At 46.6% G+C, this 115,754-nt stretch overlaps 2 protein-coding genes and 1 long non-coding RNA gene across 49 annotated transcripts; 1 reads left to right on the top strand and 2 right to left on the bottom strand.

The window, feature by feature from the left end:
• The first annotated feature begins 7,406 nt into the window (after positions 1 to 7,406).
• TNN (tenascin N) lies at positions 7,407 to 70,046 on the top strand. 44 transcript variants are annotated; one of them, XM_049112229.1, is made up of 22 exons: positions 7,407 to 7,503; positions 16,475 to 16,906; positions 17,559 to 17,840; positions 18,408 to 18,671; positions 22,278 to 22,463; positions 23,530 to 23,619; positions 32,717 to 32,980; positions 36,551 to 36,736; positions 37,670 to 37,747; positions 40,303 to 40,566; positions 42,178 to 42,441; positions 43,111 to 43,374; positions 44,044 to 44,307; positions 45,674 to 45,937; positions 48,923 to 49,186; positions 51,659 to 51,789; positions 52,829 to 52,961; positions 53,385 to 53,536; positions 59,053 to 59,149; positions 60,223 to 60,390; positions 66,647 to 66,810; positions 69,139 to 70,046. In XM_049112229.1, the coding sequence occupies exons 2-22, from the start codon at positions 16,501 to 16,503 to the stop codon at positions 69,277 to 69,279; spliced, it is 4,326 nt and encodes a 1,441-aa protein (XP_048968186.1). In that variant the 5' UTR covers positions 7,407 to 7,503; positions 16,475 to 16,500; the 3' UTR covers positions 69,280 to 70,046. The 44 variants fall into 44 exon arrangements, with proteins under 44 accessions (XP_048968186.1, XP_048968181.1, XP_048968195.1 ...); XM_049112224.1 differs by having other exon boundaries at positions 36,551 to 36,814; positions 37,484 to 37,747; positions 40,303 to 40,508; positions 42,384 to 42,441; XM_049112238.1 differs by having other exon boundaries at positions 36,551 to 36,814; positions 37,484 to 37,747; positions 42,178 to 42,311; positions 43,245 to 43,296; positions 44,230 to 44,307.
• Positions 21,462 to 27,667, bottom strand: LOC112648579 (uncharacterized). The gene is made up of 5 exons (XR_003129145.3): positions 27,547 to 27,667; positions 26,094 to 26,314; positions 23,979 to 24,112; positions 23,511 to 23,603; positions 21,462 to 23,107 (listed from the first exon to the last, which is right to left on the bottom strand). It is a non-coding gene; the product is annotated as an uncharacterized LOC112648579 (long non-coding RNA).
• A 7,984-nt stretch (positions 70,047 to 78,030) lies between the features above and the next one.
• Positions 78,031 to 115,401, bottom strand: KIAA0040 (KIAA0040 ortholog). 4 transcript variants are annotated; one of them, XM_049112217.1, is made up of 2 exons: positions 115,378 to 115,401; positions 78,031 to 81,625 (listed from the first exon to the last, which is right to left on the bottom strand). In XM_049112217.1, exon 2 carries the CDS (start codon positions 81,497 to 81,499, stop codon positions 81,197 to 81,199), a length of 303 nt encoding a protein of 100 aa, XP_048968174.1. In that variant the 5' UTR covers positions 81,500 to 81,625; positions 115,378 to 115,401; the 3' UTR covers positions 78,031 to 81,196. The 4 variants fall into 4 exon arrangements, with proteins under 4 accessions (XP_048968174.1, XP_025286015.1, XP_025286013.1 ...); XM_025430230.3 differs by lacking the exon at positions 115,378 to 115,401 and adding an exon at positions 114,690 to 114,891; XM_025430228.3 differs by lacking the exon at positions 115,378 to 115,401 and adding an exon at positions 114,376 to 114,629.
• Positions 115,402 to 115,754: the final 353 nt, after the last annotated feature.

The raw sequence follows: 115,754 nt of genomic DNA, 5'->3' as shown, positions 1-115,754 counted from the left end.
CTATGTAAAGTTAAAAGCAAAGAGCAGAAGAAAAATCCCTAGGTAATTTGATCCTAATTGTTTAATTTTTTAATACATATGCACAGATATACACATCTCTCTCTATATATATATGTGTGTGTGTGTGTGTGTGTGTATGTATGTATATGTATATATATATATATATACATTTATAGGAAAATCAGTGGTTATCTCTGGTTGTGGGAATTATAGGAAATGTTTATTTTCTTCTTTATATTTTTCTGCATGTTGCAGTTAGTCTATAATAATAAGTGGCTTTTAAAATGGAAATATTAATGATTACCTATAAAACAGTGATCTATGGGCAAGTGATGCATGAAGAGCCTCCTTAAAACTAAACTGCTGCCTTCTATAAGGTTCCAGGTCCCTGGCAGCAAATCCAGCCTTCTGATCCAACACACACTTCAGGTCACTGGCTCCTAGCAACTGTTATCGCCCAAAGAGATTAATAAGAAGATATTGAATTTTACTGAGATGGATATCAAAAAATATTGACCCAAGAGAAGAAAATATTGATAGAAGAAGAATCAAGGTCTTTAAATGCCTCGAAGGAAGTAATAATTTTTGCTTTGCTGAAAGCCTTTTGCTGAATGTCATATTCTGTGGTCTATTTTTGTAGGCACTTGCACATTTAAAGTCTAATATGGTACATCCTTGTAAACACTAACAGAGAACCTACCACAGAATCTACCATAGGGGGAAGATGACCCTATGGGTACAGAATATACAGAATTTATAACAGAGTGAGTGAGTAAACTGAAACAAGATGGTGGCAGTGGCAATCTGCTCAGGTTTGGTTTCAGTTCCTTCAGATTCAGCAGAACTGTAATTAAAAATACTAACGCATATCTTCCAACCAGCTCAAACAGACCCAAACCAGCCAAGGTCAGTTCCAGATCTCCTGACTAGACATAACTGATTGAGGCTCCCTCAGGGCTAATGCATTGGGTTTGGGGTGATTTCTTAGGACAAATAAAATTGGAGATGACGGGAGTTGGAATGCTTTTTCCTACATTTTTCTCAAATAAAAGAAGATGATATAATAACATGTTGGTTGAACCATCATTTGAAACAGCAACTTTGTTTTTTTCCAGGTTGTTCTGGAATGGGTTATAGTATTTGGACAAAATAATGAGTTAAACTTTGTTTCAAGTTAAATTATGCCCCTAGTTTGGGAATAGGTTCTGCATCATTTTTCCATTGTTGCATAGCAAACCTCTCCAAAATACGGTGACTTAAAACAATTAGTTATTTGCTCCTAATTTTGTGGGTTGGTAGTTTGGACTAGACTGTGCTCGGATGTCTCACATAGTATTGGCTTCACTCATTCATATGTCTGGGGCCTCAGCTAGGATGGCCAGTTTTCTTTCTCCTTCTGCTTTTTTATCCTCCAGAAGCCACTTATATTCCAAGAAGGTGATAGCAGAAACTCTAAGGCCACTTGAGGCCCAATAATAATAGAATAATAATGTCACTTCGCCACATTGTATGGGGCGAAGGAAGTCACAAAGGAAGGCCAGTTTCAAGTAGTGGGGAAGTAGACTCAGCCTCTCATGGGGAAGAGCTGCAAAGAATTTATGGCTATTTTAAGCTTACCATAGACACCTAACCTAAGGACAACATGGTGGAACTAATAGAACTGAAAACTTTGGAAACTGATTTCCGAGTCTCCAAGTCATGGCCTGTGCTAGCTGTGACTATTTCCCCATAGGTGTTCCCTACATATCTCATTCTATGATCTCAATAGAATGTCAATAAATTACTTTGCTATTAAAACATTAACTGAGCAATATTGAATTCCTTAGATGCTTTTAGCTCTAAGAAATAAAATGCAGACTCAAGAAAGTTCTGAAGTAGTAAAACTCTACTTGGCTAGTATCCCTTATGTTTGGGAGACATTTTCATATGTTTGCCAGGTGTCTGACACAGTCCTTATATAAAGATGTGACAATGTCTGTCTCTTCTTTGGGTCATTTATTTATCTTTTGAGTGAAAGAAACCTTCGAAGCCCTGCCAGTAGCCTCTTCCTACATCTTACTGACCTCAAACGTATTGCAAAATAATGTCTGGATTAGTCAGTGGCAGTGGAATTAGATCTGTCGGAACCCACCTCATGGGGCAGGGAATGGGTCCAGACTCCCCTGAAGCCCATGATCAGGAAGAAGTGGTTGGATATCTAAATAAAATTGGAGTTGTTATGGGAAAGAGGAAGGATAAGGCTTTTGGGAGGTAGACAGAACAGTACCTGCCAGAATGGTTTAGCCCTTCTATGTTTGGGGAATTTGCTTTGCTCTTGGGCATTTTGAGGAATAAATCTGTCATGATGGAATTTCAGGTAATGTATTATGTACTTTGCAATACCATAGGTGATGTGAGGGGAAAAAAGAAAAGAAATTCCTTGTTCTCCAGGAGTTCCTACTGAACTTAAGGAGGCTCTGTGTGGGGATGCCTGGATGGTGCAGTGGGTTGAGCGACTGACTTGGTTTTAGCTTGGGTCATGATCTCAGGGTTATGAGATCGAGCCTAGCTTTAGGCTTTGCACCCAGTGGGGAGTCTGCTTGAGATTCTCTCTCCTTTCCCTCTGCCCCTCTCGCTTGCACTCTGTCTCATAAACAAACAAATCTTTTTTTTAAATTTTTATTTATTTATGATAGCCACACAGAGAGAGAGAGAGAGAGAGAGAGAGGTGGAGACATAGGCAGAGGGAGAAGCAGGCTCCATGCACCAGGAGCCCAATGTGGGATTCGATCCCGGGTCTCCAGGATCACACCCTGGGCCAAAGGCAGGCGCTAAACCGCCGCGCCACCCAGGGATCCCCAAACAAATCTTTTTTAATAAAAAAAAAGGAGACTCTCTGCATGGACACATGGCAAAGCCAACCAGCACTATTGGTCTTGAAATGAGGGATACAGGGAAGATATTCTGTAACTGAGGTGCCAAGTGAGGTCACCTTTCTTAGAGAGTTAAATTTAGTCAGGTCTAACCTCCAACCTCCAACTTGTAGAAAATCCGAAGCACCCCCTGTTTCCATCACCAATTTCTGTGAATTCTATCCTGGACAAGGTATAGGGGTTTATGGCCTACAGACATGTCTGGCTCTGGATTTTTGCTTCCTGTGAACTCTGTTGCATGGTGTCTTAATCCTCTGGCTGTTTCCTTTTGTGCCACACTGACCCAGATGTGTGATCCAGTCCTTCCCTTTGGTTTTTCTTCTCCCTTTTAAACTAGAAAAAAAAAAAAAAAAAGCCTCTGTGTGTGTGTAAGACTCAGCCTTAGGTTGAGATTCTCTGTGTGTGTGCGAGACTCAACCTTAGGTTGAGTTTTACGGGATCATGAAGGAGGGTTTATATAAGGCAAAGCAAATACTTTAATATTGAATAGACATTCTTGTTCTTAAAATTAATTTATCTGTTAAGGATTGTCTCACTGGCCTAGGAGTCCTCTGTCTTCATGCCTCACCACCTCCATAATCTTTTATGTTTCCCCTTGTGAGTTCCTGTTCATCCCATGCAGAGCAGTGGCCTTTATTGGTTTGTTTCTTAGTTTCATTGCAAGCCTGCCCTTAGTATCCCAAGTATTTTCCTCCATGAATAGTGTTACCTCCCTAAGAGAAACTTTGGAGCCAGCTGTTAGAAAAGCAAAGATTTCACTTTGGTTTAGGCCATAATAGTAGGGAAATCAGAGATGATCATGGAGTGGAGATGGGCTTGGCCTCAAGAAGAGGGGGCACAGGTAAGATGAGCATTGTGTGTACCAGGACCCTCGAAAGCTAGCTGAGTGGATGAAGCCTGACCACTTGCATTTGCAAACAGTGGAAGATGAGTTTGGACATGAGGATGTGATGCGGCCATTACAGAGAGCTTCAGAAACTTGAGTCTGTAGATAATGAGAGCTTCTGAAAGATTTGGACAGATGAGTGACATGAGAGCTTACAGTTTAGAGAGACCATTTTGCCAATGGTACTTGGGTGGGCTCTGTGGCAGAAGTCAAGCTGTCCATCAATGTTCATTCTCCTTTTTTGAACTAATACTGCTTCTGAGCTTTCATTGGACACAGGGCCACTTAGCTGATGATATGCCAGGGTCTCTGGCAGCTGTGTGTGATCATGTGACTAAATTATGCCCAAAGAGAAGCTACAGAAATGTGTGCCCCTTCTAGGCTGTGCCCTTATCCAAAAATGTCTATCATTCTCCAGTAGAAGGAAACAAGGCTCCTTGGAAAAACAACGGATTTTAGGATTAGGGCAGGAGAAGTGCAAGATGAGCCTGACTATTTTGCTTTTCAGAAAGGAACTGCTCAAAAAGTGGCAGGGGCATGTTACAAGGACACAGGAACCAGCTGAAAGGGCTCTCCCTGGTCAAATCTGGGATTATTTGAGCAATGAAATAAATAATGAGAATAAAGGAAATATGACATATAGAATAAAAAGTAAGGATACATGAGTCAGTTTTTGAATATAGATAAATAAGATAATAAAGTGGGGGGAGAGGAAGGAAAATCCCTACTGCATAATAGAATTTCATCTATGAACATGGAAGGAGTGATGGAATTAGAAAAATTAGAAAAATTACCATCAGCAGAGTAAATATTTCAGGTAAGATTTAACAATGGGTGCTCAACTAGCAGGTAGAAGTAGAAAACCAAGCCAGACATTTACATGGTCTCAAAACTTCTTCCCACAAGACACCTACCAATTACCAAGGAAACACCTATTTCAGTGGAGAAACCTAGCAGACCCCATCTTAATCAAGTGATCCACATCACCGACACTGGGACAATTTGATATTAAATGCCTCCTGGTAAGATGCACCAAGGATACACCACTTCTGTTGTATTCCTGCCCCAAATGTATAACCTAAATCTAGTTGTGTAGAAGTGTCAGACAAATCCAAACTGAGTCTGTTCTACAAAATGATTGACCTTCACTCTTCAAAAATGCCACAGTCATGAAAGACAAAGGCTGAAGAAGTGTCCTAGGTTTAAAGAAACTCAAAAGATAGGACAATTAGATACAATGAGTTATACTGGATTGCATCCTGGATCAAGAAAACAATTTTTATTTTGCTATAAATGACATTAGAGAGACAAAAGATGAACTTTGAATACAATCCAATAATTAGACAATAGTATTATGTCAATGTTAATTCCCTTATTTTGATCATTGTATTGAGGTTATATAAGAATATGTCCCAGTTTGGGGGAAATATTATACATGGAAGTTAGGGGAGGCAAAGGAGTAAAGGAATAAAGAGATATATCATGTCTTTGACTCTCAAATGTTTTAGGAAAAAAATATATAGGAAGAATGAATGATAAAGCCAATTTGGAAAATGTGGGTGGAACTTTATTGCAAATGCTTTGTAATATTTTTGTAATTTTTCAGCAAGTCTGAAACAATTGTAGAATAAAAAGATTTTGTTTTTGTTTTTAAGGAATGCACATGTACTTTCTCTGCCCTCATTTCTTTAGTCTTACCTCTGGCTGGGAGATAGTCCTGGAGAGAGGTGGCTGTGCACTCTGGACAGTGGTGCTGCCCTACCAGCTCCAGGTGGCCTTTGTTATGTGAGAGGGAAATAATCTTCCATCTTGTTGGGCTATTTGCATTGGGTGGGAGAGCTCTTTGTTAGAGCTACATGTCCTGCATCTAACTCAAACAGGCTAAAGGAGGAAAGGCCTGGAGGAAAGTAGCCTCTTAGGAGCTTGTTGCATTGCTTTAGTTATTCCTATTTAAGGCATGGAAGATGAGGTAACGGAGAGAGTTGGTGAAGATCACTCATTGGAGGACAATTAACAAAAGTAAATTAAGACTAGGAGAGCAATGTGAGGAGACAGCAGGATCCTAGGAGCCTCCAGGAGACATTTTGCTATTTAAGAAGCAGAGAAAAAATATCCAGGAGAGAAAAGAAATGTTTTAACTCACACCACAATGAAAATACCACCACTGTGTATTGCTGGTCTGTATTCAAGGGCAGAGAGTAGGGCTACATGGTTTTGAGTAAAGAGGGGCAGATAACTCTGAATCCTTCTAGGCTGAGGCAGGAATTATCGAAGACTACTTAGTGAGGTATGCAAGAAGAATCTTTATTTATTTTTTTAAAAGATTTTATTTATTTATTCATGAGAGACACAGAGAGAGGCAGAGACATAGGCAGAGGGAGAAGCAGGCTCCACGCAGGGAGCCCGATGTGGGACTTGGTTCCCAAACTGGGATCATGGCTTGAGCCAAAGGCAGACGCTCAACTGCTGAGCCGCCCAAGCATCCCAAGAAGAATTTTTAAAATAATAATAATGACAACAATGACAGCTAACATTTATTGAATCCTCGTGTGCCCCTGGGACTCAGTCAAAATTCTTTAGATGTATATGCTCCTTTAATCCTCACCATGACTGTATTATTCTTCTTTGAGAGATGAGTAAACCAAGATAGGAAGAAGTTAAGTCACAGGTCACTTGCAAGTAGCAGATGCAAACTTCAGATATAGGGAACTTGACTCTGGATGTACCCTCACACTTCTGGGGCAACTGCTCCACCCCCCGTCTCTCCTGTCCTTCTTTCCTTCCAACAACATTCAGTGCCTACACAGGTAGGCTGAAACATATTGGCTCCTTCCACTGTGTCACAGATCTGCATTCTAGAACCTACTTCAGGCAGGGTAGAGGTGGGGTGGAGGGTAGAAAGGACAGTGAGTGTCAGCCATGGCTCATTGGAATAGATCTGGTTCATAGAAAGAATTAAGGTCTGTCCATCTGATGGCAGAAGAGGAAGGGGCAACACTCTGTTTTCCTGGTGATGGAGCCCTTCTGTGGCTGGTGTGCGGGAGGCCTCCTGGAAGGGGTAGGCCAGGGTGGGCAGTGGAATCGAATGCCTAGGACCTACTGTTCTTGCTCCTAGAGTCCTCAGAGCCTCATTCACTCAGAGCTGTGAATTGATGGAAGGAGGAGATGGGAGGTTGCAGGAAGCTCTGTCCCTGAGGGTCTCTGCTCATTTCTTTCTGTGCCAAAAGTCATTTCATATTTAAAAAATCGTAGGCAATTAAGTCCCATGGTGCCTAAGACAGAAAAAAAAAAAAGAAAGAGACTGTATAAAATCTCTTTCAAACTCAAAGACCCAGCTCCTGGCCAGGAGACATGCAAACTCTTTTAATAACCTTATTCTGGATCCACTTAAATGGAAACAGTCTCCAGTATTTTTAGCTGCTGCGTAATGGATGTAAAAAAGAAGGGGGAAATGTGTACGGTTTTTCTTCCCTAGTTAGAATACGAAGGAATTGCTCATTATCTCTTAACTGAGTCTCTTATGAGAAGAGGGAAACACCCCAGAGTCCTCATTGGCTCCTCCTCTGGCCCCAACGGGATTTAAACCCAAGGAGGGAAGCTCAGAGGGGAGAGAAGGCTGGAAGGAGCAGCACCGAGTTCTGCAGCACAAGGGGCCCAGGTCCTGAGTGACAGAAGTGTTGGAGGTGGTGCCCAGCAGCCTTTGAGGTAAGAGCACCAGTGTCTGAAGGCTTTACCTATGACAAGGAGGAAGGTGGCTAGGTGGGAATGAGCTCCTGAGCCTGAAAATCCAGACAGCGTAACCAGTGTCCTATTACTTCTGGTGGGAAGGAAAACCCAATTAGGAAATATTTTCCAGGACCCAAGCTACATGTCCTTAACCAGCAATATACTCGATACTCCAACAGGACTGAGTGCAGTCATCATCTTACCTGATCATGCTAGTCTGTGTGTTGTAGGAAATTTCTGCCTGGGGTAATAATAGATTTTTACATACAATGTTTTCTTTAAGTTTGGTGTGTCCTTCTCAGCACTATTTCTTTGTTGGCTTTTTAAAACTATTGCTACAATGTCAAAGTAATTTTTTGGTAATTTTTCTTACACCTCACTGTTTAAAAGAATTCTAAAATGAAACTTTGATTTTAGATGTGATCAGAAAACTATTCTAACTTTCCCCTTTTCTGGATTTTGCATATGCCAAGTAAGATGATATTTGCAAATGCACTTGAAGAGCTTTGAAGTTTTTTCAAACAGTTAATTTTTTTAGGTTTTCTTTCTTATTTGTAAGAGGACAATTTCCTCCTCCAAAATTCCCATGCCATGACCCTTGCAATGCCTCAAGAACACCCATTGGAAACATTTCAAGAAACTATGTGGTGAACCAGTTCTTGGGGGTCTCTTTACTCACTTATCTATTTATTTTTGTGGTTGGGAGAGAGTTGAGGGACTGGAGAGAGAGAGAATAAATGAGAATAGTCACCTAAAAGCACAAAACTGGAGTTGCTGATATAAGCATTAAAGAAAGAACAAATCCTAATGTGAAAATAACAAACTAGGTTAGCTGCAGTGCCTAATGTCCATGGGCTCTTTGAGGAGCCAGCCAGGAGCCAGGTGACCCCTGCTTAGCCTGGACTATAGACTGGTGGCCGGCTAAGCACAGAATCTGCATGAGAAGAATTTGGTGTTTGTTGGAGACTCAAAGTCCAGGTGATGAGGCTGGGAGACAGACTCTTAACATCAGTTATCATTTTTTCCAAGGGGAGGAGGGAATTCTCCCCACAGCCCCAAACCAGACATTCTTTCATTCAGCTTTGAGTCTTGCTATGTCCCCAAGTTTATGGCTATAGCTGAGTCCTGAAGAAGGCAAAATGGGGCAGGATGACTTCAGATCATCTTGTGGCTTCTGGTTTCTATTCCAGCATCGTTCTGTGGTTTGAAATGTAGGGTAGGCTGAGGTCTGCTCTGGAGAAGACGCCTTTAGGAATCATGTCAGTGGAAACTCTTATCCATCCACTGCTCATTCCAGAGCCTTGGCTCCTATAGGGTCTGGGTAGAGACGTGAGATCATGGTTTAGGTTCTGGAGCAGTATCTGGAGCCACCAGTCTGTGAACTGACAATGCTAAGATCTCAAGCCTGGTCCCTGAATGGCCAGGAGCTTTGCAGGGTCTCACCACAGTAGACTCACTGCTAATGTCAACCAGCCACTGTCTGAATATGTGCTGTTGGTCTCAAGGGAAGACCAGAGAGTATGGATGGAACCTAGCGTCTTTGGGAGAAGGCTGGCACTTTAAAAGTATTACAATAAGTGGAAAAGCATACGTTAAACTAAGGAAAGGAAATGCAACATTTTCGTAATATGCCTCGCTTCATTATCACTCAGCTGAAACAGTTTGTCATCAGAAGCTCCCTATACCTGTGTGTCTAGCAAAGTGATGCTTTAAAACCATTCTGGAGATTGGCTGTGTGGCTGGATGTAGGGGAGGCAGGTCTTGAATTTATGCTCCTGTGCCCATTTCATCTTCTCACTGTGCATGAGCCTGTGTATGCCAATGAAAGTGAATGGAAGGGCTTTCTGTGAGAAGGGGATTCATTCCCATGGTGTAAATGGACATTTTTGCTTGATGCTCAGGAAAAGCATTAAGAAAGCTTAGCACAGAGCCTGGCACATCAAAAGAACTGAGAAAATGGAAACTACTATTGTCACCCATTTGAGCCCCCATAAGGTAGATTAATATTTGGTTGATGGAACAAAACAACCACACCAGCTCGTGACCACCCCTGAAAAGGTGATTGAGTGCTGAGGCTGGAGCAGAGACACCATGTGTTAGCTTTTCTAGCTTACGGTATGTGAGCAGATTGGTGGAAAGAGCTCTTCAGGAAAAGGGGTCTTGCATGGCAGTGTGAGTCATCTACAAGGACTTTTTGGACACTCATGGGTGTGGTCTACTAGATCCAGAAGAGCGGGGGACCGGATAAGCCTTATCCCATGAAGCCAATTGTTCGTTCTCACCCATACTTGGTGTTTCATATCCTATATGGTATACCTGTGCAGAGAGTTCAGTGTCACAGGGACCAGAAATAAAAGTGATCGTAAATATTTGGTTTGTCTGGAGTGTGACCTAGCTGAAAGAGCACTGTCTTGTGCATCTCACATGCTTGCATTACCGCAAGAGAAAGAGATCAGAAGTGAAATCTCTTATCTCTGAGATCAGGCTGAGGTGTCAGGCTGAGGGTGAGCCAGGCACCCAAGAACTTGCTCTTCTGGACCAAGTACTTGGGCCAGAAGACGTGGGGGTCACCTAGGGCCCAGGCTGTAGATTAGGGGCAGAAAATGTCCGAGAGAGTTTGGGGAAGGAGTGACAAGTTTGCCAGGTGGCATTTGTGACATCAGTGCATCCCTACCACCATGTGCCCCACTTTCCTTCATGGTTCGATGATATCCACCCTGTGATTTGGGGGCAGAATATTAAAAAGTATCTTTTTAACTCTACTGGAAATGGATGATACAATTTTTCTAAAACCCAAAGCAGTGCTCTCATTTGCTTGTGGTTAATTGTAAAGGCAGGATGAGGTAATACGGGAACCAAAGAAAGCCCTGAATTTAAGTAGAAAGATTTGTAATGGTGGCTAGAAATTGGCTGCCACTCTTTTTGTTGTAAGTAATGTATTTTATTTCTGACCAGGATGTGTGTCCTTCTTGGGGAAAACGAGGTGATGTGTAGACCATCTGCCCTAGGATAGGAGAGGACCATCTAGGACACAGGCTCTATCCTCTTCTTCTGGCCAAGCCTCAGTTGACATCTGTCCCTATAGACAGAAGTCTTGGTCTGCTTTGTGTTTCTTGGGAAGGCACTTCTCCACATCTCATGAGAAGCAAGCAGGATTTAACCTCATTGGGGGAAAAACAGTTCTCTTTCTAGGAGATCATCCTTGGCACTGCTCAGAGAGGAAGTGCAGGCATAGGATTTAGCTACTGAGCAATTCATATTGACTTGAGCACCCAGTAAGCTGTGAGTTTCTCTTATTTTCAGAAGAATCTCTCTTAAATATGATAGACAAGAGGACAATGATTTCTTTCTCACATGTAGTAATCTTCTCACTGGCTTTTTTTTTTCTTTTTTTTAATTTGGGAGCAGTACAGATAGCAGAGAGATGAAGAACACAGATAAGGAGAGTGGACAGACCTGGTGTTTGATCTCAGCTCTGTTGCTTATTAGCTGTGTGCCCTTGGGCAAGCTACTAAACCTCTCTGAACACCTGTAACAAAGAATGAGATCAATGGATTCTCAGGATTCTGAGGACTAAGTGAGAATAACATTTATAAATTGCCCAGCCCAGTCCCCATCGTCTAATAAACACATATGCGATAAACCTAGGTGCTATTGTTACTTAGTACACAAACCATTACCTTGGCCAAGATTGTGCTATGAGACTAGAGATACAGAAGGGATCAACATATTCATAGCCACTGCCATGAGTGAGATTATAGGGATGTGTAGGTGAAGAACACACATAGATTTTGGAGCTATCAGTGTTTGGCTGGAGATTGAAGCCACGGGGGTAGGTGTGGCCATCAAGAGAGAATGAACAGAACACAAAGGTAAATCCCTGTGATATCAGTATGGTTCTCAGGGCAGAACCAGGGGAACCATCCATCCAGCTGATGATCAGCATCACACACCTCAAAGGGCCTTTCTCGAAAAAGCAATACCAGGCAGCATTTGTCTTGAGTCTTAATATGCCTCTGCCCACCCCCCATCCCCACCTCCCCAGATCCCCTACCATCCCTCCTGCAGTCAGAATTAAAGACAAGAGGAGAGTCAATGAGACTGATTCTCAGGGACACCTGGTTTCCTGTAGGCACATTCCATACACGTAAACCCCCTTTGTCTCATACATTCCTACAGCATTTGCGAAATGTTTTCTCAGCAGAAAAATCATCCCCATTCGGAAACTTATCCTGCATTTTCCTGGGTGACATTTGCTGCCCTGTCCGCCCCCTCCCCACCCTGCCGGAGCTCTCTGTCTGTGGTCTGCTGGCCGTGCATACTAAAGGCATTGGTGAGGTCATCCCTTCCCTGTGCTCTTACGCAAGGGCAAGGCCGTCTCTCCTGCCACGTGTTGGAAGGAAAGCCAGCAGCTTCTCCTCTCGCTCATTACACTTGACAGAAGTGCTAGATTGAGGATTCCTCCCTCCCATCTTCTTTCGAACGATCACCCTGCCCGGGGAAATCTGAGCTCAACTCGGGGAATCCAAGAGGCTGCAATTAGCGAGGACATCTTGTAACAAGCGACAGGCGGCAGAAGGACAGGCGACACCGAGGGCTCCTATGAGGGCTTCTGGGGTTTCTCATATTCCAGGCTTCCAAAAACAAACAGTGAGACTGGGCTTCGCGCAGCCTTGCTGCGGTTTATGGCAAGAGTCTGTGGCTGTTTTGCATTCGTGCAGAACTTCTTCAAAAACCCATCTGTACTCCATTTGCGTCTCAGAAAAGAGTGAGCCATGGGGTGGGAGCGGGGTTTGGATGGCAGCAGCGGGCAGGGAAGTCTGAGTCCGCTTCCCTGTCTCCACCGTTGCCTGGGAAGGGGATTCATGACACTGAAAACTCCATACAAAGAAGTTGCCTTAGAGATCAGTGTGTGTGGTTATTGGGGGGTGACAGAAATACGGGGGTGGGGGGTGGAGGGCTCAGTTAGTGGACCCTGTGTAGATGGCTTTAAGTTCGCAGCCCTGCACTTTTGCTGCATAGTCAAAGGCACATTGCCTCATGCCCCCAAGTCTCATTTTCCCACCTTGGGGAGGGAACAGATCGATGTGAGTGATGGTGTTTTCATGGGGTTGAACTTTTGAGGACAGCAATCGTGAAATATCATTATTTTTACCCAAAACCTGCCTTCCAACGTGCTCTACTGGCCCTCCTCACCCCCACCCCCCTCCTCTGACAAAAATCCCAAGCAGATTCCAGAGATTTGCTGGTCACTTTTGGGACTGGAAGAAAACTCTTTTGTGAAGGGGAGGTAGATCCCAGTAGGAGAGCCTCAGTCTCCCATCCAGGCCACATGTTTTCTTTCCACCCAGCTCAGGCCTGATGCTGGAATCTGCAGATGGGCAGGAGGGGAGGGGTCCCTCTGGGTCTGGTACCTTCCTTCCTCCACTGCCTCCCCCACCTGGCCTGGCTGCTTCTGGCTTCCCCAGCTTGCTGACTGAGGCAGGGAGGCAAGTCAGAAGGGAACAGGTATTTTTATCTAGTTAGAGCTGCTATGATGGTTTCCTTCTAGTTATCGATGCCTTTGTTGTGGCAGCTGCTCCCAGTGCTGGCTCCACCTGCCCCCACTTGTGGGAATCTGTTGTGAGTTTTCCAGACCCTCCGCATTCTACCCTCTGGGTACGTCCTCTCATGGTTTGCCCACTGGGGAGACACACTCCTGCTGAGCAATAGCCCCTCAGCTCTGGCCCCCAGCTGCCTTTTATATGTGGCATAGACTTGACCTATGGCAGGATTTCTATATTCTTGTCTCCCCAAACTCTTGGGGGCACAGTCTCTCCCACCATTGCCTCCTCTGATCTCTGCTGTGCAGGCTGTGCCAGGCAAACACTCACCTCTGAATTCCTCTGGGCAAGAGGCAGGTACTGGTCTCTCTGCCCTCCACCTTCTATGTAAACCAACCTACCCCCAGAAAATCGCCAGTAAAGCATTTCCCTTTAGAATGTGTGGGCGCTTATTACCCACTGTGCAAATCCCATGACAAGGAATGTCTCACTGACCATTCTATTACCTCAGCAAGGTGTTGAGTCCAGTTCCTGGGACATAGTAAGTGCTCAGAAAAGGTGCATTATTATAATTTTTAAAAAGGTTTATTTATTTATTTATTTCTTGTGCATGAGCGGGGGGAGGGGCAGAGGGAGAGGGAGGAGAGAATCTCAAGCAGACTCCACACTGAGCACGGGGGCTCTGAGACTGGGCTCAATCTCATGACCCTGAAATCATGACCTGAACTGAAATTAAGAGTCAAGTGGTTAACAGACTGAGCCACCCAGGGGCCCCAGTTATTATTATCCATACTGCATGCTTTGAATTATAGGAAGAGCTAAGAAGGAGTGAGTGGGGCAAAGGGATGATATGAAGAAGAACTCTCCTTTGATGCTGCTCTGTTTAGATCAGAGTGGTAGTACAGCCCTTGGGTAAAACCTTAGCACAGGGCATCTGCCCAAAGGAGGGAATCACATAGGGAGGGTATACGCTGAACTCTTGTGTTATTTGTGTCAGAATTTCATATTGATGCAGAGCAAACACAGGCTTACAATCTGATGGACCTAGTTTTGAATCCTGACTGTGCCATTTACTAGTTGGATCACTCCTGGTTTCACACCTCATTGCTCACCCAGGATAAGCAGAGTAGCACTAATCTTGTTTAGCAGCTCTGAAGATTAACTATGAGGATTAATGTACCTGGCCAACGCGTGGCACAAAGCAGCAGCTTGACAAATAACATGTAGTATTATTGTAATATTATTATTGTTATCTCTAATAATAATTCAGCCAGGGATCTTCACCCCCCACTTCTTCATACTAAATAAACGATGACTCTTAGAAATCAAAGATTTTATAAAGTATTAGAATTGGGTTCAATGATGCTTTCTTCCCTTTCTGACCAATGGAGTTATCTGCCCAGGTCAACTCTCTTGATGGTGTTCTGCTGACTGTGACTAATGAGTAGGAAAAGGGGCGGCATCTGATGATGGCCTGAGGAGGGCTTCTAGGATGTAGGCAACATTAGAGTTCTTAGCTGGGTGGTGGTTCCATGGCTGTTGCCTTTATAACAATTCATTAAAATGATGCCGTTTTTGTTGCATGCTCTTTTCAGGATAGATATCACCCTTCATAATAAAAAAGGATGAGAAAGAGAAGGAAATCACATTCAGTCATTGATTAAAACCAAAACCTCAAATATTTATTGAGCACTTACTGTGTTCTTGGTATGGTACAAAGTGCTCTCCACATATAATGCGGTGAAGCAGGTGTTAACATTCCCACTCTATCAGATGAGGCTAATGCTGGGACAAGCAGTCTTCACAAGGCTAGACACCTAGCACCTGACTTGTCTTTCCAGAAAATTGTCACTGCTTCTCACAGTGGGGACAGAGAGCTTGGGCTTCAGTCTTGAAGACTTGGGACTTTGCCACAGGAAAGGACTAGGCTACCTGACTTCAGTCTCTGTACAAATGCTTGAGCATCTTGAGTTGGTCAAGAAGCAGCCCTACAGCTCTAGCTAAGGGGTGCCATGACAGCCCAGCAGAGAGGTGTTCTGGTGAACGCGTGCCCCTAAACAAATGTGAGGCACCACCTGGGTCTCCTGTGGTCTGCCCAGTCTCGGTCTGAGAGTGGTCAAGAACGTGCCATCCTGGGGGCACCTGGGTGGCCCAGTGGTTGATGTCTGCCTTTGGCTCAGGTCATGATCCTGGGGTTCTGGGATTGAGTCTCACATTGGGCTCCCCACAGGGAGCCTGCTTCTCCCTCTGTCTGTGTCTCTGCTTCTCTCTGTATGTCTCTCATGAACAAATAAATAAATCTTAAAAGAAAAAAAGTGCCATCTTGGGATAGGAGCTGGGGAGAAGCATCCTGTTGCACATTGATGGAGCTGGGGGCCAGGCTGGAGGTGAAACCTAACAGCCTGTTCCTGCTCCAGTGGCCTGACTGACAAATCAGGCCTGCTGAGCACTGACAGATTTGAGGGTGACTGACCCCTCAGATTGTGTGACTCTGTGCTCCTGCCTTGGGAGGGCTCCACAAGGAATCGGCCTTGGGTCCTGTGCTTAAGAGGCCGACAGCTTCATGGGGAGACAAACTGTGTATAAGAGTAACTATAACACAAGACAAACCATCAAGAGGCCCACAGAGGAACAAATCCATTTCTCTGAATTCTCAGCAGAAGGAGAGCCAGTAGTGTCCAGCTGGAGTGACACAGGGGACATGAGAGAGGGCTTCACGGAGAAGGTATTTGCGTTAGAAATTCTGGTCCTTTGTTGGCTTACAGGAGTCAACAGGCAGAGGTGGTAAGCAGAATCCTGGCCCGGGATCTGAGTACAGGCTCTGCCCTTCCTGCCCGTGGCACCCGGGACAATGTGTTCAATCCCGTGAGCCTTGGTTTCCTCATGTGTGCAAAGCTGCATAACATAGTGGACATGGATTAGCATGGACTCTGGAGCTGGACTGCCTGGATTCACATTCTGCAACTCTTGGCCACTTGCTGGTGGGCAAGTTATTTTAGGTGGCCAAGCCTCAGTTTCTGCATCTGTAAAATGGGGTAATAATAGGAGATTTCACTAAAGATTGTTGTGAGGATTGCATAAGATAAAACATGTAGAACACTTAGGAAAAGGCCTGCCTGGTACATAGCCTGCTCTCTCTGTAGGTGGTGTTAATGGGGCAGGTAATATTAGGGGTGTGGTATAGATTAGGGATGGGGGGAATCGAAGCCCGGTCACAGTAGGACAGGAGGCAGGAATGGGTAGTGTGTGAGAAGAAACAAAAAATTTAGTTTAGATCCTCAGGAGCCACAGGGTGAAATATTTCTGCTGGTTTCTCAGCCTCCTGTGGGCTCCTAAAATCTACTCAAAAGGCCAATTTCCATCAGCAAATATCCATGGTTTGTCTTTTGCATCTTTTCTGGATACAGGTCTCCTAGAGGGTCTGCTCCTGAGGATGGGTCTCCAGGGGACATTCTGCTTCCCCCTGGGGCTCCTACTTGGCTCTGTGCTTTTGGTGGCATCAGCCCCAGCCACTCTGGAGCCTCAGGGCTGCAGTGACAAGGAGCAACAGGTCACTGTCAGTCACACCTACAAGATCGACGTGCCCAAGTCTGCTCTGGTCCAGGTGGAAACTGACCCTCAGCCCCTTAGTGATGATGGGGCCTCGCTCCTGGTCCCCGGGGAGGCTGAGGAACAGAACATCATCTTTAGGCACAACATCCGCCTGCAGACACCACAGAAGGACTGTGAGCTGGCAGGCAGCGTCCAAGACCTCCTGGCCCGGGTGAAGAAGCTGGAGGAAGAGATGGCGGAGGTGAAGGAGCAGTGTAATGCCCAGCGCTGCTGCCAAGGAGCTGCTGGTGAGCTTGCCACCTGGTATTCATTCAACAATTATTAATATTTTTTAAGATTTTACTTATTTAGTCATGAGAGACACAGAGAGACAGGCAGAGACATAGGCAGAGGGAGAAGAGGCCTCCTGTGGGGAGCCTGATGAAGGAGGGACTCAATCCCGGGACCCCGGGATCACCACCTGAGCCAAAGGCAGAAGCTCAACCGCTGAGCCACCCAGGTGCCCTCAACAGACAATTGATGGGCCCCTTCTATGGGCCAGATGTTTCCCATGAGCCTGGGGTGCTCCCACCTCACTCTGGGTTTTCTCGGGGTGTGAGGGGGTCTTGTCCTTGGCAGTAGCTGCAGGAAGTACCCGCAGGCCTCAGGAGACAGGGGCCGGGGACTCCCAAAGTGAGTCTGGACTCCTGGGTTTCGGCTTGTGGGCGCTGAGAGACCAGGGGATCCAGTCTCTACTGGGAGGGGAAGCAGCAGCGGGGGTGGGGGTGGGGGGGGGGAGCTAGGTCAGAGTCTGGCTCAGGTGGGAAGGGGCAGCGCCCTGTCTTCGTCCTGGGCCCTGCCTCCTTCAGAGAACGCGTCCTGCCAGGACCCAGCGGGGGCTCCGGGGGGCGCCGGGGGGCGGGGAGGCCCGCACCCCAGCCCGCTCTCCCCTGGCGGCAGGTGCGAGCCCCCCCTGCAGCGGCCACGGGAGCCTCTCGCCGGACACCTGCGGCTGCATCTGCGACGAGGGCTGGGAGGGCGCGGCGTGCGAGCGGCCCGCCTGCCCCGGGGCGTGCAGCGGCCACGGCGTGTGCGTGCGCGGCGTGTGCAGGTGCCACGAGGACTTCACGTCCGAGGACTGCAGCGAGCGGCGCTGCCCCGGCGACTGCAGCGGCCACGGCTTCTGCGACACGGGCGAGTGCTACTGCGAGGAGGGCTTCAGCGGCCTGGACTGCGCGCACGGTGCGAGCCCCCCGCCCCCCCAGCTCCTTTCCCGGCCCCCGCGCCCGCACCTTTAGCCGTGGACACGCGGGCTCCTGCGCGAGGACCCGGCCTCCACCCCCCGCGCCCCCCCCCCCCCCGCCCGCGTCGTCGGAAGCCCTGCAGGGCTCGGGAAGCACAGATGGCTGGTCCCCCCCTCCGTGTGGGAGGCAGGGCGTCGGGGTGGGGCCCGAGGAGTTGCCGTAGCAACGAGTCCTAGATGATACTGACGCTGCAGGTTTGAGGACCAGTGGCCGTCTGCGATCTGATGCAGCCTTGCGTGCATCTGTGCGTGTGTCTGGGGATGTCTGAGTCGGTGCTAACACCCAGCCCTGTAACTGCCCGCGGAGGGCGGGGCGGGGGTAGCTGTCCAGAGCCGGGCCCTACACAGGCGCTGTGTGCCCTACACCTGCCACCGCAGGTGGGTGGATGAATGAAGGGGCAGGATTTGGCTGGCACAATACTATATAGTCGGTGACTCCACGTTGGTGATGCATCTTTGTCCCTGTTTCCCCACCCTCTTCACACCTCTTCCTGTTCCGCATCCAGTGGTGGCTCCCCAGGGCTTGCAGCTGCTCAAGAGCACCGAGAATTCCCTGCTGGTGAGCTGGGAGCCCTCCAGCGAGGTGGACCACTACCTCCTCAGCTACTACCCTCTGGGGCAGGAGCTCTCTGGGAAGCAGATCCAGGTGCCCAAGGAGCAGCACAGCTATGAGATCCTTGGTTTGCAGCCTGGAACCAAGTACATAGTTACCCTGCGCAACGTCAAGAAAGAAGTTTCCAGCAGCCCACAGCATCTGCTTGCCACCACAGGTGAGGGAGTGAGGAAGCGGCAGGATGCCTGGGGTTTCCCAGGAAAGGCCCCATTTTAAATATTTTCTTACGTTGTCCCCACAAATACCCTTCTGCTCCTCCGGAGCATTGTCCTAATTTGGAGTTGAAAAACATAGCCACTGCAATCCTAGTTTCTGGAGAAAAAACTCAGTCCTTGCTCCCTTCTCTCAGCTCCTCCAAGTCAGTGATAGAGCCTACTGGATTGGGGCTCAAGGGGTATTTTCTACCCCCGAGATCAGTAAGGCCTGATTGCCCTGCAGCCACACACACCCAGGCCCTCTGAGCCTTTGAGGCCACTCAGCAGGTTTGAGTTGGGGTGGGTGAAGATTTGCCACCTGTATCAGACACATCTCTGCAGGAAAGAGTGAACAGCGTAATTGAAGATGGTTTAGTGAAGAGGCATGAATGGGTAGGATTTGGCTGGTACAATGCTCTAGGACTAGCATCAGTGGGGACCCACCCCATTCTGAAGGGGCAGGGATGGAAATTGGGTCTCAGACCCAAAAACAGCTGTAGGAGAGGGCTGCCTGAGGAGGTACTTTTGGTACAGATGTAGGCATTCCACCATGACCTCACTGGGAGGGAGGGAAGGAGATCAGTTGCCTGACTTTCTATACTGCCCTCTGAGCTTCTGGTAACTCACTGGCTGAATGTAACAAGAAGCCAGAGGGCAAGGGGATCTGACTAACACAATTCATAGAGGTCATAATCTGGGACACACAGCAGGACAGGGGATGGATCTGGAGGGACAGAGTCTCTGGTGTACCACCAAATGTTACCAAAAGGTTTTGGAAAGACAAGCCTCACTGCTTACTGTTTAGAAATTCTTATTTTCTCATGAAAGTTCTTTTTTTTTTTTTAAGATTTTATTTATTTATTCATGAAAGACACAAAGAGAGAGGCAGAGACACAGGCAGAGGGAGAAGCAGGCTCCATGCAGGGACTCTGATATGAACTCGATTCAGGGACTCGAGGATCATGCCCTGAGCCAAGGGCAGGTGCCCAGCTGCTGAGCCACCCAGGCATCCCTCTCGTGAGAAAGTTCTTAAAGCAGCTTAGATCTTCAAGAGCTTGGAGAAACCTAGTTATTTGATTGCTTTGGATCCATGCATTCACTCATTTTACTGCACATCTACTGTGTACCAGGCACTGTTCTAGATGCTAATAAAAATCAGTTGCCTCAACTCTTCACTAAACTCTTGAGGAGAGATCCAGGGAGACCCAGATGGATGGGCTTTTGGGCACATAGCTGTCTCTGCAGAAACATCAGGCTGCCTATCCTGTTTGGTGGTGGGGATGGGGATGACTCCATGTTGGAAAGGACCATGAGGGCCCCCTCATCCTGGCAGTACAATTTGTGATTGCCTCTCTCAATCCCCTCCAGCCATAGACTGCCCAGGATACCCCTCGAGTTAGGTGGGTTAGGTTTATTGACTGTTGGAGTGTAGGACAACACATCATGGGTGTCCCAGTAAGAGCATTACAAAGGACTGGGGTAGAACTGGGGTTCGGGTTAGGTGATTTAGGGGAAGGTAGCCCGTAGGCTTTGCTTTGGCATGCATGTTATCAGGAAGGGGAGTCAACTCTATGACTGTAACTTAGTGAACCTTATCTAGAAAGAGCAGACTAGAGGGAGGCTAAAACCAGCATCAGTAAAGAAGGAGTAGTTACTCCTATTGGTCAAGAGAGAGAATATTTAGTTGTTTTTGTGGTTTGGACAGTGTTCATGTTTTTACCTGTATTCAGACACGATTACAGAATGGCCCTGTTTTGTCTTGAGCTATCGTGGCGACACAGGGGCTTGTCAGATGTTGATATTCTGTGAAATCGTTTATGTTCAATGGGAGCGCACCCAAGCTGACCCAGGCCGGCTCTCCACCATCGGGGTGCTTTTCTCTTTCTCCCCTCTTTGTCTGTGCCTGCCTCTCTCTTCAGACAGGCCAGTGCCCAATGCCTCCCAACGAAGAGGAGAGACATCTGTTCTGAAAGTCTTAGTAACCCCTCTGGGCTTCTGCTCTAGGGACTTGTAAAAGCTTGCAACTGAGCGCTTGTCTTTCTGTCTCATCTGATTCATGTTAAACCCATTCTACTTGTTCCTCAGGGGATCCTCCCTCCGAGAGATCCTTATCCCCATAATAATCTTGAATATTTTCATTAAGTCTCTGCTTTTTCATTTGTGAGCTGTCTAGGACAGGTCACCTCTTGACCTGTTCCCTCAAGGAATTCCCATCTTTGAAGGGAGGACCTGGAGGCTTGCAGATGGAAGCCAGTAGGTGTGGGGGCACGGCGGAGGGGCAGATTCTTCAGAGAAAAGGCTCTGTGAGGTTCTTTTTTCATAACAGAGTGAGTCAGAAACATTCTGAACTGAGGGGCCTTGGAGCACAGAATTCACCCCCTGCCTGAGGCATGGATTCTCTGTCCCATGCCCTTGACAAGTGGTCAGTCAGCCTAGGGAATAATTAGGGAACATCATCAAGGTGGTGAAGGTGGGCAGGTGACCAAGGAAGGGGCAAGGCTGGGAACCTAGGGGCTGATCTTCCCTGTTCCAAAATTCAGATCAGATGACATCCACCTGGTGATACGGCCATTGAACACACCGTGCTCTCAAAGACTCAGTGCCCCTTCCTCAGCCGCCACCGAAAACTGCTTCTTTTGGAGCCACATCATTTAGCCATTAATAATATTTGACTATGAATAAATGGGTACAGTAACTCTCCTCTGCAGGCTGAGATCACCAGGTCTAAACTGTGGTTGGAGGTGCAGGAAAGATACTCAGAAGGACCAAGTTAAAATTCACCTATTTAAAAAAAAAAAAAATTCACCTATTTTATAGTTTTGCCTATGGTTAGTCCTCACAGGAGAGTTTGAGCAGTGAGGAAGGAGCTGTAATTTGGGAGACAAAGGAAGAGACTGGTTGTATTATTGTATTATCTATTTGTTCATGAGAGACACACGGAGAGGCAGAGACCTAGGTAGAGGGAGAAGCAGGCTCCCTGCTAGGAACTCGATGCGGGACTCGATCCTGGAACCCTGGGATCACACCCTAAACCAAAGGCAGATGCTCAACCACTGAGCCAGCCAGGCGTCCCTGTTATCAGTATCATACTCCAGAAAATTTCAGATGCGTTTCCCATACTTTACGTGGGAGAAGCTGTGCTTCTCATACTGGGGTTGAGTCTTTGAGGGCAGCATTCTGCAGCTAAAGGGTGTATTTCATTCGGAGCAGCCTGACCCCTGAGCCTGGCAGTTTGGAGGATTGGCTGGAGAGGTATGGTCCAGGGCGTGGCCCATGGCAGCTTGGACAGGGAGGGCAGCATGGCATCCGATGGGATGGGATGGAATGGGAGAGAGGAGGCTTTCGCAGAAGATAGTCTGTCCTCTGTGGGTAATATGAGAGCCAACAGGTTTTTTTTGCTACTATGGAGTTTTAAGACACCTGTCAAGGATGGTGTCCTGGGCTGAAGCATGTTCTCAGTGTGTCATGTGTCATGAGAGGGCGCTGACCGGTAGCCAGTGGCCTGTTACAGACCTGCTGGACCTCTGCCCTTCACTGCTTTCTTTTGCTTTCTCTGGCCCCTGCCCTAGATCTTGCTGTGCTTGGCACCGCATGGGTGACAGATGAGACTGAGAACTCTCTGGATGTGGAATGGGAGAACCCCCCGACTGAGGTAGACTACTACAAGCTGCAGTATGGCCCCCTAACAGGACAGGAGGTGGCCGAGGTCACCGTGCCCAAGAGCAGTGACCCCAAAAGCCGATATGACATCACTGGTAAGAGCCAACACTGGGGATGTGAGATGTTTGCTGTGGATGCTGAGGTGGGGACAGTGTACACAGAAAGTCCTGGGACCCTAAGGAATCACTTGAACTCTGACCCTGAAAGTCCTGGATAAGAGCCCATTCTGTGGGCCTTCAGACTGTGCTCTAGCATCCCAGAGCTGACTCTGGAATCTCAGAGCGCCCGGGGAACCGATTATAAGCCCAGTGTGCTCTTGGAAAACCCTGTCTGTGTCTCAGGGTGGGTATGCTGGCACAGACATGCCTTTTGGAAGAAGTGTGTGTGTGTGTGTGTGTGTGTGTGTGTGTGTGGTTGGGATCACATTTTGTGACTCCTGAAGCTATAGAATTTAGCTTCCTTTAAGGGAAATAATACACAATCATGAATACCCAAGTGAATACCCTTGGAAGTGGCCCATGCAGGGGAGGGGACCCTGAGGCTTATTGGTTCCATGGTGATGTCCTCCTCTGGGGCCTCATTCTGCGGTCCACTCTGTGAGTTCCATCTTGAAAGGGCATCTTGGATTCCCAGTGTTTGCAGAGTGGGGAGCAGTGTATGTGCCTGCCACATGCTGCTCTTGGCTTGTCCTTTGCCGCAGGCTGGATATCTGCATCACAAAGGACAGTCCTTCAAACCGCTGCCACAGAGAAATAACAAACAAAAACAAAAAAGGCAAAGCAAAGAAGAAAATAATGGAATACAGTTAGGCTAATTATTACAATGAGACAGAAGGAAACTTGTGGTGGGGGGAAAGGAAGGATCATTGGCATAAAACCATTTGGGCTGTAAGTAAAATTGGGAAATCAGTGTTTGGTGGCCCAAGAAAGGAGCTCCATTAACTTGACCTCATCCACTCTGGCCCCCCACTCCCATCCCCATAAGCCCCTCCACGATGCCTGGTGTCCCACTGGTCCTGCCACTCTTTCTCTGCCTTAGATTAATCTTCAGGTGAGAAGCATAGCCCCTCACCTCCCCTCACAAGGGAAATCCTGGGGGAGAGCAGGGTTGGGGGAGAGGGTCTGGAGCCCACGCTCACTGACCTTGGCTGTTTGTTTGCAGGTCTGCAGCCTGGGACAGAGTATAGGATCACCGTGGTGCCCATGAAAGGAGAACTGGAGGGCAAGCCGATTCTCCTGAATGGCAGGACAGGTAGGAGCTATTTTAGAGGCACCATGAACATTTCTTGAGTTTGCTTTCAGTTATTTTTCTTGGCTGACTCCTCTCTGGATAAGATCTCTGGGATTTGTGTGCAGCGAGATTCTCTCTGTGTGTCCTGACATCTATTTTGTGGAGCAGAGGAGGGGAAGTAAACTTTTCCTTTTGGAAGTGTTTCTCACCATTGAAAATCTCCTCCAGGATCTTAGAGTCAAGAGGAAAGGCCATTTCTGATACTTTTCTGCTTATCTTATTAGCCTTTATCACTGGTTTATTTTTTTAAATAATAATTTAATAATCACTGGATTATTTTGATTCATTATCTTGGACCTAGGCACATAACTCCGTATTACCTGCAATGGGTGATTTATAATTTTTTTCTCATCATTCTTGTGTTTTTTCCTGATGATTGCACTCAGGCACTCTGCTGGAAAATGTCAAAAGATTTTTAAAGGCTCTCACATGGGAGCAGTGGTATATTTAACATCTGTGGATTGAAAAAACACATAATGACAAATGTTGTAAATCAGTAACATTTGACGATAGATTTGCAAGTTATGAATCAGAAAAGAATCCAAAATCCCTGTAGTCATATATACAAGAGAGTCCATGTATAACTTTGAGTTTTGAGCCAGTGTTCAAATCTGTATGGAATGGTGTGTCTCCTGCAGTGGCTGGGCTCCTGCCAGCCCCAGTTGGGAACTGGTGAGCTAGATGATAATGCCACTGGGGGAAGGCTAATCCTTGATGCTAGCCAAGAAGGGATCTTTGGATTTGGAGACTTCCTTAAAAAGCATTTTAGTTCTTTTCAATTTGGTCCTGGCAGGAGCTGGCCAGGGTGGTGAGATGGGTGCAAGAATTGAATCTGCTATTTCGGTTGCCTGACAGATCGCATATCTGTAGTGTGAAAGTTAGAGTCAGACAGTTGGGAAGGATAAGATACAACTTCATTTAGGAACGAGACGATACAGACTGTGCAGCCTGCCCAAGTGGTGGACTGGTGAAAACTTTCAGTGGGGTGGAAGATGGTGAGGGCTTTCTTGTTAGCTGTGAATTAATTGAGAGCCTCCTAGGTGTCAGGCATTATACTGAGTACTTCACATAAATTATCTCATTTAGCTCTCACTGTAACTATGTGGTAGGTCCTACTATTATTTCTAAGTCACATTAAAAAAAAAAAAAAAAAACAACCAACAAACAAACCAGTGAGAGGTTAAACTCTGGATTGCCCAGGCAAGAAATGACAGAGTTGGGATTTGCACCTAGGATATCTCCTTCAGTGGACCTAAAACTAAAGTGTCTCCCACTTTGCCTTTTTACCCATTGTTTCTGGTTAATTCTCATACTGTTTACTTCCTACATAAAAATTTTCTGGGACTCCTCATTGCTTTAGGATAATGCAGAACTCCTGTTACCTTGGCCTCAGTGGAGCTGGCCTCCCGGGCTGTGGTTCACTTCACTACTACTTCCCAAAGGGAAGCCTTCCTGCTGCTGTCCTGTTCTTGGGGTTTCTTCTTTTTCCTTTCCTTTTTTTTTTTTTTTAAAGTAGGCTCCATCCCCAGCATGGAGCCAAACATGGTACTTGAACTCATGACCCTGAGATCAAGACCTGAGCTGGGATCAAGAGTCGGATGCTCAACTGACTGGGCCACCCAGGCGCCCCTGTTCTTCGGGTTTCTCAACACTGAAGGCTTATCTCCTTATCTCTCCATTATGGGTTTTTTCATGTTGTGACTCCAGCCTAGGAAAGCCTCCATGGTTATCTCTAGCTATCCATTAATTCAATCAGGAATTCAATTAATTCGAGCTATCAATTAATTCAACAAAAAGTAATTGCAGAGCACTGTCTGAGCACTAGAGACATGGTCCCTTTAGATTCTTCCAAAGATGAAAAGTCCTGGTCCTTGCCCTTTGGGGGCTCATAGCAATAAGATCACTCATCCTTCCAGGCTCAGCTCCAACCTTAGCCTCTCTGCCGAGGCCTTGTGGGACCACATTAAATAGCAACCATTTTTGTCTTGGGATTTTTAGAGCATTTAATCACACGTGGCCTTGAATTGCTAGTTAACCTTTCGAGTATGTTATCCCGACTAGAATGTGAGCACTCAAGAAGCGGTTTTATTGTCAATTATCATCTAAAAGCAGGATGGGATATTTTATTGGAAAGCAAATAAATTTGTGTCATGTGTCCTACAAACATAAAAAAAAGACACAATCACTTCTGAGGTCAGGAAACACTCTTAAACCTGGCTAGACTGTTCATTAATTTAAGGGGTGGGGGCGGGGGAAAGATTCTCTCTTTTCTCCAAATATTTTGCATTGCCTGAGATGGAAAAAGACACTGAAACGTATAAGAATAGCATAACCACGTGCAGGGAGGAAATGACACAGTTCAGGTATTTTCCATTTAACAAGTCACTCAGTGGAACTAATCCATGAAAGGGAAGGGGTCAATTGAAAATCCTCACCCTGTTAAGACACTCTAAGTGCATTGAAGCATCTTCCAGAAAGGCAAAGCTTTAGAAGCAGGTCAACTTCAGAGGAGCCAGCACCAGCCAGACCAGTGTCTTCAGGGGGAATGTCCCTGGACTTGGCCGCTGAGCCCTTACAGCCACCTCACCTCCAATGACAAGAAGGGCAGACCACTAAATAAGAGGTGATGCTACCACTTTGTCCTCAGTTTCTCCATCTGTCAAAGGAAAGGTTGGACTAAATGAGTTAAAAGTCCCCCCCCCCTTTTTTTACATTATTATAAGTCTTTTAATAACTCCTGTGATTCATGCTTTTCTGTGGTGAGTCCAGAACAAAGGACTGCTTGTTTTGTCGTAATTTCACAAGCTCCTCTGAACAGCAGAACACACAGCCTAGCATATTCACGTATTAACAATTTTCTTAGAATTTTTCCTTTTGACAATGCTGTGAAATAGCAATTCGGCCTCTCTTAGGATCTTTTTCACCTTTTACTGCTTTCCACACACACTGCTGCATTTGTAATGGCCCAGCCCCTAAAACTTTCCTTCTTACACTCCTTCATGTTTCAAGATGAACTCCTGCCAACATTCAGTGCTCCTGCCTCACACAAAACCACCCACATACAGCCAGTGGCTGAAAAATAATTATGATCTTCATCATTTGAGTATCCCCTATATTCTAGGTACTGTGGGACTTCATAAATATTATCTTTGGTCCTTATAACAGCATCATAAGCATTATTATTCCCATTTTACAGGTGAGAAAATGGAAGCCCACAGAGTTTAGGAGAGTCAGGGTGAACTAGTGGATGGCTTTTGAATGTGGGTTTGCTTGAGGTCAAATCACAACCTTTCCAGAAGCAAAGCTGGAGGAGAACAGGTAGAGAGAGGTTGATCTCTAAGTGCATTATCTATAAATAATGCCTTTGGAATAGTTTTATTACCACACTGAAAGCAGTAGGGGAGGCCTAAAGCAGTGAGATGATGGGACACATGGCTACCGGAGTCCAAAGAAGGCCTTATCTACCAGGAACTCACTTTCAAACTAGGGGCATAAGGCGCTATCCCCCATCTTTGCCCCCAAGTCCATATCCTGGTAGATTTTAGATCCTGGCTGTGCCATTTTCCACTAAACCAACTGGGTGGTTCAGAAGTAGCCACTATGAATGGAGAAAGCTATTCCCAATGCCTGTTGCCATGGACTGTAGCAGGGACATGTGAGGCTGGTGTTCTAGCTCAGGCTTCGGACCTCAGACAGCCATGCCCTACCCAGCCTAGTGGTGAATCTCATCATAAAGAATAAACTTTCCTGATGTGCCCAGAGCTCTTAATTAGCTTCTTCCGCACACTCATTTTGGCAAATCAGATCTTTGGAGGTAGGGATGCCCTTTGGTCTAACACATGCAACTCAAAAGTCTACCTCCCAAGTCTTGTCTTAAATCTCTCTTACCTTGAATGGCCCTAAGAAAGGTCCTACCAGGGCTTTTGGTGTCCAGCAGGTGGGAAAGAAGTTGGGGCCTCAGAAGGAGAGCCTGTCTCCTCTCTGCGGCTCCCATTGTGACTCATCTATGATTCAGTCAGCATCTGCAGCTCCTGGAAGGCTTTGTTCCATGGAAAAACTGTTTATGATCTCCACATCCCTTCTTGGCAGACAGGGAGGCTTTGGTCTTGCTAAGCTGGCTTCTTCCAGCCATGTGGCCCATCATCGGGGTCCCATCACTGAGGCTGTCCTCCTGCTTCTGTGACTTGGCATCTGGTTCCCATCCTTAGATTTATCACAGAAAGGAGCAGCTCCCTGAAGACCCTCCTTCTGGCTCAGGGTGTTGCTGTTAGGGATTGAGAGCAAGGGCAGAGTCCTGAGTATCAAGCTGGCCAGGCCTCTGACTGGCTTTATGACCTTGGAAAAGTCACATCTCCTCTCTGGGCTAGGTCTCCAGAACCCTGGCATGGGAGGATCCTATTTTTCCTTCCTACCTTCTTATTCTTCATAGCCGAGATGCCTTCCCCAGCTTTTCTCCATTCCTTGAGTGCTCTGAGGCTGTTGAGGGAACAAGATGTGTCAAGGCTGGTTACACTCACGTGGGCATGGTGGATCTTGAGAGGGCTCCACACACAGACATTCCTGACCCCACAAGGCATAGGCCTGTACTGTGAGTCCTGCAGCTATGGTGCCAAGCACTGATCTGGGCCAGGCAGGGGTGGTGGGGGGCACTGCTGGGACCATGGGTTGTATAGATATGGGTCACTTTGGAGATGATGAGGACCAAGGACTTTGAGAGGCAGGACTGTTCCTGACCTCTTTTCCCCCCATTGTCACTTCCCATTCTAAATGTCCCCATTCCCAAGACCACCCTGGTTTCCCAGATTGACATGTTACCTTTGGACCTTCAGAGGCTCTCTTCATTCCCTCCTGTCATATGCAGAACCATGCTTTGTGCAGAAAGGGGAATTGGGTGGGGAGCGAGTTCTCCCTCTTGTGTACACTGTCCCCTGAGCCTGCTGGAGCCTCCAGAGGCCTGGGACATGGTCACTGCCTGCTCTACTATGAGGTTTTCCTTGCCCCATCTCCCAAAAGCAATGATATAAGACTGTTTCCTTGTTCCAGTTGTCACTTTGAGCTCCAATCCCCTGCTGCTGCCAGACTCAGATTGCAGGTACCTTTCAGGTCACTCTTGATTTTTATTTATTTATTGTTCTTATTTCCATAAGAAAAGGTTGGTGATAGTGCTGCTCAGGACATACAAAGTGGAGATGCAGTCTTTGACGGATAGGAATGGTTCACATCTTGGCTCTAGCACTTAGTGTCCAGGTGCAAATTCTTGGCCCTACCTCACCCCCCTTCTACTGCAAACTCTGCCCTCCCTCAGATCTCTCCATCTCTGTAAATGGTCACCCCATTCTGCAGATTGCTCAGGACCTCAACCAACATGGACGGATGGAAGGATGGATTTGTATCCCACATCAATTCTATCAGCAGATTCTGATAAGTTTATTTATTTATTTTTAATTTTTTTTAAAGATTTTATTTATTTATTCATGATAGTCACAGAGAGAGAGAGAGAGAGAGAGGCAGAGACACAGGCAGAGGGAGAAGCAGGCTCCATGCAGGGAGCCCAACGTGGGATTCGATCCCGGGTCTCCAGGATCGCGCCCTGGGCCAAAGACAGGCGCCAAACCGCTGCGCCCCCCAGGGATCCCTCTGATAAGTTTACATTTGAAATTTCCCCAATTTCAGTCTTTCTCATGACTTCCATCTCTGCCACACTGGTCCACATCCCTGTCTTCTCATGCTGTTGAGGTGGCTTCCCAGGGGACTTCTTCTCTCCACTTACTACAGCCTGTATTCTCTCTGGCAGCCAGAGGGATTCTTTGATAAAGCAGATCAGATCATGCCATTCTTCTGTGCCAACCGCCCAGAAGCTTCTTACTTCATTCAGTGTAAAAGCCACAGTTGGAGGCTGTCCAGAGTCCACTGTTCTGTTACCTCCCTGGCCTCACCTCTAGCCGCTCAAGCCCCCTCGCTAACTGTCCAGACACTTTGGCCTTTTGCTGCTCCCTGAATATGTGGAGCAGAGCCTTTGCACTTGCTGTTCCTTCTGCCTAGAATGAGATTTCTGGACTGTATATGGCCCACTGCCTCATTTCATTTCAGTCTCTGTCTGAATGTTGCCTTCCCAGAAAGACAGCTCTTTCATCACCTCCCTGTTTAAGCTCATAGATATCTTTTGTTCAGCATTTTCTAATCCTCTGTCTTGCCTTTTTGGGCTTGCTATCATCTTCTCCTTCAGGAAAATATAAGTTCCATAGTAGTGTCTTTATTCTGTTCATTGCTTCTGCAGTTGACCCTTAAGCAACATGGATTAGAACTGCACTGGTCCACTCATATGCAGATTGTTTTCTTTCCTTTATTTTTTTAAAAAAAATTATTTATTTATTCATGAGAGACACAGAGATGGAGAGACATAACAGAGAAAGAAGCAGGCTCCCTGCAGGGAGCCTGATGTAGAACTCAATCCCAGGACTCTGGGATCATGACCTGAGCCAAATGTAGACATTCAGCCACTGAGCCATCCAGGTGCCCTGTAGATTGTTTCCAATAAATATATTGGAAAAAATTTTTTGAGATTCGTGATAATTGGGAAAAACTCACAAACCACATAGCCTAGAAATCCTGGAAAAAAAACTAAGAAAAAAGAGGCATTATTGTTAGAATACAGTATATGATGCATATAACATACATGATATCTGTCACTCAAATGTGTGAGGCTACTGGTGAGGCTTCTGGTCAACAGTAGTTTATGAGTCCAAGTTTTTAGCAAGTCAGAAGTTACACGTGGCTTTTCAGCTGAGCAGAAGAGTCAAGGAGCCTCATTTCTGCAGTGTTCAGGGGTCAACTATATTAGTATCCTAGGGCTGCTTAGCAAAGAACCAAAAACTGGGTGTTTTAAAAGAGTAAAATGTATTGTCTCCCAGTTGTGGAGGCTGGAGGTCTGAAATCAAGGTGTCTGCAGAGCTGTGCTCTCTTTGACAATTTTAGGGAGAAATCATTCTTCACCTCCTCTAGCTTCTATTGTTTGTTGGCCATCCTTGATGATCTTTGCTCTATCGATGTAGCATTCCAGCCACATGGCTCGCTACTCCCTATGTGTCTTCCTATCATCGTGTGTGTGTGTCTGGCTCTGTGTCCAGATTCCCCCTTCCATCAGGACACCAAGCATATTGAATTAGGCTCACTCTAATCACCTCATTTTAACCTGATCATCTCTAGAAAGACCCTATTTCCAAATAAGGTCACGATCTGAGATACTGAGGGTTAGCATTTTGACGTATCTTTTTTGGGGGGTGGGTGAGCACACTTTAATTGATAACTGAGTTAAACTGAGTTCCTATCTCCAACTAGGCACTCAGGGAATGTTTGTAGGATGTGTAAATGACTATCATTTACTAGCTGAGTGACTGGCTGAGTTATCTAACCTCTCTGAACCAGATATATAATTAGTGCTCTAAAAATGATAACTATTATTAATTTTCTAAAATTGTTCACAGGGAATCTGATAAATGCCTTGAATTATTACTATGAGGTTTGATAAAATAATGTGTAAAAAGCACCTTCCAGTTAGCATATGCTCAGCCAACGACAGTTGATTTATTAAATAAAATATGCACCATCTCTGGTGATGGAACATATTTCATTTCCTTGCATACAAGTAAGACACTGCCATTGTGCTCAAGAAAGGTAATTCTAGTTGATGTGAAAAAATGCAGCTATGTAAAGTTCTAACTTCTCTGCTGGAGAATTGATGGCCAGGAGAACTAGAGCAGGATGGGAAGGAAGCAAAACTCCTTGAATTTCTGAGAGTAAGAAGCTGTTTTGTATGTCTTTACACAAAAAGATAAAGATCTGCATGTAGGGAGGGTTCTCGGGGCATGCGTCAGCTTTGTTCTGTGAGGCACCTTTGTAAGTGTCCTTGATGGCTGCTGCATTCAGATGGCTTACTTATTAGGTTTGTAAATGATAAACTAGAAAGGAAAATCAGCATATTAAGTGAATGACTAAATTATGAATGAAGTCCATAAGATAAAATATAACAAGAATAAACACTGGATTCAGGAAATATATTTTATATGCAGAAGTGGGAAAGATGTGGTTTAGTGTGGGGTTTCTCAACCTTTTGATGTACAGGAGAATCATCTATGGAGTTTTGCGTATTTGTTTTTTCAGCAGAGATACCAGCACATATCTGAGACCTTCTGAATTGGACTCTCTGGGGGTGGTACTTAGTAGGTGCCCAGTGTTGACAAATGTTGAGAACCCCTGGGTTAGTAGGGACATGTGTGAAAAAGCATAGGGATTTTCTGAGGCTGTGGGCTGAGGATATGTTACTGAGGAGCATTGTGTCTAGGACATGGAGGGCATGCTGTTCTGGGTTGGTCCTTCTAGAGCATCAGCCTGGCATAGGCAGAGATTTCTGAATGTTTTGTTCATTGGTGATTCCTGAGTGCCATTATATTCCCTGGCATGCAATAGATGCTCAGTAAATTGTTGAATGAATGGACTGAGATTTTTCTCTGATCAGGCAAAAAAGGAGCAAGTTTAGATGTGCCAGGTCTAGAAACTATAATTTGGAAGTATAATATGATATGATGTGGTGTGGCATAGTATGGTATAACAATATAAAAGCTCCTAACTTAAAAAAAAAGCTCATAGCTTACAAGTGTACACATTGGGAGGTGAAGATGTTTTGATTGGAGGAGAATTGGGAAGGAGAGTGGTAACTATTCTTGAGCACCTGATGGAGGGTCTCCCAGAAGAGCATTAGGTGTATTCCATCTGCCTCTTGAAGGAGTTCCACTTCAAGTGGTTACATTTGAGGGGGTCTTGTCTATTGTGCTCAGTGGTCTCAAAGTGGAAGGGACTGTTTTATCCCTCAGAGAGCCCTTTCTCAGCCAAGGGTTCAAGCAGAGGCCAATTGTCTACCTGTCACAGAGGACAGAGAGACCCTATTGCATTGTGTGGACCTTGGAGCTAGGTCACTCAAGTGAATTAGATCTTGAAGCAGCTGTGATCTTGACCAAACAACTGTCTTTCTCTAATTTTTCTTTCTCACGTTTTTATGAAGAAATTGATAGTCCAACCAATGTGGTCACTGATCGTGTGACAGAAGACACAGCGGTGGTCTCCTGGGCCCCAGTCCAGGCCACCATAGATAAGTACGTGGTGCGCTATACCTCCGCTGATGGGGATACCAGGGACATGGCGGTACCCAAGGAGCAGAGCAGCACCGTCCTGACGGGCCTGAAGCCGGGAGAGGCATACAGGGTCTACGTGTGGGCTGAGAGGGGCAACCAGGAGAGCAAGAAGGCCAACACTGACACCCTCACAGGTAAGAGAGGAATGGGAACCTCATTGGGTTTTCTCATGGCAGGGAGACAGCTGGTTTGTGAGTCAGAGCCTGATGCCCACCTAGCATCAGCTCCTTTGCTTGCAGGCATGGGGAAGGGGGTTGCAAAAGCAATTTAAAATTTCACAGTTACGATTTTTCCCTTTTTAACTTCAAACAAAAGAAACCAGCCTTTTTATTTTACACAGAAGGTCATACTTATTTGGGTTAGAATTCCATTTCATTCCATTCTCCTCTTCTCTCAGAGAAGAGTAACACTTCCTAATTTTCATTTTTTGGACGTTAAAACTCAAAGCATTTGGCTGACAGTGAATTTAAATGCTTATCTCCCTTTGCAGAGGCTGTACAGGCTCTTTGCTTACAATCTGGAGCTCTCTTTCAGACCATGGAAATGGTTTGCATCCTGAGTCAACAGTCACCAAATGTCCCCATTCTGCCTTGAAGCTTTCAGAAACCATAAGGGTCCGTCCCCATACTTCACCAGCTGTTCCACTCAGCATGTGTTTGCCACCGTCCTGAGATGGCAGGGGGCATGTCCCAAGCATCCTTTCTGCTTACACTCTCCTCTGCTCCTGTCCCTGAATTCAGAGCCGTCTAATCTCAGAGCCCACTTGAGGTTCCAGATACTCGACAGGAAATCATAGAAAAGGATTCACTTATTGACTGGGGTCTGTTCTGGACAGTCAGCATGGAGACACTCACAGAAGCCAATAATTAGTTAGGAATGTGGTTTCAGAAGCTTGAACATTCATGTTTGAAGCCCAGTTCTACCATTTACTAGCTGAGTGGCTTTGGGCATGTCACTTCGCCTCTGTTCCTCAGATTTTTTTTTTTTAAGATTTTATCTATTTATTCATGAGAGACAGAGAGAGAGAGAGAGAGAGAGAGAGAGAGAGAGAGAGAGGCAGAGACACAGGCAGAGGGAGAAGCAGGCTCCATGCAGGGAGCCTGATGTGGGACTCCATCCCAGGTCTCCAGGATCATGCTCTGGGCTGAAGGCAGGCACTAAACCGCTGAGCCACCCGGGCTGCCCATGCTCCTCAGATTTTTATCTGTAACTTAGGGCATATGAGTATTTACCTCATAGGGTTATTGTAAGGGTTGCCTGAGTTAATTCATGGAAGTGCCCAACATGTAGCAAAGTGCTATGTGAGTGATAGTAGTGATTATTTCTTATGGTGTGTCTCAGTCTGCTCAGGCTGCTATAATAGAATACCATAGACTGAGGGACTTAAACAAAAGAAACTTATTTCTCACAATTCTAGAGGCTGGAAAGCCCTATGACCTGGGTGCTGGCTGTTTGGGTTCCTGGTGAGAGCCTGCTTCTGGCTTATAGGTGGCCACCTTCTTCCTACACCCTTACATGGTAGAGAGAGGACACTTGGGTCTCTTCTTACTAGGCACTGATGCCATCATGGTGGACCTACCCTCATGCCCTCTTCTCAGTCAACTTATCTCCCAAAGGTATCACCTCCACAGACCATCAAATTGGGAGTTAGGGCTTCAACATAGGAGTTTGAGGAAAATACACTCAGTCCATAGTGAATGTTAATCAGCATTCAGCCCTTGACATATTTCACGGCATGGAACCTCCTGGGTCCAAGTGGGGCTTATCTCCTGCAGAGGAAGGAGAAGCTGCCATTAAGGATAGTGAGATCTAGATATGTTTAAAGGCAGGGTCAGCACTTTCTGTGAGGGGCCAGATAGTGCATATTTTCAGCTTTAGGGACCCTACAGTCTCTGTTCCAGCTATTTAGCTCTGCCATTGAAATGTGAAAACAGCCACAGAAAGTGTGTAGATTAACTGGTATGACTGTATTCACTAAAACTTTATATAAGAAGGCAGTGGGTCAGATTTGGCCCAGGGACTGTAGATTGCCGCCTCCTGGTTTATATTAAACAAGGCTTTCCCTTTACTAGGATTTTGAGTATTGTGAAAAGAAAGCATGTGAGTCAGTCTTTTTAAGATGGTAGAAATTGGAACAGAGAAGAATCTTCCCCACTCTCGGATGGGGGTGGTATGAATTAGCGCCCCAGATTATTGGGAGCCACTGGGATGTGTACCTGATACCGCGTTGCTGACAGTATCAGGTACAGAGCTAGGCTCTTTGGGGTTGCAAAGATGAAAGACATAGTTCATGCTCATGGCATTCACAACCACCTGGGTAGAGAAGACAAGTAAAAAAGATAAAGTACAGTGAATTATGTTGTTTCTAGAGCTAACAAATGTCTGTGGAACTATAGGAATCAGAAAAAAAAGGGTACATACCAGAGACTGGAATGAGAGAGTGGATCATGGCAGGCAGTAGGAAGAGGTGACACCTGAGCAGGGTCTAGACAGATGGGTGGGTGCTCATTAGCAGTGGGAGAAGCATGTGCAAAGTGTTAAGGTATAAGAATAGGACAGGTTGGTTTTCTGTCTTATCTCAATATGCAATTATCTTATAACCTTGTGTGGTGTTGATGGTGGACAGGTTTATGAGAATGGAGTAGTGAAGGATGAGAATGCTAGAGTGCAAGTCCTCCATATATGTCCTCTGTCTCTAGTGTTTTCTGAACTCTGTGCTCTCCAAGGCAAGTTGTCTCCCTTGGCTGTGCGCTCCACCCACCTGGCGTGGTTGTGCATGTCCAGCTATGGAGCACAGGTTGGAAATGCAGTTGCTGTCACAGAAAGCTCAGCCATTTGAGGAGGTGGTTTTCGAAACAGGAATATGAAGGCATGCTAATTGTGCACCACCACTACTTGGATTTCCAACTCGAGGGGTTCACATTTTAAGGAAAAAAGGGTATTTCATGCCTCAAATGACACTCATAATAACAAAGAGCTTATATTTAAGCATTTACCAAGTGAAAATCTCATTTGCGATTTGCCATAACCTGTGAGATGGGTACTGCTCTTTCCTTCTTTGTGGAGGTGAAGGGACAGAGACTTAAGTTATATAGTCTGCCCAAGTTAGCAACTAGGAAATGGTGGAGCCCAGATTCCAACCCAATTTCAACTGCATAGAAACCCAGACAGATTCTGCAAGCAGGATTATTTTTATCCGCCCAGACCTCACATACCATCAATTTAAGTCTTCCGGTTCTCTGGCCACAGACATAATGTTTTATATGGAAAGAACTGACAGCTCCTACTTCCAGGATATTTTTCTTCCCAAAGAAAATATTAGAGCCTATGCAGAGATTTGTTGATGTATAATTGCTTTCAGGTATGAGGAGTCAGGAACTGAAAGAGTGTATTATATAAATCCAGGGCAAAGGAGAAATTTGTATATGAAGACCATTTTTTAAAAAAATCCAAAGCCTACTTGTGGGTAAAGTTTATAGAGCTGAGACTATTTTGGCTTTGTCTAAAAACTCTACATATCATTAAGTGATATAAGCTCATTCTTGGAATTTCAGACCACTTGCTTAATTAAACCCTTATGTTCTCCCAATCACTGGCATAAAAGACTCTGAAATTTGTTGAGATCATCATTTTGTCTGTGTATATGCTGGCCTTTTAGGAACTAGAGAGTTGGTAAATGCTACATTCTTTCATCTCTCTTTAAGAAATTGACAGCCCAACAAACCTGGCCACTGACCGGGTGACAGAGGACACAGCCACCGTCTCCTGGGACCCAGTGCAGGCCATCATCGACAAGTACATGGTGCGCTATACGTCTGCTGATGGGGACACAAGGGAGGTTCCAGTGGGGAAGGAGCAGAGAAGCACTGTCCTGACGGGCCTGAGGCCAGGTGTAGAGTACACGGTCCAGGTGTGGGCCCAGAAGGGGGCCCGGGAGAGCAAGAAGGCTGACACCAAGGCCCCAACAGGTAACCAGAAAAAGATGGTCAATCAGAGTTGAATTTTGAGTGTGTGGATTCTGAGTGTGCCTAGAGCCAAAGATGTGGCCTGACATGAGAGACCTTGCAAAGAAAGTCCTAAAGAGCAAAAAAGACAGTGAGTTCCAGTAGTGATCTCCGTGAGCTGGTAGCTGGTAGCTGTCACTGCCTGATGCTGGTGAGCGGCTCACCATACCACTCAGTCCACTGGAAGGGAGAAGTAAAGTTGTGCAGTGGCCGTGTGTTCAGTGGACTCAGCAAAGATGTTTATAGGCTCTGACCATTCAAGTGCTTGTGATAATCCTCTTAGAATGATTGCTCATGAAGTAGCCCTTGATAAAAGGATAAATTGGGTACCCTGAACGTTGTGGCAGATGTTCAGTGATTGATTTGATGTGCCTAATGTTGCTAAACAAAGATGTCATTCCTCCCACATTTTAGGGAGCTGAAAGCCAAGAAAGTATGTTAAGTTTACAGTGAGTGGTCTTTTGAAATTGGGGACCGGGGGTTACCCTGTCCCTTGGCCACCAGCAGATTCTGGATGGGAATACCATTGCCTTGTGCTAAGAGAGTTCTAGAAGATAAAAGTGACAGTGATGGGGTGGTGGGCATCCCTCCCATGGCTTCAAAGCTTAGGCTTTTCCAAATATTTTTTAAAAGAAATTGACAGCCCCAAAAACCTGGTGACTGACCGGGTGACAGAGGACACAGCCACCATCTCCTGGGACCCGGTGCAAGCGGTCATCGACAAGTACATGGTGCGCTACACGTCTGCTGATGGGGACACCAGGGAGGTTCCAGTGGGGAAGGAGCAGAGAAGCACCGTCCTGACGGGCCTGAGGCCAGGTGTGGAGTACACGGTCCAGGTGTGGGCTCAGAAGGGGGCCCGGGAGAGTAAGAAGGCTGACACCAAGGCCCCAACAGGTAAGAGGGCATGCGTCACCACTGTGTTGCTGCTGAACTCATGGTCCATTTCAGTTGGTTTTCCTTCTGTGACCTTGGCAGAATGAGAGGTTTCAGGGAAATGCAGGTTGGTGTCCTTGCAGAGTCCACTGTGTCCCCCTTACTTCTATTTCATGGCTTCTCTTAGAATGCATAGCTCGTCTTGTCTCCAGCGTAGGTCTTTAAAAACTGATCTTATTCCTCACATTCCTTTGTTCTCTGCATGTGCATCTTCTGTGTTGTTAACATGCTGATTGCTTTACCTGGTGAGGAGTAAATGTGATTGAAAGCAGGAGGGCTTGCCCTGGGGGAGGGAGCCTAACTGTAAATCCAAACCTACTTTGCTTTCCCTCCTCCCCTGTTTAAACCCTTTCTGTGGAGCTTGTTTTTTGTTTCTGCCCTTTTGGATGAATGGTTTAGGCAGAAATAATGAGAGTGTTTTGTTAGCTAAAAATAAGCAATATCTGATCACTTTAATCCCCAATATGTATCATTTTAGTAATTAAAATATCTCTATCAATACTTCATTTAAAGTTCAAGCTTCTCCACTCCACTAGCTCAGGCCCTTGGCAGGCTAAGTGCCCGCCATTTGAAAGGGGTGTGTTCGGCTCCTCTTTGCTTTCCCTTCTGGTGCTTAGACCCCTTCCTTCCAGCATACTAACTGAGATTTTTTGACCCATTTATGTTTGGCACAACTTGGAGAGAGGAGAGGAGGAGAGCTAAGGGGTCTTACTTGACCATAACTGTCACAGCTGCCCTGGGCCTGCTGTTGGGCCTGCTGTGTGTTAAAGCTAACGTGTCCCCTCATGGAGCACTTCTGCATGTTCTTCAGAGACCTTCTTACACTCCAGTCCTTCATTGTAATGATCCTGTTGCAGATGCATCTCTCCTGCTAGTCACTTGCTCCCTTTCGTCCTGTCTGCACATGTGGGGTGCACTCCAGTGCCTTTCTGGTTGGGCCCACCTCATCCCTCTGGGTGAGCCTCTTGGACAGCTTCTAAAACAATCCGAAGTGGGCTCTTCTTTCCCTGGCCCACATCTGGCCCACAGGGAGCATGCATGCACCCTTTGTTCTTTCAACCAGATGTTCAGTTCTTTTGCAGTGCTGCAGCGTCTCACCGATCTGCATCAGAGCAAATGGCCATTTTCTCACCTCTTAGATATTTTAGGCACATGTCAGACACCAGCCCACAGTGGTTCCCAAGCTGTGGGCAGTGTTTCTCAATCTTGGGACTATTGGAATTTTTGGCTGGATAATTCTCTGTTGCCAGAGTCCGTCTTGTGCACTGTAGGCTGTTTAACAGCATTCCTGGCCTCTACCCATTAAGCACCAGGAGCCTCCCTATCCCACACTGAATTGTGACAACAAAGTTGGTCTTGAGACATTGCCAATCATTCCTGGTCAAGAACATTTGCTCCAGGGTATGCATAACCAGGTCTGTGAGGGATGCCATTGCAATTGCTTACTCGAGGTTCGGGTTTCCACCCATGAAGTTCACAGTATAACTCTGCCTAAAGAAATCCACTCTTGAAGTCCCATCTCTTTGGCCTCCCCAACCTATGAAAGGGATGGTTGGTCAGCTAAGGGCCACAAGACTGTTGACCCTGCCTTGGCTGTGGGCTCTCAGGTTGGAATGTAGATACCAGTTTTCTTGGGGGTCATAACTCAAACCAAGATAAGAGAATCCTGCTTGAACATACTGTTGCACATCTGTGACAGGACTTAGAAGCAAGGATTTTAGGGAAATGACTTTTGCAATGAACTATTTGGAACAAAGACATGCTATTATTTTCTTGGTGACTATATTTTTGAACACCTTCTCTGTGCATAGTATGGAGGAGCATAATCATCATTCATAAAATATCAACAAAGTTATATCATTAATAATAACTTATGGTCATTGGGCACCTACTCTGTGCCAAAAATTGTCATAAAGGGCATATTATTATTATTTTTTTAAAGGGCATATTATTAACTCATTTGATGTATAACAAGTCTCCGGGGTATACACTAACATCTTCCTCTGCCTCTTCTTTCTACAGACACTAATATTCAATATTTTCAATGTCTCTTTTTATACTTTTTTGTCTGGGTTTTCAGATGACAGTGAGATATGTACAATAACTATTGGTCCTGTTTTATAAATGTAGAGAAGTGAGGTGACTTACCCAAGGTCATGAGACCAATTAGTAATTTATGAAATTAGATGTATATATGGAACATTAGCACTCAAAGGAACTTTAAAGGCTGTCCAACCTAAACCCCAGATTCATACATGATGAGACTGAGGCCCAACCAGAAGCAGCTGAGATGTGCAGAGCCATAGATTTTCTGACTCTGGACTTAGTTCTCTACCTTCCTGTGCTGGCTCCTTGAGGATCTAAGAGTTCAATCATGGAGGGAGGGTGTATGTCCATGAAACAACTGAAAACTGACATAGGAGATGGGAAAAACAGAAGAACAGGAAATTGCCTCCTTCCAAGCAACATAGTCTAATCTTTGGTGCTTGTTTGGTGCCCTTTAACTTTGCTTTCAGACATTGACAGCCCAACAAACCTGGTGACTGACCGGGTGACAGAGAACACAGCCACCATCTCCTGGGACCCAGTGCAAGCAATCATTGACAAGTACATGGTGCGCTATACATCTGCTGATGGGGACACGAAGGAGGTTCCAGTGGGGAAGGAGGAGAGCAGTACTGTCCTGACGGGCCTAAGGCCAGGTGTGGAGTACACAGTCCAGGTGTGGGCCAAGAAGGGGGCCCAGGAGAGCAAAAAGGCCGACACCAAGGCCCCAACAGGTAATGGAGCATTGTTTTTTGAGAATGTAAAACCAAAACCTATGGCTGGTCAAGTTTTATTTTCTTCATTTGATACTGGCAGATTAGATGATTTATGGAAGGACAAGATGGTGTCCCTTCTTAAGAGACTGCACAGACCACCCTTCACCTCCCTTTTACATGTTATCTGAAACTAAGGAGCCCACCTTCAACTCATGAGAGAGAGTGAGGGGAAGGGCAGAGGGAGAGGAAGAGAATTTCAAGTAGACCAAACGTTCAGCATGGAGCCTGATGTGGGGCTCCATCTCACCACCCTGAGTTCAGGACCTGAGCTGAAATCAAGAGTCAGACACTTAACCAACTGAGCCACCTAGGGGCCCCTTCTCATTTTTTAAAGAACAGATTTATTGAAATAAAATTTACTCTCTATAAAATGTATTCTCTTAAAGCATATACTTCAATGGTTTTTAGTATATTTAAAGTTATGGAACTATTACTAGTATCTAGTATCTATTACTAATTCAGAAGATTTTCATTACTGAAGATTTCTGAAAGGAAATCCCTGGCCCATAGCAGTCCCTCCCCATCCCTACTTCCCCCAGCCCTAGGAAACTACTACTTTTTATCTCTATAAGAGTTCCTGGTTCTGACATTTCATATAAAAGGATCTATACAACATGCGGCCTTTTGAGACTGGCTTTATTAACTACATGGAATATTTTCAAGGTTTATCCATGTTGTAGCATGTGTCAGCACTTTATTTTCTTGCCAAATAATATCCCATTGTATGGATGTAATACATTGTGTTTATCTATTTGTAACTTGAGCATTTGGGTTGTTTCTGTTTTTTGACTATAGTGAATAGGGATACTATGAGCATTTGTGCTCAGATTTTTGTGTGGACATTTTTTAGGATTTATGCCTATGAGTGGAATTGCTAGGTCATATGGTAACTCTGTGTTTAGCTTTTTGAGGAATGACCAAATTGTTTCCAGAGTTGTGGCACCATTTATCATACCCACCAACAATGAATAAGGGTTGTATTCCTCATTTACTTGGTCCTCAGAGGCATTTGGTGACATGGGTTGAGCAGGGATAAATATCCCCATTTTATAGTTGAGAAAACTCAAATGCAGAGAGGTGAATAAATTTTTATAAGATATGAAATTAGTTGATGATTCATGAAGTCAGATTTGTAGAATATTCGTGGAATATTATGGTACCTTAGTATCTATATAGTAAGGCCCACATTTTATAAAGAAGGAACCCAGGCTCAGCTAGAGGCAGTAGAGCCACCTGTCCAGGGCCACAGCTGGCTGAAGACAGAGCTGGGCCTAGACCCCTGGACTGTTGGCTCTGCTCAGGGCTTTTCCTGCACCTCTGTTCTACATATCTGGGCTGGAACTTGAACTTTGCTCTTCTGACTCTGGATACTAGTGCTCATTCTACTGTCTTGTGCTGCTTCCTTGAGGATCCAAGAGTCTAGCCATGGAGAGAGGGTCTACATCCATGAAATTACTGAAAACTGACATAGGAGATAGGAAAAACAGAAGAACAGGAAACTGCCTCCCTCCAAGCAACATGATCTAATTCTAGGTGCTTGTTAATGGTGCACTTTAACCTTGCTTTCAGACATTGACAGCCCAACAAACCTGGCCACTGACCGGGTAACAGAGGACACGGCCACCATCTCCTGGACTCCCGTGCAGGCCGTCATCGACAAGTACATGGTGCGCTATACGTCTGCTGATGGGGACACAAGGGAGGTTCCAGTGGGGAAGGAGCAGAGCAGCACTGTCCTGACGGGCCTGAGGCCAGGTGTGGAGTACACAGTCCAGGTGTGGGCCCAGAAGGGGGCCCGGGAGAGCAAGAAGGCTGACACCAAGGCCCCAACAGGTAACAAGAAAAAGATGGTCAATCAGAGTTGAATTTTGAGTGTGTGGATTCTGAGTGTGCCTAGAGCCAAAGATGTGGCCTGACATGAGAGACCTTGCAAAGAAAGTCCTAAAGAGCAAAAAAGACAGTGAGTTCCAGTAGTGATCTCCGTGAGCTGGTAGCTGGTAGCTGTCACTGCCTGATGCTGGTGAGCGGCTCACCATACCACTCAGTCCACTGGAAGGGAGAAGTAAAGTTGTGCAGTGGCCGTGTGTTCAGTGGACTCAGCAAAGATGTTTATAGGCTCTGACCATTCAAGTGCTTGTGATAATCCTCTTAGAATGATTGCTCATGAAGTAGCCCTTGATAAAAGGATAAATTGGGTACCCTGAACGTTGTGGCAGATGTTCAGTGATTGATTTGATGTGCCTAATGTTGCTAAACAAAGATGTCATTCCTCCCACATTTTAGGGAGCTGAAAGCCAAGAAAGTATGTTAAGTTTACAATGAGTGGTCTTTTGAAATTGGGGACCGGGGGTTACCCTGTCCCTTGGCCACCAGCAGATTCTGGATGGGAATACCATTGCCTTGTGCTAAGAGAGTTCTAGAAGATAAAAGTGACAGTGATGGGGTGGTGGGCATCCCTCCCATGGCTTCAAAGCTTAGGCTTTTCCAAATATTTTTTAAAAGAAATTGACAGCCCCAAAAACCTGGTGACTGACCGGGTGACAGAGGACACAGCCACCGTCTCCTGGGACCCAGTGCAGGCCATCATCGACAAGTACATGGTGCGCTATACGTCTGCTGATGGGGACACCAGGGAGGTTCCAGTGGGGAAGGAGCAGAGAAGCACTGTCCTGACGGGCCTGAGGCCAGGTGTAGAGTACACGGTCCAGGTGTGGGCCCAGAAGGGGGCCCGGGAGAGCAAGAAGGCTGACACCAAGGCCCCAACAGGTAACAAGAAAAAGATGGTCAATCAGAGTTGAATTTTGAGTGTGTGGATTCTGAGTGTGCCTAGAGCCAAAGATGTGGCCTGACATGAGAGACCTTGCAAAGAAAGTCCTAAAGAGCAAAAAAGACAGTGAGTTCCAGTAGTGATCTCCGTGAGCTGGTAGCTGGTAGCTGTCACTGCCTGATGCTGGTGAGCGGCTCACCATACCACTCAGTCCACTGGAAGGGAGAAATAAAGTTGTGCAGTGGCCGTGTGTTCAGTGGACTCAGCAAAGATGTTTATAGGCTCTGACCATTCAAGTGCTTGTGATAATCCTCTTAGAATGATTGCTCATGAAGTAGCCCTTGATAAAAGGATAAATTGGGTACCCTGAACGTTGTGGCAGATGTTCAGTGATTGATTTGATGTGCCTAATGTTGCTAAACAAAGATGTCATTCCTCCCACATTTTAGGGAGCTGAAAGCCAAGAAAGTATGTTAAGTTTACAATGAGTGGTCTTTTGAAATTGGGGACCGGGGGTTACCCTGTCCCTTGGCCACCAGCAGATTCTGGATGGGAATACCATTGCCTTGTGCTAAGAGAGTTCTAGAAGATAAAAGTGACAGTGATGGGGTGGTGGGCATCCCTCCCATGGCTTCAAAGCTTAGGCTTTTCCAAATATTTTTTAAAAGAAATTGACAGCCCCAAAAACCTGGTGACTGACCGGGTGACAGAGGACACAGCCACCATTTCCTGGGACCCGGTGCAAGCGGTCATCGACAAGTACATGGTGCGCTACACGTCTGCTGATGGGGACACCAGGGAGGTTCCAGTGGGGAAGGAGCAGAGAAGCACCGTCCTGACGGGCCTGAGGCCAGGTGTGGAGTACACGGTCCAGGTGTGGGCTCAGAAGGGGGCCCGGGAGAGTAAGAAGGCTGACACCAAGGCCCCAACAGGTAATGGAGCATTGTTCTTTGAGAATGTAAAACCTAAACCTATGGCTGATCAAATTTGATTTCTTGCTTTGACACTAGCAGACTAGATGATTTATGGAGGAGCAAGATAGTGTCCCCTCATAAGTGACTGCACACACTGTCCCTTACCTCCCTTTAACTGGTTTCCTCACAAGTCAGGTCTTGTGGCAGTTTCAAGCTACAATTTTGCCATAATTGGATGGTCATGCCCGGGGACTCCTTATCTGAGTGCATGAATATTTCATTGTGGGCAGTGTTAAGGGTCTCTCACCATGTTTTCAGTAGGAACAGAAAATGAAAGTTAAATGTTAGTATTAATAATAATATGTTGAAAATTCAACTTTGAAAAATAGACTTTATGTCTACCAGAGCAAGTAGACATATGTGTGTGCTTTAGCATGAATGAATCATGATGATTCTGGTTTTAAGGGTAAGGATAACTTCTATGTTTTATTCTAATTTTATTGTGAAAGAGCTGTATGGCTATATTTCTGTAGTGATTTAACCAGCAAAGCAGCACTACAAGCAAATCTACAATATGTAAAGCATATTAAAACTGATTTTTAATTTGGCTGATTCATTTAACAAGGTGTACTGAGCATTTACCATGTGCTCTGTTCTCTATGAGGCTGTGGGAACTCCAGAGGAATGGGAGATGGCCCTCTTCCTCTGTGAGCTGACATTTGCATCTGGCTATTAGAATCATCTTCTATGAAATCAGAAGTCTTCATTGACATGATGTTAGAAACAAAATTATTGCTGCTTGTGAGCATGGATTGTGTCTTCTTTAACCCTACACACTACCTAACACCATGCCTTGTACGTGGAAGGAGTTTGACATATGCTTACTAAATAAATAATGGAATTTGTTTTATTTATTTATTTATTTATTTATTTATTTATTTATTTATTTATTTTTAAAGATTTTATTTATTTATTTATTCATGAAAGACTGAGAGACAGAGAGAGCCAGAAACAAAGGCAGAGGGAGAAGCAGGCTCCATGCACCGGGAGCCCGATGTGGGATTCGATCCCGGGTCTCCAGGATCGCGCCCTGGGCCAAAGGCAGGCGCCAAACCGCTGCGCCACCCAGGGATCCCTGGAATTTGTTTTATTAAACCCTTGGTGGAGGTAATAGTTAGATTTGCAGATTTTGGTTTACTGTGCTTTCTTCCTGAGGAGCCAAAGTCTGTCTGGGGAGAGAAGATGTACCTCATGAAGTAGTTAGAGGATAGGTGATGGAGAAACCATAAAACATGAAAGGGTCCCACCCCAAGCAAAATGACCATGAGGTCCTGTACTCTGGGGCCTATTAATAGTGCATGTTGATCAGTACTTTTCTTTTTAGACATTGATGGCCCCAAAAACCTGGTGACCAACCAGGTGACAGAGAACACGGCCACCATCTCCTGGGACCCGGTGCAGGCCATCATCGACAAGTACATGGTGCGCTACACATCTGCTGATGGGGACACCAGGGAGGTTCCAGTGGGGAAGGAGCAGAGAAGCACCGTCCTGACGGGCCTGAGGCCAGGTGTGGAGTACATGGTCCAGGTGTGGGCTCAGAAGGGGGCCCGGGAGAGTAAGAAGGCCGACACCAAGGCACCAACAGGTAACAGGACGGAGGAGAAAAGAAACTAGGGTCATCACTTTGGGCTGACCTGCCTCTGCTAGTTATGCCCCTGCTGCTTTTGGGGTTGGTGACTCAGGGACTACTTTAGGAAAGTTGCTGTAAAAAAACTTTATTCCTAAAGAAAAATCCAAGTGCAGTTACGGACTCCATACTGAGCCGTCCTGTGAAGGTCTTAAAATTCTTTTCCCAAGCCTGTTTTAATTGCTGTGCCTCTCAGTGATAACAGATTATAGGGAATAGGGTAAAGCCAATATAAAATTCCTAAAAACACTGGATTAGGAGCCGTTTTGTGACAAGCTGTTTTATGTAGGTTGGTCTTAATAGATGCTATGTAGTTTTGAGGAGCAAGTGTTGCCTTGACAGGTTGGAGCTCTGTGTCTATTTCAGTAGACATCTAAGTTTTGATGAGCATCTTCCAAAAGCCAGACCCGGGAAGCAGTGACAAACAAGACAAATATGATTCCTATTCTCTTAAAGTCCAGTGGGAAAGCTAGACAGTCAACAAGCAAACTTATAACTGTAAACTGTAGTAAGTTTTGTGACAGACATGAACATGGTGCAGGTAGAAAGAATAACAGGGTAGGGATGTTTCTTGGAAGCAAAGCAATATACATTGCTAAGAACGTCCAAATAACATTTGCTTAAATAAGAAAGAAATTTATTCTCGTCTGTGGACTGGCCAGAGGGTAAGTAGGCCAAGGCTGACTGAGTAGCTCCATGGCACAGGAAAGCCAGGATCCTTCCTTCTTGCTGTTCAGTTATCCCTAGGGAGTGGCCTCCATCTACATGGTCATCCTCCACCCACATTCTGGTAGAGGAAAGGGAAGGGTGTGACTGGAACATTTCACACGTTCTTCACTTCTTCTCACATTCCACTGGCCAGATCCAAGATGCAATGCCAGACTTTACTACAAGAAAGGCTGGTGAATGAGGTCTTCAGCTGGGTGATCATGTGCCTAGCCTACACTTCTGTTATACTGCCCTGTTCAACACAGTAGCCATTAGCCTCATGTGGCTATTTAGACATTAATTAACTAAAAGTAATTAAATGACTTTCAGAGTTGTACTAGACACATTTCAAGCGGTCAGTAGCCACATTGGTTAATGGCCATTGTGTTGGACAGTGCAGGGTATTTCCATCATTACAGAGAGATCCATTGGATAGTATGCTTATGGAATAAGGGGAGAATGAGTATTAGGGAAGACTCACCATTTCTGGCAGAGAGAAGGGGGTGCTTGATAGCTCTAAGCAGAAACAGCTGAGATGCCTGGAGAGCTGTGAGGGGGCTGGTGTTGCTGGGGCAGAGAGGGTGCGAGAGGAAGTGGCTTGGAGTGAGGTGGGAAGGAAGCCAGTCACTCACACAGGACTGCATGGTGTCTGCAATGGAGAGTGTGTTGTATTTATTAGAAGAAGAGCAACATGATGTGGTATGTTTAAAAAAGATTATTCAGGCCACAGTGAGGAGAATTAGTGGAGGACATAACAGGAGTAGCACTAGGAAGGTTAGTGAAGGAAGAGTCCAGTGTAAAATTCCAGCAAGAGGTGGTGACGGCCGTTGGGAAAGAGGACGGGGGGATACCTGGGTACAGGTTTTGGATATATGAATGCCAGTATTTGCTGATGGATGAGATGTGAGGCAGGAAGAAAGGGAATCAGGTATGACCTGTGTTTCTGGCTCTAGCAACATGGAAAGTTGGGGCAACATTTTCTGAGAGGGGAGACTAAGAGATAAATAGGCTCAGGGAGGAATGTTAAAGCTTTTAGACATTTGAACTGGAGAAACTTGTGAAATTCCTTGGTCATTTGAGTGATTTATTTATTGATTCTATAAATATTGGTCAAGTGTCCAGTACCTATGAGGTGCTGTGGTGGATATTCAGTTGCAGATGCAAGCCAGGGGCTCAGGTCTTGGGGAGAAGAGAGCATCGGTTGGTATTCAAAGCCATGGACATGGATGAGGTCACTTAGGGAGAAGTGTAGAGAGAGGAAGAGGGGGCACCGGAGGCTCATTTCCAGGTTGCTGACCAAGGGGACAGAGGAAGAGTCAGGCAGTTGGGAGAAAACCAGGGGAGGGTGTAGTCATGGAAGCCAAGAGTGTTTTAAAACAAAGGGAGTGGATCAACTCTACCAAATGCTGCTAAAAGTCCAGTGAGGTGAGGATGACGAGCGTGCATTGGATTTGGCGATTTGAAGTTGGGGGTGACATATATGGGAGGCTTTAATGGTGTGCTTTTAGTGAAAAGTGCCAAACTTCATTGAATGGAAGAGTTGAATGGGAGGGGAAGAGTGAAGGGAAGGTATGAGAAGTCTGTCAGTTAAGGGGTGCAGAGGGGCAGGAGGTCCTACAGCTTGCAGTCTGGGAACGACAGTAGAAGAGGAGCCCAGTGGTGCCAGAGAGCACACAGATGAAAAGGAGCAAAGTCCCTCAGAAGATGCAATTCAGAGCAAAGTAGGGCCTGTCTGGGTTTTAACACAAGGGAACAGCAGGATCTCGGGTAAGTCTTTTTCGCTTCTCTGGGCCTCCCTTCTCTTCCCCTTTTATAAAAGGCAAGAGAGTCAGAAGATCTGACTTCTCACCTCTGAGATTCTTTTTTTTTTTTTTCTTTTCACCTCTGAGATTCTGTGAAGCAAAATAACCAGATACCACAGAGATAATAAGAGGAGATTCTTCAACAGCAATTTGGGCAGCTTATCTTGTTGCTCAGGAGACTTTTATTGTTACTTCTGTGGAAACTAGAGAGTCAGAAAATTTCCATCTTGATGAACTTGACAAAGACCTAATTCCTCCCAGTTGTGATACCCAGTGGTTTATTTCCCTGGAAAATGGAAACCAGGAGCCTTCCACTCTTGTTTTCAATGGAATTATACTGTTATTAAAGATAATTTGGATGGAGAGCTCCTGGTGATGCGGTGGTGGGATGGCCTCTCTCAGTTCTAAAATTTGGCCTTTCCTTTTTAAAAAGAAATTGACAGCCCCCAAAACCTGGTGACCAACCGGGTGACAGAGGACACGGCCACCATCTCCTGGGATCCGGTACGAGCAGTCATCGACAAGTACATGGTGCGCTACACGTCTGCTGATGGGGACACCATGGAGGTTCCAGTGGGGAAGGAGCAGAGCAGCACTGTCCTGACGGGCCTGAGGCCAGGTGTGGAGTACACGGTCCAGGTGTGGGCTCAGAAGGGGGCCCGGGAGAGCAAGAAGGCTGACACCAAGGCCCTGACAGGTACTGGGACTAGAAACCCTGTGCATCCATCAGAACAGTCTTCCTCCATCCCTGGGATGCCGAGGGGACCAGGGAGGGCAGCTGTTTCACCCAAGGCCATTCCCCGGAGTGGTTTCCTCTTTACCTTTCTGAGGTAATAGGCGGGTGTGACAGTTTTGATGAAGAAGAGTGTAGAGGAGACCAAAGCCGTGTGGCTCTTCCAGGTGGTTATGCACAAGTAGCCTCTCTCACCATCCCCTCCACCCTGCCTAGCTCGCAGGCTCTCCACCTAGATGTCAGAACCTGGTTGGCCCCAGCTCCAGTTTGGAGAAGAGAGAGGCAAGGAAGCTCTTCTGCCTCCATCTCCCTCACTGGGGCCCAGGAAGCTCACGGTGCCCACCCTGACATCCTCATCCTGTCTCTTGGAACAGTCTGAGCAAGGCCTGGCTGTCTTCTTTGTGGCCGGCTACACCACGTGTGGCCACCAGAGTTAGATGGCCCTTGGATTTCTTTATCAGTTACAATCAGCAGGGGTTTTTTAATTTAAAAAAGTAAAGTATACCTGTAGTAAAAATTTTCAAACTAAACAAAGGTATGTAGAAAGAAAAACTCTTCTATGCCCCAGACTCCCTAATAGCCAGTGCAGTTCTCTAGAGGCAACCAGTACCTCCCTCCCTCCCTCCCTCCTCCCTCCCTCCCTCTCTCCCTCTCTCCTATTCCCCTGTTCTTTCCTTGTCTGCTCTCTCATTATCTTCTCTTTGCTTCATTCTTGCCATTTTTAAAGACAACAGTGTTAGCATCTTTCTGCTGCACAGAAATTGGAAGTAACCAAGACAGAGCTCTCAAGCCCATAACCAGGGACTTGGTGGGCAGAGCTAGTGGAGACCAGCTTAAGATATTTAAATAGTTAAGGGTTTGCTTAATTTTTGAAATCAGGAAATTCAGTTTTGTGGTGTGATGGAAAGAAGATCCATACCAGATGTTATGCTTTAGAAAGTCAGACCAAGCTGATATTACCGAAACTCAGAATTTGTCAAAACATCTTAATTCAAAACAACAGCTGCCTGATTTCTATTAAAATATTGCAATTCTGTTCTCAGCTGAAATGCTACTGGGTAGAAAATAGCTTGGAGACATCTTTTTTGGGAACTTCTAAATTAAAATCATCTTCTGTGATGATTTTTCAAAATGGAAATTTTCATTCAATATCTTATTTGGTTAAAAAAAAATGAGACATCTGACCAATTAATATGGTGTTGACTAGAATTTTTGCTGAGCTTTAGTTTCCTTGGTCTACAGTATGCACGCACACACCCGTGTATTCAGGGTCAGAGGAAAAAGATCTGCTTTTCCTCTTCTCCTCTCTTCTTCTCTCTTCTCCTCTCTTCTCCTCTCTTCTCTCTTCTCTCCTCTTCTCTCCTCTCCTCTCCTCTCCTCCCCTCCCCTCCCCTTCCCTTCCCTCCCCTCTTTTTTCTTTCTTTTCTTTTCTTTTCTTTTCTTTTCTTTTCTTTTTTTTCTTTTCTTTTCTCTTTTCTTTCCTTCCTTCCTTCCTTCCTTCCTTCCTTCCTTCCTTCCTTCCTTCCATCCTTCCTTCCTTCCTTCCTCCCTTCCTCCCTTCCTCCCTTTCTCCCTTTCTCTCTCTTTCTCTCCTTTTCACAAGCATCCCACTGCTTCCCTAGGCTTTCTGTACAGCATAAACATCTAAGGCCATATATTTGGTTATGTAACAGATAGAACTTTATATTCCTATGCCAACTTAATGTTTATCACATTCTTCATGTTGGTCAGAATCTCAGCAAATTGAGGGTCATGCTCCCTCACCAGGGCTGTGTGTACAGTCCTGGGAAGTTTCCCAGTGCTAAGCATGGAGAGGCAGGCTGAATGCCTGGAGTTGGATCATCTTTCCAGATAGGTGTTTGCTGAGATCCCTGGTTTCTGGGCTCAGGGCCTTTTCAGACCTGCATTCTCTCAGTATCCCATGCCCCTTTGGGAACCCTGCCATCTCTGAGAACCCCTCTGCTACTCTAGATTGCTCATACCCATCATTCTTGGAGAATCTGCACCCACTCAACCCCTTCCTCTTTAATCCCCTTGTTCTCAGTCGATGTGTGCTTTTGGAAACAAGGGTCATAAGGGGCTGGTGGCAAGGAAGAGCAGACAGGAGGAAACTGTTACTTGCTGGACAGGAGGAAAAGAAATGGGAGGAGAAGTAGGGAGAAAATATGTTGGGGCATCTGGGTGGCTCAGTGGTTGAGCATTTTCCTTTGGCTCAGGTCATGATTCTGGGGTCCTGGACTTGATCAGTCCTGCATCAGGCTCCCCAAAGGGAGCCTGGTTTTACCTCTGCCTACGTCTCTGCCTCTGCCCCTCTCTGTGTCTGTCATGAATAGATAAATAAAATCCTAAAAAAAAAAATGTTAACACATCAAAAATGATCATGCCCTCGTTGGAATAATACTTAGTAATCATAATTATCTGGCCTTTTATATACAGACATCGACCCTCCCAAAAACCTTCGTCCATCTGCTATAACACAGTCTGGAGGGGTGTTGACTTGGACATCCCCCTCTGCTCAGATTGATGGCTACATTCTCACCTACCAATTCCCAGATGGCACCATTAAGGTACTGGAAACTTCTTGGTTTTTCCTCTTGGTACCCATGTTCCACCTCTGTATGAAGCAGGTGACTTGGGCCCCCCAGCTTGAATGCCAGTATGATGGTGACCTGCTGAGAAATGAGCTGATCCTTAGTGATCATCTGCTGTGGTAAGGGAGGGTGCTACGCAGTTACTTGTTGACATCATACATGTGGCCTCATTTCATAAGACTAACCTTTGTGCCCGCTCCTAGCTGACCATTGCATATTTGCTGGCCACACATCTGTCCCGTGTTATTTTTTTTTATTGTTTGTCTTTCCCAATTAATATTAGCTCCATGAGGACAAGGACTTTTTGTCTTTTTTATCTATCACTGTATATTGAAAGTGCTTAGAACCTGGCACACAAGAGGTGCTCAGTAAATATTTATTGAATGAATTGATTAACCCTCATTTCAAGAGTTATACCTCCCACCTGGAATCCAAGGGCCAGCACATTTTTGTAAATTGTTCTGATAGAAAATTCTTCTTTCTTCTCAGCAAGAAAGAAGGGAGGAAAGGGAAAAGGAAGGGCGCTTTGATTTATTCATGATCTCAGTGATTGCTTCTGCCAGCTCACCAAGGAAAGTTAGCCCTGTGTTTGTAGAGGAAATAAGATAGGTTCTGAAGGAAGTATTGAGAGGCCACTTCTGGCCTGCTTTGCATATCAGTGGTCACTTTTATTTCCCTTGTTGGCTTGTCAGCCCAGCATTGCCAGCCTTGATGGCTGTAGCTGGTGTCCCAGCATGCATCTGGAGGCTGAGGTTCCCAGGAGACCTGGTGGGGGCTCCCCCAGGGGCAGGACCTGTTGCTGGCTCTCTGCTGGTGCTTCCAGCAGGTTGAATCTCCGTGGCACCAGCCTCCAGGGAAGCTCCTGGGACCCCCTTGGGTGCTACCAAGCCCTCAAAGAAACAAAACATCATCATCTCAGAGAACGTCTGTCCTTAGTACCAGGGAATGCTGTTGACTCACCCCTAGGGCACTGGGGGTGACACACTGACTGTCTACTATCTCCTTTGTTTGGTAGGAGATACAGCTTGGAAGAGGGGATGAGAGGCTCGAGCTGCAAGGCCTTGAGCAGGGCATCACCTACCCTGTCTCCTTGATCGCCTTTAAGGGTGATCGCCGGAGCAGGAGTGTCTCCACCACCCTTTCCACAGGTAAGATGTCTATTAGAACATGGTAGAGGACAAGCATTAGAGGGCCCAGCAAAGTGTCCACGGAGGAGTAGGTGGACAGAGTGATGGATTCCTTTAGAAATGGGGCCCTAGGGATAGAGTTAGGGGTTCAAATGAAGTCCATCTCATGGTAGAAAAAGGGGAGCAGAACAGGATGTTCTTCTGTGGGAGTTGCAGCAGGAAGTGATATGAGCTTGAGCTTATTTCTAGTATATCAGAAGGGTTTGGTGACAGCAGGGTGAATGAGAAACATAAGATCTCACTGAGGAGTTGGAGGAAGCAATGTAGTAGGAGGTTATGAAATAATTTCTAAACAAAATAAAGGATCTCAAAAATAGAAGACAAGCCCCGCTCCTTCTTCCTTGCCCTTCTCCTAACGACACCACCTCTCTGCTGGATTCCTAGTTGGTGCCCGCTTTCCACATCCTTCAGACTGCAGTCAAGTTCAACAGAACAGCAATGTTGTCAGCGGTCTATACACCATCTACCTGCATGGCGACGCCAGCCGGCCCCTGCAGGTGTACTGCGACATGGACACGGATGGAGGCGGCTGGATTGTGAGTCTTTATCCAGGGGAGATAGGAGCTGTGGTGGCTCACCCTTGCTTTCAGAGAGATCCCAGCCTGCCCCCAGCCCACCCTGCTGTAAGAACAGAGCCTGAAGGTGCTTCACACCTGCAAAGGTTAATGGTTGTGGAGCCCATAGGCTTATCAGCATCTAATAATGCCCACTGTGTATGCATCACCTATATTTTCTGCTCTTCCACACTCTGTCATAAACACGACTCTCACACAGAACTTTTCGAGTAAGTGACAGAGGTCATTATTTCTATTTTATAAATAGGTAAGTTGAGGCTCACAGGGAGAAGTGCCTTGGCAGTTTGAAAGAATTAATGACAAAAGCTGGGAGCAGGTTTCAGGACTCCAGCCTTCCAGGTCATTGGTTTTCTCTGAGGGTCCTCTCGACCCATCCAAGATGGAAACACATGACCTCTTTGGGCCTCAGGCCTCCAAACTGAAGCCCTTTGTCTCAGTTCTGCATCCTGTTCCTCAGTTCAGAAGCAAAACTTTAGTTTGAAAGACTAAAGCCTGAAAGAGGGAACCTTGGCAGTGTGCTGGTGGTCTCTCTGCTGTGTGGACACCGCTTTATTCCCTTGGGCCATTGTCTGCTTATACCACATGGCACCTACTTTGATTGCATCACCCTGATCCAATTATATGATGAGCTGCCTTTGAGGGTTGCAATCTGATCCCCTCTCCCCCCACTGCCTTCTCCTGTGCCTGAATGGATAGAGGCTTTCACCATCTCCGAACCAGCATGAGGCCTTACCTGCTGTGCATCCACAGCTCATTGTGGGGAGGAGAAAGCATGAGCTCCCTGTACTCAAACTACATTCATTTACACGTTTGCTCAGGGGCCTGAGAAACCAAAGACACTGGAGCAGCCGCGGATAAAATGGTCCCATCTGAGAAGTAGCAGTGAAGAAAACTTATTGGCACAGCTGCATCTGGTGGCTGAAAGGCAGGAACTGGATTGGGTGGGGGAAATTCCTGATTGATTTATAAAAATAACTGAACAGAATATAACATGGGAGGGACTCCCACCTGAGCAGACCCATAGGGCTGTACCCACTGCTTTTCATCAGAACTCTCCTAAGCATTCAATCTCTTCAGGCTTGAAGCCACTTTCCTGCCTTGTGCCCATACTTGACCATTGGCAGAAGGTTAGTCTCGTCCGGTGTGGCCTTTTTTGAAAGGGAAGGAGACGCTTGACTAGGGCAACCTCTAGAAAGATACCTGCCAGTCTGCCTGCCTGGGAATATCCCAGCTTTTTTCACAAAAATTTATTGAGTGCCTACTATATGTCAAGCAGTGTTTTATATATTCAAGAGCCAGCAGTGAACCAAACAGACCCAAATCCCTGCCCTCAAGGAGCTTGCCTTCTCCAACCTGCTCACAGACACCGAGGTCAGTTCCAAAAATATTCAAATCACTCTGAGTTCTAACCAACACCAGTCCCTCACCCCCATCCCAAGTCTTGTTTTCTGACCTAGACTCCTTAAGGTGGTACATGAACTGAGATTCTGTAGGGTTCTCTTCAATGCTGTCACAGTCCAGAAAAAAGCAGAATCCTGAAAACTTCTACACCAAATCTTTTACTAATGGTTTCAATGTTTTTGGGCTCCAGAGTCTTTTGCCACTGAGAAATGACCTTAGTACATTGCTTTTTTATTTTTTTAAAAGATTTTATTATTTATTTATTTATTTATTTATTTATTTATTTATTTATTTATTTAAAGAGAGAGCATGAGTGGAAGGAGGGGCAAAGGTAGAGAGAGAATCTTAAGCAGATTCCCTGCTGAGCATAGGGCCCCATGCAGAGCTCGATCTCATGACTCTGAGATCATGACCTGAGCTGAAACCAAGAGTCAGACACTTAACCGGCTGAGCCACCCAGACACCCCAGTACATTGCTCTTTTAAATGGAGCTTCTAAAATCCTTTTAAGGAAATTTTTCTCTATGGAGTGGCACGAACCCAATGTGATGAAGAGGCCAGAAGAACCCAACTCTGAGGTAATTGATGCCGCAGGGGGCAGACCAGACTGAGGACCATATGGGAATATTTAAGGGCCTCAAGCCTTTCCATCTTTGTTTTCCATCTTGCAAATCTTAAGGACTACATTAGAAGTTCTTTCCACAGGCATTTAAATGACATTTTCATTTTTTCCTCCCCATGGAATCAGGACATTGAGTAAGTTCTAGAGTGCAGTGACAGCTCTAGAGTGTAGAACTCTGCTGCCTTGAGGCGTACCTGCTAAGGGGCTTCTGTTACTCCACACAATTCATATAAGGTGTTTGCACTGCATTGAATGGGAATGGGCTAGATTCTGAGGGAGTCAAATCAGTCTGCTTGATCAAGATGTACAAATGATCATGGTGGGTCACTTCATTTGGAATCTGAAATAATAACATACAAACTAACGTTTATTGAGATATAATAATAACTTATTATATCTGCATGTGCCAGTCTCTGGCCTTCCCACTTTTATGATTTATCAGGATTAGTGATCTTGCTAAAGCCTTGATTTAAGAGCCTGACAAATGGGCTATTAACATCTTGATCTAGTCCAGAAAAACAGGGCTTGTCAAGGTTAACTAACTTGCCCAAGGACATTCCTAATAAGTGCAGAGCTGGGTCTCAATAGTGATGCAGAGAGCAACAAACCATTGTTCACAGTTTTCCTAGCTGAGTTGAAGATTATAAAAAAAAAAAAAAATCAGGGAGGGATGCCTGGTTGGCTCAGTCAGTTAATCGCCCAACTCTGTTTCGGCTCAGGTCATGATCTTGGGATCCTGGGACCGAACCCTGCATCATGTGCTGTGCTCAGCTTCTCTGCCCCTCTCTCTTTCTCTCTCCCTCTGCCCCTCCCACTGCCCGTGCTCCCTCTCTAAAATAAACCCATCTTTAAAAAAAATCAGGGGGACAAACCCCTATCATTGATTGGAGATTGCCTTTGTAAAGTGCTTGTCCCAGGAGGGCAGGATCAGATCTGAGGCTGACCTTGCACCATAACTAATTATGTTAGTGGGAATGTGATAGGACTCGATGTACAAGGAACCAAACATCCGTACGGCGGCGTGTACCCTGGGATTCCACCGTCGATGGCAAAGGAAGAGTCCTGGGGAAGGGACTGGAGTGGGCAGCATGCTAGGAAATGAACAGTTAGCCCCAGAATCTTAAATGACTTTTGGAATATAGACTCAGTAAAGCTGGCATTTTCAAACTTTCTGATGAAAAGATGAGGAGATCCATGTTTTAGCCTTGCATCGGCCACTAAAGAATCAGCTGATTATTATTTAATCTGGCTAATCGCTTTTCTGCACTTTCACATCTGTAAAATGGCATCATAGGGACTTGGCCTGGAGCCAGCACACCGTTCAGTACACGGTGGTTACATGAGCAGATAAGCAGATGAAGAACTGAAGGAAGCCAAAGAGGCGTGTGAGTCTCTGACGTAAGGACAAAAGGGGAAAGAAACCATGATGTTCAGGCAGTAGGTAATTACTTGGCCAGTCATCCCCTCAATTCTGCTCAGCACCTCGGTAGCCTTGTAGAACATTTTTACACTTACCCTCTCCCTGATTCTCCAGCACCTCTGAGATGGACTTTTCCTTCCCGCTTCTAACCCTGTTTGTCACGCAGCTGGCCGAGGCTTGGTGATAGAGGGGACTGGCTCATTGCCGCTGGCCAGCCGGTGGCCGTGGTCACCCTCTAAGCCCCGGGTTTGCCCTGGATGCCCCCAGTTCCATGCTTCCTGGGCCAGCGAAGGTGGCTTGTGCCTCAGAAGGGGGTCAAATGTGAGCTCCCCTGTGGAGCTGGCAGCATTGTTGCACGCAGCCTGTCCTCTCCGCCCTCCCCGTCTCTTCCAAGAAAAAACAGAAATGCACAAATATTGGGAGGTTTACCTTATCAAATTTGAGATACTGTGTTTTACTTCAAGGCACCTGCTGTGAAGCAGGATGGAAAGCAGGGAGGTGGAGTTGTGTGTCGGGGCTCCTGCATTTGAAGGAGTACAGGGAAAGTGGATGGAGACAGATGCCGGTCCAGCCTTCCAGAGTTCCAGAGTCATTTCTGCCTGGAGCTAGGATGGTGTCGTGTGTGGCTTTCAAGGTCACAAGGAATGACATCGGTTACTATCAGTTCCAGTCGTATACACAGGAGTGTTTAGCTTGTAGGTACTTTTCAGGTCTACCTCATGTGAAAGCATCCGATTTGCTCTGACTGGCACTGCCTCCCCCCCACCCCCCAGCAGAGGAGCTTCGGGAAAGGAGGCAGCGTGCGGTTTCATGAAATAGCGGGACCCCAGGCTGCGTCTGCTCCCCCTTCTCACTCACGCTGCAGGCTGTTCCCGCTGGCTGCTGCCCTCATCTCTCTCCAACACAGCCTCTGCGGGAGTCCCTCGTGATTCCTGTGTCACTACATCCCATGGACACGTGTTCCTAGGCCTCGTGTTACCTGCCTTTGACACCAGCGGCCACACCTTTCTCTGTGTTATCTGTGCGGTCCCATGTTATCCTGGGTGTCCTTCTACACACCTGGGTCCTCCTCCTCCTCCTCCTCCATGAGTGCATCCTCTGCACCTGGCTGTGGTGTAGTGGAGGTCCGGAGACTTGATGTTAGCCCGTGTTCTTTTTTTAGTTCTCACTTTCTTCTCGGGGTCTCAGCCTCTCCAGCGGGTTTGCTTTACTATGTCCCCGTGGGTTTCTGGATTCATTAAGATAGAGCGGGGCTATGCTGTGGCAGTGTGCTGACGCCAGAGTCCGATGATCTAAGACACAAAGAGTTTCTTCTCATGCGTGCAAAGTCTTGGTGGTGTGGCAGTCACTTCTAAGTGGTGACTCCGGGATTTAGGCTGATTCCAAGTCATGGCTCTGCCCTGTTGACACTCGGCCTACTCAGCAGTGGCGGGGGGGGGGGGGGCAAGGCATAGGGCAGTGGAAGAGAAAGCATGGAGGGCCCCCCTGCCTCCCTGCCCTTTGGCTAGGATGAATCACATGGCTCCGGCTTCATTGCAAGGGAGCCTAAAAAAGAAGAGTTCCTCCTATCAGTGTTCCTGGGGACAGGAAAGTGAAATGGGACTTGGGGTGAATGCTTAGCATCATCTCTGACACACGCTTACCTGTGCAAGTCTGGCCCAGCTCTCTTTTCAGAGCCCTGGCCCTCACGCCCAGCTACTACTATGGCATCTTCATTCACCAGGTTATGTCAGGAGTGGCTCGTCCTTACCTAGTCCCAGGTGAGCTCACACCCACAGCACCTGTCTCCACTTGGAGCCCCCATCTCAGTGAGAGCTGAATGGACAGCCGTCCAGTGCCACAAGCCCAAACCCCAAGGATCACTCCGGCTTTGCCCTCTCTTTCAATTCTGCTTTAAATCTGTAACCACATCAGTTTGACCTTCTCTCTGCCCCTGTCCTGCCTCAGGGCAGCTCCCCACCCAAGCTCCTGTCTACTTAGGCTCAGCCATGTCTGTTCAGGTGTGCCAGAATGAAAGGTCTGTCTCCCTCTACAGGTCTTCCAGAGGCGCAACACTGGGCAGCTGGATTTCTTCAAGCGCTGGCGCACCTATGTGGAAGGTTTCGGGGACCCCATGAAGGAGTTCTGGCTTGGTATGATCTCTGAGATTTTAGGAGGGCTGTATTGTGGAGGGGGTATTGCAACCCCCAGAGCTGCTTGGGCCACTTGAGAAGGCTCACCACGTTCAGGAGGATGTCCCCACTGCCAGGGACCGGACCCCTGGAGGCACCTGCCCATCAAGGTGTCAGGGGCCAGGTCTCTGGGAAGGTTCTCATGTGCTGGGCTTGTGACAGGGTGGGGCCATTACAGGTGGTCTTTATGCTGCATGTAAGCCCCACAGGATCGGCCTGGAGCCTGCATGTCTTAGAAAAATAGTTGACCAATGGGGATTCTGGGCTATTATTAGGAGGGCATGCCTGTAATCCCTGCAGTTCCACTAGTAATGCCAGTCATTATGGGGACCGTTTTTCCTTTTCCTTCTGCTCCACTCTGGAGCAGATATTCACAGAGAGTGAAATAACCAAGAACTTCAGTAGGGAAATAAAGTATTAAAAAATCATAACCTGGAGACCCAGTGTCTGATAGAGTATATGATTTTTTTAAAAGATTTTATTTATTTATTCATGAAAGACACACAGAGAGAGGCAGAGAGATAGGTAGAGGGAGAAGCAGACTCCCTGCCGGGAGCCTGATGCAGAACTCGATTCTGGGACTCTGGGATCACGACCTGAGCCCAAGGCAGTCACTCAATCACTGAGCCACCAAGGAACCCCTAGAGTACATGTTGTTTGTGGTTTGCTTGGCACAGAATTCCTTCAGTGACCCCACAGTAGTAGTCGATGTCCTCTTCCACTTGGCAGGATGCAGGGATGATCTGGGAAGTGCTTCTGCTTTAGAGAAGACTCAAGGGGCAGGTTCACCACATGATTGCCCTCCACTGCTCCTCCCCAGAGGACGTGGTCTCCACATTCATTAACATGGCTGTGCCAAAGAAATAATAGGATGGGAATACAGGCATCCCAAAAGAGCTAGTGTGAGAACAGCCCACATTAGCAGAGGAGGCAGAGGCTAAGGTGACTTGGGTGCTGAAAATCTCAGATGCTAGTAGGTGAGTGCTTGCACGTGTAGGTCGATTGGTTATCGGAATTCCCTTCCTTATTTTTAGGACTTGACAAGCTACACAATCTCACCACTGGCACCCCGACCCGGTATGAAGTAAGAGTGGACCTACAGACTGCCAACGAATCTGCCTATGCCGTATATGATTTATTCCAAGTGGCTTCCAGCAAGGAGAGGTACAGGCTCACAGTCGGGAAATACAGAGGCACAGCAGGTAGGAAAACACATTTCCCCCCTGCTAAGGTCTCTTGCTTTCTGGGTATATCAGGATTGGACCACCGCATGTCATGGATCTGGGGCATGAAATATTGCTCTGTGGAGGTGAATTGTCCTCATTGATGGTTGAGGCCCTGCTCCCTGCAGGGAGTTGGGGGGAAACAGACGTGAAAGCAATCCTTGACCATCTTAAAGTTGGAACTTTTGTACATTATACATTGATCCCCTCACCAGCGAAAGCCCTCCTCTTACACTTCCCATGATCAGCCAATGAGCCCATATCCTGAGTGGTTTTTGGTGCCTTTCACTGGGCTCCAGCAATGTGGCTGCTGTCCTTCCACAGAAGTGTGTGTGTGTGTGTGTGTGTGTGATTATTTAAATATTTTGCAGCATTTTGCTGTAAGTAAAGGGAAAAATGAAAGTGCTGATTCAAACAAGAAGTGTAGGTCTCATTAATTTCGTACTACTGTAGCAACACAAGTTAGCAGTTCAGCTGAAAGCAGGGAACATCTAACCTTGATGAGTGTCTCATTGGACATAAGCCGGTTGACAGTGTGTTCAGTTGTGAAAGAAGAAAACAAAGTCAAGCCACACGACTGAAATACTGAGATTATATCACAGAATATCCTGTTTAAGAGGGACGGGATAGTTACCGTTTTAATGTCATATTTTAAGCCTGTATATATAGTTTTGAACCTCCAACAAGTGAGTCTGTTGTTTGATTCTTTTTTTTTTTATTTTTATTTATTTATGATAGTCACACAGAGAGAGAGAGAGAGAGGCAGAGACACAGGCAGAGGGAGAAGCAGGCTCCATGCACCGGGAGCCCGACATGGGATTCGATCCCGGGTCTCCAGGATTGCGCCCTGGGCCAAAGGCAGGCGCTAAACCGCTGCGCCACCCAGGGATCCCTGTTGTTTGATTCTATGTGCTTTTGACTTTGGGGTGACCAGCTATGTAGGAATGTGTAACGCCCTATGTGGGCCATGATCTGTCCCCTCAGACTGCCATGTAAACACATAAGTAATCACCAAAAGTAACTTTTGCAAAGAGCCACGAAAGTGGTGAAGCAAATGAAGAGCTCTAGCATGTGAGAAAGTGGGTACATTGAGGCCCCAGGCAGTTGAAGGAAGCTTCCTGGAGGGCAGTAGGCTGAAGCTGGGTAGCAAGGGTAGGACTCAGATGGGAAAAAAGGAAGGGGCCCCCAGGCCTGGGAGAGTCCATGGTGAGCAGAGATTGAGCAGAGAGTGTGCTCGTGAAGCCTGAGGCCACTCTAGAACCCCCTAATGGCAGAGGACCATGAACAGACACCTCTTAGTGTCTGGGGCCATGATCCGAAGTGGCCAACAACTAAGGCAAAGTTTCTTGTAGATCTTATAATTTAATTGTTTTAAAAAAAATCACATGAACTTTGATTTGCTCTTATTTCCCAGTGCTTAGCCTGGAGCCTGGTGCAGAGTAGGTGAGTTTCAAACATGATTTTAATAGCAAGAACTTTCTGTGCAATCTTATAGATGTTTTATGCTGTAAAGGGGACTCCCTGAGACCCAGATAGCTTGCCCCAGGGTCAGTGAAGTTGTGAGCTGGGTGACAAGGGAACCGGGGAGGTGACAAAGTGGGCAGGGTGGGCACCTGCTGGAGAATTGTTCAGGGGCTCAGAGGGGCAGGGGAGTGTGCAAAGGGAAGGGTAAAGTATGTCAGGGAACAATCCTTGGGAGGAAAAATGCACTGCTGTAGAAGAACTGTCACTTCTCTCCTCAGGGGTCCTGGGTCTCCATGCCCTGGAAGCGGGCCGGGCAGCCCTTTTCTACTTTATATACAGTTTCTAAAAGTTCGCTATGTAGCACTACATCCACTCACAGTACAACGTAACACATGAAAGTTGGGCACAAGAATAAGGCAGTTAAAATACAGTTGGGAAAACAGGCGGACATTCATGGGATTACAAGGATAAAACTGAATGAGGGGGGACTGGGAAATGCTATTTTGTACCACTGTGCACTCTGCCTACCTTTCCCCCAGCTCTGGGTAAAATCAGACGATGCTGCTGAAGGCTGATTCCGGGAGCTCTAACCATTAGGAGTAGGGGGTGCACACATCGCAGTCTCCCTGAGACCCCATGGGCCCCCTCCTGCTCTGCTCAGTCCAAGTGGAGGAGATCTGGTCATCCCTTTCATTCCCCTTTACTACTGACCCCAGTGATCAGTTGGTCTGCCTTTCTCAGGCTAAAGAGTCCCGGCCTTGGGAGGCTCCTTGTGGGACCTTCCTCAGTGAGATACAGCGTCCTCTGTCTCTCCCTGAAGCACAGTGACGTCCCTCCCACCTGCTGGCTGGGGACCCACCCCCTCGGGCCTGCCTACGCGCTGCCCATTCTCTCTCTGCCAAGCACACGTAGCTTTTCCAAGGCCTGTCTTAAAATAACCAGGAAATGAACATTGATGCTAATGGGAAAGTGAGTGAGAAGGAGTCAATAGAGTCACGAATTAATGTGATTCTCCTCCCAGGTCTCTATTTGCATTTTAACTGTGATTAGGGGGTAATTCCCATTCTGAGGTTGTGGAGGATGTGTTTTTTTTACTAGGAAGCCTTGGGAGACCTTTTAGATCACAGCTCATTCAGCCCACGATCTGGTCTCCCCATAGGAGCAGTCATTCCTGCTTGGAAACGCTGAAGTTGCATGGTGGGCTCAGTGGGGTTTTAGCCTTCCTTGTGTATGCTGATTGGTCCCCAGGAGGGTTTTGAAATTTAGGAAGCTTCTGGCTTCTCATGTCCTAAATGATGAGGTACTGTTTAGAGGATGTGGCATTCAAAGAGAAGGTGAACAGTCCGATACCTCTGGTGCCAGCTACCCCCACTAGGGCTCTGATTTAGAATCGGAGATGTGTGGCCTGGGGGGAAATGTGCCAGTAAGGATCTCTGCTACTCGCCCTGTCCAGGGGGGGTCCTCACCTTCTGCCTCCACTGAATGCCTAGCAGAGAGCCCATCATTCCTCCGTGAAGGAAACCCCAGCAGGGCAATGCTGGATAAATTTAGTTTCTGATTCTGAATCTGGGAGTGGGGCAGGGAGGACGGCTAATGGGCTCTACTTTCAAGGTGCTGTTCGTCTCTTGGAGAAGTTATCATGATAGACATCATAAATAGACATTTAGGGTGGAGCAGAGTGATTTCTATGAGCTTGCCAATCGTTTCCAGCTGGTTTTAAGTCCCACCTACGGGAGACTCAGTGATGCCCAACCAGGGATGGGTCCACCCCCTGGGCTCACTTGGAAGCGTGACTGAGGAACTCCACCAGAGCTGGGTGACAGGAGAATCAGGGACGTGACAAAGTGGGCAGGGTGGGCACCTGCTGGGTGGGGGGGCCCGGGGATGCCAAATTTCCACAGTAAGGAACTGCTCTATGCAAAATTGCCTTCCTCGCTTTGAAATGGATTTTTCAATACTGGTACTTAAGGAGGAAAAATGTTGCGTCCAGGAACAAGAGGGAAAGCCAAAAATGGCACACATCACTCTTTCTTTGGCCCGTTCCTAGTCCCATGGTCCAAGGTCCAGACACATGGTCCTGTGTGACTTATGAGGGATATGTATGACGTGGATAGCTTCCTCAGGTCTGTGGGGGCTCAGTTGTCTGGGCCTTCCTGCCTGCCTCAGGAGGTGATGTTGGAGTCATGTTAGATGAGATGGGAGATGACCAGCTCAGTGGCCGCACCCTGGGCTTTTCTGGGCCTGCCACTGACCCCTCCAACTCACTCCCTGAGGAGAGCCAGCTGCCTACCTAAAGCCATTATACTAGATGTAAGGGTGCTTATTTCTCATCCAATGTTTTCTCCTAAAACCGTAATAGAAGAGAGAGGGTCTGACCACCACTGGCTTCTCTACTTTATCTGACTTAGGGAGATAAGCTTAATAAATCAGAATACTGTGTTGGCTGGGGGCCTGACAACCGGAGAAAAGTGATTTTTTGATTCATGGGTATACTCACTGTCTGTGCTCTGAACGTCAGCATGGCTTCAGTTTCTGGAAGCGAGAAAATCCATCTGTGCAATAGACTGCCACACTTAGCCCGAAACCTGCTTCACTTTTCTTGATCCCAGCTCCTAAAGTTAGAGAACCACAAACAAATCCTTAAGAAATAGCCTTTGCACAGACTCTTGGAAAACAGCTCTGGGAACTTTAGATGCAAGGTAGGTAAGCTGTGCTCATTAAATGTGTCACCAAGGGAGCCATCATGTGTTATTTTAAGCTGTACTTAACTATCTGCCAGAAAGCCGAAGGGGAGAGGAAATGCGGACGATACAGCGACACAGCGACGACGACTTGCCTTTCCTCAATTGGAGGAAACAAATGGGGACAGAGTCCTTCAGCTGTCTTAGCCGGAGTGGCTGGGGCTGCCCTGCTAGGTGTGGTGCGGCAGGCCCCATTGTTTAAGCTGCCAAGTCAGAGACAATCTGGGACCTTCTCATTTTGCAACCTGTTGTTAACTCTTTCCATAGATCTGCCCCCTAGTACCCCCTAGCACCCCTAATACCTACCCCTTAGCACCCCAGCACCCCCAGAGCAGGGACGCCCTCTGCCTGTATTTGCAGGGACTCCCTCTGTCTGTATTCTCAGAGCCTAGAGTGATGCGGGGGCCCAGCTAGGGTTCTGAGGTTTCCCGAATAAATGAAGTTGCAGACTAAAGTTCTCCGACTTTCGCTTGCACCCCAAGGGCTTGTCATCGGAAGGGCTTGTTAAAACTCGGATTGCTTTGCAGGTGGGTACTACCTCAGGAGTTTCTGCTTCTGCAGACTGGGAGACTGGGCCTGAGAAGGTGCATTTCTAACAAGTTCTCAGGCGGTGCTGATGCTGCTGGTCCCTGGACTGGACCACACTTGCAGAACCAGAGCAGTGGGCTTGCTCTTTGTTAGCGTAACTAAAGGCAGAAATGAGGAAGCCTCAGGCAAGTTGGTGTTTGGGGAAGAACTCTGGACTTGGAATCTGAGGACCCAGGCTTGAGTCCCAGCCTTGCTGTCTGTGGACAGTGGGGCCTTGACAAGTCCACGGAGTCTAACCTCTGTAAGTCCATTTCCTCCTGGGACCACCTCATAGGCTAGAGTGGGGGTCAGAGGTGGGTATGTATGGGAAAGGGTCTGTAACTCTGTTACAGGGCTCTGTAACTCAGAGCTCCGACGAAAACATAAGTGTTCTTACTGTAGGAACATGATTTGCTTTAGCTTAGGATTGATACAGGCCCTTATCACCTCTTAGGAGCTGAATTAAGAAATAAAACTGATAAAAAGATGACAGATATGATGGGGAAATAGTAGAGATACAAGCAAAATGATGCAAGCGGATTTCCAGACAGGATGTCACAAAGCCCTAAACTATACATATGTGTCAGGAGGGCTTGGGAAACAGGCATGCGTGCTAGGAGAGTGTGTGGATGGATTATTAAAGAGACTGGCCCCTCCTCAGGAGTGGGGGCTGCCTGGGCTTTGAGGAATGCTCAGGATTTGGACTGAGGAGGGCAGAGAGAAATGGAGGACAGACCCCTCCACTGGTCATAACTGCCATGTGCCTGTGGGGACAGTGGGCTCAGAGATTGTGCGAAGGCTATGGCCAAGGGACAGGCCTGCAAAGCCAAGCAAGGAGGAGCAGCTTCTCTTCCTGTGGCAGGAAGGAAGACATTAAGTCTGAGATCATGCATGTGGATGCGTGTGCTTCAACCCCAGGAGGGCCATTGTGTAGAGATAGACCTGAAGAGAGGAGGACAGGCCGGGGTGGCAGCTGTGGAAGCGAGAGCATCCGTGAGTGATCTGCAGGAGAAAGGGCTCGATAAAGGATACAAGTTTGTCAGTGTGGTTTGGAGTTTGAAGTTGGGTGGCTGGGAGGATGGTTGAGCAGACAGGGAGGACGGGAGTGGGGTTACTGCGGGTGGGGGGTGGTCAGGTACTGTGGGGAGAGCTGATGGATTTGGTTTGGGATATTTGATTACATCACATGATGGCAGGGCATCAGAGTGAGAATGCTGTTAAGGCTTTCAAAGCTATTGGAGTGACAGGCCGAAGTTTGGGTGACAGGCCAGGAAGGGGAATCTGATCGTCTGTATCATGTCCTCATCTTGGCTCTTTTGAGAGACGAGTGATTACCTGTGACATCACTGGCTGGATCCTCGGTGTTTTCATGCCCTAAGATTGTCCTGCTGAGTCCAGAGCACGCTCACCAGCTCAGTGGCAAAACTTAGACGTTCACTTCTCTCATCTCTCCTCTCCTGCAGGGGATGCTCTTACTTACCACAACGGATGGAAGTTTACAACTTTTGACAGAGACAATGATATTGCCCTCAGCAACTGTGCCCTGACACATCATGGTGGCTGGTGGTACAAGAACTGCCACTTGGCCAACCCCAATGGCAGATATGGAGAGACCAAACACAGTGAGGTAAGTGACAGGTGGATTTTTTTTTTTTTTTTTTTTTTTTTTGTCCCAAGCTCTGCTCAAAATTTTCAGTTCCCAAAGCGACCATCTCCAGGCTGATTTGGCTCCGCATCTCCTTCTGACACTTCCAGTTAGGGCAGTAGGGCTCTTCTCTAGGCTCCACGGCCTTGAGGGCAAGGCCTCCCCTGCCTGTCTGCTGCAGCCCTTCCCCCTCTGCATTCCCACAGTGCTATACACTTACTTAGCATAGGTGGGTGGGAGCCCAGGCTGTCCACTGCTGGATAGACAAATAATATGGATTATGCACCATTTGTTTACTGGTTCACACATGGACACTGTCTTAGTAACAAACACCATAGGTTGGGTGACTTGAACAACACACATTGATTTCTCATAGTTCTGGAGGCTAGGAAGTCCAAGATCAAGTTACCAGCAGATTCAGTTCCTGGCAAAAACTCTCTTTCCATCTTGTAAATGGTGGCCTTTCCACTGTGTCCTCATATAGGAGAGAAAGAGAGAGAGAGAGAGAGAGCACTCTGGTCTCTCCTTTTCTTATAAGGGCACTAATCCTGGGGTGCGGGTGCCTGGGTGACTCAGTGGGTTATGTGTCTGACTCTTGGTTTCAGCTCAGGTCATGATCTCAGGGTTGTGAGATCAAACCCTGTGTAGGGCTCTGTGCTCTCAGTGTAGAGTCTGTTTGAGATTCTCTCTCTCTCCCTCTCCCTCTGCCCCTTCCTCCTGCTTGTTCTCTCTCTCTCTCTCTCTCTCAATAAGTAAAATCTTTGAAAAAAATAAGGGCACTAATCCCACTCTCATGATCTCCCCTAACTCTAATTACCTCCCCAAGGTCTTCCCCTACTCCCCCTATACTATCACACTAAGGGTTAGGGCTTTAACATATGCATTGGGGGGCTGGGCACAAACATTCCATTCATAATTCTTTCTAGATTTTCTCCCAGTGAAACCAGGGCTATTTTTCTCAAATCCTCTGATCACCAGGAAAACAAAGTCTTTTCTGCCTTTGATCAGACCTACCTTTGGATCCACTTCATCCAAAGCCACTCAGGGTCTACCCAGAGTAGACCATTAGTCTCTCCACTTCAGGAGGTGCACACAGGACTGAGAGTTCTTGATGGCTACTCTACCCTTCCTTGCTCTGAAACTTGGCTACTGATGATTTCTCAAACCTCTATGACCTGTGCACATCACCTTGACTCCTTGGCCAGATGTGGAGCCTCTCCTGGCTGCTCCCATACAGCCACTTGAAAATGGCATCTTTGTTCCTGCTCATCATTAATCCATCCCCTCCAAAAGCTCCTCCCCATCTTGGGTTTCTATTTCCGGGGTCTATTCTAGCCTTCAGGAAGCCACCTCTCCCCAGAACTCACCTAGTTACCAATATTACTGTAAATATTAGCACATCTCAAGTCCAGGTACAGTTTGATTACTATCAGGCAGCAGGGACTCCCAATCCTTCAGTGATTTTTCAGAGGGAAGAAGAAACATTCCCCCCCGGGGAGGCCAAGGAGGGTGGGTCCATGAATCATGGTGGCAGCTAGTGGGCTGACTCAGGGAAGCTTGCGATCAGAGATCAAATATTTGAAATGAACAGCCAGCATGCCCTAAAGCATCCCCACATTTGCTAATAAAAGACATTCATCTGGTTAATGTGCTTTTCACAGTCTGCAAGGCATTTAGCTTCTTGTTTATTATTTACCTCACAAATTAAAATACATAAAATTGGTCACTTGGGCTCTTTATTGGCCAGGTTGCAAGGTTATTAAGTGAATTAAATATTATTGCGCTCACCAGTCAAAAGACATAAAATGAAATTTAGTTTTCAGCAGGCTATTCGTTACCCCAGAGCTGGTATCTAAACAGCCTAAATTGAAAATGATTTTACACGATTGACCAATTAATATGTTTATTTTTTGCCTTTAATTTTTTGGAAAGGAAAAGAGCGAGGCAAAGATAATGTGCGCATTGCTGGCCAGGTTGACACCCTGTTAGCTTTGCGGCTGCTGTGGTCTCCTCGTCCCCTGGGCTCACATCACATCCTCCCAACCACTGGGGTGGGGGTGGGGGTGGGGGTGGGGTCTTCCAAGTCATCAGCCTGCCAAACCTCGGCTGCCCAGCAGAGGCTGTATGTATCTAGCTTGGGCTCTCTACTTCCCTTATGACAGATAACTACCCCAGTCAAGGCTCCTCTAATTTTTCTCTCCCCTAAGCAGAGAGGGAGTGGTTTCCTTGACAAAGAAGCATTCCTTTGTATCGCAAGCCACCCCTCCTTCCTCCCAAGTGCCTCTTCTTTATGCTGGCTTTCTTATGTAGGGGGTGAACTGGGAGCCATGGAAAGGACATGAATTCTCCATTCCTTACGTGGAGCTGAAAATCCGCCCTCATGGCTACAGCGGGGAGCATGTCCTGGACAGAAAGAAGCGGACACTGGGAGAAAATTCGAGAACGTTCTGATGGCCTATTGGAGCAGTTGTCACATGAGACAAGACCAGCCCAGGGTGGGGCTGTGAGGGCTTGGGGCAGGGTGGGTAGTGGTGACTGGTTAATGGAAGTTTGAGGGATGCTCCTGGCCCCTGGTTTCTGAGATGGCTGGATAACCTGCAGGACAAAGCATGTTATCAAGCTTCAGACAAATCAGGTTACTTCCCTATCACCTGCGTTTTTGCCCATCTGTATTGGGGGTCTGAAAATCAGCCAGTAGTAGCATATGAGGAAGACAGCACTGGACTACAAGGTTTTTCAGTCTATCTTTAGTAACAAATATGTGAGATTGGAGGGGGGAAGAGGAAAAAAAGAATCATCTAGCACTTCACCAATTGGAAATCTCTGGAAATTGGTATATATATTATATATATAAATATATATAAAGCTCCTCTACTAGAAATCTTTTCCTTAGAAAAAAAGCACCAAGGAGGGGTTCTCTTTGATGGCCAAGGGGCTAAAGTAGTCTGATGCTGGTCACCTGCCATTACCACTGGGCTTTGAGGGAAAAGCTGTAAACCTCCCCCTGTTTAAAAAATGCTAGTGTTAGGAGGAAGAGTACAGGGAACCACGGGGACCAGGATGGATTCCCATCTTGCTAAGCTCTGACCAACATGCTGGAGACCAAGCTTCTGTGTTACTATTCTTCTCAAGAGCCACCTTCCCACCTATTTGCATAATCACTTTCATAGATCTACATATGTTGTGAATAAATTCTCACTCATTTCAACTTTAAATAACTTGACTCTTGATGATTGATTCCTCCTGAAGAGTCTTCTATGACTCCCTTTCACTCCCTCAATCCTCAGCCCTGCTCCTGTCCCTGGCCCCCGACACCTTAGGTTTTCTGAAGGTGCTCCACAACAAAGGCATATTGTTTGAATGGGCACTTGGTCAGTCAGATCCTTTGGGCTTATTTTCCTGTCACTTTGGAAGGTTTTTCTATAGCGAAGTCAGTGATCATTATTGAAGTAACTTAAATTCCCACTAAAAAAAATAAAATAATAAACCACCTGATTAAAAAAAAATGCCTTGTGTTATTTAACTCACATGAGTGCACTTGAATTCTAAATTTAACCTAAGTGCATGAGAAGGTACAATTTGTGCATTATAATGGGATTTGGTTGGCCTGTGGTCTCACAGTTGCAAGCTGACGAACAATGGTATTTGGAATCAGGAGAGGTGAGGGAGTGGGAAGGCATGTACCCTACAAGCTGCAGTGCTGCTCCAGGACCAGGGAGTCCTTTAGTGCCTGTGGTTCTCCAGGCTCTAACCTCTGGCTGAAGGCGAAGCCATACCCTCAAAAGGATTCATGTCACCTGTGTAAGTTTTCAGCACCGCCCCCCAGCCCCACAAACACTCACAATGCCACAGTGACTGCTAGATCTGGTGAGGGTGGTCCAAACAAGAATTCAGTGAGGACTTGACATCTGCCTGCTTCTTCCCAGCAGTGTGCTCTATGCCCTGGGTGGGGACAGAGGTGCGATCGCAGAGGTGAGGAGCCAGACATTCATTCCTCCACTCATTCATTCCAACAAATGCAGATGATGCCCTGTTATGTGTCAGGTCCCGCCCTGAGTACTGGTGCTAAAGAAGTGAAGAAAGCACAACAATCCTGTCCTCATGCTTAAATTCTCTTGGTGGAGAGACAGACAATAAACAATAAATGTACCAAACCAGAAGTGTTAAGCCCTGGAAGAAAAATAAAGTCAGATTAGGAGGCAGAGGTAGAGGCAGGAGACAGCGCAGGTTTTCTCTGAGGAGGAGACGCTTGCAGAGACCTTTCCCTGTTTCTGTGGTCCTGATCCAGCTTAGTCAGGGCTGCAGCCTGAGCTGATTTCCTTGTTCTCTCGAACGTCCCTCTGCACAGCTTCCCAGTCCTGAGTCTTCTTGTCTTCTGCTGACACCAGGGGATGGGGGGTGGGGGTGGGTGGAATTCTCTCCTTGGTGATTCAGGAGGCTGGTGCTAAATCCAGCAAATGCAGGCTTTTTAGAAAAGAAGCACCTCCCTTGCACAGTGGATCAAGCCCCAGAATGATTCAGGGCCAGGGGTGGTGCATGGTGGGCAATGCTTTTCCAGTTTTGCCATGCTTGATAAACATGCTGGGTAAAGCACAGATTGCTGGGCCCCATCCTTAGGCCCTGTGACTCAGTAGGTCTGGGCCGGGGCTGCTGCCCTGCTGGTGATCACTCCTGGGGAGCTGGTCTCTCTGCTCTGGAGCTGTCTGTGATGCCAGCAGCACACCCCTGTCTTCACCCACTGCAGCGTTTCTCCACCACCCGCCAAGATCAGGAGTTGCAGGAAACTGGAGTAGTTTCTAGCATTCTTTTCCCCTGTAGGGGTCATGCTGCATGAAGGGATAGGCAGAGAAAACCTCAGCTGATCATTTAGGTTCTCCGTGGGGCAGAGAAGGAAGTGGGGAGAAACTCATCTTTAAAGGATATTTATCTGACCAAGGAGAACATCCCAGCCCCAATGTCTGTGCCTAACCTCATTGTAATGGGACCAACTCTGGCAGCCCCCACTCCGGTAGCTGAGTGTAGGCCCCGGGGATGGGTTTCTGGACAAATCTGCTTTTCAGAGGGCCACTTCTCTCAGAGTCAGGTTATGAGCCATCAGGGCTTTGAAGCTTATGGGGCAGTCCCTCCCCTTTGGGACAGACCAAAGGAGACAAAAGCTGTCAGGGAAGGGATGGGCCACAAGCCAGGCAGGAGGGCAGAAGTGTCACAAGCAACTGCTAAAGTTTCTGAGCCATTTTCTGTTCCATGCAAGATGCTGGCAGAGTCATCGCGGACAGAGCACTGGCTCTGCCCTCGAGCAGCCTGCGGTGTGGTTTGGGTGGACAGCTGTGTGGACAAACCGTGACAGCGGGAGCATGTCGGGGAGCGTGAATCGACAGGGGTATGGACTGACACCGCAGCCAAGCGTCACAGACGTGATGGTCAGCATTAGGTCTGGAAGGGTCTGACTTTGTCAGGGAGGCAGGGTACCTCAAGAAGAAGGAACCGGATGGCAAAGATGGGAAAGGGTTAGGTGGCGTGAAGCATGGGCGAGGGAGGAATGTGGTTTCTTGGTGGCATGCGGGGTGCTTGGTGGGGAGCCACGCTAGGGAGATGGGCAGGGACTTGGCCATGTGCGTGCTGTGGTTCTCAGCTTGCACCATGCATCCGAATCAGCTCAGCTGTGGGTATATGGAACCTGCTTCCCCTCCAGGGACTCTGCCTCAATGGGTCTCAGCTGAGTCCTGTGCCTTGGAGCTTTTCAAAGCTAAGATGCAACCAGCCCTGAGGATCTCTGCTGGGATGAATGAGTTGGGCAGTGGAGGACACTCACAGGTGCTTGAATCTTGCAGTTGCACTGGCAGGCAGGCTTGCATTGTGGAAACCTCCATCTGGTGGCAGGGTAGAGAATGGTGGGGAGCTGTTGGGAGTTTTGGGGAGGTGGTGGAGATTCACAGGTTAAGGGCTATTGTAGTAGACAGCAGCACCTAGGTCTGTGACAGAGATGGTGGGAAAGGGGAGAGGACACAGATTAAAGAGATATTTAGGAAGAAGGATCAGCAGGAACCGAGGGGGCTGGGTGGTAAAGAGAAGGATCCTTTCATGGCACAGCTTAGAGCTGGTTGTTCCTGACAGCAGCTTCCTCTGGGAATAGGGCCCCAGAGTTTATGTTTGTCACATGACATCACGAGCTCTGCTTTTTAACTTCGAATTCTCAGGGATTCAAGGATCATTAAAGCCAGAAAATGCTGAATGAGCCAGGGAGAAAGACTAAGAATGACTCGAGGGATTGTGAGCAAGGGGATGTCGGGAAAGACAAGGACCAGGTGTGATGTGGGCAAAGAGAATACTTGGTTGGTGGGGGAGAGAAATGCAAACAGACTTGCAGCAGGGCAGGAGGAAAAATGAGTATAAATAATGGCAAGCTGTGGGCAAAACGTATTCGTTTGCTGGAGGAAGTCCTCTGCTAACAAAATTTCCAAATCCTTCCCTTAAGCCATCCACCAGGGCGGTGAAGAGGATCAGGAAGGAGTTTCTGTCAATAAAGTGCACGGATCAATATGGCCAGGGCGCCGGACCCGCGCCTCAGACATGCTGTACCCAGACCGGCCAGGAGATGGCAGTGCTGTCCCACTGGGAGCACCTCCCTTCAAGGCCACTTCCCAATCCTCTATAAAGGGGGTCCTCACTTTTCTACCTTCCTAACAGGACCTGGAGAATAGGTTTGGGGGTACCGCTCAGCACCCAGCCTATGCTTGGTGGTGGTGTGGGTAGTGCACACAGCAGGAAACTGGGAAATGCCCTGAAGAGATTGTCCAGTGAAACCTGGACTCTGATCCCCCCAACCTGATCTACTTACTAGGCTGGTGCTGATACAGGAGATGGGTCCCCTAGCGTGATGAAAGGTGAAGAGGGTACCCCCTCTTAGGCCGTTCCTAATGTGTGAATGAATCCACTTCCTGAAGTCCTTCTGTTCATTTGTTGTTTCTATGGGGGAAATGGGGAATGGATTGAATTTCACCTCCTGTGTTACAAAGAAGTTAGGTTCCCAAGGTTAGCCCATAAAACTTGTTTATTCTCTAAGGCCGATAAATTGCAGTGCACATATAATGACAGAAATAGAAAACAATGGTATCGTAGTGTTGTCATTTAACTAAAGGAAGGAAATAAAATGGAGTGGAAATGGTTCTTTATTTTGGTGAGTGGAGAAAATTATGTTTAATTGGGCAGGGATAAGGAGGCGGGTGAGGCTTGCTATGGAACCTGAAGGAGACATCTGAGTACTCTGAAGCCTTTTGGGCAGAGCTCTTCATATATTCAAAAGGTTTCTGACTCAAAGGAAGTCCTGCAAGCCAACAGTTTCTGAGGAGGCCAAATCACTAGCTTGGGTCATGATGGCTGGTGTGTGGAAGGGGCACTAGGATAGGATCCTGAAGACTTAGGTTTCCATTCCAGGTCTGGGGGAGTTGCTTACCTTCTCTGGACCTCATATTCCTTATTTATAAAATGGGAATGACCTCAGTCCCTGATGTACTCTCTGCAAGAAGCCAATGAGATCCTAAAAGCACTCTTAGGTAATATGTAGCACTCTGGAATGGTAAGAGGGCTTGGATCTTTAGACTTTGTAACTTCAATCAAAACGTTTGGATTTTCTTTCTTCTTTTTCTTCTTTTTTTCCTTGATAGAGGTGTATCTCTAGCCAACCTTAAGGTGTAAGTGCTATGGATAGCCACCAATGGGATTATTACAACTCATAAATGGAAGAGAAAAAGCAGAGTGAGAAAGAATCAGAAAGTGTTTCCTTGGGGATGAGATGAATTGAGCTATACAAGAACCCTCTATGGCAGCATTTCCCAAATGGTGTTCCTCAGGACCCTTGCCCCTCCAGAGCTGCTAAAGAAAAAAAAAAAAAAAAAGAGGTTTCATGGCCAAATAGCCTTGGGAAAACTGAGTAAAAGGGAATTATATGAGTTTCTTTACTATAGTACCCATTAGAACCTTTAATATGATTCACAATTGCAGATCTCAAGGGGGTAGAGAGGGGAAGTCATGGTATTTGGCAAACTTATTTGACCATAGAATTTTTTTTGTTTTGTTTTCTGAGTAGATAATATTTGTCAAGGTGTGGTTCAGGGACTGCTGGTAATTACCTAGAGTGATTGTTAGAAGAGCAGGTTGTTCAGACACACCCTATGCTTAGGAAATCTATGAGAAGGGCAGGGAAGGACTGGGAATCCGCACTTGTAAGAAACACCCCAGTGGTCCCTTTTCCTTTCTTTGTTTCCCTAATCAATGCATTATTTAGCATATAGTATGCACTAGGCTCCAAGCTAGTTATTGGAGATAGGGTGTGAGTGAGATAGTTATTCTCCAGGCCTCACAAAGGCTAATTCTAAAGAGGATGGGAGGGGAGGGGAGTGCGGGAAGACAGGAACACACACAAGTGCAGCATAGTCTGATCTTGCGGTGATGGGGAAGACTTGTGTGGTCAGGGTAGCTTTCTTGGAGGCAGTGATGTAAAATGTGAAATATTTCACCAACAATTTGTAATGACGATTAAGACTTTGGGTTATGAAAATCCCTCATTTGTCAGATGAGCATGGCAATATTGACCCTGACAGATTCGTGAACATCACATAAAACCCAGTGAGTCTTTAGCACTTTTAGTTTAAAGCCCAGCTATCTAGCTGGATTAATGTTCTAAGGGAAACACCATAGTTAAGTGGAAAGATGTTGACTCAAAGTCTTTCTTGATCTGGCCACCAGGGGGCACTGTCACACAGGGTGGCTTGGTTGGGTGCCCACTGGGCTGAGGCAAGGGTGAGTTCTTACCCTAGTACCCTACCCATTACATATTGCAAATTGGGAGTATGGGTAGTATTGTGTGGTGAAATTATGCAACACATCACACCAAGAGGAATAGAAAATGCACATTCTTTTCAATCCCTATCTCATCTGATCTGTCTGCATGATTTGACTCCATGAACTCTTGCTTTCTTCCTGAAAGTTTCTTCTCTTGGCTGCAAGGACACAACTCTCTCATTATCTTCCTTCTACCCTTAGTTACAATAACTAATGTTTACTGAGCATGTACTATAAGCCAGTCTCTATACTGAATGCTTTATCTTATTTACTGCTCTGTCCCTAGGAGATAGGGACTATCATTAACTCTCTTATTCAGGTAAGTCTTCACAGAGATTAAGTCTTGGCCTAAGTTCCATAACCAGTGGTACTGGAGTTAGCATCAGAATCGGGGCACCCTTAGGACTCAGGACTCCACTCATGGTGGCTCTTGTCTGGCTGTCCCCTGCATCGCTACTGCATTTTCAGGTGTAGACAATCCAAATGGTGCCCTCTTTTCCCAATTTCCTCCTTTGCAATTCTAGACAGCTCCTGGGTGGTCCCCAAGGGCTGTTCTGATGCCAGCTTTGCAGCTTCCTTCTATAGAAGCAGTGACCACAGTGGACTATAATAATCTATGAGCTGTCCGTCCTACCAGCCGGGCTGTGAGCCCCTCCAGGACCACTCTGTGTCACTGGCACCTAGTGTGCTTGGCACATAGTAAAGAGTAAAAAATGTTAATTAAATAAGTAATTTCAATCAGGGAGTTAGATACATTCATGCTTGGCCATTCCCGCATGAAAGATCACAGGTATTTGAAAACATCCCTTTGAACGCATGACAGGGACAGACAGCTCTGTTGAAGGGACTCTTTTTTTTCTTTCTAGACCTATAATCCTGTGATTTTGAATTTGGGAAAATACTAAATTCAAAGGGCAAGGGGCCAGCGCAGACTGTTCTGGTGAGTTGAGAATGCTCAAAGCATTGTCCAGATCTCCATGCACACTGCCATGGGCAGGGCTGAGCCTGGGCAGGTGGAGCTGGTGACATTTAGCTCTGGCATCCCCTCAGGTGTGCAGCAGCTGCTCCCTGCCTCTGGTTTCTGGACAACAGTCCCTGCTCTCTACTGGAAAGTTTTGGAAGTCCTGGAGGAATGAACGGAGAGCCGAACAAAGACTCTCTCCTTGTGCTGTCATGGAGTGAGTGGCAGTGGGGAAGGGAGCCCAGGAGTCAACTAGAACTAAAGAAATGTCAGCCTGCATTGGGGGAAAAAAGGCAAAGGAGGAGCTGGTGCTGTAGGCCTGTTTTCCTAAGCCCTAGTCAATATGTAGTAAGCACAGTATTTTACAGCCTGTTCAACCACTCCCCACACAAGTCGCTAGTTCCATGCTCTCCAGGAGAGTAGCTGCTAGCCACATGCAGCTGTGGAGCACTTGAACTATGGCTGGTGTAACTCAGCTACTGAACCTTTAATTTTATTTAATTTTAATTAATTTAAATAGCTACTGTGGACAATGTAGAGACAGAGAACAATTCCATCTTATCTCCTTCTATTGGACGGCACTGCTCTACAGGGCTTCTGCTTAATGGCCAGCTTAGCGTCATCAAGGGAGGGCTCTGGAGCATCTAAATCATTCCATTTCACAACCACTGCGAAGCTGTGGTCCACCTGAAAAAAATATGCATTTATGCATACATACCTGTGTCTTCCTGTCTGGCTGCCTATCTATCTAAGTATGTGTGCATCTAAGTACCTATGTATCTAACTGTGAATGTATATAGCTATCTATCTATCATCTATCTATCTATCTATCTATCTACCATCTATCAATCATCTATCATCTATCATCTATCAATCATCTATCATCTATCATCTATCATCTATCTATCATCTATCTATCTATCATCTATCTATCTATCTATCTATCTATCTATCTATCTATCTATCTATGTATCTAACTATGTATGTATCTATCTCCCCAGCAGTCTCTATAGAGACTTGATTTCTCCCCTTCCCAACATTGGATTTAACTTAGAGGTCTATTTTTCGCTTATTTTTTTGCTATTTTCCCCTTTCTCCTTTAAGAAGACATTGATTGACCTCATTAAAGGGAATGCTGAGAGTTGCCAGAGAGCATCAGTGTTTCTCCTGCAGCTGGCACCTCTGAGCAGGTCTGGTCTCTAAGGTGTCTGCTCTGCAGGCAGTGAGAGCCTGGTCCTGGTTCTTCTGGTCCTTTGGTCTAGAGCTGTGTCAGGGGGAAGGCAGTGCCCAGGGACAGTTGGGTCTTTTGTGACCTAACGGGAGTTGCTGCCTCCGTCATTTCTGACTGATGTCTGAGAGAGGGCAATATTTGATGTCAAGAAAGTAACTGATGACAGCAGTTAAAGATGCCAGGCATGGCTTTTTATTTTCAAAGTATTTTATTTAAATAGATTTTTCTTTTGCATGTGTTTGAATCTTCCAGAAAAAAAAATACTGACAAATACTATACAGCATGGACCATTTATACTCTTCTAGAAAAGATGACTGCCTCTTTTCTACATACCCCACCCCACCCCCACCTCCTTTCCCCAAGAACTAAAAAAGCAAATACAATGAGCAGTGGGGAGAAGTCCTCCTCTAATGGTGGCTGAGCTTGACTGGATCTGTTCAGATCTTGGCCTGGGGGTTCCTCCCCAAGCCTAGGCTGGTTTAGGAAGCCTCTTCTTTATCGTTCTTTTTGTCCTCCATTAGCTTAAACTCTGCAAGATGGGCCAAGCAGGCTCCGGTCCTGAGGCACCCCTGGCTGCCAGTGGCAGTTCTGGGGCAGAGGCTGGGGAGAAGGAGTAATAGTGAAGAGGAATAAAGAAAGGGCTGGCCCTGGGATGGGGCTGTGGGGACAAGCAGGAATAAAAAGAAAACATGGGGGAGAAAGACAAGGATGAGTGGGAAGAACAGGGAATAGATCCAAATGATGGCCTTGGGGTCCTTTCATGGACTCATTTATTCAACATAAGTTTGGGGGCCAACGGCACACTGGGCAGTGTTGGGGAAACCCTGGTGGAGGAGGTTGGGGCAGAGAAAACATAAGCTTCACTCAGCATCTGGGTCTCCTGAGTCCTAGACCGTGGAAGCAATGGAGAAGTGAGTTTCTGGGTGTTTCATGCCTGGAGGTAGTTCAAATCCATTTGATTAGGAGACAGCAGGGCAAGGCACTTGGAGACGGAGGTCTTGTCATGGCAATGACAACTGACTGCCGTCTTAATTCAAACTAGCAGCCGGTTGCCATGGCAACCATGTTACTTGTGTGGTCCCCAATCGGAGTGATCCTCTCTCCTAGATCACATCTGACACCCAGTCTCAGCCATCAGCTCTGCGTCTCCCTCAACTCATCCATTTGAGGGGGCTTGAGAGTTGGAGACTGGAGGGGCAGCTCATCTCAGCAGGCAGAGGCAGGTGTGGGGAGGCACGTGCATGTGGTGTGGGTGATGAGCAGTCATCCTGTGATGGGAAGGGGATGGCTAGATGCTCCATGACAGGCTGTCCACGTACAAGGGGACAGAGAATCAGAAAGTGCTTCTTTCTCTGGTTAAAGGGGTTTACAAGTAGGGAGTCTGAGTGCCCAGGGCACTTGGGGCCACTTGATGTGAGAAGGTAGATGTGACTCGTTCTAAAATATGTGAAGGCCTGAATTATGACTCACAGGGTCACCTGTTAGAAAACCTTGGTGCTGCAGTCATTACCAGACAGCTGCCCTCCTCAGGCTTAGAGCATACCTGGAGGGCAGGTGAGCACCAGGCAGCCCAGTGAGCAGAGAACATTTTTCCATGGACACAATCTTGCAGAATTTCATTTTTTGCTACTATAGCTATCAAAGTTTAGCTACACTGTTAATTAAATTGCAATTTTACTGCCACCTAGAACAGCTTTCGTGGGGAAATATTTCCAGAGAGTTACCCAGCAGATTTGCAAATGACCTTTCAGGGCACAATCTGCTCCCAATTTAGGAATTCTCCATCTTTGTAATATGGTCACAATACAATCAAAATACCAACCAATTCATCATATAAGTGGATTAACTTGGCCTCCCCACCTCAGCCTACTGGGGAGACACTCTCCTCAACTCCCTGCAGACCTAGTGTACCTGTCATCATGGATCTCAGGGCCCCCGCGCCAACCTGACTGTTGCTTCTGCACGCAGCCTCTGGGTAGCATTCAATACCCACCTTCCATCCACTGCAGCAATTAGTGGGCTCAGAAAAGAAGGGCACTTGGGGGGATTGGCGAGGTATTACACGTTTACCGTTGACATCATTGCCTATCCAACAGCATCCACAGACAGTTCTGAGTACCTACTGTGTGCAAGGCACTTGCCTGAGCTTCAAGATAAATATGAATTAACTTCTATATAGCTTCACTCTACTTTCATTTAAACTCCATAGCTTCTGCAACCCATCTGCAACATACCATGCATCCATTGCAACCTTACAAAAGTGTTTCCAGTGTACCTTCTGTGAGACTATTCGAGAAATTGCCTTAATTCCTTCCACAGTGAAAAGCTTTTTTGGTTACATAGGAGATCCCTAGCTCAGGTGTAGCATCCTTTTCCCATCTGTAAAACATACATTGCACAGGTCCAACTGTTTTGCCAAAGTGAATAGAGTATGCCTGGTTTCCAGAACATTCTAGAAGTCACAACCAACAGCTGTTTGTGCTTGGAGAAGGGCACCTTGTTGAGTGGTTCTGGGGTGGGGGTAGCATCTCAAAGAGAGGTCTTAGACAACATTAGATACTTATCAGTGGAAATGGGGATCTTGTCATGAGCTGCAAGATAATAGCTTTTGATGAATTTTGATGGTTCTCACTTAAAACTTTTCCTCCCAGATGAGAAACACAGGAATTCCCAGATGAGAAATACAGATGTGGCTGTATCAATATACCAGGATGGGAACTGTACCAGGTTGCTGGAATGTCCAAATATGAGGATTTCCAGTAAAAGGTTATGTAGGAATAGGAACAGGAAAGCACGTATCTCTAACCTGAGTGGTATATGGTAGACAGTGCATAGGTACCTTGCCTGATTATATAATTGTGCATATGCGCCTGAATGTGGCCAGGCCTTCCTGGAGACATGGAGACGTTTTTGGGGAGTGCATATAATGTACTGGCACAAAGTAGATATTCAATGACCATTTAATGAACAAAATATATTTGCTTAGGTACCTGTTGCCTGATTTTGCATGCGTGTGTGTATGTGGGTGCTTATGCGTGCATGGTGTGCATGTGTGTGTATTTGGAAGACATGTCAAGATATATGGACAACTGTTCCTTGTGCTTTTGCATAGGGAGCTTGCTAGAGATAGGTAGAAAACATGCCTGAGTCTGTGGCAAAGAGCATTGCTATTGGACACATAGCTGCCATGACAGTACCCAAGAATTGTCCATGTTCTTCCTGGGCTGTCCTCCGTGGGGGCATTTAGCCTGAGATTTGTTCCTTGGTTAGTTCCTCTGTGTATAGTTGGAAGGTGGCTTAGCCCCTGAGGGAGGACGCCTCTGCTTCCTGCCTAACTAGACAGGTAGTGATGGCCTCTTTTCCATCTGGAGAAGCTTGGGCTGTGCAGAGATCCAGAGATCTTCTTCAGCCTTCTTCTTCTTCTTCCTCCTCTTCTTCCCCTTATTTTGCTGCGGCTGTTGGCCACTCTTGCCTGGCCGGCTCCAGCAGCAATGGCAACAGATGAAGAGGAACGTGATGACCACTAGTAGTGGCAGCCCCAAGAGGATGCCCAGGCAGATGGTGTTGAAGAGGCCCTCTTGGTGTTTGGTCAAGATGGTGTCCCAAATGATATTGAAGAAGGAGCTAATTTTCTCCATGGTGCTTGGCTAGACTGGGGAAACTCTCAGCTCACTAGCGAGTCCTGGGTTCAAGAGGATGCAGGCTTGTCCACTTGTAACTTATTCCTCTTCCAGCTTTGGGTGTGGACATGCCACTATTAGCAGCTGAAGAGAGAAAAACAGACAATTCAGGAGAAATGCAGCGGGGATGTTCTATGATTATTAACGACATCACATTTTTTAGGCTTAGGAAAAGGAAGGGAATGGAAGATTTCTGGAGTTCACGGAAATGGTATTGAAACCCAATAAACAAAATAGATGCATGCGTTTAAGTAAGTACTAAATCTTGTACTACTACATAGGGCTTAGGGTATAAGAATTAATAGTGTATCAGACCTGGCATGTAGTCGGTGCTCAGAAATTGTTGGATAAATGAATGAAATGTGGATTCAGGGTTCTGGGTAGGTGTTGGTGATGCTACCAGAGCAATTCTCAATATTTTCTCCCTGCAGCTCACCTGATAAGTGTTGAACACATACTCCTCAAAGGACAGCTGATCTGACTTTCTATGAACACAACTTGACATTTTCAATACTTACTAAAGCTCAAGCACAAGATGAAATGTCTAAGCCTTGCTGCCTCTCATAGGGCGCTTGGACCTCCCCTAGGGTAAGAGGTCAGCAGTCCTCCTCCCCTCTCACCCCTGTCTTCACATTCTCTTCCCTGCTCCATCTCCTCCCTCTTCACATCCTGTGCCCACTCCTGTGCCCAATGAAGACTCACCGAGCTTTGCAGTGGGGCACCATTTGCTGGTTCCCTCTGTTTCTACCTTCCTTTCCCTCATCAGCCTCATCTCTGCTTTTTGTCCCTCAATCAAATATTCCCAAGTCTCCTTTCTTGCATGTTCCTGTTCTTTGCAGTGGAAAAGGAGTCTTGCATGCTCCTCGGCAATGGTGTTTGGAAAATTGGATGGGGTCCCTACTGCCATCTTGAGCTCAATTTACAGCCAGGGCTGTTGGTTGCTTATACAGAGTGGCCCTTCTTCCACTGGTATCCCCTCTACCTCTCTGCATGTATCTTGGGCCTCAGCTATCGAGTGTGAGGTCTTATAGGCTCCTTTGGTTCTGGAATCCCCAGGTTCCTCAGACTAAACAAGACTAGGAGGGCAGCATGTCAAGGAAATTCAAGAGACCTTCTGATACAGACATTGCCTGGGACCCAGAGATCAAAGACTCATTGATTTTCAGGCTGGAGACCTTACACTTAAAGATTAAGAATCTGAGGCCCAGAGTGGGGAGGTGACATGTCTAAGGCTACACAGAGAGGTGATGAAATTGTCCCGGAGTTTGGGACAATGGATCAATTGCTCTTCCAAGGCTGCTGGGCAATCAGAAGAACAAGGATGGCAACATTACTTTATTTTTGTATTTTACTTGATACTTTTCTAATCACTTTCACATGAATTATATTTTTAAAGCAAGCAACACGTTGCATTGTCTATGGAGAAGAATGGCTGGGAGGCCTGGGTTCACAATCATTGTGACGTCCAGGCTTCATTCTGTTGTCCTGCACTGGAACATTAAATGTGTGGCCCCTCCTGGGTCATGTGTTAAACTCAGGAGTTATCCTCAGAAGTCTAGTTCCTTGAGTAGCATGTACTTGTGTGTTCATCCAAGGTCCATCTGAACTCAGCCCTAGTCTGCTGGCATGTGGACTCACACACTTACAACATTATCTATACAATTTATGCAACTGTATAAATGGGTAGATACTACTGTGCCATCGGGTCCGTGAAAATGAAGTAATGCTATACTATGGCACTGATATGCCAGTCACCATTCTAGGCTCTTCACACCAATTGACTCATCTCATTTCATTACAACCTAATGAAGCAGGTACGGTTATTTCCTTCATCTTACAGGTGAACACAGAGGTGGAGGTCACACAGCAAATGAGTGAAAGAGCTGGCCTTACTGATTCTGGGAAGTGCGGCTTCAGATCCCCAAGGGGTGAGCCCCTCATCGGTGTTGCTCTGGGCCTCCTATTCCTTTGTGTAGAATTAACCATTTTGGCAAGTAGCCCAGGATTTATAGACTCTTACAATATGTGGCTATCCCCCAGATTGACTTAAATGTTTATCCTAATCTGTTGTGGAAAGAGACTGCAAAGTGATTTATTTTCCATTGTTAGATACTTCACAAATGCATGAAGATACACATACAATAAAAATTTAGTCCTGCTCAAGTGGAGGTTTATAGAAAGCATATGACTGCCTGAACTTAACACGCATCAAAGAAAATGTTCTGAGAAGTCACATCCCCCTGCCAGAGGCTTTGCCTGAGCCCTTCTGAGGCCCTGGGAACATCACATGCCATGGATCTGCTCATACACCATCAAGCCCACAACTTCTTTGTTGAGAAAAAAATACCCTTGGGTATTCTGTGACACCCCCCCCCCCCGGCCCCCACTCCATCAAGGCCACTGCACTGTCTTGCTCTTTTTCACACACTTGTCTCTATGGATTTTCCTCCTTACTTTGCCATCGCCTTTGCTTTTACTTCAGCCCTTGTTTGGCCCCATATTTTTTTTTTTTGGCCCATCTGAAGGGATTTTCCCACTCTGTTGAGGGAAGATTTGGGTGGTTTTCACTAATTTGATCATCCACACATATACTCTCCTGAGACCAAATGCTCATTGTACTGCATTTCTATGACTCAAATTAGATACCACCACCACATTTGTTGACAAATTATTCTTGCCAGATGTCACACTGGTCCCTGCAGGCAGCATAAATGCATCAGGGCCCACTTTTGGGTTCTGCCACGGAGAGAGAGAAAGGGCTTTGAGACCTTGGAGAATATTAAGGCAGTTTTCATGAAGGTAGAGCCATCTACAGAGGACCTTGAAAGATGAGCAGGATCTTGACAGAGAAACATGGGTAAAAGGATGTGCAAAGGTTCTAAACAGAGAAACTTCAAGAACATGGCAGGAAAACAGGGTGCCTTCTGGTGAGCCTGGGGCTCAGGGTGGGAGAGTGGACTGTAGGTTGTAGTCAGGGTAGAGAGGGCCTCCATAGGGTTTGTGTTTATTTTGGGACTTTGTAATAGGAGGATGCCCTTCAAGAAAAGATAAAAGGGTGAGAACAGCTCTGGAAATGTTTTATGAGAGCTCTTTATCCATTTAACAAACATTTATTGAGCACCTAACATGTGTGGCACATGCTGTGTTAGGTGTTCGGATTCAGTGATGAAGGACAAAGATATGGAGCATTGTATATTTCAGAAGTTATTATTATTGAGGGATCATGTTGTAAAAGACAAAAATAATAAGCAAATTTCAACGTAGTTTGCTTAGTAGCTGAAATAGAAGCATGCATTTGAATTATGTGTTTATCTCAGTGTCCCAGGCCTTTTTACCCTTCCCAACCTTTGTCTCAAACTCTTCTATCTCATGACACCTAAAATAGCCTTTGAATAAATAGATTTCTTTTTAAGCTAAAGCTAAGTCAATAATTCACTTTTGGATTCCTGAAGGTACTTATTTGAATCTACTCTTCATATAGCCAAGGAGAGTATTCATTAACGTTTGGGAACCCAGTCGGGGGAAAATTCAATTAAGAAGGTATTCTTTATATTTTTTAATCTAAGAATTCTCTTCTAGGCCCCCCAGGTTACTTGCTGAGCTCTGCTAATCTATACTGTTTCATTAGTATTTATGAGCCTCGCATTGTTAGCATTTCCAGGAAACAATCAAATACCTCCTTGGTGGTATGAATTAAAAGTTAGAGCTTCCACAGAATGTTTTGTAAAAGGAGCCACACTTTGGGCCTTAGGGGATACTCTCTGGGAGACCCCATCATTTTTCTGGATCTCAAGTATTGCTGACACCATTTGAAAGATAATTAGTCTATTCCTATAAAACCAATAATAGGTGCCAACCAAGCTTGATTGTTTGATCGTTGTTATGGGGGTGGATGTGAGGAAAGAGAGGAGGGGAAAAGTTATTTTCAGTCACCTTAAAACCAGAAGTTACTCATCTTTATATCTTCCTGTGGTATCTGACTGGGGAGAGAATCATTCATTCATTCTTTCTTCCAGGAGGCTTCAATCTGTCCCTGTAGAAAGTGTTGATCGATAACAATGACCCCAGAGCCAGAAGACCTGGGTTTGAGCCCTGGACCAACCTTTGTAACCTTGGTGAGTTACCAAACCTCAGCTACAAAATGAAGCTAATGAGCTTCCCTTGTAATGACGTTGTGAGGATTAAAAGAGCTCAATACATTTAATGTATTTTATAAGGTGTAAAATACTATAAAACAATCTATGAAATAGTGGGTTACCTCCAGATAGTAATGGACTAATTCAAGCCTTGAGCTTTCCTTCCCCCTCCCTTACCTCTAAACCTAATCTCACCACCAAAGAACCCTGGGCCCCCACTCCATTCAAATGAAGAGAACTTCACAGGTAACCTTGCTGCTTATGGCTGGTCCGCGGGTCTGTGGCTGTAATTCTAGACTCTGGCATCCAGCAACAGGGCTGGATTAGAGTCACTTGGGGGACATCTGTTGGTGTCTGGAGGATTGTTGAACTCATAAAGTAAGGCCTAGGGAGAACACCTAGACCTCTGTGGGCCCACCTAGCCTTCCTCCCAGCCTTTGGGATCCCTGAAAGTGTACAGGGATGGGTCCTTCCACAGAGAGGTCTATCCATCCCTGAAAGCTAAGAGCTGCTCCAGAGTTGGTAGGAGTTGGCCAGGCTGGCCCTTGGACTGATTTTCCTCCTGGAGCTCCTCAGCAGGGGGTGGGACACGCTACTTGTCTCTCTTTGTTCGTATTAGATGAAATAATACATGTAAAGCTGTAGAATACCATCTGTGGGATAGTAAATGCTTTCTAGAAATGTTCATGATAAAGATCATGATGGTTCCCAGTTAAAAATCCCTAAGAGCAACTCCACAGTGACCTCCAAATGGTCCAAATCTTTTGCCTTATAGGGGTGGGCTGAGGTGGGAGGTTCAGCTCTCTCAGAACCTTCAAAGACTCCTCTGCTCTAGCTGCAGACTTCAGGCAATGCATGGGGGGGGGGGGCATCTTACAATTGAAAGTTGGCAGTAAAGACCTCCCCTTGGCCTTTCCTCCAATGATTTCATTGAATTTTTTTACTTTATGCTGTGGTTATCACTGTGCTGCTGTCTCCCTTCACCCAAGGATAGACTTCTGGCCAGGCTGGCTGCTTAAGAGTCACCCGGAGAGTTAGTTACATTCAGATTCCTGAGCCCAGCTCCTGAAGACCCTGATTCAGTAGGTCTAGGGTGGGCTCTGGAATTCATGTTTGTAACAAACAGCCCAAGTGTTTCTGAATAATTATCAGGTTTAAAAACTGTTGTATAAGTACGTTGTGGAATAAGCACAGAAGCCTTGTGTTGAATAAAGGAATGGATTGTGGGTGAAAGGAGGTGGGGAAGAGGTCTGTCTTTGTGTACAGAGGATAGTGCCCTCCTTCAGCATTACTTCTTGCTCTTGTGTAGTCAGGGCATCTGGGCCTAGACTATGGTCCTGGAGGTCACAGTTCAATGCAGCAAACATTCATTGAACATCTACTATGTAACTAGCCCTAAGCACTTTTCAGTTGAGTGAAGAGGAGAGAAAATAAAAAAAGGAGAAGTATAGTGTGATGAGTCCTGTGGTCAAGTTCTATGTAAAGGGACATTAGAACAGCATAGGGGAAAGAATAAGCAGTTTGGCCAGGACAGGGTCACAGGAAAAAAATGAAAGGGAAATTATAATCAGGACAGGTGTCTGTTCGATCATTTCTTCAATGGCTATTTATGGAGCATCTCTTTTTTTTTGTTTTAAGATTTTATTTATTTATTCATGACAGACAGACACACACACACACACACACACACACACACACAGAGAGAGAGAGAGAGAGAGAGGCAGAGACACAGGCAGAGGGAGAAGCAGGCTCCGTGCAGGGAGCCCGACATGGAACTCGATCCCAGGTCTCCAGGATCACACCCCAAGCTGAAGGTGGCACTAAACTACTGGGCCACCGGGGCTGCCCTGGAGCATCTCTTATATTCTGGGAATAGCGTTGGGTCCTGGGTAGCCAGGAACCAGCAGCCCGGGTTCCTGTCCTTTTGGTGCTCAAAGTCTAGGGTGGGAAGCAGACTCATCAGAGAATCTCACAGACAAGTGTTAAAGTATAATATGGAAAATGTGACAGAAAAGAAGCCCATGAGGCTACCGAGTGAGTAATGCCCACCAAGGAGGTGGGGCAGGCTCAGAGTGGGATGTGAATTATAAAAACATGGTCAATTACAAAAACAAAGACACAGTCAGTGTGTCTGAAAAGCCTTGAAATGTAGAATAAACTTATTTAAAGCATTTTCAACTAATATGCATGTTAGGTTTTTCTTCAATGCTCTGATACCTTTTCAGATAAAGTGCCTCTAAATTGGAAGCAATGAGTTCAGTTGTTAATACATTATAGTGTCCCCCAAAAGTCTAGAAACACAGGGAAAGGTGTGTTCTGTGCCTATTCTCAGACGAACAATTGGACCCACTGCTTCTTCTAAAGAGGATGTGAAGCTGACAGTGTGGCTAAATGCAGTGGCAGTGAGTGGGGGAGGCAGCGGGGTGACGTGAGGCCCACGAGGCAGGCAGCCCCACACCCACAGGGCTTGGAAGCCGTGTTAGTGGCTGGTGTGTGCTACAGAAGCCATGGGCGTGAAGCAATGAGGACACATAACCAATCTGTGTTCTGTAAAGGACAGGGTCACTGAGGTGAGAGGACAGGTTGGTGGGGGGCAGGAGTGGAAAACATGATTACAGTGTTTCAAGGAGAATACAAGAGGGCTGAAGGTGAGGGTGGTTGGCACAGGGTGGGACAAGTGGCCTGACTTGGGTGTTCTCCAGGGAATGTGGTGGGAGAGCTCTCAGGCAGGGGGCATGAGGAGGTGTCCCTGGGCTGTGCTCTGCTCTTTCTCTTCCAGCCCTGGTCCCCAGTCAGGTCTCCAAGTCTGGCTTATTTTATTTTATTTTATATTTTATTTTTAGTAATAGGAATCTCATCAGTCTTTACCAGACTCCCTGCCATTTCTCCTGGCGGTTCAGAACATCTTATTCAGCCCCAGGCCTCTCCAACCCTGCCTGCCCAAACCTTGCCCCTGCAGTCCTTGCAAAATCCCTATGGTTACAATAATGTCACACACTTCAGAAACCAAGATGCTCCGGCAGTGGGGGCACGGAGTGAAATCTCAGTCGGTAGTTATTAACTCTGCCGTTCTGGATATATATTTTCTTGATGCTTCTCACCTTGCAAACCTGGCATGCTCAGATGCCCTCTAATAGATGTAAGTACTGTTTGGTACAAAAATGGTCGGATCACAGCAATAATCTGCTTGTGGAATACTGTGTTTATAACTTTAAATGCGGTTCCAAGCACAATGAAATAGGTATTTGCATTTTCCCCGGTGTAATTAATTGCTTCAAGTAACTAGTTCTGATGCAAAGTTGGAGGCCTTTGTCCTCCCCCAGTGTATACATTTATCGTGTGTAACTAAATATTGAGTATTAGAAGAAAATAGATAGTATTTTCCCTCAGAATCAATGCTATAATTATGGCTGCAACTTTGAACAAAGGCACACAGAAGTCATCAATATAAAAATGATTAAGGCACTGTGATTATTAAAAATAAGAAAACGATGCTTTATCATATAGACATTCTGAATTGGAAGAATCCAGATATGGGTCATTTGGTTGGGTACGCTCACCTTATTGGTAAGGAAAATCTGGAACCCAAGAGGTGGTAATTTGCTAGAGGTCAGAGAGCTGACAACTGGTAGAGTCAGGGGCAGAATCAATATCTTCTAACTCCCAGCACCCCCTCCTGCCAAGGTTCCCCTTACAAAAGTCTTTTAAATTAAAGCACTGAGGCAGCTCTTGGTAAGATGCCCACCATAGCCTCATCCTGGACACAGAGTAGGCTATCCTCCTCAGTCCCCTTAAATCTCTGTGGGGCCATGTGACTGGGTTCTGGCCATGGGAACATGGGCCTGGCTCTTGAAATCTGTTCCAAGACCTGCCGGTTCACTCTGCTTTCTCACTGGCTGGCTGGACCCAGTGGAGGACTCCAAGGCTCCCTAAATGGCACGGAAGAAAGCGTTCCTGAATGACTACTAGCAGGGCACCCCTACTGACCATGGTGAACAGTGGAGTAGGTGAGAAATAAGCCTTTGGTGGGTAAAATCACTGATTTTGAGGATTCTCTGCTAAAGCAGTTAGCCTATTCTGATTAACACAGGTGACAAAAAGGTAGTGTTGGTAATGATTATAAAACATATGCAATGAGGTCAACAACTCTCCAAAAGAGTTTGCAGCTCTGACCAGAAAGAGGTTTAGCCAAGTGCTTAAGGGTGCTGGTACTATGATCAAACACCCTGTGTTGGAATCCTGGCTCTGCCACTCACTGACTACATCACTTCACCTCTCCCCCTGGAACTCAGTTTTCTTATCTGTTAAATGGACTTGATAACAGTAGGCTGTTGTGAAAACTAAGTGAGTCAGTAGATGCAGAGCCTCTCAGACCCGAGCCTGGCCATACAAGTGAGCCTTTATTATCTGACCCCAAAACAAAAAGGCTAGCCTGAAGAAACATCCCTCAGCTCCTGAACTGATAATGATTTTGTATGCCTTTTTAGAATTGGGATGGTTCTGAAGTCATGACTTTGAGTATATAGGTCTCCTTTATTTATTTTTTTTTGTAAGGTTTTATTAATTTATCTGACAGAGCACAAGCAGGAGCGTGGCGTGCAGAAGGAGAGGGAGGAGCAGGCTCTCTGCTAGGCAGGGAGCCTGACACGGGACTGATCCCAGGACTCTATGATCACGACCTGAGCTGAAGGCAGATACTTAACTGACTGAGCCATCCATGTACCCCTATAGGTCTCCTTTAAAAGGCATTTCCCCCCTCCTTTCTCTGGTTTTCCTGTAGTAAGGAGAAATTATTCCACTCATCATTATTTTCCAAAGCAACCATTTCAGAATTAAAATATGTACAGGTGTTAGTTGAAGCAGCATTATGAGGATTTGGATACAAGTCTATTCACCCTCTACCCACGGATTCCTACCTCACTGGGCAGAGTGGGACATGAGTCTCCTTCCTCACCCCCAACACCAAACCATCCTTCCTCTCCTCACTCCCTTGTTCTTTCCTTCTGGCAGCTTGTTAATGAGCTCTTAGCCCATGTAGGTTCTGTCCCATGCACTGCAGGTACAGTCACGCATAACACAGATGTGGTTGAGCTATGTACTTTCCAGAAGGAGAAGGTAGGTAACAAGTAAGGGTACAAACAAATAAACCAAGGTATGTTGTTAGTGCTAGAAGGAAATAACTGGCCTGGCCTGAGTGGAGGTGACTTTGAATGGAGGTCCGAGAAATGGCAAGGATGCAGTCATGTGCAGAACTTAGGCCTTCCAGGGGGCAAGATGGTGGGGTGAAGGCTCTGAAGGGGGAAAGGGCTCTGCTAACCCTAGGAGAGGAGGCAGCCAGGGTCCAGGAGCCTGTGAGCACCCAGTGTGAAGTGTAGTTTAAGCTGGGCAGCTCTGGCCATGAGTACAGATGGCAGAGGGTGGAGAGGCAAAAAAGGGGCCCTTCTCTTTGTTGCCATTGTGATCCCATTTGTCCAAGCCCTCAAACTGGTTTCTAGTTCCTCCTTCCTCCATATCTTTCTAAAGTATAGAAGTAGTCACGTCCCCTGATCAGCCCCCCTTCAGCTCCTTATCACTTACATGATAATCATCAGTTCCTTCGTAAGGAGGACAAATCACTCATGAGCTGGTCTCTTCTATTATCCCAGCCTCATCTCCCACCACCACCCTTATGACCAAATTTTCCAGAATTCTCTGGAACGTTCCTGCTCTGTCCCATTGCCATGCTGTGGCACATGGTGTTCCAGTTACCTGGGATGTCTTCTCACCTTCCTCCCTCAGCCTAATCATGAGAGAATTCCTTGTCCCCCATCCTCCTCTGGGAGGACTTCTGGGACTCTCGGCCCCCCACACCCAAGCTCCCCCACATCGATTTCTCTCTCTTCTGAGTTCTCACAGAGCCAATAACCTCCCATAGTCTTTATCTTACTCTATTACAATGGTTTGTTTTCTCTGAAAAATGGTAATACAGAAAAGTATTAAAAGTCATATACATTAATACTTTATATACATATATTACTATATATCATACTTGTTGACTTGTTTCTCTCACACTCACTGCAGGATTCTGCATGGCAGTGATTCTTACTCAACTGTATAACCTGACACCCTCGTTCAACACCTATCACACGATAGGTGCTAATAAATAGTTGATGAATGGATGATTTCTTTCAATGCTCAGACTAAGCAGAAGACTGAGTGTATCCTTGGTTCCCCCAGTTAAGGGTGGAATTGGGTCACCTCCCCCCACATTTTCATGTGGCAGTCCTAACCCCCAGTACCTCCACATGCAACCTTATTTGGACACAACATTGATGCAGATATCATTGGTTAAGATGAAGTCATGCTGGAGCCAAGTGGGCCCAGAATCTAATATGACTGATGTCCTTCATAAAGAGGGGAAGTTTGGACATTGAAATAGACATGCCCATAGGGAAGAGAAGGGGAAGAGACAGAAGGAGAAGATGGCCATTTATGAGCCAAGGAGAGAGGCCTGGGATCCTTCCTTCATGGCCTTCAGAAGGAACTGACCTTGCCAACCTCTTGATTTCAAATTTCTAGCCTCCAGAACAATATGAGACAGATCCATTTCTGCTGTTTAGGCCACCCAGCCTGTGCTTAGCTATGGCAGTGCCAGGAAATTAAGAAGTCCCTTTTACTTCACCCCTACCCTCACCTCATCAGCTGGTCCTATTAGCTCCGTCTCCAAAATAGATTCCCAATCCATTCATGTCTCTCCATTCCAAGGCTAGGTCACCTGGCTTACAACAACAGCTTCCCAGCCAGTATCTGCTCCCCTGCTTCCTTTTCCACAGGCTGTTCTCCCCACATGAGGCGGGCAATGTCAGCCCTGCCCCCACACCTCCACTCACCACCATGCTTTCCATGACTTCCCAAGGCCTGTAGAGTGAAGTCCAAACCCTTAACAGATCCCACAAGCAGCTCCTTTGTCTGGCCTTGAGTTCTCTAACCTCATCTTGTGCCCTCTTCTCACTCACTGTGTCCACGTCATTCCTGACTTCAGGACTATCCACCCCCTCAGGACCTTGCTGGTCCCTTTGATACATCTGTTCTCAGATCTTGTTGTGATGGACTACTTCATAACAGTCAGGACTCAGCTCAAATGCTTTTCCACTCAAACATAACCTCACCAAGAGGCATTTTTAACTAAGAAGCCCAGCCCCCAGTCAACCTCTCCCAGAGCATCCTGTCTCACTGCCTTTGCAGTGTTTTCCACCCTTATATTTTCCATTTGAATATAATGCTTTGGTCACTTTAGTTTACACGTGTATTGACCACCTTCCTGCACTGGAGATGAGATCAAGGAGAACACAGCCCTTGCCTTTCTCATTCTGTTTGGATGTCCAGGATCTGGCAGGTGGCTGGCTGGATGACTGAAGTCATGCCAACTCACCCAAGAGTCCCGAAGGAAAAGATATCTCCAAAAAATGTTAATCAGTCAGCCCAGGTCTTCAGGGAGAGAGAGCTTGGGCAACGAAGAGCGCACAGAAACGTGACTATCAGTCACATCCGTGGCCAGACTGTGACGACAATTACCCACCATTTAGCCCATAGTCCGGCCACATCTCCCAGCCAACTAAGTCATTTCAGGAGGAAATAATGATCAAGAAAATTCCATATCACTGAAAACAGTAGGGAGCGGGGGTTGTGCTTTATCAGCTCCTATATTATCACCTACCTTCCTTTTGCTCAGTTACAAAGAGCTCATTGTAGCTGGGACTTTCTGATAACAACAAGGGATCTTTTCCTAATTACTATATGCTTCATTTCAGGTTCAGCAGAAAAGAAAATTAAAAAGCTCCATTTCACTCCAGGTTCAAGTGAGTCAATCTTTCAATCAATCAAGTATTAATTAAGCTATGCCAGGAAATACAGGGGAGGTAGAAGACAACCTCGCTCCACTCAAAGATGATCCCAGGAAAATAATTAGAAAATAATTTAAGAACAATGACAAGAGTTTAAAAAGGTTTTCGTTTGGGCCTCCTCTGGCTTTCTGTGATGGAATTGTTAATCCCTTTATTCCCCTTTGCTCTGTCTCATCCCTCTTGTCCAAAGGGTCAATGCTGTACACTCATAATTAGTCTTTTTCAGTCACTCCTTAGAATTAGACATTCTGTCTCTCTGATTCTCTGAAAATTCCAACTATTTGGGGGTGAATATCCTAGCTGCAGCCTGTTAGCAGGTGAACAAATTCCTCATATTGACATTTTTTGAGATCATTAGGAAATTTCCTGATTTTTCCTCCCCCTAACAATGAAGGACCTTGTCCTCTGCTCATACTGGTGTGGAGTCTGGACAACATTCACTTAAGCAATTTGAATTTGGATTTTTCTTCTGTAAACAGAAATATTAGCACATTTCTCAGAGGGGTAGGAGTTTTAATACACTGTGCTACATAATTTTCTACTCAATACCTAGCATAGTGCCTGGTCGAAAGTGGGCCAGCAATGAGTACGTGTGGGGTGGATGAATGAGTGAATGAGTGAATGAATGCATTGCTGGGAGCAATAATAAGCAATAATGGGTGTCAAGCATACAACCTAAGTGCATTTCACACAGTTGGTACCTTAAAGATTTTATTTATTTGAGAAAGAGCAGGAGAGAAAGCATAAGTGAGGGGCAGAGGGAGAGAAAGAGGCAGACTCCCAGCTGAGCAGGGAGTCCGATGTGACTCGGGGCTCTATCCCAGGACCCTGAGATCATGACCTGATCAGCAGAAGGCAGACACTTAACCCACTGAGCCACTCAGGCGCCCCTGTTATAATCAGAGTTTGATCAATTTGTCCCTGAACTGGTTTACGAGGAGAGTTAGCCAACTCCTAAGGAATCAGGGCAGACACGTCTGCCTTCGTCCTGCTGACTTACTTTCTGTTCCCTTCCAGCCGCGCCTCCCTCTTTCAGCCCTCCTGACCTCTGGGATCTAGTTTCTCAGGGGCGCCTTGTTTTGTCCACTACGATCAACTTTCCCCTCTTCATTTAGCTAGAATGCTCACTTGTGTTCTTTGGCTTCTTTTGACATAGATACGTCAGGAGGCCAAAGCCTCAAAACAGAGGGCTGGCAAAATGTCTTACCACCTTTCACAGAAACAGGGAGTAATCTGTTGCATCAAAAAGTCACCCTTTGTAGCATTCTAAGCGCTGCAACTCTGTGTGTGTAGCCAAAGCTTTAATGGGTATGGCCTCATTCAACAGTTTGAGAGGTGGGTCTCTTTTGTCCCTGTTGCACAGATGAGGAAACTGAGTCTCTTGGAGATTAAGTAATTTGCCTGAGGCTGGAGAGCTACCATAGTCAGAAGAGCTTTGACTCTGGTCGGATCTGAGCCCAAGGATCCTGCTGTGACCACTGCACTCGCCATACAGCTGCCATTCTCAGGAAGCTGACCACTTCCATCTCTGGACCCTCTCTTCTCAGGTGACTAGATGAGGTGTTCACCACATCAGTCACCCATCAAACATCTGAAAGCCTGCCACGTGTGCCATACCCTACGGATACACTCTTGACTGATTAAGGTGTCTTCTGTGACCTCAAGGAGCTCACATTTTAATAGGACCAAAAATGTAAGAAGAGAAATACAGTATCACATATGATGGCAGGTATCAGGGACCCAAAGGCAAAAAATCCCTTTGAACACCGGCACTTTTATTTTATTTTATTATTTTACTACTTTATTTTTTTCCCTCCTCTAACTTCATGTAAAATTATCAATTTTTAGCTAGCCCTCAAATTTGGCCACCAACACAACCTCCTACCTAGCCACATGATTTATTGGGGCTTTAGAAGGGCCTGTGATCCCTCCTTAACCCTCATCCCACACCTTGTACTCACCCTGCCAGCCTCATCCAGTCCTGCCCCCTACCTTGTACCTGGAGGCATTTAAAGCCTGCAGCCCCTGGATTGCAAACGCCCTCTGGGGTAGGGGCCACATTCCCTGTTTTTTGCGCTCTAATGTGCATGGGGGAGAGTAAGACAGGGGGCTTGAAAAGGAGAAATGAGGACAAAAGGCAAAGGCAAGCCACTCTCTCCAGCTGTAACCTCCAGTTTGATTGACTGATCTTGGTCTTGGGCTAATCAGACATAATACAGACAAGGGATGTCTGCAAGAGGAATGAATGCCTATCAAAATGTCCCGAGCACAACACAAAAGGCTGGCAGAGGGGTGCAGTGGAGACAATATGAAGCTAGGAGTCACAGGATCCAGTTCCAGGCCTGATTCAGTTGTTCTCCAGCCCTGTGGCCTTGAGCAAACCAGGCAAGCTTTCTGAGCCTTCTCCTCATCTGAGAAACGAGGCCATTAGCTGCCCCAGATATCTCTCAAGATTGTTGTGAAGAACAGCAAGATGGGAAAGAATACTGAAAGGGGGAAATTGCGCTCAAAATGCAAGGTAGTGGTACGTTAGAGGATTACACTGGAAAGCTGAATTAAAGCTAAAATTAGAACCCTGAGCTTCCTTTACCAACGCAGCCCTCTGCGCTCCTTGCCTCCGCCCCCGCCCCATCCTTTATGAATCACATCAATTAGGAGCTCTGTTTCCAGTTTGGAGAATTTCTGGGCACACACAGTGACACCACTCACATTCGTGTTTGCTGCCAGCATATATCTGATCCGACCACATCCTGGTATTGGTGCTAATAAAACCTGTAGCCATGGTTACCGTGAAATACCTGGCTTACAACAGCTCTCATTTTCACTTTTCAAAACTCTTTGGTAAAAGATTCTGGAGCCAATTTTTGTGGGTGTGGTGAAGCGCCTAGGTAGAGTTTTATTTTGGGAAAGTGTGAGCTTGGGTCTGAGGTCATCTTTAAGTTAGGAGCCGTCAGGGAGGGGCGGTGGCTTCTCTGTTCCCCAAATAAAGGGAGCACTCTGTGGCTGACCCACCCACACAAGGGATCCTTAAGTCCTCAAACGTCATATCCCCTCAGAAGGAGAGAATGTTTTTTGAAAAAGCAAGAAGACAATCAAGCACTTGTGTGAATTGGGGTCTCCCACACAGGTGGTAATTAAAAAATAGCCCTTAAACCGAAAGTTGTGTAATTCTCTTTAATATTAGAGAACTTAGCATTCTCCCACTTTGCAGCCAGGCCTGGATGACTGACTGATTTATTTTTCTCAGTGGTAGTGGAAGAGAAGTTTATAGGCTGGAAGAGTTGAAAACTAATGGGGTGGCAAAAATATACAGTTTTGCAACTCAAAAGCAATTCAGATATGATTTTCTTTTCTTTTCAATTTCCTCCTTTCATTTGATGGTCACAAAAGTTCAGGACAATTAAAAGCCAAAAGCTACCTTAACATAATATTAAGGCTGAAAACATAAAGGCCGAATCATAGAGGGAACAAGCAGAAATACTCTCATTCCAATCATAACTCACTGCTGTGGAATGCACAGTGTGGAATATCTCAGGCTTGCCAGGCATTGGCCCACAGGCTCTGGCCTGGAGGGCGGGGTGTGCAGAGCAGCTCATGCTCCTGGATGATGGACCTTCACTTCCTGTCTGCGTGGATTTTAATCTGCATCCCTAATGTCATATGGAAAGCTTTAAAAAAATTTTTATTTATCTATTTAAGAGAGAGAAAGAGAGAGAGAGAGAGAGAGAGCACCGAGCATGAGTGGGGTGGGAGGAGGGGAGAGGGAGAGGGAGAAGCAGACTCCCCGCTGAGCAGAGAGCCTGATATGGGGCTTGATCGCAGGACCCTGAGACCATGACCTGAGCCAAAGGCAGATGCTTAACCTACTGAGCCACACAGGCACCCTGAGAGTCAGTCTTTCTTTCTTTCTTTCTTTCTTTCTTTCTTTCTTTCTTTCTTTCTTTTTCTTTCTTTTTTTCTTTCTTTCTTTCCTTTTCCTTTCTTCCTTCCTTCCTTCCTTCCTTCCTTCCTTCCTTCCTTCCTTCCTTCCTTCCTTCCTTTCTTTTCTTCTTAAATAGTTTTGATAAATAATTTTTGGTGAATGTGGAGGATATATGAGTCTTTAAATAGCACCCTCTTCCTTTGATACAGATGACATTTTCTCAGTGTCATCAAATGCAGCTTGAGTGCCTTCATGCAAATAGATTGCTATTCCTAAGCCCCTGTTAGAAAAAAATGTAAGAAAATACTGAAGCTGGGGATTGATACTACTGTGCACACATACACACACACACGCACACACACACACACACACACCCTTCACTGAGCCCTCCTCCTTACTCCCCCCCTCCTCCCCCCACCACCACCTCTGCTCCATCCTTGACTGGAGACCTCAGAGCTTTATGGAAGACCCTCTGGAAAGCACATGGGACATGTGGGAGTGGAGGGATGGTGGGCAAGGCCGTGGAGCTCAGTCCTTGTCTCTGAGCTCTCCACGGGTGGCCCTGGGGCTGGGCTTCTGGCAGGCTCTGCACCAGCTTTTAGGCTTTATCTTGCATAAGCAGCCCAGAACACATTTTTTTTTTTTTTTTTAAACTCAGACCAACCCTCAGATGGTTGAAAAAGCAAGAAGGGTCTTGAAGAAGTAGGACATCATGTGGAAACACTTTGATAGAGCCAAGAGTCTGAAAGGGTGGCCCTGCCTCTGCTGTTAAGAAGGGAGGAGGGCGTCCGAGGGATGGGAGTTGGCTTAGAGCCGCCAGAGAGAAGGGAGACGTCCTCATGGGGTCCTCATAGGGGAGGCAGTTCTGCTCCTCAGTGGAGAGCCGGCAGGGCTCCAGTTCTTGACTTCTGTCTGGTTTTATTTGTTTATGCTCCTGTAGCTTTCATAGGAGCTGAATTCTCGGCTGAAAGTCAGACGGAGAGCCGTGAGTGTTAGGGGAAGCTCATGGGCTGTGGTATGGGAAGTCAGCTCAAATTCTCACTGGTGACTTAGTCTGCATCTTTGGGATGGTCATTCAATTGCTTTGGGCCTTAGTTTCTTCATCTCTAAAATGGTGGAAAAAACTGGACAAATATTCAAGAAAGTGATGGTACGTGTTGCCTCCATGAAAGGACATTGAGGTCAGAGCTGGGGGAATGCCTTTTCTCTTGTTCCCATGGAACTATTCTGAAGGTTTGATCACATGAACATACCTTCTGAGGGAAACGAATAACTTGTAGTGAATACCTGTCTCCTAGGGTCCTTAGGTCAAAACAGACAATGTGGGCAGCCTGGGTGGCTCGGCGGTTTAAGCGCCTGCCTTCAGCCCAGGGCATGGACCTGGGGTCCCGGGATCGAGTCCCATGTCAGGCTCCTGCATGGAGCCTGCTTCTCCCTCTGCCTGTGTCTCTGCCTCCCTCTCTCTCTCTCTCTGTGTGTGTATGTCTATCATGAATAAATAAATAAAATCTTAAAACAAAACAAAAACAGACAGTGTATGTGAACGTGCTCCTAAGGTGTTAGGAACTGTAAAAACATTTAGAGTCACGACCGATATCATTCCAGGCAGATGTAGGGACATAGCAAGAAATGCCACGCTTCAATTTTGGCAGGTAGTGAAAGTGGCCTGAAATTCCTGGTAAATTTGCTCCCACGCTGGGGGGGGGGGGAAGGTCTTCCTGCCTCCACCCCACAAGGGATGGGTGGACCCCACCCCACTCCCACCAGGGTGGCTCTCTCACCTGGCTGTGCATGGGCACTGAGCAGCCTGGATCCCCCTTTTGCCCAAATGACCCCCAGTTTTCAAGGGCTAGCCAAGCATGTCCACCCTGCTGAGCAAGTTCTCACAAGCACATTCCATCCTTTGCCGGGAGGCCTTGGGGCCCCAGCGGCTTGGTGGGAGCAGAGGGAGTGTACCTGCACTTGGGACTGTCCTGGGAATGACCGCAGGTGGGGGTGGGGGAGGTTTATCTGGAATGTGTGTGTCTCCCTTCCGTTGTTTACTGGGTCACCATAATAAAAGCAATACCACCGGCTTTGTTGTTCTTTGTATCTGAAGAAGCCGATGGAAGGGCAAATATCTCCATCAATATAATATGCCATTCGAGTGACTTTTCCTGAAGTTATGCACGGATTTCATTCAAAGAAATGTTAGTTAAGTAACTACTACGTGATCGACTTGCTGCTGGGGGGGGAGGCAGAGAAGTGTACGGAGGTTCCTACCCTGGCAGAGGTCATGGAACACAGACCACTGGTATGTCCAGGTGACATTTACCAGGTGACAGGTAAGTCCCTGCCCCCCCAACCGCTGGCCCCTCCCTTGCCAGTTGGGAAGGTAATAATCACACCGACTATATCACCCTGCAGCCTCGCTGTGAAAGTCAAACCATAATATGCATAGGAGTTCCTTATAAACGGAACATGCTCTTCCAAGTATCATTTTCAAAAATAATAAAGGCAGTTAGAGGCTCAAGTAAATATCAGAGAATGCCAAAGTGCACACACTATTAGGAGAGAGAGAGATCAATGCTGGCTTGGGTCTGAAGGGAGGTGGGAGGCTGTGCTGACTCCTGCGCATGGACTTCATCACGTGGCGGGGCAGGGTGGTGGACAGTTGGGTGGTAAAGGGAAGTTGAGGTGAGCTGGCAAGGTGGGGGAAGCAAGAGTGCAGGTGAGAGAACAGCACATACAGAGTTTGGGGCTGGGGTGCAGTGAAGAAGGCCCCCCTCACCCTGAAGGAAGAGCAGGGAACGAGGTGGCACAGGCAGGGTCGGTGAGCCTGCACCCATTACACTGAACACAGATAGGTTTGGTGTAATGGGTGCCAGGGAGGCCCTGAAAATTGGCAAATGGAGGAGACATAGCAGTGTCAGGGGTTTCAGAGGCCACACGCTCTTAACCTGATCCCTCATTCAAAGTATGACTTTGGGGGGTGAGTCAGCCCGCCACCCCTGGGCCCACGGGCAGTCTGCCCTAAACAGCCAGGCTCAGTAATCACAAACGCTACAATTAAAAAAAAAAAAAAAGTTTTACTAAGAGCATACTTTCCTTCTTCTACAAAATCTGATTATGAACTGAAATGAAATATCACCAAACCCATCAGAAAGAAACTACTATTTATCTTGTGATGCCTTGGGGATGTGGGCGGGCGGGGGGGAGGGGTGGATAAAATCCTAATGTGATCACTTTTCGAGTCTCAGAACTGATGCCCAAATGGGCTTGCTTGTATTTATGATAAGGGGAAGTCCAATCAAAGACCCTGCACTTATAACTCATTGTCATTTGTTAAGGGCTCCTGCAAACATTTCTTTACTCAATCTACAGTAATGTGAGGAGAGGAGGGATTTCTTGCCCTATTTCACAGATGAATGAACTAAAGAGCAGAAATGTGTTCAAAATTTGTTGAAAATTGCCAAAATGGTTAGCAGTCAAGGGTACACAGGGTTTTAGTCTTCTGGTTTCCTAGTGTGGTATTGTCTTCACTACACAAACTCCTACAAAGTCACAGATGACAGCAACTTGTCGCTTCTGACATTTATTCCCTCAGACTCCCTGAGAGCTATGGTCCCTCTCCTGCCTTGGTGCCTCAAAAGCTTCTCTTTCTGGAACCCTCAGCTCTCCCCCATCCCACTCCAGCCACTACCACTGAATCTCCTGGCTTTTATTCCTTTAAGTCTTGGTGAAATATGGTTCTCCCTGGGAAACCTTCCATGACTTCATTTAGGTGACAGCCCCTGCCCTGCACCTCACTGTCCTCCTACTGCTACAATAGCCCATACTTGCTTTAGGCTAATTGTTTACTTTATCATTCTTCCTTTCTAGACAGAATCTATTTCCATTGTGGCATCTGGGACATGTTTGCTCTTGGAAAATATTTGCTGAATTAATGAATGGACATTTTTATAGACGAGAAAACAGTCTCGCTGAAGTTAAACACCCAAGGTCCCAAAGGTGATCAGGGATGATGTGGTAATTCTTCTTCCCCCAAATACCAGTATGTGCACCTCTCTGCCATGCTGGTTTCTGGGTCCTCACATGGCATTGTGGTCAGATGGAAGAAGATACTCTGAAGAAAATCCACCAATTGGGTTTTCAATATTCTAGGTCTAGAGAACTCTTTCAGCCTGATCTCCGAATGTGCTTCCATGACAGATGCTCCTGGGCATTCTGGAGTGTCAGCAGACTCTGCAGGCCTCTTTTGGTGACTGGCTATTTCTCAATCTCCAGTTAGGCCATTAGTGCCAAGAAACAGAGATGACAGCAGGGAGAGCTTTCTTCCAAAGATCGTTGGGCCCAAATGGGGATTGCACTTGACCTCTCAGGGTGCCATATTGGATGTTACGACCCACCACCATGTTCTTGAGAAGCCCTGGTCAGATGTCTTCCTGGCACATTTTTGGTGTTTATGAATCGGTATCATTTCATTTGGCAATTTCTGGTTGCCGAGCCGAGTGGGTAGAGTATGTGTGCGTAACACTCACTCTGTACATCACTGTTATTACTGCAAAGAATTCTTCCTGTTTCTTCCTTGAGGGAGCCACTCCCTTTGCTAGCTTCTTTCTCCCTTCCCCGAGCCTGTAGTGTTGACAGGATTGAGGCTGCAGGGGCCAAGAACTGCTGTCTCCACTCTTCAGTACAGCAGCACACAATTCAATTCAATGCACTATGCACGTATGTTGAAGAGCTCTGTGCATGAGGACCTTCTCTGTTTTCTAAGGCTTTCCCAGATCATGCTGCCTCCTAAGAAGCAGAAACCTGCTAACTACCTGGCTAAGGAATCCCAAGCTGCACTAAAGATGTAGACCATGAATTCAAGGAATCTATTGTTGGGGAAATGGAGAAGCATAAGAGAAGAACCACGAAGCAGGACTAGTTAAGTGTCCAAAGCAGAAAAGCAAACGAGTGGTGTTGAAAGCAGCAAGGAGGAAGCTGTTCATTCCATGAGAGATGAAGGCAAGGCTTAAGGGACAGTGTGATTGGGGTTGGCATCTGCAGGGAGAGCAGGGTGATTCAAAACAGTGAGGATGGGAATAAAGGGATTCCAGGTGCTCAGAGAAAGGACAGCTGGCTCAGAGAAAGAATCCAGTCAAGGTGGCCCAGATCTGGAGCCTTCCAGCCTCCCACTGTTACCACAGTGACACTCAAATAGGCCACCCTCCCCAGCAATTCTCCCTGCCTGGGGCTCTAACCCTGCCATTCCAGTGAGCTGTTGGACCCAAGGCAAGGGTTCCTCAGGGCTGGGGCCTTTCTCTCCAGTCCCACACCTCCTGGCCTATTATGACTTAAACGCGCAAGGGCAGGGCTGGGGGTGGTTGATGATGTGCTGGGCCCAGGGACGTTCACAGGATGTTTTCCATGGTTGACCCTGAGGGCAGGTTATCGTGTAAGAAAACTTGAGGAGGCTGGTGAATTTCTGCCTCCTCTTCCTACTCTAGACACACTTTATTCCTTTCTATATTCTTAAATTTGGCACTAATCCCGGTTTCAAATCTGGGGTCACAAGGGTAACAAAAGCTAGTTCCAGTTGGCACAAATTCAAAGGGATCTCTCTCTCTCTTTGTCCCTCTTTCTCTCTCTCTCCAGACACACACACACACACACACACACACACACACACACACACACACTCAGTAGTTAGTCTACCCATGTAGCACTACTTCTAAATGTTTAGCACAAGGTCTGTGGAAACCAAATGAGATTTTTGCCCAACAGGGGCAAACCTATGTCAGAGCCTGCAAACTAGAAGCCCTTGAGGTCGATGTGACCAGTGACCAGTGACCAGAGACCAGATTTTGTTTGATCTGTGGCTTCCTAGTTTCACAGCACATCTTCCCTATACCCCCACGCCACCTGTTGTGTTACTTTCTTAGGGAGGCCCGCCAGGATTGAAGGCTGCCCTTCCTCCATTCACTCACTAGCTGCCTGACCTCAGAAAGTTCTGTTTCCTCAACAGTAAAATGAGGGAAAGAATAGACCTGGTGTCATAGGACCGCTGTGGACATCAGAGGAGTTAAATAACCTGGATAATGTGGCAAAATGGTGCATGGCACAAAGTAGATGTTCAATAAATGTTAGCTTTGTCCACCAGGCCCCAGGGCTTTTGAGCTTATGATCCCTGCAATAATTCAATGGTGAGGAGCTCAAGGGTGCTGAGGAACACAGAGGTGACACGCTTAGCGTGAAAAGGCACCTCTTGTTATTTCTGGCAGAGCCAATGAGGAATGTTCTGGCCTCATAGCAAAGGCTGACCTGTGTGCAGCCCCTAGTGGATAGGAGTGAGAGAAAGGGGGATTTGGTGGCGTGGGGGCTTTCTTGGGAATCATGGCTTATATAGATATCATCATAGTTGAAAATTTCTCCCCCCGCCCCTCCTGCCTCACCTCCCTGACAAGTGAAAGATTATCGAGTACTTCAGGCACACATGCTGTGCCATGTCTACTTTCTCACTTGACTGCAAGCTATTTGAGAGTTTTCCCTCTAGGAATCCCCCCTGCTTAGTGTTGGCACATAGTAGATGCTCAGTGTTTGTTGAATCATTAGCTAACTGACTGGTTATGATTTTGGAGGATGGAAGAGAACAGGAATTAAGACAGTCTATGCAAAGGCTGTGCATTATCTCCTCTGCGCCAGGGCACCCATGTTCATCACTGGCTCCCCAAGCTCTCCCGTCTATATGAGTTTTGCATAGGCCTCTGCAGGGCCAGGTCACAGGGTGGTATAACAGTGAGTAAGGGACAGGCAGGGCTAGGTAGGGAGAGATAGCTAGGGGGCCACCGGATCAGGCTCAGACATTCCAAACTTGCAGAGGTGATAGGAAGCCAGAGATAAGGAAACAGATCAGCCAGTCCCAGGTGTCAAGGTGGGGTCTTGTTATAACATCTACTTGTGACCAACAAAAAAATTCCTGGACCCTAGGAATTCCCTAGAAAAGGAATGAGCCATTAAAGGTGTTACCACTAATCCTTACTCAATGGTGTTATCAGTAGAGATATTAAAAGGGTTTATTGTTTCCTGGTTAGCTTTCAATAAAAGACCAACTTTAAAAGCCCCCAGTGGCAATCTAGTCTGGACCCCCCTCACTCCTGAGAGCTTTCTCTGTATCCTCACTTAATAAAACTCAATCACTTTATTCGCCCTCCTATGTCTGCAAGATCCTTTCTTGGACTCCATAAGACAAGAACCTTGCTCTCTCACTTCAACAGGTTGGGCTGCAGGGGGTTGAGGGGTCCAGGGCTGGGGCCAGTGCAAACAAGAACATTTTGCAATGGGTGTGCTTTCACAGTTGGGGCAGCACCCAAAGCGGCAGTTTAGGGCTTAGGCAAGTGAGTCAGAGCCTGGAGAGCCAGCCGACCAGGGATGAAGTCGGTATCGGGGATGCTGAGAGTGGCACAGTCCCTGAGCCTGGGTGATGGGTGAAGAGATGGTGACCCCTACAAGCAGAGATCCCAGGACAGAGCCTAATCTCAAGGAAGAGGCTGTTTCTCACAGCTCTGTGTGAGAGGGGCAAGATCTGCTCCCAGATCCTCACAGGCTCCCAGGTGGAAGGTGGGATATGTACCTGCTATTTGTGTTTGTTTTTTAAATTCACCATGGCTTCTAGTATAGTGTTAAACACACAGGAAGGTTTTAAGAAATATGTGTGGAAATGCAGCCGAAGTCACATTGGGGCAGTTTCTGCCTTCTAAAGGCCTCTGGGCCTCCTAAGAATTTTTACAATTCACCTTTTGCAAAGAGGAGCCGAAGGCCACTGACTGAAGCTAAGTGATGGCAGCCAGATCTTACTGGTAACCCCTGGTACCAAGGAGCAAGAATTACCAATTGGAGAGTATAGACCTTCTCATGAAGCTACTGCTTCTTGTACCTGCTGGCTGGGGTGAAATGCCTCAGACACAGCACAGCTAGTAGCTAGGAGTCGTTGAAGCAACAATACAATCTCGAGATGAATGGAGAAATTTGGTTTCAGAAAGTGGATTATCAGTTCATTTCATTTCTTCTTTAGCATCTCATGCAACCCTAGAGCCTCTTCACCTGGCATGCCAAGATCTCCCCATAATGCCCTCTGCATGACTTGCTGCCTCTCTCCCCAGGCTTCTCCCTCCTTTTCTCCTGTTTTCTCATGTACATGGAGCCTGTATGAATACAGAGAGAACCACATAAACCCTTCTAGGCCTTTCCTCATCTTTTTCCCCTGATGCCTGGGCAATAGTTGAATTGAGAAAGCCTATGAGTTGAAGTGTAGGCTTGAGGTCTTGGGGCCATGTCACAGAGGGACAGGGGCTTGGAAGATCCCCCTGCAGAAGCACACATGTCTATTGCCCTGTGTTTAATGAGCAGCTACCATGTACCAGGCACTGCACATTGGGGATCCAATCACAGAGTGGTGGGGGCGAGTCAAATCTTACCAAGGGTCACAAAAGTTTATACATAAAATAATAGTTTGATTTTATCTCCCCAGGGAAGTCTTTTGCCTGAAACTGAGCTAAGTAGTCTTCCTCTAGTCCTGGGATCCCTTTTGTGACACCTCTCATAGCATCTATTCTGCTATATTATAACAGCCTCTTTATCCATCTGCCAAAATAGACTGTGAGCTCCTGACTCATTATTGGCAGTGGCTGCAGACTTTCTTTGCAGGAGAGGCTAATGGATAATACTCTGGAGCGAGGGGAAGAGAACTTAGCTCTTGGGAGAGACCTCAGTTTTTTCATCTGTAAAACAGGCATAACAGTTACGCTGGCCTGACCACTAAATGAGAAGAAGTAGGTGAAGTGCTTGATGCAATGCCCGGCACCATACAGACCACGCTCCAGAAATGGTGCTGTTATCTGTTGCTTCCTCCTCAGTTACACCAGGAAGAGTTTATAGTTTATCCAAATATTTTCTTTCTCAAGCATCCAAATAACTTCATCTCTAGGATAATGGGGAGCGGGATTTGATATTCCTCGTTGAAGCAAAAGATCAAAGGCAACAAATAAGAGACTAGGGATGGGAAAGAATGCTTACTTAATATGCATATTAGCATCAAGAAAGGATGTTGATAAAAATGTGGGAGAAAGGAAAAGCAGTTTGAGGTTCCTCAAAATGTTGAACATAAAATAACCATATAATTCAGCAATTTGCTCCTAGGTAGTACCCCAAATAACTGAAAACAGGTATTCAAACAAGTCCTTGTACATGCTTATTCACGATAGCCAAAAGACAGAAACAACCCGAATGTTTCTCAACAGATGAACAGATAAACAAACTATGATGTATACACACAATGGAATATTATTCAGCCATGAAAAGCACCAACACACACTACAATGTGGATGAACCTGGAAAACATTATGTTAAGTGAAAGAAGCTGGATACAAAAGGCCACATACTGTAGGATTTCATTTCTAAGATACCTAGAATGGATAAACATATAGAGACAGGGTGCAGATTTGTGGTTGCGAGGGGCTGGGAAGAGGGAGAAATAGGGAGTAACTGTTTAATGGGCATGAGGGTTTATTTCAGAATGATGAAAATGTTTTGAAACTAAATAGAGGTAATGGTTGCACAATATTACAAGTGTACTAAGTGCCACTGGATTATTCACTTTAACATGGCTAAATCTGGGGTGTCTAGGTGGCTCCGTAGATTAGGTGTCTGGCTCTTCATTTCAGCTCAGGTAATGATCTCAGGGTCTTGAGATCAGTGCTCAGCGTAGAGCCTGCTTAAGACTCTCCCTCTCCCTCTGCCCATCCATCCTTTGCATGCTCTCTCTCTCTCTCTCTCTCTCTCTCTCAAAAAAAAAAATTAAGTTTATGTAATCTGAATTTCACCTTCAAAAAAATGTGGGAAGAGATAATGCAAAATTTCTTGAAAACTAATAGTGTAAATGAGAAAAATGGTATGGTTCCTATTAGTGATTATTTAAAAAGTATAAAATGGAATTGATTATTCTTTTACCATGTATTTATTAATTCATTATAACACCAAATGTTGAATGACCACACATTTCAATGGTTTTAAGTGTTTGTTATTGAAGGAATAATATTTTTAAAACCACCGAAAACTTATACCTGGAAAATGACAGTCAGGAACATCAGATCTCCTTCCCCATGTGGCACATGCTCTGTGACTGTGTCCCTTTCCCTTATCCCAGACGGGGGGGGGGGGGGGGCGGGGGGAGATGCGGTGTCTCTGTCTGGAAGTGAGATATTCTTTCCACAGCCTGCTGTGAAAGTCTGTACCATCCATCCATTGAAAACACAGTAAAAAATCAGCTTTTCGGGGCATCTGGGTGGCTCAGTCGTTGAGTGTCTGCCTTTGGCTCAGGTTGTGATCCCAGGGTCATGGGATTGAGTCCCATATCAGGTTCCCCGAGGGGAGCCTGCTTCTCCCTCTGCCTATGTCTCTGCCTCTCTCTGTGTCTCTCATGAATAAATAAAGAAAATCTTTTTAAAAAATCAGCTTTTCCTCAGAGGGGCCGATAATATCCTCGTGCAAATCTGCCAAGAGCATGGTAGTTGGACATCACCAAGTATCCGAAGGCACTCGGCACATCATTGTCTTTTTTCTGAACCGGAGAAGGTGTGGTGCCCAATATCCTGCAGGGCAGGAACTGAGTTTCTAATTTGGAAAGCAGGAGAGCTCTGAGCAGGTCATGTCTGGATGGTATGGTGTGCAAATGTGCTCCCCTCTCCCAGAGGAAGTTTCATTATGGCATCGTGTGGGTCACCCATGTAATGAGCCTGGAGGTTTTAATCTAGACCACTGCTCTGCTGTGCTAGCAATTGCTTCTCAGCAGATTGTGAGCCTGGTGTGGGAGGGAAAGTTTCAGGTCAGGAGTGGAAGGCAGAGAAAAAGGGGAGAGTGCACACCTCAGTCATTTACAAGAAACGGGCTTGACAGATGGGATAAGTGTGCAGGGCTGGCCGTGAAAGTGGTACATTCCCTTCCAGCGTTGCTACTTTTCAGTCACATGACATTGAACAAACAACTGTGATGTGCTCAGAAAGCAACCTGGAGGGTGGTGGTGGTGGTGGTGGGGTGGCAATGGGCAGCATGGCCGTCAAACTGCATGCCTCAAATTCTTAGCACCGCTCTTCAATAAATGGCTATTGAGGGCCTAGCACGCACACTAAAGATTTGAGGGAACCAACAAAGGTTGGATAAACATTTGTTCTCTCCCAGTCCCAAATCATCAGGAAGGTCACTTTGCCCTATGCTAGTTCCTGGGTGATTGTAGGCCACTGTGCACGGGTGGCCTGATGGAGCCCTGGGGCTAGGGCCAGGGCTTTTACAGCAGAGGGGCTTCTGAAAGCCCATAATCTGTCCCACCCATAGAGCTGCAGAAGATTCTGGGATTAGAAACCATGACCAGAAGGACAGAGACTCAGGATCTCACTTGGGTTGGGGAGAGAAAAGCAAGCTCCTGACTTGCATTGAAGCATTCCCTCCCTCTGCTTATGGGGCCATGGTCCCATGTCATGTGGGTTAAGACACAGTAGGTCCACTGGGTGCCATTCTGTGCCCATAACACTATAGCTAATGGAACTTCACAATTTCCACTGCTTCTTTCACTGAACTTCACCCTCAGCCTCTGCACCCATCTCTAAATGTCTGTACCTTCTCAGGACAATTTTTTCCCTCTCTTCTGCCAATTTTATTTTATGACTTCCTTGGAAAACTAAAGAAGTTGCTGATGGGCTTTCCTTAAGCCTATCCAGCTTGAAAGCTGGAGTGTATTTGAGGAGAATAAAAGCCAACTGAAAAACATCCTAAGGGGAAGAAATTGTTGACAGTTAAAGAGCAAAGGCAAGTCTGCAATGGCTTACAAACACAATCTTCAATTTTGACCAAAAAATACAGCAAATGATTAGGTTTTCTTTCATTTCTTAGCAGTAAACTTCATAGAGCCGCTCACTTACGACCGTGGGAGCAAGTCTCTTGCCAGGGGCTGGGATTTGGTTTGGACACAGCCATGGCCTCTTGGGAGTTGCCCTGAGAAAGAAATCTGGTGTTTGTGTGAGGTTCGTTTTGGAACCCAGCTCCTTGGAGGCCTGCTCACGTCCCCAGGTGGTGCTCTGCTCAGATGGCTCGGGCCAATGTGGGCAGAGAAGTCAGAAACCTGAGCCAGTCTGTGGCCCTGGGGATTGCCCTTCAAAGAATTGGCTGTTGATTTTCCTCTTGGCTGCATGGAGAGGGGAAAAGTCTACCTGTCACTGTTTTCTCTCTCTGATAATGCCTGTGATGAGTCTCATGAGCGCCCCCTATTCACCTGCAGCCTTTCTCATGGAATGGCAAAGTGTGAATCAGGATTTGATGTTTAATGCTGACTTGTCCCCTGGTCTTGAAACCACCTTCATGACAAGTTTCATAAAACACTAAAGGGTTTTGGTTAATTACAGCATACAGTGCTGTCATCTCCCATTTTGAGGAGTTATTTAGGAATTTTTATTTTTTGAAGAGTTTATTTGAGAGAGAGAGAGACAGAGAGAGACAGAGAGAGACAGAGAAGAGCCAGTGGAAGAGGGAAGAAGAGGAAGGGAGACGGAGGAGGAGGGAGGGAGAGGGAGAGGGAAAGGGAGAGAATCTCAAGCAGACTCTGTACTGAGCACAGAACTTGACCTGGGGCCCAATCTCACAACCCTGAGATCATGACCTGAGCTGAAACCAAGAGTCAGATGCTAAACCGAATGAATCACCCAGATGTCCCGGTATTTGGGAACTTTTGGGAAGTTTAAGGACAGAAGGAGGAAACAGAAGGGATGAGTATGGTATGGAGGTTGCCTTGAAGAGGGCACCTGTCTTCTCCTTCTCTGGGATATGTGCTCCTGGTTTTCTCTGGAGGCCACTCAGGGATGCACTCATTTTGCACCTTTGCCAGCATCTGAGTGCCTGTGTGTGTCCTCCTATAAGCAGCACAGAAGGTCCGGGTGATAGAAACTCTAAAGAATGTCCACTATTCCTGAATGGAGAGAGACAGAGCTTGGGTTCTGGTCCGTCCCTTACTCAGCTGTTGAGCCAGGGACACACTTTACCTCCCTGAACATTAGTTTGCTCATCTGTGAAGTGAGGGGTGGAGCTGGCTCATTTCTAAGTGTTTTTCCATTTGAAATCTTTGAGCCTGTGGTTATTTCCTTTCGCACATCAACAGCCAGCCCTTATCAGATGTCTGTTTAATCAAAAGTTTGGGTATCGGCATAAAATTTGAGCTCCACAGGGGTTACACTATGTCAGGCTTCCTTGGTTGGGACAGAAGAAGACTACAGATATACTCAAGCCATCAACTGATGCTCAGATTCAGGGCCAGTGCTGTTTTAACCAGCACCTTGGTGATGACTAGGTAAAAAAGCATCCTCTCTGAGTGGACTCCGGGCAACTGGAGTGGATCCATGGCCTGACAAGTGGAATACTGGCTGCTTTCAGCCACAAACTCCCAGAAGTCCTTGTGTTGTGCAAGACCTGCATACATATTAGGAGAGCATTCACTTCTTTGGGCTCTGACTACTGTAGGTAAAGAGTAAAAGGGGAAGTGGCCAGAATAGGTGCATACCATTGATATGACGGAAGGAGACTTTTATAATTGCTGCCTTAAAATATTTCATACAGTTAAAAATCTACAAATCCATACCTAAGATACTTCCCAGATCCTACATGTACACAGTCTGAGTTGGTAGCTTCAAGAGGGAAGATTAATAGTAAGAATAAAACAGCTTATGTTTTTATAGAAACTTACAATTTATATAGCACATCAAATGTATTTTTTTTTCAATTTGGTTCTAACTATTGCCCTGGTGAGTAATGATTATCTCCATTTGACATGTAAGGGAGATGAAGCTAAGAGATTCAAAGACTTGTCCAAGGGCAGCTAATAAGTGGTCAAGGCAAGAATTAAACCCATGTGTGTCTAGTTCCAGGTTCAAAGTTCTTTCCTTTCCACACTGGGCCACATAATTTCCTGATCTGTCCATGGCAGCTAGACCTAAGGTACTCTTTTCTAAGGGTTTAGGATTAGTCTGAGAAACGCATCCTTCTTGTTTAACAAGGTACAACCACTAGACTTGGGGTATGAGTTCTCAAAAGGTTTTGTCAGATCTAACAGTTGAACTAAAGTATTCATTTCTCATATGGTGAAATAATTCCTGGGGATTCACTTGTTTGGTTAAAGGCATCTGTACTACCTGTGTGCCATTAGCACAGGATTCTGTCCAATATTTTAAGTATCACCCTCAAGGCATCCTAGGAAGGCCTTGGAAGTCTAGAGAGAGTCACCAGGGAGTCCCCATATGGTATGAAAATAATATCTCTAGGCCAATCAGTATTGGCCGAATCCAAGATTCTTCGGTGTTATCACAGTCTCACTAATAGTCTTATTAACAGGTTCCCTTAGCCACCTTCAACGCTGCCTTCATGTATACCATTTGGGATAGTTAAATTGGAGCTGCCTCCATCTCTCTTTGAACTCCAGACCTGAACACACACTACCTACCATGTCTGTCCACCTGGGCATCTCCTGGCACATCTAATCTAAATATGTGTAAAGTGTTAATTGATGTCTTTACCCACAATTCACTTCAAAGCCCACTGCTCCTTTAGTTCATATGATTTCCATTCTGGACATCGCAGTGTATGCCCCCATCCCCAGCTCCACACCTTATAATCATCCGCTGTTCCACTCGCTCACTCCTCCCTTACTGCAGTCACTTGGTCAGGAGATATCCTTTGTCTCTACTTCCTAAACACCACTAACATCCATTCCCTTTCCTTTATTCCCACTGTCATGATCTTGGTTGAGGCCCTTCTTATCTCTGCTTTCCACCTCTCCAAGCCAGCTTCCAATTGGCCATTAGTTCTCTCTCCAAACACAAATCTGACTACACTCTTTCTCTGCTTAAACACCAAGGATGACCTCCTTAGTCTAGGACTGCTCCCCCCATTACTTGCAGTTCTCCCGCTGTGTCCTTGATTTTGCATATACTCTTTCCTCTGCCTGAAATACCCTTTCCCTGATCGTTTCCTAATCATTTCCAACACCTTGCTCATCCATCACTTCTGCAGTGTTGACTTCCAAATAATTCCTGGGAGAGTTGTTTATCACTTTCTCCTTTGGATCATTTCAGTGTCCCATAGCTACTGCAACTATAATGTGTATTATTTTTTAAAAAGATTTATTTCTTTATTTTAAAGGGAGGCAGGCAGAGAGGGTCCTAGAGCAGACTCTCCACTGAGCATGGAGCCCAGAGTGGGATTCTATCCCAGGACCCTGAGATCATGACCTGAGCCGAAATCAGGAGCCTGCCCCTAAACCGACTGAAGTACCCAGGTGCCCCAACTATAATGTGTATTATTCTGAACTATAGTTTGTTTCTGCATCTTGTGTTGTTCACCAGATTGTGGGTACACAAAAGCAGAAACTATCTCATTATCTTTGGATTCCAAGGACCTGGCATGCTGCCTGGCACACAGTAGGTACAGTAACTACTGTATAAATTGATGAAGTCAGTAACTTAGCGGGTTGAGTGTTTATTATTCACTTGAGTTTAGTATTCAGAGAAAAGGGCAGCAGTCAGTCTCTCTTTATTCTACAGACTAAATATTGACAAAGTATGGAGATTGGAGAAACATTTGTTTTGTCCTGCATTTCTTTCCTAGATTGTATCTCGGGTGGGAATGGGGAGCCAGAATTTCAGAGGAAATGAAGGACTCAATCAGATTTCCCTGCACAGCTGCCTTGCTAGCCCAGCACTGGACAAAGCAAAGGGACATCAGAGGAGGAGGTTGATGGAAGACCCTTACTAAATTCTTTGGGTAGAACTTGATGGACGACACATCAATGGCACTTTTCAGACCTGTTCCTTGTAACTCAAGGCTCTCCCATTATTCATCCGGACTTCAAAATGAGAGAGTTCCTTAAAGTTAGCTTCAGATTCTTACAAGCTTTAGCTGAGTGAATGAAATGCAACAGCTTTGAAGGAAGGCACTTCTCAAGTGTACTATCCTTCCCTTTCCTCATTCAACAGAATCCGTGGAGCAGTCCTGCAAGGTATCGAGCATGCTGGCTGCCAGCATTCTCTGTGAAATTAGGGCAGTGCTCCTCTGGGTTGGTTTCCCTTTCGGTTAGGCGGGACAAGTGTTCCTACTAGCTAACGTATATGGTTTAACTCGATTATTACACAATGTATTCTGGGAAGCTCTTAAAAATACTAGGGCCACAGGTCTTTTTGTGTCCTCAACCTTCATGGTTGAGCTGGGGGGCTGGGGGTGGGGCCATTTAGAGGCTCAAAGAAATTAGGAAGCAATCTGTGTCACAGCGAATCCCTCGGAGGCTCAGAGACTAGCAGACAGGTTCCCATTCCACCTCTGGCTCCCGGCCATATTTTCGTTTTGGCTGGCTTCTTAGCCCCGTTGAAAATTTGGCTTCACTTAGAGTAATTAAGAAACATCTAGGACTGAGATGCCTTTTTTCACAGCGGGTCTCAGGCCTTGACTCTTTCAGCAGAACGTCCCACTGTCCCAAAGCTCCTACCGGCAGCTTTGTCGACTGGGCTCCGAGAGCACCCCACCCCAGCTCCCCCACCCCCAACGCATGTGGGCTCAGCCCAGAAGCAGATGTCAGCCTGCTGAGAATCCTTGCAAAGCAGGGAAACCCACCAGAACCAAAGTTGGGAAGGGCCAAGAGGCTATTTAGAAACGGTCCTTAAATCTCACTTCTCTCTGGGGCTGGTCAATCCTTCTAAAGAACGAAGTGAGCTGGAAGTTCCCTTCTGAACTAGAGGGCAACTTACACACACACACACACACACACACACACACACACAGGCGCGCGCGCGGCTTAAGCGTGTAGGAGAACACGCACACAGCTTAACATGTATTAACACGCACCTTAAGATCTTGCTCACACGCGCACACGTCGCCTTGAGACTCACCTTTCCAGGCCAGCGGGAGGCTTCCTGCGGGCGCGGTGGCGCAGGGGGCTCCCGCGCGAGGCCAGGCGGACGGAGGCGGGTCCCGGGGGCGGGGGTGAGGTCAAGGTCTCCGCGCCGAGGCCCGCCCCCACCCCGCGCGCGGAGCCAGGTGCCGGCTGGAGGGCTCGGCGGGGGCTCACCCGGGGCTCGGCGGGGGCTCAGCGGGGGCTCACCGGGGGCTCGGCGGGGGCTCGGCGGGGGCTCGGCTGGGGCTCAGCGGGCGCCGCGTACCTGCCGCTCGCCTGCAGGAGGGCACCCTCTGCGCTCTCGGCCCTCCCGCCGGCCGACGCCTCGCATTTTTGAGGTTTCACTCCAACTCCGTCCTGCCCCTGATGTCAGAGACACAACTTCCTGAATCAGACTCGCCCTCTCCGCCGCCGCCCGGCTCGGCCCCAGCTCCCCTCCCGGGCGCGCAGACCGCGGGCGCCCTTGGACTCGGCCACCCGGCCTGACCCGCCCCCGCGGATGCCCCGTCGGGGACAGAACACGCCCCCCGCGGGACCCGGCGCTCCCCCCCCACCGCGTCGGGCTGCTCCCCTCCCCCCCCCCCCCGCAATTCCACAGCCGCCCGAAGTTCCGGGGACCTGGCACAACTCGGAGGGAAGCTGGCTTAGGTGAAGACCGCCCAGGGTTGCCTAAGAGAGCAGCTTCTTGGAAGGCGGGTGGGAGGCAGCCGGGAGCGAGGCCTGGGGCACACGGGGGAAGGCTCCCGAGCCTTATCTGGACAACAAAACAGCCAGCCGCCCTGGCTCCCCGCTGGGTGCCTAGGGGGGTGCACGCAGCCTTTGTGCGGTTCCCTGAGGCTTGAAGGAAAACCCCTCCACCGCGGGGAGCTGTCAGAGCAGAGGTGGAGGGGGAAACTGCCTGCAGAAAGTTCTCCGAGGTTCTTCTCTGTCATCCCCACTTGCCCTCCACTCACTTTTTATTCTGATTTCTGTGGGTCCGGTTTCGGGCACCTGGAACTCTAGAAAAATGAAAGGGCCCTGTGCCAGTGTTGGGTGCAGGACTCCAGACAGGAAGCTTCTGATGACCCACGGCAGGGAGCTTGTTCAGTGTCTCCAAGGTGACTGGGGGCAGAGGAGGGGAGGGGAGTGTGATGCCAGGACTTAGCCCTGGAGGGGCCTCCTCAGAGTCATCTGGGCAATCCTTTCCGGCCTGGGATGCTGCCTTTTTGACCTCAATAGCCAGGTGCCCAGGGACCAGGTGCCAGGTGTCAGGTGCCGAGCCGGGGCTCACCCTCCTCTGCGTGTGGGGATTAAATACTGTTGCAGTCAACTATTTCCACTGAGAAACAAG

The sequence above is a fragment of the Canis lupus genome, chromosome 7 (assembly GCF_003254725.2).
Source record: "Canis lupus dingo isolate Sandy chromosome 7, ASM325472v2, whole genome shotgun sequence".
Taxonomy (NCBI): Eukaryota; Metazoa; Chordata; class Mammalia; order Carnivora; family Canidae; genus Canis; species Canis lupus.
This window is presented reverse-complemented; position numbering and strand designations above follow the sequence as displayed.

Coding starts and splice junctions, on each gene's coding strand:
- TNN (XM_025430232.3), top strand. CDS start 16,501: ATGGGTCTCCAGGGGACATTCTGCTTCCCCCTGGGGCTCCTACTTGGC. Junction 44,308..45,673: donor TGACACCAAGGCCCCAACAG/GTAATGGAGCAT, acceptor TTTTCTTTTTAG/ACATTGATGGCCCCAAAAAC. Junction 60,391..66,646: donor GAAATACAGAGGCACAGCAG/GTAGGAAAACAC, acceptor CCTCTCCTGCAG/GGGATGCTCTTACTTACCAC.
- KIAA0040 (XM_049112217.1), bottom strand. CDS start 81,499: ATGGAGAAAATTAGCTCCTTCTTCAATATCATTTGGGACACCATCTTG.